The sequence below is a fragment of the Schistosoma haematobium genome, chromosome ZW, assembly GCF_000699445.3.
Source record: "Schistosoma haematobium chromosome ZW, whole genome shotgun sequence".
Taxonomy (NCBI): Eukaryota; Metazoa; Platyhelminthes; class Trematoda; order Strigeidida; family Schistosomatidae; genus Schistosoma; species Schistosoma haematobium.
In genome coordinates, this window is record NC_067195.1 from 17,524,579 (window position 1) to 17,652,327 (window position 127,749).

The following is a 127,749-nucleotide window of genomic DNA, read 5'->3' on the forward strand; positions in this document are numbered from 1 at the left end:
AATTGTGGCATCTAAATTTTATCTACGGAGTAGTTTCTAAGATAGTGTACTCAGTTTAGAGTATTTACGTCATCATATATGATATTTTCTTGAAAGCGTTACATTGAGGTCCGAATCGAACCAGTAATGCCAGAAAGTATGTGAGTGATAGCATTCAGTCACAATGCACGAAATAGTATGTAGAATGTGAAGTACAATTCTTCATCATATATGATTATACGTGTTTTGAAAGTGTCAGACTGTGATTCTGTCGTATGGATATACAATTATATTCGTATGAATTATGAATTCATTAATCTGTTATTTTGTTATACGGAAAAAAATATTATCGTCTATACGTAGATGTTTCTGAAAGTTGTCTTTTCTAATTCCATGAAAAAATGATCCGTTCTACACTGAGTGAATCTTAGAAAAGAAAACTGCAAGCCTCCGTCTGAGAGAAACGTTCTGTTCGTCGTGCTCACCAACGTTAGTATTCAGCAGCTCGTTTCCATATCCTCAAGGTATGTGCAGGGTTCATTTTATTTAAGATGAATACATTTCGGTGTTTGGTTGAACGTGATGTATATGCCTATCAGTTATTTTACTGCTGTAGAGTACTTAATAACTCCGCCTGTAGCCCTTATAGGGTTACTGCCGGTCCCAAGCTCGGGTAAAGGAGGAAGGTTGGGCATGGGGTTAGCGTCCCCATCCCGTAGAAAACTAACTCGCTAAAAAAACGCTTACCAGAAAAAATAATCCAAACCATTTTAACTCTGCCCTGGGAGTTAGAAGGTCTTCATTTGGAAGAATTATGACGCTTCATGGTGAAAGCCGAGTTCCTTCGGAAGCCACGAGGCCGATGCCCCTTCTAACAACCAGAGCAAACATTTTTATAGGTACATGGAACGTTCGAACAATGTGGGAAACCAGGAAGACCAGTCAAATAGCAATGGAAATGAGGAGATACAACTTAGCAGTACTGGGAATCAGCGAAACCCACTGGACACAAGCTGGACAACAAAGGCTAAATACGGGAGAGATGCTGCTATACTCCGGTCACGAAGAGGAAAATGCTCCACACACTCAGGGAGTCGCTCTTATGCTGTCCAAAGTAGCCCGAAATGCACTTGTAGGATGAGAATCTCACGGATCCAGAATCATCAAAGCATCATTCAAAATAAAGAAGGAGGGGATCTTAATGAGTATTATCCAATGTTATGCACCCACCAATGATAGCAACGACGACATTAAAGATCAATTCTACGAGCGGCTGCAGTCAATCATAGAGAAATACCCAAGGAAGGACCTAACTATTCTGATGGGAGATCTAAATGCCAAAGTCGGAATAGACAACACTGGATATGAAGATACTATGGGACGACATGGACTGGGAGAAAGTAACGAAAATGGAGAAAGATTTGCAAATCTATGTGCATTCAACAAATTGGTCATAGGAGGCACAATATTTCCACACAAGCGTATACATAAGGGTACATGGATCTCACCGGACCACACTACAGAGAACCAAATAGATCATATTTGTATCAACAAAAAATTCCGAAGGACAATAGAGGATGTGAGAACCAGGAGAGGTGCTGACATAGCTTCAGATCACCACCTAGTTGTAGCCAATTTAAAACTGAAGCTAAAACAGAACTGGACAAGTGGACAAACAGCAATACAAAGGTTCAATACAGCCTTCCTTCGAGATACTGACAAACTCAATGAATTCAAGATAGCTCTCAACAACAGGTTCCAAGCCTTACAAGATCTACTGAAAGAAGAAGAAACTAGTATGGAGGACAACCGGAAAGGCATCAAGGAAGCATTAACTTCAACGTGTCAAGAGTTTCTGGGTCTAAAGAAATACCATCATAAGGAATGGATCTCTACAGAAACACTGGACAAGATCAAAGAAAGGAAGAACAAGAAGGCAGCAATAAACAACAGTCGAACACGAGCAGAGAAAGTCCAAGCACAAGCTGAATACATAGAAGCAAACAAACAAGTGAAGAAGAGCATTAGAGCCGACAAAAAGAAGTACGTGGAAGAACTAGCAACGACGGCAGAAAAAGCTGCTAGAGAAGGAAATATGAAACAGCTTTACGATACAACGAAGAAACTAGCAGGGAAATACAGTAAACCAGAGAGGCCGGTCAAAGACAAAGAAGGCAAGCCAATCACCGAAATTCAACAACAGCATAACAGATGGGTAGAATACTTCGAGGAACTCCTGAATAGGCCGGCTCCAATGAATCCACCGGATATCGAAGCAGCACACGTAGATCTTCCTATAGATGTCAACCCACCAACGACGGAAGAAATTAGAATGGCCGCCAGACAAATCAAGAACGGGAAAGCAGCAGGACCCAACAACATACCAGCTGAAGCACTGAAGTCAGACATCGAAGCAACCACAAGCATGCTTTATCTTCTATTCAAAAAGATTTGGGAGGAGGAACAAGTGCCGATGGACTGGAAAGAAGGGCACTTCGTCAAGATTCCAAAGAAAGGAGATCTGAGCAAATGTGAAAACTACAGAGGCATTACACTACTGTCAATACCAGGGAAAGTCTTCAACAGAGTGTTGCTGAACCGGATGAAGGATGCAGTAGACGCCCAACTTTGAGATCAACAAGCTGGATTCCGTAAGGATCGGTCGTGCACAGACCAAATTGCAACACTACGGATCATCGTCGAACAATCAGTTGAGTGGAACTCATCACTATACATCAACTTCATTGATTATGAAAAGGCATTCGACAGTGTAGATAGGAGGACATTATGGGAACTTCTTCGACACTATGGAGTTCCTGAGAAGATTGTCAATATTATCCGGACTCGTACGACGGACTACAGTGCAAGATCGTACATGCAGGACAGCTGACAGACGCATTCCAAGTAAGGACCGGAGTCAGACAAGGCTGTTTACTCTCTCCCTTCCTCTTTCTTCTGGTGGCCGACTGGATTATGAAGACCTCGACATCTGAAGGAAAACACGGAATACAATGGACAGCTCAGAACCAATTAAACGATTTGGACTTCGCAGACGACCTAGCCCTCCTATCACGTACACACGAACAGATGCAGATGAAGACAGCCAGTGTAGCAGCAGTCTCTGCATCAGTAGGCCTCAGCGTACACAAAGGGAAAACCAAGGTCCTCAAATTCAAAACGGACAACAGCAATCCAATCACTCTTGATGGCGAAACTCTGGAAGATGTAGAATCCTTCACATACCTAGGAAGCATCATCGATGAACAAAGAGGTTCAGATGCAGACGTAAGGGCGAGGATCGGCAAAGCAAGGGTCGCATTCCTACAATTGAAGAACATATGGAACTCAAAACAACTTTCAACCAATATCAAAGTGAGAATCTTCAATACGAACGTCAAGGCAGTTCTACTGTATGGAGCTGAAACTTGGAGAACTACAACAACCACAATCAAGAAAGTACAAGTATTTATAAATAACTATCTACGCAAGATACTCAACATCCATTGGCCGGATACCATCAGCAATAGCCTTTTGTGGGAGAGGACAAACCAACTTCCAGCTGAAAAAGAAATTAGGAAAAGACGATGGAAATGGATAGGACATACATTACGCAAATCGTCAAACTGCATCACGAGGCAAGCCCCAACTTGGAATCCTAAAGGGAAGCGAAAAAGAGGAAGGACAAAGAACACATTGCGTCGGATTATAGAAGCAGATATGAAAACGATGAATTACAACTGGACGGAGCTAGAAAGGATTGCCCAGGACAGGGTTGGATGGAGAATGCTGGTGAGCGGCCTATGCTCCTTCACGAGGAGTAACAAGCGTAAGTGAGTAAGTAAGTAAGAGTACTTAATGTGTGGTTTGTCATTAAAATGATTGCTTGTAAAATCTCACTTCAAGTATATGATTTATGTGACAATGGTCTACCATCCTACTCGTAGATGCAAAGTCATTGTTTTTAGTACATACATTTGCGTGTTCCGTTAATTTTTTATGACTTATGTGGTATAGGTATCACTCATTTTGCCTACAATGTATCGCCTTACTTACTTTGAGTTTAGCAATAAGCTTAGCTCTGTTTTTCTAGACCGCCTCGCCCCTGTGGATGCCGAATTGCTCCTTTCGGTTTATATAATTAGTCTATTGTGATTTTCGAACAATGGTGATTACCTTGGAGATAAAACCTGTTTACTTTCAAGTCACCATTCGAGACACGAAGTTGCAATCCAAGTGGCTTTCCATTCTCTGATAAGATTAGAAAATGTGATCTAACATTTTATTCTTTTTCTAAATTAATAAAATTATAGATCATAATAAAAATTACATTAAAAGTAAGCACAAAAGCAACACACTCCTGGGTTAACTTTAAATAAGCCAGAGAAACATATGTGCTAAACTATCTAGAAAGCTTAGAATGTGTCCTCTCAGTAAGTAACCATATTTTGAGACCTGTTGATCAGGGAAAAAATAGTATCTGAGTCTTTGAACAGGACAGTAAAGAAAGACCTAGAGATGTCTATGAATATGCTAGAAAATGTGCAAACCTGGGTCAACTCTAGCCTATCCGTAGACACAATATCTGAATATAATAGCTTCATGAAGTTAGGTTGGCGGGAACCACCATTCTTGCAAGTGAGTTTTCTGAATTCACTCAATGATATGATCCGCGTCTCGATCATCCACATATATTTTATTTCTTTAGAATCCTTTTGTTTTTCTTTAGCATTATTTTTAACCATTATTACAGCGTTGTTTATGAGTTCTGAAAAAATCTCAAGCTGATCTTTGACCGACGGGAATGACCTTAGTATGTAATCATACGATCTTCGATGCCGACCATATAATTACTGGAATGATGTATGTTCAACATGTCGTTAGCATGTCGATAGCATTCGATCTGCACCAATAAGGACTTGACACATATGACATTGGTCACCACCCAGTGATCAATCAATTGGGATGTTCAACATTTAATACCAAGTTATTTAGAAATGACAGTGATATTTTCCTCTATGAAATAATTTTATTCATTTGACCGTAAATTACTCATCAAAATTTCTGCTTTCACTTCAACGGAATTTATTTCAGTTAGAATATTCGCCAAAAGTATTGTTTTACTCGAAATTCATTTGCATCGGTACTTTTAAGTACATTGTTCCTTTGTATTTGTTTGCACCTCGGTACTCGCTCGGTAGATGAACAAATTGATGCGAAGTTACCTCAGATAAACTCAGAATTGATTAACTGACATGTGCCAAAGGAGGAAGAACCAAGTTCAAAGAGGTCTGTCAGAAGTAAAAGCTCAAGAAAAAAGTTTCTACTGCCCTACGTCTCCCAAATGACAGGTCGCAGGAAACGCCTAGAAAACCTAATCGTAAGAGTATGTCTGTTCCTAGCAGCAAAAACCCAGGTCTGACTACCCAAGTCATCGGAGATCATCCAGGATCTCACAGTGTGTGTAACGTGACTGTGGTTGCTCCTCCAATGAAAGTTGACGCGTGTGTACAGATGGAGAATAAGAAACGGGAGAATATTACCAAAAAAATGCCAGTCCCCCAAAACGCAGCTGGGAAATTAGTATTATTATCCACAAACATCTTATGTGTACATAAGTGTTGTAAAGAAACCATTCCGGGTTTCTTCAAAAATACAATAATACACAAGTTTCAATAATGTTAGCATTATATTCGCCATATTTGAAAAAGAGAAAAAAAGATAATAATGATAATAGAATGATAATGATAAATCAGGTTCTATGTAATTTAGAAGAATAATGAGTTGACTTTAAAGAAGGAAAGGGAGAAAATAATGGAATAAAAATAAAGGAGACGCGAAATACGCAAATGATTTATTGAGCGTGTTTGTGAACACAGAACAAGAATAAACTACTATGTATATATCGCCGAATGAGTAACAAAATAAACAAGAAAAATAACTTACTGTTGCAGTAAGATGTGACGGTAGAATAAGTGTTTGTGCAGTAATCGTTTGGAGTGATGCTATGAAAGCCTCAATTAAATTTGACGTATGCATTTTCTCAATATCATAGTTCACATCGAGCACTCTACAAGTTTACATTATCACAACTATAAACTTAAACAGTTGCACTGCATAAATACTTAGCACGGCCAGAATTCTAACACAATTATGCCGAGATTGGATCTGGCGTGTAACGGCGATGCGATGCCACTTTGGAAAATATGTTGAAGACTGTACTCAGTGTAATGCTAAAGCGTAAAGCTAATCATTAACGCTCCAAGACATCTTCACGAATGTACACTAATTCATTTGTATTGGTTATATCTATTTAACGACCCTACTTGAGAAGCATACTGTGAGCCAAAAAATGTCATAATTTGTAGATCGTGGCGTGTACTTGCACTTTCAGAAATATATTACTGTTGCTGTAAGTTTGGGTACATTTACGGAAGCGCTAGAATATTTCCCTTATTACGTAGATTGTTGGATGACATCATAGAGTAAGAAGAGATGGATACCGAAGAGTAGGAAATACCGTTTATAGGCCGGTCGATAAGGACAAGGTCTAATTTGATACGCCTGATCCAGAGATGTTCCAATTTGAGTTGCTGATATTTTTGGTGATAATCCTTGTTGTCGGAGTACCCCGAAACAGCTTTGATGAACATTCTTTGAACACCTTCAATTTTAATCAGGTCATTATACCTGCAATTACTGTAAACTACAATACCATATTCAAGAATGGGTAAGATACATTTTCTGTATAATAATCGCGACTCGATATTATTGAAGTTTACCATTATGAATCCAATGAGCTTTCTAGTTTTGGATACTAGAAATGAATCGTGCTCGGAAAAGTTCAAACTGTAGCTGGATCTCAAACCCAAGTCACGAATAGTGTTGAGAAGTTTCTGTGTATATTTGTGTATAGCCAGATTTAGATTAAGCCAGCGGCCAAAGTGAATAAATTCACTTTTGCCAACATTAAGTTGCGAATTCCACAAAACAGTCCATTCGTACAACTTGTTTATTTCTTCTTGGATTACAGCTGACATATAGCTTTCTTTGGTGGGAAAAGAGAATGAATAAAAGGTCATCGGTAAGAAGGAAAGGTTTGTCATTCTGTAAGAGGGAACACACATGATTGATGAAAAGAAGAAACAGTAATGGAGTAATAACACCGGTTATATTCACAGGCTTAGAGTAGTAAGATTCAAAGCGGACGATTCGGCTACGTCCTGCTGAAAAGATCAAAGCCAAGATAAGAGGGGATTCCGTATGTAAAATGAAGAGAGTTTTAGAATTTTTTGTGAGACACAGTCGAAAGCACTACTAAAATCGAAGTACAGAATTATCACTGACTGACCAACATCTCTTTTCTGGGTAATTTGATCCAAAATATTTCAGGTGTAATGTGAAGCATGAGCGTTTAGTCATAAACCCGTGTTGGGATAGGTTAATCAGACTGGTAGAAAGTAAAAATGATAAAAGCTGTTTGTGGATGATTTTTTCCATGGTTCTTGATAGCACGGATGTCAAATTAATGGATCTGTAGTTGATAATATCACTACATGATCGAGTTTTGAATCTGGGGGTGATAAGAGATGTTTTCCATACAGATGGATAGGCCCTATGTCCCATAGATAGGTTGAAAAGTTTTAAATAAAAAAAACTGGAATTATCTACTACCATATTTCACAAATGATGAAGGAATCCCGTCTGGTCCATCAACATAAGACTTTGTCAGGGCAGCTGTGGCCTGCTTGATGTTGGTAGGTGTGAAATCAATTTTGGATAGGTGTCTGGATGTCGACATTGGAAATATATTGGTAGAGGTTTCAGTTTAATGTTGTATCATAGCGAGAAATGCTAGCTGAATTGTGTATTGGGTCGACAACAATGCTTCCGTTAACTATGAAGATTTTAGTCGTGCCAAGGGAATTCGACTCAACACGGGATTTATAAAGCGGAAATATTATTAGCCTCAGGTTTTTACTACCTAGGGCTTTATTTTCTGTATTCATAAAATACATGCATTTAGATGCAGCTTTTCTGTCGCTAAAGTTTAGTATACTCTGAGATGCATACACGCCACGATGCTCGAGGTAGCTGTGTTTCAGTTTTCTCGGCTTTCCTTTGAAAGTCTTTAAAGTATTTTGGACCCTGTTAACATTATAAGCAACATGGCCAATAATTAAAGCAGTGCAGTCAAGACAACATATTAGATTGTGGTATAAATCGGAAAGCCTAGTGTTAATATTATTTATAGTTAAATAAGGTTTCTATGATAAACATCGAATAAGAGTTTCAGTCCATTTCCAGGTTTGTCGATCAAACTGTCGGCTCTGGTACATTATTGCAGATTTACAGTTCAATTGTGTAGCGTTTAAAGAATGAATAATAAACAATCCAACTCTATGATCACTCATAAAAAACTCATGTCTAATGTCTGTTTTGATTGCAAGTTATAAATTAAGTATATCATTCTTCCTAGTTGGTTTTTGAACTTGTTGGACACATCCACAAAGTTCTAGTGTTTCAACTAACTTGTTATATCGACCTGGTACCGAATTCGAACGCCATGTAATGTTTGACAGATTAAAATCACTTCCGATTATTTTAAACGTACGCAGTTAGTGAGAAGCGACGAAAAATATTTTATTTAGTAATCTGTCAAAGATAGTATTCGCATAAGGCGGTCTGTATATGTATCCCATCGGTAGATAATTTTGCGATCCACAGTCTACAGTAACCCAAGTAAAGTCATCTGTAGCATCAAGAGATCTGTCTTCAAATTTGCACGCCTGAATGTCCGAACGGACTGTAGTGTTTGGATGAACTAATTATACCATTGTACTTGTTGAATGCTCGATTTCAAATTCTAAATATTCCGGCTAGCACGCTACAACGTGGAGGTGATAATATGTGTGTTTTGCTTCTCAAACTATTTTCAATATCACTCTCCACAGCGTGTTACCCTACTGTCTGGAAGACTACAAATATCATTCCCAAAATTAAAACAGGACTTGAAGCAAATGTTGGCAATTACCGGCCAATAAACATAACTTCAGTGGTGTCTCAAGTGGTGAAAAAAGTAGTTAAGGCGGCGGTAGTCCAACATCTACTTTCTAATAATCTCATCTCGACCTCCTAGCATGGATTTCTTACGTCCAGATCATGCGATACATGCCTAGTAGACTACCTGAGTGATATAACGCTGTAACGAGACAACGGACTCCTTTTATCAGTCCTACTCTTCGACTTTAAGAAAGCCTTTGATAAGGTTCCACATATAAGGCTTCTTGTCAAACTAAAGTCCTCCGGAATAAACAACCCACTGTACTCATGATTTGCTTTGTTCTAGACCTAGACCAATAACTAGTGGAGTCATCCAGGGTAGCGTATTAGGTCCATTCTTGTTTTCTATGTATATAAACGATATATGTAACATCATAAAGTTTGTGAAACCATACTTATATGCTGATGATCTCAAAACAGTATACGGCTATAAGCCTGAGGCTCTAAGTGAAAGTGTATCCCTGATTCAAAATGACCTCAACAACCTAACTATCTGGAGCGAAAAATGGCAATTACCATTTAACCTAAACAAGTGCGGGATCATGCGCTTTGGGAAACATCTCTGTGAACTGCAACTTCACCCAGATAAAAGTAGAGTCCCAACACTCGAATCAGTACACGATCTAGGAATTAATTACATAGGAAGCCTGAACTTTGAAGAGCATGCCTCCTCTATTATTTCTAAATTTAGACGGATAATTGGTATCATAACGAAAATTTTCTTCACAACAGAGGCAAAGCTTACTCTCTGCAAAATATGTGTACGACCTTCCCTTGAATACTGCTTTATTATCTTCTCTAATATGAATATCACAGACAAGATAAGAGTAGATGTTCAAAGACGCTTCACACGCAAACTGCTAACCAGTGACTCCGATCTCGTCTACACAGATAGATGTAAGCACCTATCATTAGGACATTTATGGCACCGTAGGCCAAAGAACAATCTAATATTTCTCTACAAAGCAATATATGGACTGTCATTTCTAACCGCCTGCCCAACTATGATCCATGACCCAACCTATAGACTAAGAAGCAACGCATATACACTACTAACCGTAAAACAACAAAAACGAATGCGTTGTAAATTTCTTATAATGTGATCTGGTTTTTTGTGGAACAAGTTGCCAATACCTACCCGTAACTGTGACACTTTTACCGAATTCAAAATGCCAATAGCCCTGTTACTAGACTCAACTATACCTTCAGCTCCCGCCCACCAGTGAGGCCTTTTATTACGGACCGCCTAATATCTGGACGGAGCAACAATATAACGAACCCCATTGTTATTAATATGAATATAACTATATTTCAGAACATATGGTTTATCCTCTCATATTATTCATTGATTGTTAATCATGACATTATGCTCCTCACCCTCACTTTCAGTTCCTTAATCTCTCTAATTGTTAAAGATACATTATTGTTCCTTAGTATCATGTCCTTTATTTCTATCATAAGTAGACAGACAACTCACTAATCTTATGGATGCTGATCAACTAAGGCCTATCACACGAAGTTCAAAATGTTCTAAAGTCTTCTGAATTGCTCAATAATTTATTTTTCTTACCCCGAAAATTTTACAATTTTATACTCTTTCATACCCTCAAATATTCCAGAGGGATATAAAGTTGTGGTTTCTACAAGCTCTCAACTTGACATGGATCTATTTTCGACCGCCAGTTGCACGTCACAACGCAACCTTCATAAAGCGCGCCAACCGTGATACTGACAACACGATTCTTACTAAAATCATCTACATTCATATCTTACAAAATATCAACCCAGCTGAGTAATTTACTACATTGAAAATTGTATCTTTTGTAACGATTTGATTTTGCCTGTAAACTGGAATGTCATATGTAACAAACTGATATTTGAGAATAAATTACTGTTATCATCATTATTATTATTGTAACGCCTCCTATTTCATGATATCTATCGGTTCAAAAGAAAATGTAGCTATCTACATTCAAGGAGTGATCTGACATAGATGATTTGCACCACGTCTCCGTAATAAGTATAATGGTTGGATTTACTAGAGATAAAAGGGATTTAATATGAGTAAATTTATTGGACAGAGAGCGGCCACTGAATTAAAGAATAAGAAACTGGGAGGTATCATGATGAAGAAGGTTAGAGTAAAAATCAAAATTCGTAGCTCCATGAATACTCGTAAGATTGGCCGAGACAAGAGTTGTGTTGCGAGGGGAAGTAGATTCAACAACTTTGTCATCATTTGAAATATATTTACCGTTGCCAGCAGAAAAGCTGGCGGAATTACAAAAAAAGTCTTTTCATTGGTATCGGATATAAAACCTGATAAAAACATAGTGTACATATTGAGAGCCAAACCAAGAAGGCTATCAGGTCTATGTGTGCGACTAAGTGGCCATTTACAATTCAGATTACTATTTATACCAGATGTATGGGTAACATGTTCTAGACGTTTATTTCCAAGGTTTGTGGTTTCGTTTGGCCCCTTCGTAATTTTGGGAAGATCGAGTGTTGTTAAACATACTTCAAATAGCTCAAATGGTTGTGGACGGAATAAAAAAGACTTTCGCTTTACAGACTTCCGTGTCTAGCGGCAACGGGCTACCAGTATCTCAAGGCAGGAACTTGGGCGTATTAGCGATTAAAGAAGAAAAAGAAATTGGTAAATCATTGTGAAATACTATCCTTGGTCCCTCAGAATATGCCAAGTTTCCTCCTAAAGGACTACTGAGGAGTCGCTTGAACTAGCTCAGCCGGTAGAGAATTCCAGCATTTGACAACTCTTAAGGTATAGAAGTTGTGTCTACAGTCCGTTCTGCTGTGTTGTCTCCAGTTTATGGTTGTTACCCCTTAGTTTTGTGTTGGAGCAGATGTTCAGACGTGTTGATGTTGCTGTAAGCCATTAGAAGGTCACTTCTAAGACGCATGTACTCTAATGAGTAAAGGCTTAGTGATTGGAGGCGCTCTTCATAAGGCTTGAATTTTGTTGCTCACCATTGGATACGCTTCAGAGTGTCCTTATCTTATTCGAGTGATAGAAAAAATACTATGTTTCCACACACTAAATGGGGACAAATGAAACTGTTGAACATTATGTGGAAAGTTCTTCCGTCAAACTGGTCAAAAAATGCGCCTCAGTGTTGCCAGTGCAACGTTTGCTCAAAAAGCCTTTTCGTCACAGTTAGCGTAAGACTTCAAGGTGAAGCCGTCACAAAACCATTGATGAGTCTCCGCGACATTCCATAGGTTCCTCCAGAATCTAGATCTAAGTCAGCAGTCATAAGGCGTTGGACACCACCTACATAGAAGTTAATTTCCTCTTGCTTTGAAATCTAGGAGATTCAGGAGAATTTATTGGTGGTGGCACATTTGTAAAGGTAAATGTGCTCTAAATATCGGAATTAATTTTACGACCATTGGGATTATGATGCGTTTGGGAGTTTGCCCTGTAATAATATCTTCCTGCTTTTTGCTGGCATTTTGTTCCATCTGGAAGAATCTTAATATCCTTGAAAGTCCGTTTTTATCACATTGAATTGGAAAAAGTTAGAAACTCACTGTCGTCTACAGACGAATCAAATTTGAAAAAGATCGGTGGGTGCGAACCAGGATGACGTCTTTTAACCTTGTGCATACACATGGTGTATGCGTCATGGCTCCAAGCAGATTAAATTTCATATTTTTAGGGGCATATGCGTCCGATATATTAAACACAATTGCATCGCCAGATCGTCTTATTCTTTCAACTACCTCTGATTCAACACGATCTGGGAAATTATTCATGTCATTTATTTGATCTGGAGTTATTGCGAGGTTTGGGTTGATGAGATAATCAAGCGGATCGAGAATGTTCATGTCAACTTGCAACTTTTTTATATCATCCATATGGTTGCAGTTGTGATTATCATCACTGTTTACCAGTAGAGTCTTTAACATGTATGGAATGGAGACGACTGGTATAAGCTTGTCTGCTTCCAGATGAAAGGGGTAGCTCATCTCGCTAAAACTATCGGAAATCTTGTCGGTAGTTGTGCTCGATTTTGTCGCTCTCCTACGTTTGGCTGTACGTCTAGAAGCAGGGACCTTCATTTTCGTTTATGGTATGATAGGAAAATGAGAAATAGCAGATGGACTGAACAAAATATTGGAAATAGAAATGGATGAAAAAATCAATGGCGAGGGCTCAATATAGTCTATAAATCAAAACCTATGTTTAAAACAAGAGTGAATGTATAGTGAGGATTATTGAAGCCATCAAAAACAAAAGGGGAGAATGGCTGGAGGATTCTAGTAGAGATGAAGTTAGTATATCAGTAAATGTGTGAAGGCAAGTTAGAACATAAAGGTGCACATTGCGTAAATTTTAACATATATATTACACGAAAGATGGCCTTATATAATAATGTAATTTAGAACTGTCGATAATTAGTATCAAACAACCAAATAGGGTACAGTAAGTGGTACATATATAAACTGAAAGCCTGCATTAGTTAAAATTGAGGGGTTCAGAGATAAGTAGTTCTGAAGATTATTACCATCCAAGAATACTATAGTGCTTTATGACCAAATATATGAAATAGCATTTTGGATAAAAATACTGATCTAAAACTATGACAGAAACACTGAATTGAACAGGTAATTTCGGAAATTCAATGATTTATAGTATCCAAATACCACTAGAGGGTAGTATATAAAATATTGAGTACAGTGCATTATCGTGCACAGTTTTATATATTTCATGATATATGGTAGATGTCTGGTTAAATCCTGTAAATACACAAAGTACCTGGGCTATAGCATCCAAACACAATATAAAAAATAGAATGCAAATATGAAATTCGACTTTCCATCGAATATGATTATATATGGTTTTAAAAATTACTGAGCATAGTTTGATCGTATGGCCGAAATGGATATGTAATTATATGATTATGAATTATTGTACGAATATGATCATATATACCATGAATATGTCAAACTGAGATGTTATCATATAGCATAAAATTTACAGTTTATGTATAAATAGTTCAGAGTTCAGTTACATTCCGTAATTCCAAGAAAAAATAATCCATCCAGCTCTGTGAGAACCTTAGAAAAAGAAAACTGAATGCCTCGGCCTGAAGGTAACGTTCAGTCGGTTGCGCGTGCTATCGAGTTACACAGGCCAATTAGCCTGTGTTTATCGTACTACAAGTTGTGTTAAGGCATTATTTACTTTTGTAAATTAATTTAATAAAGTTTTCTATCACTTGAACTTTGATTATTCGAGGCTTTTTTGTTTTTTGTATCTGTGTGTTTGTGTTCATTATTTACATATATTCAAATTCACCTATCAGAGATCCTTACATTCCAGTGATACACCTGTGGGCGAGTTCAGAAGCGTTTTCCAGTATGCGACGAATTTAAAAAGATGCAGACCACGTGCTCGTTCCGACTACTGTAAAGCATCACTACAGATAACTTCTTTAAGGCTAATAATGTTAAATGTAATGAAACACATTCGGGGACAAGTGTCGGCCCAAAGAGTGGAGGAATTGGCGCTCTATCATTGATCAACACTCTACTGAAGGTCGTGAAAGTTGAGAACCGGACTCTTAAGGAAGTTCAACTTCACAGTCACTAACGGAAAAATGCGTAATTCAGTGAATGGAAATGATGTGGGCAACACTGTGACTACACGGCAGTGTTGTGATTGCCTCGTGTGGTTACAGATATTGTGCACCTAGCGCAGCAGATGGGATGGTCTAAGTTTTCTTGGTAAGCCATATTTAAAAAGTACTAATACAGAGATGTCGTCACCTGTACATTTGTCAGTCAAAGAAAAGCTAGGTGGAATTGTATTTGGCAAGATGGAGGGTGACGACCTCACTGTTTTGAAGGCAATTAAATCCCTCAGCCTTTTTCGCATGATTATTCCTGAACTGCCGACGTCTGTGCTTCAAATGACTAACAGATAGCCGAAGGTTTCATTCATTGGAGTACTCGGCTACAAAAGCATAAGTTCACAACGACATGCTTCCGTGTGTAATCGAGAAGCCAAAAAGGTGAGTTGATAAATGTTTGTACTTCATTCATACCTATGGCGGTTAGTAACCCGTAAGTTGCAGTAATTTTAAACACGATATCATTAGGTTGCACAATGTTGATAGCGCAACACTGAAGATTATCCAATAAGGAGTCACTGATCTATCTAGGATGATCGACAAACTGACTGATTACATCAAAACCTTATCCATCGTTGTGACAGGTGAAATGTAGGATCTTCAAGTTGCGCATCCACATTAAGAACACCGGAAGAAATGCGTACTGTTAAAGCTACATTAGAGAAACAAACATTCGGGGTCAGTTCGTAAGTAGTGACTGTTCTTTATAAAGTTTCAGGTGAACAAACTGCCGGAAATTGTTTGTAATGATCTTCAGAAGTCTGTAGAATTATGGTCTACTATGATATTAGTACTGCTCTAATAATAGACCTAATCTATAGGATCTTACGTGGAAGTCACATCATGATCTACACCAACCCACTGTATCGTAACAATTACCAATACATGATGGAGAACAAGCTTAGGCTAGAGAAAGAGAAATATATTTAATATAGAAAAAAGATATAAGGTAACATGCTGCAGGGCCCACGCCTGCGTGGCCAAACCATGCCATCCGATCGACTCTAATTAATTCAATTCATTCTTCCCGCCCACCTCATCGTTGGGTTTTCTCCGCCTTAAATGTTGAATGTCTATTTCCCAACTTGTCTCGTATTACGGCCCAATGCCACTACAAGTCTACCAAAACGTACCTAGCCTATGCGTTGACGACGAAACAAGCAGTAACTCATACCTCATGTGAAAATAAAATTAAAATAGGTATTAGTAATTACATATTCTATAGGAGGATACAAGGTAAGTCCACATAAGTCTTAAGTCAGTCAGTCAGTAGTAACGCAGAACTTCGTACGCACGTACATCAGTTCGAGTTGCCATACCACATTTGCAAAGAGATGCAGTTGTCGATTCAAATCCCATAGTGGTAGAGGTAGTAAGAGTACAAACAGTAATTCGAAAGATTAGGGTTTGAAGGTATTATTCAAGGAGTTTAATCCAGTGAAATAAATTTAGAAGGGGAAAAAAGACATGTAGAATTCAGAAGATTAGAATTTGGGAGAACACAATGAGTGGATGCGCCTGCGCCATTCCAAACGATTTTGAACCATGTCTTTCAAGGTCTCTAACCATCGGTTGCTATCATGTCGCGGTCCCCAACCAGATAGTCTACACCTACCAACATGACTCAGTCCACTTGTCGGTGACTTTATGGACCTGTGCTATGTTTTGGTCTGGCCACCCCTAGCTTTCTTCCAACCTACTCCTATACCACTGAACATCGCACGTCGAGGCATTCGGTGGTTGGGCATACATAGCACGTGTCCCAGCCATCTCAACTGATGAAGTTTCACTACTTCATCAATTGATTTGCCATCCCTACCTAGTATCCTTTACCTAACAACTGCATTACTTACTCGATGCTCCCAGGATATACGAGCAACGTTTCGAAGACACCTATGATCGAATACTAGTAACCTATGAATTTCCTCTACTCTTACCGGCCACGTTTCACTGCCACAAAGTATGACGGAACGAACTGCTGCACAGTAAACACGTCCTTCGGTTGATAGACGGATATCTCGCCTGCGCCATAGATGACGCAGGTTGGTAAAAGCTAGTCGAGCCTTCTGTATCCGTGCTGAGATTTTGTCACACACCAGACCACAAGGGCTGATGAGACTTCCAAGATAAGTGAAGCGATCGACACGCTCAATTACTTCACTCCCTATCATTAGTTCGGGTGTCAATGCAACCCAATCCTGAAGCAACATTTTGCATTTCGAGGGATAGAATCGCATCCCGAACATGCCTGCATTGTTGCTTAGAGTGGTCGGAAGATTCTGCATTTTGTCAGCGTCTTCGCCAAATTAAACTGTGTCATCGGCATATTCTAAGTCAACAAGTGAATCTCCCAGTAGAAGTTCAACCCCTGAAAATTTAGACGAGGAAAGTGTTATCTCTAAAAGTACGTCGACGACAAAATTGAACAAGAATGGAGAGAGTTGACAGCCCTGACGAACACCACTTGAGGTAATCAATTCTGATGACAGTTCGCCATAAGCTCTCACTCTACCAGTTGTGTTCGAGTAGAGAGCCTTTACAAGGTTAATGTACTTCTTTGGTACTCCTTTCAGTGACAAACACTGCCATAGAACCTTACGATCAATAGAGTCAAATGCCGCCTTAAGGTCGAGAAATACTACCATTATGGGGCGTCTGAACGTATGTCTGTGTTCTAGAACCTGACGTAGTGTGAATATCTGATCTATACAACCACGTCCAGGTCGAAAACCAGCCTGATTTTCTCTAGTCTGCTCTTCACGAGCTTTGGTTAGGCGTCGAAGTATTATTGAAGCTAATATTTTAGATACTATATTAGTCAAACTGATTCCTCTTTGATTGTCACAAGAGGACTTTTGTCCTTTCTTATAGACTGGCACAATCAGTGATTGAGACCAGTCAGATGGGATTACGTCCAGTTCCCAAATTCTACCTAAGACCTCAGTTAATCTCACTGCTAATACTGAACCACCATCCCTAAAAATCTCAGGAGTAAACCTGTCAGGGCCTGCTGCTCTCCCTCGTTTCAGATTTCCTATGGCTTTTTCAACTTCGTAAAGGGACGGAGGACCTACATTAACTTGCCATTCAGGTTGACTGGAGATCGTGAGAAACCGAAGTGTGGCTGAAGGCCAATTGAACTGATCCCTGAAGTGTTCTGCCCATCGATCCAATCTCCTGGATTGAGAATGTATAATATGTCCATCTTTCTCTGAGATTGTTTCGCTAACAGTCGGTTTCCTAATACCGGTTTCCTTAACAAGTCTGAACAATTGTCTGCTATTACCTATTGCCGCTGCCTTTTCCATCTCTCTTGCTTTCGCTACCCACCACTGTTCACGATCATTGCGTAGACTTCTTGTCAGCTTGCGCTTAAGCTGACTCCGCTCTTCATTATGTTCAGAGCCAGGCGGAATGAGTTTCCGAGCATCTATCAGTGCGACAGATGCTGCTGAGATCCAGTGTTGCTCCCTAACCTTACGGGTTACCGTGCTAGCAGATACCACTGCTGTTTCCACAGCTTTTCGGACATCATTCCATGCTGCCTCAGAGTGGGCATCACATACATGGCTGCCTAACTGTTTTCCTAATTGTTCCTGAAATATACTTTTAGCTTGACTATCATTAAGTAGGACCTTAAGGAGTTTCCTTGCATCATAGTTCCTACGTCCATTAAGACGTATACAAATACGCGCTCGCACTAGAACATGATCTGAGTCTAAGCATGTGCTCCAGAATGAGCGGCAGTCTTCTATCGAGCCCCTTCATCGGTGGCTGATAGCGATGTGATCTATTTGGGTCTAACGTTGGGACGAATTCTAGGGTCGCCATGTCAAAAGATGTTTTTCCTTATGCTTAAAGTTAGTGTTTGCAAGAAAAAGGCGGTTATCTGAGCATAGATGCAACAGACAGTCTCCATTATCTGTTCTCTGAGCCGCGACACCATAAGATCCACCCAGGTGTCTTTCTCTTCCGCTTAGTTTGCCTACTTGAGCATTAAAGTCACCAGCCACTATTACTACATCAGAGCGCCTAGCTTTTCGTCTGCCCTAGCGGTGTGAGGTGATAAAGGGACGTGAGAAGGGTTAGTCGTGGAGATAAGAGGGTTGTCAGGAGGTGTAGGAAGGATTTGAATGTGACCGACTTGGTCTCGTGTGCTGTTACGGGTATGAGGGCTGATATCACTTCCCGGCTTCCCACACCGTGGAAGGGTATTTCTTGAGGAACCTGAAAAGGAAGTCGGATTAGTGTTGGTCTTAACGATCTGGGAGCGTGACCACAGAGCCCAAGGGACAACTGCTTGAGGCCGGTCGCGCACGGCCTTTTTGTGGGAGGTTTTTAGTATGTTAGCTCCGTTCTCGATAGGGCCTTACCGCCGGAGACGGAAATCCGTGAGGTATGACATTTTTAGGGTCGACCTTTTCTAACCCCTTCCTTCCTTGTGAGAAGGCAGCATCGCTGCAGATGCTGGTTGTCCGAGGGAAACACCCTACTGTTGTCACACACCCCTACAGTCAGCAGTACGACTTCGCCCTCAGACCTTGAGTTGCTGCCTTTAGTCTTACCGTTCTCCAATCGAACTGCCTGGCATGGTAGAACCTACAGAAACATATGTTCCAGCCAATATAGCTCGGTCGGGTCATCACGATAGGCAAGCCCCACCACCGCATCAGTGTAGGAGCTACGGTCGGGCAACAGTCCTAATATATTTATAGATGCTCTATGCTCACGGTTCTGAAGTGTAACCTGTTCAGAGAACCAAATAACACAAGCGATGGATGTTGCGAGCCAGAAAGTTTTACACAACTCAAAAAATAAAGTAAATAAGTGTGGATGACAATCCAAATAAAGGGCCAGGTAAAGGCCCTTTCGATCATTAATTGATTATATGTTCATGCTTTTGTTTTTGAATAATTCCAACCTATCTATCTTATTTTCAGCTGGCTCCTCAAATGATCGCAGACATAACTAAGTTTCTAATTTAGCAGACATTTTTACGCTTTCATTCGTACGTAATACATGTTTAAAATTGAATTACTGATTCAGAGGTTCGATAATTGCTAGGACATAGGGTATTTGTTTGTCTTCTATAAACACTTCGGCTGTTATGTTGTTACGTTCGTTATGAAGAAGAGCAATGTTTCTTTTCTTGTTTTTAGAATATTCAGTGAAAGTACTACTTCTACTTGATGAACAGAGAAAAAACGGAATTGCTATAGCAAATAATATGAAGACATAAATTATCCGCAAAAAACTATTTGTATTTGTTTCTAAATTTCAATATACGATATCATCGATAACGCAACTAAGCAATGCTTATCTGTCGCGTTCGTTATTACAAATTCTGGGTGGATAAGACCATTTTGGTGAAGATTTGTTCTCTGAGGTGGACAGTTTGGTCGTGGAGCTTTCGCTGTTCTTCTGGACGACATCATAAGCACAAACTTCAGGTAGAAGTGAAGTGTTCGAATTTCTTCACATACGGTTCACAGCTTGTCCTGTAGACCCCGATGTTCATTGGTTTTTGCTGACCTTAAGCCTGTCATTGTTTACTTCTTTGACTATTTCTATAAGGTGAATAAAGTGACTGCGTGTTGACACTTGTCTTCTAAGAATCGTGCAATTAGTTTGGCGGTAAACGATCATCCAGCGGCAAACAACGGGGGTCTTTTTCCGAGGACAGTATTTCAAAGATTTTAAGATACTGACATCCAGTCTTGTTCATAGCTCATTCTACAAACCACAAGCTTCCATCTGATGTATGATTGACTGCCACACCCTCTTCTGTTACAAATATATCGTAATTTAAAATTAACCTTTAGTAATCTATATTTCGAACCTAATCCCCAGTTCTGAGTATATTGTATTTTACTAGTTGTTTGTCCGTTGTGGTCATGTTGGTCATCTATTTATTTATATAACATTTTACACTACTTTGAACCGATAATAAATGGAGTAGTGACCCAGTTGACCCATTCTGTCTGTCGAGCGTGCCTGTCAGCCAATTAAGTGGTAGAATGGACCTCGACTCTTTACCCAAGTCAGTTAGTTAGTTTTCGAACTCACGTGTTTCTAGCCTCAAGGTTAAATCAGTCAGTCTATCGTGTCAAAGCCAAGATCTAGATCGTGATAAATTATCTTCTGTATATCAGTGTGTAGACACTTACGCGCCGATAATCCTTGTCCAAGAAGCAAGATATCTAATTCCAGTATAACTGATTCAGAATGCAATGATACAAATGTATTAGTAAGAATAGGTACAAGAACATAAACCGATCACTGTTGCATGAACGTTTAGTTCAGCCCTGATGGGCCACCTACCAGCATGCTACATTCAACCTTGTCCCGAGTAGTCCTTTCAAGTCGCTATTCATTCTTTTTGTGTCTGCTTCCAATTATCGGCGCACTATGTTCTTCGTCCTTCCCCTTTTCGTTTCCCTACAGGAATCCATGTTAGCGCTTGCCTCGTGATGCAGTCAGATGGTTTTCTCAATGTGTGTCCTATCCACTTCTAACGCCTTATCTGGCACCGGTCATCACTTGGAATGCGTCTGTCAGCTGTCCTCCATGCACGAGTTTGCACTGTAGTCCGTCGTATGAATTCCGAATGATGGTGACAATTTTCTCAGGTATTCTATGGTGTCGAAGAAGTTTCCGAAATGTTCTCCTATCCACACTGTCAAATGCTTTCTCACAATCAAGCAAGTTGATGTATAGTGACGAGTTCCATTCAATTGATTGTGCGACTATTATCCATAGTGTCGCGATTTGGTCTGTGCACAACCGGTCCTTACGGAATCCAGATTGTTGATCTTGAAGTTGGTCATCTACTGAGTCTTTCATACGGTTCAACAACACCTCGCTGAAAATCTTTCTTGGTACTGACAATAGTGTGATGCCTCTGTAGTTCTCGCATTTTGCTCAGATCTCCTTTCTTTGGTATCTTGATGAGGTGTCCCTCTTCCCGGTCCTTCGGGACTTTTTGTTCCTTCCAAATCTTCCTGAATAGAACGTGAAGCATACTTGCATTTACTTCCATGTCTGACTTTAGTGCTTCGGTTGGTATATTGTCGAATCCTTCTGCTTTCCCGCTCTTGATTTGTCTGATGTCCGTCCTGATTCCTTCGATCGTTAGTGGAGTGACACCTATAGGAAGGTCTGTGTATGCTGCTTCGATATCCGGTGGATTTAATGGAGCTGGTCTATTCAAGAGTTCTTCTGTTCTTGAATTTCAGTAATTGGTTTGCCTTCTTTGTTCTTGACCGGTCTCCATGGTTTAACATATTTTCCTACTAGTTTCTTCATTGTGTCATAGAGCTGACTCACATTTCCTTTTCTTGAAGCTTTTTCCGCTGTCGCTATCAGCTCTTCCACGTATTTCTGCTTGTCGGCTCTAATGCTCCTCTTTTGTCTGTTTCTGTGTATTCAGCTTCTGTATTGACTCTCCATGTTCTCGTTTTCCTGTTGTTAATTCCTATCCTATTGTTCTTCCTTTCTTGAACCTTGTCTAGGGTTTCGATAGAGATCAATTCATTATGATGATACTTCTTGCGGCCCAGCACCTGCTAACACGTTGAAGTTAGTGCTTTTTTGATCACTTTCTAGTTGTCCTCCATCGTATTTTCTTTTTTCAGTAGATGCTGTAAGGCTTGGAACCTGTTGTTGAGAGTTATCTTGAATTCGTTGAGTTTGTCAGTGTCCCTTAGGAAGGCTCTATTAAACGTTTGTGATGCTGTTTATCCAGCTGTCCAATGTTTCTTTAACTTCAGTTTCATCTCGGCCACAACTAGGTGGTGATCTAAAGCAATGTCAGCTCCCGTCGTGTGGTCCGGTGAGGCCCATGTAGTTTTGTGTATGCGATTCTGTGGCAATGTTGTGCCGAATAAAACCAATATGTTGAATGCATATCGGTTTGCAAATCACTCCCCATTGACGTTCATTTCTCATAGTCCACGTCGTCCCATGATATCTTCATATCCAATGTTGTCCATTACAACTTCAGCGTTTAGGTCTCCTATCAGGATGGTGAGATCCTTTCTTGGGCATTCCACTATGATCGATTGCAGCCTCGAGTAGAACTGATCTTCATCGTCGCCGTTGCTATCATTGATGGGTGCGTAACATTGGATAACATTCATTGTGATTCCCTCCTTTGTTTTGAAGGATGCTTTGATGATCCTGGATCCGTGAGATTCCCATCCTATAAGTGCATTTCGTGCTTCTTTGAACAGCGTCAGGGCAACTCCCTGAGTGTGCAAAGCATTCTCCTCTTTGTGACCGAAGTACAGCAGCATTTCTCCCGTATCTAGCCTTTTCTGTTGAGCTTGGGTCCAATGGGTTTCGCTGACTCCGAGCACCATCAAGTCGTATCTCCTCATTTCCGTTGCTGTTTGACTGGTTCTCCCAGTCTCACACATTGTCTGGACATCCCATGTACCTATAAAAATTGTTGCTCTGGTTGTTAGAAGGGGCATCGGCCTCGTGGCTTCTGAAGAATCTCATCTTGCACCATGAGGCGTCATAATTCTTCCTTCAACTCCCAGGGTAGAGTTTAAATTATTTATTCTGCTGAGCGTTTTTTAACAAGGTTTTTTTCTACGGGACGGGGTTGCCAACCCCCTCCTTTTCCCGGACTTGGGACCGGCAGTAGCGCTAGGAGAGCTACGGGCGGAGTTCATGGCGTGCAATTGATTAATACACGCTGAATATCTTTGACGTTGATGTGGATCGATAAACTGGTAGATATTCAGTGAATCAGGTAGCGCTCAGAGACATTTCACTGACCCTACAACTCAATATCATCCATCAATTTCGTAATTATCCTGAGTATTGGATCAACACTGAAGTAGTGTTTCAAATAGCAAATTGATAGTAAATTTGGTTAGTGGGAGTGGTAAAGTTTCAATCTTTGGATTTTCACGTAAACTACATCCCATTTTTGATTTACTATAAATTCATCTCTCTGATAATGCTATTATTCCACCATATGGTCCAGTAATTTACCATAGAAAAGGTTTTAACAAGCAATTAGACTATAAAAACTAAAGTCTTTGAGTGAAGTAACGCTATTGCTTATTTATGGCGATTTCTATTAATACCATGATAGCACTTAAAAAGCACTAACATCAAGTGGTGACCTGTAACGTACGCCCTTTTTCCAGAAGCAACTAATCTTTATTTGAACCAGTCTCCTGTCCTCATTCCATGGAGTAGGAATTACGGAGGTTTGTATTTCCATGAATAAGCAGTACGACTGAGGATACTTGATAATGCTAGGTACTATAAATTGTAATGATCCCACAGTTGAGTACCACTTCGAAATCCTGAACACCAGACATCTTCGTCGCAGTTCAGATTTTATCAATAGTATACATTTACTACACGTGTAATCGCTACTACTGCTTAATCTTAAGAGTATTAAGTTAGCTTATTGAAGTTTGTATTCTTAGTTTCCGCCAACTGATTAGTTAACTTTGAGATTGTATATTATCGTTCGTGGTTTTGAGTCGAGGATCTTTCACATCAGTAAAACTATCATTTTGGCCAGTTTAGTAATTCTAATGTCTTATCAAACTATCCGATAACACCATGATATCATTGAACATGAATAACGGAGCCGCTTCAAAATTACTTCGGTTGAAGATGAAGATCCGATTCATACAATATGCATAGAATTACATGTTGACCAATACCTTTTTTGTTACTTCGGTCGCTAAAAAAACTACGGACATCTGAAATTACTGACAAAAGCCCACATTTCTCTCTTTTTTTGTTATCGTATTTATGTTGAGAACAGAGTTTATTTCTAAGAACTTTCGTCTAAATTTGATCGAATAATTTCACAGTATTTGGGCGCCGAGTTAATGTGAGACATTAAAGAGAAAGAAGGTATTTGTAAAATCTCAGAGAAAGAATCTGAAGTAATTCCAAATCCAAATTCTTTCTCTGAGATTTTACAAATACATTCTTCCTCTTTAGAGTTTATTTTTGTGCTTAATTATGCTAATAAGGTAAATGGCATAAAATGAAAAGTGACAGGTGAACTGAATCAATTTGCAAAATAATTAAGTAGTATTTTGTGGTAAGAAACTATTTCATTGAAAATGAAAACTTGTCGATAAGTGGTATTATTGTACAGAATACATTCATCTGAGTGTTTGAAAATGAAGATGATGGGAGTGAATTATTTATCTTGTGATTATTTATTTAGTATGCTTACCAAAAGTGTATTTATCAGACAATTATTTTATGACAAAATTTTTAATCTCGTCGTGATTGTAAACCATTTTTGAACTAATTTATGATTCCACGAACAATATTCTGTCTGGTTAGGATGGGACATTGGTGGCTCCAGAAGTAATTCGATTATATATCGGACTAGTCAAAACAGTCATACTTCGAAGTATTTGAGTATAAACCGACCAAAAAGTTAGTTCTCATAGTTTCAGCAGTCCGAAAACTGTCACTAATCGTACAGAGAAGCTTGAAACATGCATGAACAAGAAAATCCTGTTCAACCTTCTCATCTTATAAGGTTTTTTAAGAATTTTAGTAGATCACCTTTCTAGGGTTACTGCCTGTTTCAAGCCTGGATAGAGGGTTGTACATACGGTCAGCAACCTCATCTCGTAGTAAACAACATGAATCCATCTAAACCCTCCTTTGGGAATTGGAGGATCTTCATTTAGAAGAATTATAACGCCTTACGGTGAATGCCTAGATCCTTCGGAAGTCAGGAGACCAATGATTCTTCTGGTAACCTGATCAACAAATAATATAGGTACATAGAATGTTCAGAAAATGTGGGAGACTTGGAGGACCAGTCAAATAACTGCGGAAATGAGGATACCACGTGAAGGTTTTCGGAATAAGTGAAACCCATTGGACCCAAGCTGGACAGGAAATATTAGACTTGGCACCTTAGTGATCAATAATTCTTGAGTCGTCTCACTATACGTCCATAAAGTTAGCCGTTGGCTATTAGTACCTAATAGATATTAGGTATTAGTTTTAGAATTAAATGTTTGCACAAACTAGTTAACAATCGAACGATTATCATTATTATTAAACATCAGTAGTAACATGTAGGTATGCATGGAACAGGTATAATTGCATCCGTAATCACAAATATATATGGTAGGTAATAACAAGCAAATCACTGTTGATCGATAAAGAAATAAAGTACAAGTATTTTTTCCACACAATGTGTACAGTCAAACAGAAAATAGTTTGACTGCGTTTAATTGTAAAAGGATTAGTAAGGATGTAAACAATGATAGTAAAGAAATCAGATGAAATTATTGATCAGTCAATAAATCAATACATGATTATCAATATTAGTAGTAGTTGTTGTTGTGACACAAATAATTAACATTTTGAACCAGTCATTTATTGTGATTTAGAAAAAGAGCGCAGAAACAAGAATGAGAATTCAAGTGAAAATATCAGTAGAGGAAATAATAGTACAAATAAACATAGAGTGAACTGCTATATATATATATATATATATATATATATATATATATATATATATATATATATATATATATATATATATATATATATATATATATATATATATATATATATATAATTGAATGGCATTTCACAATTTTATTTAACATTCAACTGGTGGTTCAGTAACATTCGTAGAATTACTTGTCTTTGAATGAACTTATTCTTTCCGAAAACATACGATGTACATTACTATCACTAAATGAATTATGTTTCTTTTTTAATATATGTAAGCGTGTTACACTGATATCAAGGAGGGGGCTGTGTCGGCAAAATGTATCTCAATGGGAGAACTATTCTTTTTCACAAGAAAAGATAAGGAGAATAATTTATTTCATATTAACTTGATAACACTGATAGTAGTAGGTGTTGTAATAGGCTCAAAATAGTAACGACAACATCAGCAGTGTAATCGTTTTCAGAAGAAAAAACAGAATAAAACACATAAAAAACTTTGCATAAGCACAGTGATCCTAAATACGCAAGATTTAAATGTTGATGGTAGCCAATAATCACATACTGCAAATAGGAAGAGTTGAGAGATCCCTGATAGCTTAATTCTTGACAAGACAAAGAATATGTAGTAAACGCTATGAATCGATTGTCTTTAGAAGGGATAAAGGCGAAGAAAATCAAAGCTAATAAGTGTAGAAAGATTGAGTGCAATAAGAATTAGTACTGTATATGTTGTACAGAACAACACAACTGTCAAACGACAATGATACTTTGGGGTTAGCATTTTAAAAGAAAAATGAAGGCAATAGAGATCAATAACTGTTTTCTTTTCTTAAAAAATCAACCCGAAAGAGACAATGAAGGAATAAGCAACCAGTGTTTGAACACAAACAAAAGTAGTAAAAGTTCCAATGGTGATGCGATACTACAATGGAAATAACAGTCACATTTGCATAATCATGATTATCATCTTTAATAAAATGGATTTAAACTACTTGTCTGTTGTTGATGCATCATATTATTTCCAGAGCCATCAATAACGGACCATGCACTTGCAGTATTGATCGGCACCATATAATTGGGTTGTACTGTTGCGACCGAACCACTAGCAGGATAATATGGTCGAACTTGATAGAACATTGGATTATTCATTGTGTTATGATAAATTGGACCTGACAGAGGTGCCGGTGCTGGTGCCAATTGATTCAGTGATGGTTTCAATGACTGATTAGGTATAAATGGATTACAAGCTGCACCAGTTACAGATTTCGAACCAACAGTGAATGGATTTGTAGAAGCTAATTGGGGAAGGAGAAAAAATATAATGCAAAGTAAAATTATGAATTTGACGACAATTGCAACTTACAACACCAAAGATTCGAAACGATCATGTTGGTTGATTAAAAGACGTATATAATATTCACTTTCAGTGCTACTTTCCTTAATCACTTCGTGATAAACTGCCATGAGTTTTTTCATGAAATATGTAGCGAATTTTCACACTGGCTGGCGATAGAATAACACCAAACTCGCAATAAGTGCTTTCTAAATGTTTAATCTTTGTCAGAAAACAACGTTGAACCTAATTCACAGTATTCACACTAACAATTTAAGCAAATACACATGATGCCATGAAGATAATGATGACCAATTATTTGTTAACATTTTCAAACACATTAAGTTTTCTATTGTATGATCAAGTAGGTTACACAATCCAAAATTTTGTACTGTTGTTGTTAAGCAGAACAGGAATCGTTGTATAAGACATTTGGAATAAGTAGATAAGAGTATACTAACTGTTTTGTATTCAATGTTGGGAGGAGAACCAAGATAAACCTGCTGAGATTAAAAAACGTCTAAACATATGAGCATAAAAATGAAACAAACCAAGTAGTCCTAATCCATATAACCCAAGCAAACAAAGAAACAAAGTAATCTGAAACTTAACACGCAAATCTTTTTCTGAAATACTATAAGGACTATCAGTCTCCGCATAGCCAAGGCTTCAATAAACCTTAGTATACACCCCTGAAGGCTTTTGTACAACACTACAAATGCTGACTTGTTATCAACTTTATGAACAGTCTCAACCAAATGTTTCGCAATGATAACTTTCGCCTTCTCATTGCACTATCAAAATTTACCAAAGGGACTGTTTTAAATTTCTGAAAAGACTACACAAGTTATTAGAAGGTTTTATATGAACGAGTTAACCTCAAGTGCACAATTAAATTGGAACGAGTGAAACTGCACTTCTATAAATCTTGTTTGTCAAATCACATATTCCCGAACCAGCTACGTAAGATTCTTCTTTCAAGTAAATTACAACTAAATATTACAAATCTTATTCAACAGACGAAATCCTAAATGATAAGTTGGTCAATTTAATTGAACTGTAAACTCAAAGATTACCTGTATGAACAGAAATGTCTATAGTTTGCCATATCAGATTAGTTTTTGAAAAACCAGATTAATAATCCATAAAATTGGCCAGATTTAAGGCAAAATACATCATTTGGAAATTGTAATATATGAATCAGGAATTGTTTGTTATATAAAATAAAATCGTTAATGTTGGGGCTGACTAATATGAAGTGTTAACTTGAATCAGTTTATAAGCGAAATTGTGAGATAAATTATCAGAATAAATATGGTCAACATGGGGTAAGAGAGAAAGAGAGAGAGAAAATGTTGTGATTACAAATCGGAAATTGCGTAATATGTAAAATAATTAGGTCACATATAGTAGATTCAGGGGTGGATATCGAATAAATTCCTCAAAAAGGGGTTATCAAGTGTAAAGATAATAATAATAATAATAATAATAATAATAATAATAATAATAATAATAATAATAATAATAATAATAATAGTAATAATAATAATAATAGTAATAATAATAATAATAATAATAATAATAATAAGTTTGGAACATAAAATGAACATTAATCAGATTACGTCACCACATTATAAGATTGATTATTAGTTAGTTGACCAGGGTAAAAGGAGTGGCTGAACATACTTCTTTTGGATACAAAGCTCTGGCTTTTTGATCCGAATAGCAATTGCTTCAGCCGTCTGCAGGATTCGCAGTCTTACGGAATTAGGTAGACTGCTGTTGACACGATAGACTATTGCAAAAGATTGCTCCATGTTGGCTGTATGTCCTGTTTGGACTAAATGGTCTAAGATGGAGCTGTTAACAGTTTTGACAACACCTTTGCTTAAACCACACGGGTAGGTGCTCACGAGCCCGAATGTACAAATTCCTAGAACATCTGCCAAGGTGTTGTCAGATCACTGAATATCTACCAGTTTATCGATCCACATCAACGTCAAAGATATTCAGCGTGTATTAATCAATTGCACGCCATGAACTCCGCCCGTAGCTCTCCTAGCGCTACTGCCGGTCCCAAGTCCGGGAAAAGGAGGGGGTTGGCAACCCCGTCCCGTAGAAAAAAACCTTGTTAAAAAACGCTCAGCAGAATAAATAATTTAAACTCTACCCTGGGAGTTGAAGGAAGAATTATGACGCCTCATGGTGCAAGATGAGATTCTTCAGAAGCCACGAGGCCGATGCCCCTTCTAACAACCAGAGCAACAATTTTTATAGGTACATGGGATGTCCAGACAATGTGTGAGACTGGGAGAACCAGTCAAACAGCAACGGAAATGAGGAGATACGACTTGATGGTGCTCGGAGTCAGCGAAACCCATTGGACCCAAGCTCAACAGAAAAGGCTAGATACGGGAGAAATGCTGCTGTACTTCGGTCACAAAGAGGAGAATGCTTTGCACACTCAGGGAGTTGCCCTGACGCTGTTCAAAGAAGCACGAAATGCACTTATAGGATGGGAATCTCACGGATCCAGGATCATCAAAGCATCCTTCAAAACAAAGGAGGGAATCACAATGAATGTTATCCAATGTTACGCACCCATCAATGATAGCAACGGCGACGATGAAGATCAGTTCTACTCGAGGCTGCAATCGATCATAGTGGAATGCCCAAGAAAGGATCTCACCATCCTGATAGGAGACCTAAACGCTGAAGTTGTAATGGACAACATTGGATATGAAGACATCATGGGACGTCCATGTCGTTGATAGGACACACATTGAGAAAACCATAAAACTGCATCACAAGGCAAGCGCTAACATGGATTCCTGTGGGGAAACAAAAAGGGGAGGGTCGAAGAACATAGTGCGCCGATAACTGGAAGCAGACACAAAAAGAATGAATAGCGACTTGAAAGGACTACTCGGGACAAGGTTGAATGTAGCATGCTGGTGGGTGGCCTATGCTCTTCCAGGAGTCCAAGGTGGCCTAACTAAGTAAGGAAGTACAACATAAACCCCAGAATTGACTATCAGTGCCCTATTCGCAAACCTCTATGATCGATTGAGTACATTAGCCACTTCATCCTTAGAGAATTAAAGTTAGTTCAGGGCTAAACAGGTGGATATAGCGCACCAGTTTCATTCTCCTGAACCAAAGCTGAGAAGCATATTAACTACTCAGCAATTCAAGTCATTAAAAGAATTACGAAATAATGCCAATAGTATTATACTTAAGCCTGATAAAGAACCTGGTGTTGTTATTATTAAGTCCGATTACAAAAAGAAAATGGAATCCATTTTTAGTGATAAAAGCAAATGTATGGCTGATGTTGACTCCAATGGATCGTATGAATTAGAAGTAAACTCGAATCTAATGAAATTGTTGAACAATAATGATATGTTGAAGATCTAACTGAAGACTCAATTCAAAAAATGTGTCTGTGTAAATGATAGTGTGATAACATAATCATAGGCGATGAACGTGAAGATGTGGACCGCTTGTTAAAAGAACTCAACACAAGGCAAAAGTATATTTGTCCTACATGCGAAGAATAACCAACTTACTTTTCTAAACACACTGGTTCCGTCAAACGTCCTATGTATAGAAAGCCGACATGGACAGGGAAACATCTTCATTTCCATAGTCACTGCCCAATTGATTACAAACGTGGATTAATAAATGGCTTATTCAATAGAATCAATCATATTTGCACTAGCGATACTACTGAAGTAGAGACGAAGCTCTTGACTGAAACATTAATGAATAAAGGTTATTCGTTGAAGTTTATAAATCGATGGGTTCCAGTACGATTAGACCTATGACACTTCCAGCACCCAAAAAGCGGGTTTACATTATGTTGCCGTTTAGAGGTGACTCAATTAGTCTCATGTTGAAACGGAGACTTAAATTAGCCATCAACAGAACACTTGATGCAGCTCAACTTGTAATTATTGAAAACACAAGGTCTATGTTTCGCCAAAAAACCAAACAGCACGTAAGTGATTGTGGCACATCCCATTCTGTCTATCAATTCACATGTATATGCGGAAACACGTACATAGGGAGGAGCGATCAAGATGGAACACATACCCAAACAGCTACAGAAACAACTGAATTCCAATGATCAAATAGGGTCACAGGATAGACATCCTCCTCCATTGCGAAACATTTGGTTGAGACTGGTCATAAGGTTTATATCAAGTCAGCATTTGTAGTGTTGTAAAAAATCCTTCAAGGGTGTATACTAAGGTTTACTGAAGGCTTGGCAGTACGGAAACCCTATTTATGTGTTCAAAAACGATTTTTTCATACTAGAGGGACGTTAAAAGATAGCATGAACACTAAAAACACTGCTCACTTCGATGTAATCTACATCAATTTCTACACGTCAAAGCCCTTGAATTAATGGAGTCAAGCCGCACCTTGTTACCATAACGTGGCTAGTAGAGTGATAGTAATCATAGTATTTATGACGCAAAACTCTTTGTTACCACAAGGTGAAAGATATTCATTAGAGATGTTATTATTAACAAGTTATTTCTGCATTACGTTTTCAAGAAACCTACTAGCAATTTCGATTGACAAGTGATTTGATGCATGACCCTGTTACATATTTTATGCATTTTCTGGACTTACACTAATTAAATTATTACGTCTACTGCAATATACTTTTAATAAGTATCGTATTATCAATTTAAATGACCACCGATAGGATAGATAATATGAACTAAGGGTAGTTGAATATATCAATTCAATCTGTCATATTAATCGACATTACAATAACAGGAAACAAACAGTAATTAAATAAAAATGAAATGATGGTTCTATAAGTAAATGGAGTTGATTAGGAAACCAAATGTAGGGACAATTTTCAAAAAAAGAAATACAAGATGTAGAACAATACAATATATCTGATCTACAAGAACTGTATTGTAGTCATACATACACTAATTGATGTTTGAAAACAGTAAACATACATGGCTGTTGAGAATACAGAAAAGGAGACAAGAATGATGACTATTTTAATGATCCTAGTAATAACAGTCAGACACTTATTAGAATCTGACACATATGAATATTTATTAAATTTGTCAAAGAATAATTGCATAGCGAGATGAAATTGTCAAGACATAAACCCCAGAGTAGTATTAGACATGACTATTGGTTATGGCGACTGTATCTGTCATAACTTGTGACCTTGTGTCCTACTAATATATAACTTAATGATACCGCCAATTAGAAAATAGCAACTTAGCGACCGAACCAATGACACACAAACCCGTACTAGTCTAGAGTCTTTATCAGTCCTTCTTCCTGCCTGGCTCTTCCTGTTGAATCCAGAACACAAATCTCAGCGTCCGCGATATGAATCGTGTATTTAAAACATTTTGGGTTTATATACAAACCAAACAGACCACATCACAGCATAAAATACAAAAATAACATTTGTACAAGACCTGGTCAAAAGTGGTTGTGAATGTGGGAGACTGTAATTAATAAACTGGGCACAACTTAAGAACGGTAGTCAGTCAGTCAGCTACAACGTAGGACTAGGCACATATATGCATCGGTCCAAGTTGCCATACCTCATTAACACAACAAGATGAACGCCGGATTCATAAAAGTAGTTAATCCAGTGATGGTAATATATAAAAGAAAGATTGCGTATAAGGATATAGTACAGGAAGAAAGAATTAGTTCGTAGAAAGAAAGATATGAAGCGATTTTAGTCTCACAGTTTAAGGGAAGACAGAGAGTGTATACACCGACGCCATCGTGATCGATTCTCAGCCATGTCACCAAGAGTCTCCAACCATTGGATACGATAGTCACGCGGACTCCAACCAAGTAGTCTGCATCTACCAACATGACTCAGACTAGAAGTTAGTGACTTCAAGCACTGGTGTCACGTTTAGGTTTGGCCGCCCTTAACTTTCTTCCAAGCATCTCCAACACCGGTTAGCATTGCACGTCGTGGTAATCGGTGTTCAGGCATGCGTAACACGTGACCCAACCATCTCAGTCAATGAAGATTCACAACCTCATCAACTGATTTACCATCGTTCACTAATAACCTGCGTCTAACCTCACTATTACTTACCCGGTGATCCCAGCGAACGCCAGCAATATTTCCGAGGCATCCGTGGTCAAATACTAGTCGCTTACGAGTATCTTCTCTTAATGGCCACGTTTTGCAGCCGTAAATTAAAACAGAACGAACTTCCGCGCAGTATACTCGTCCCTTAATTGACAGACGGATATCTCGCCTTCGCCACAGGTGTATAGACATACATAGTCTAGTTACTGAATGGTTATATGATAAGAATATACGTATAATATTAGTCCATAAATAGTTCTCAGAAGTTACCATTCATAATTCTCGTCGAGATATAACAGTATCACATCTTGTTGTATCGATACACTTAATCAGCATTCAATCAACAGTTTGAACTACAAAAAACGAGTGAATTTCAAGGATCCAATAAGAGGACATGATAAGCAAACAGCTTGCGAAGCATTCAGTTGAGATAGATCGTAGATTCCATATCAAATCAGCTTTGGAGTTTCGCATGAAAGTGCACAGAGGCAAATACAAATGTTCACTGGGCTTTTGGCCATACAAATATTTAAACTAATTCGACGTGCTCTGAAATATTTTGTTCTTAAATTGAACCTGTTCTGTTAATATTAATTAATAATCTAGACTGGTATGATCCACTGTTTCTATTATTACCTTTGTTTACTTTATTCATGCGTATGTTCGTGCACATTGACGATAATTCAATCAGTGTCGCCATCTTGAAACACCGAATTTGGTGGCTTGAACATGTACTGTGAGTTTCGTCCGAGCGAATTCCACATCATGGATTATTTGGTGCTGAGACGGGTTAAAAAAAGTGGAGAGGAGGTCAGTGTATGGCATGGTGTCGTAATATGAAAGGAATCTGTATATGACTGGCATCTGTTGATTCTTCATGACCCCTTAGTTGAAGTCCTACAGGTAGTGCAACATAGTGACTAGAGATTTTATCAGACATGGCTCAGAAGAGAAGCCATTGGCGATCCTTCTGTAACTTTCTTTTAATTTATTCATATAAGTTAGAAAGACTTCTTCAACTGAAAGAATGTTTTCTGGTTGTATTTTTTTAGACTAAACTGCTGCTCTCATTACTATTATCATCTCACTCCCATACACTAATTTTTATTCCTTTTTGTTGTTTTTATTATATACACTCTCCTTTCTATCTCTTCATAATCTCATTTTTATTGTGTGGAGAATATATATTTTGGTGTCCCTTTGTATGAACATATATATATATATATATATATATATATATATATATATATATATATATATATATATATATATATATATATATATATATATATATATATATATATAAATTTACTTCGGATCAATTTATATAATATGAGATAGAAGACTGTAAGTGAATATGTAAAGTATATACTACTTAAAAGCAGCATAATAAATAATAGTAGTAACGGTTATTTGAGAATTATTTAAGCTAAATAAAGAGAAAAAAACTAACTATCTAAGCATAATCAAACACAAATTATTTATCATCTGTTTTATTTTTTCAATCAGACAAGTAGACTTTGCTCTAAGATAGAAAACAGTAGTATCATATGGCAAAAATTATTAAATGATTTTATAGTAACATTATTAGAAAGAATGAATTAATCAATTTAAAACAATCAAAGAACGTGCAAACTGTTAGTGACACGGATAAGTAAATATTCAAAATGTTCATCACATTGTGGAAATAATTGTAAATTTACAACCAAGTAAAATAAAATAATCGTCTGCAATAATTCTCATATAATGAAGTTATTTCAGAATAATCAAATAACATGTATGATTTCATGTGGGACTTCAAAAAGAAAAATACATACTTGGAGCGTTTGATATAGTTAGTCACTTAAACATGTGTTTATTTAACAAGGGGAATTGGGGCGATAATTATCTGGCAGTCAAACTGTCATTTCAATAATAAACAGTAGTTTTACGTGAATACCATATTCAACTGACTAAACCTTGAATAATTATGCTTGTTTGGTAATGATGAATAAAATTGATAGTTTATGCATAAACTACCTGGTTACTGGGTAGTAATTAATGCTTTGGTCTCTAGTTCTCATTGTTGAGTGAATTCTATGCAACAGAAGTTTGTAACAAAACTTAAAACTGAACGATTTGACATGATAGTGCAATTTGTAAGCGGTTGGAGGTAACTTGTAATATGACTGAGAAATTTTAGTCAGCACCGCAAACTAAATAATATTTGTAATCACACGATGACCGATAACTGTAATCATCCCGGTTGGGAAAAGGTCAGCATGATCCTAGTAACCCATTTGAATGATGAGTTATGTAATACAATGCTCAAATAGCTGATAAATATCAGTTAGCTAGGAAACCTAGGTTTAAGGCTTTCTAATAATTTACTTTCGCTGTTTTGTACTTATATCGATCGACTATTTTGATATATCCATAATAAAGTGAGTAATCGTCTGTTTATTGAATTATTTGAAGATCAAAGCCTATTAATTGCTGACTTTTCCATACAACATTTTTAAAGCATCCATAATAAAGAATATAAGATTTGTATTCACAGTCATTTGCATGAACTGAAATAAATACTTAAAGGTTCTGTTAAACTGTGGAAAGTATTTTGGTTTACCGCTACTTCGGTATGTTGACAGTCTAAAGACTGATAGGCGCACCAGAGACTTGATCTACATGATGGTTCAAAATGTAATAAACACTACAAATACCGATCGTGCAAAGACGCTAATTGTGAGTGAAGTGCCGTTTATTGAATGAGTGTTACAATTATGCGGCCTTACTGAGAGATCAGTATAAGAATGAAAAGATAATGTTTTATAACCGATTTCTACCTCACTTTCATTACTGTTATGATTTATAGGCGCCACTAATATCATGTGACAAAAAACAATTCAGAATCTTGATTTTTATCATTTAGCTTCTAAGCCAACCAAGACTCGTAGCTTTGATTCACTGCCAAGTCCATATTGGTCACCGATACGGTAGCTTCTCTTCCTGCTCTGCCCGTTGAGTCCAGAACAAATTAACCATCCTCCACCACACAAATATTGTTTCAAGCATGCGTATTTTATATACAAACATATTCGACCACACCACATCATAAAATGGAAAACAACAATTATATGTGATCGAGCCGAAGAGTGACTATGAGTAGGGGGGGACTGAGAATAATAAGCTGGCAGCAGATTAAGAGTAGTAAATAACATAAAAGTAACTAATTGGTCAAGGGGAATCCCATGATAAAAGGAATATATATATATATATAATCTAGTTACTTTATAATTATACAATAAGGGTATATACAATAATAATCCGTAAATTAATCCAGACACTTACTATTCATTTAATCTTTGTCAGATATAATAATTACCTACACTTTTCTGAGCGGTCAGATTAATGTAGTAATCAATTATCATGATTTCATAGGTTCGTAGTTCTCATTTGCACAATTTAAATATGTAAACTTTAAAAATAGATAGCAGGATTTTTCGTACAGTTAAAGACAGAATTTTTAGGAACTGTCGTCTAATCAAGAACATCATCTGGAATGTGTGAATTAAAAAAGAACCAGAAGTCTGCCTTAATTTCAGTTTAGATGAGAATTGTCGATAGTTTACTTTTAAAGTTGACTAAAGACAAGTAGTTTAATGGTTAAGTTACTAGACTTAACTAGCACCTCAGAGGTTCGTACCGCACTCAACCTGCTTTGCTTCGGGCAACCGAATAGTCCTCATACAAACAGTATATGGGTCAAAGTCTACTACATAAGACTGTACTTGGTGAGTTGTAGTATGTTTAGGCGTCCATGAAAGTTGCCACTTGTCAACAAGATGTATCTAAAGTGTCAGGGGAGCTCATGCACCGTATGGAATTCTAACCTTTGTCACCCGATGTCACAATTACAAAAGATTACCATCACCGAGCTATTTAAATCGAGACTGATATCCATACTATAAATAAATTGATAGAGTTCAAGATAGATGGAGTAAGAGTATTAACTACCACTAAACCAGTAAAATTTGAGAAATCAAACATGTGAATAGATTGTAAACAATAAAACAATTTTGCAAGGAATTACCTGGATTTTTTTCAATCAGCTTTTCCAAGTCAACTAATTTCTGATGTTCACCTAAAAAGTCAGCAGGAGTTCGTTTACGTACAGTCTGTTGTTCTTGATGTTGTTGTTGTTCTATAGTTAAAGATGTTTGTGCATTTTGAAAAGTGGACTGCTGTTGAAACTGCTGCGGAAATTGATCATTCATATTGTTTGAAGTTCCATTCAAATCAAAATCAAAATGCCCATTGTTATTATTGAGATTGCTACCACTGTTGGTATGATGATGATGGTTAGAAATAACTGACTCAGTGTTTGTATTAGAAGTGGACGGTAATGTAGCACCTAAGGTTGATTCCAAATTCCACATTTCATCGGAATTACTTGCTGTAGAATGTGTTGTAATATTTGGTTGATCTATTGAAAATATAGATAGTTTAAAAATATTGCAACTCATTTACAAAATACAGGTTTTTATTTAGTTGACTTTAAACCCCATTATTCGTGCAACGGTCAGGGATACTATCCGGCCCAGACCAATTAAACTACTTGAAGTATACTTCAAGGATCTAAAACTTTGAAACCTTTAACCACCGAACTGTTGGTTTCAACACAATATTAATTAAAATAATATATTTTACAGAATAGTAACGTTTTACTGAACGATACTGACATTTATTTGAAAAGTGAAACAAAAGCTGAGTATTCGGTGATATAAATATGATACCTAGCTAAAAAAAAATAATCTATCTGTTAGAATTCCTAACGATTTACATCATAAATAAAGTATATTTGAAGTGCGTCCAAAAATTGGAAGATTTTAACCATTTTCTTGCTTAAATACATCGGTAATCGAAAATACAACTTTATAGTAATGTCGGGTGTTCTTATGTAGATGGATTAATTATGAACCTCTCGTTGTCGTTCAGGACAAAATCACCATCAGTGGTTACTCGGAGATCAGAAAACTTTGCCAAAAGCATCCAATCGAGCTACAAATGATCTCCGTGACCAGAGAGCCCAAGGGACAACTGCTTGAGGCCGGTCGCGCACGGCCTTTTTGTGGGAGGTTTTTAGTATGTTAGCTCCGTTCTCGATAGGGCCTTACCGCCGGAGACGGAAATCCGTGAGGTATGACATTTTTAGGGTCGACCTTTTCTAACCCCTTCCTTCCTTGTGAGAAGGCAGCATCGCTGCAGATGCTGGTTGTCCGAGGGAAACACCCTACTGTTGTCACACCCCCCTACAGTCAGCAGTACGACTTCGCCCTCAGACCTTGAGTTGCTGTCTTTAGTCTTACCGTTCTCCAATCGACCTGCCTGGCATGGTAGAACCTACAGAAACATATGTTCCAGCCAATATAGCTCGGTCGGGTCATCACGATAGGCAAGCCCCACCACCGCATCAGTGTAGGAGCTAGGTCGAGCCATTGTAAATATTAGGGGCTGCAAATCTGTGTTTTCGGTATTTTCTTGGACTGTACCTAGCGTATAACTGAAGAGTTTAAAATTGGACCAAAGGTATATCTTAGACTTCAATATTAGCTAAAACGACATGAAAACGTCTTACCAGTAAGCAATATTGAAGCATCCGGTCATGGTGCACATATGACCAAAAGACTGATCAAATAAATTTTTGAGTATCAAGAGCTGGATAATATTAAACCCTTACAAATATATTTTTTCATAAGTACTTATAAAATATAGTTCACAGTCATATCGAAGTTATTATTCTTATATAGTGCCGTCAATTGGTTATAATATATGCAAGACCTGATAAAACTGTGCGCCGAGCTAAGTGGCCACACCCCATATTAATACAGTCAAAGAGAAAATTAACAAGTTGGAAATCAAGGAAGTCAAAGAACAATCATATCAACGATGGTGAAAAACCGAAGAAATAAGAAAAATGAAAGTATCCCCATTGTTGCTAATGCACTTCAAGCAACGTCATCTAAGGATTCCAACAATTGAGTACGATTTTCGTACGCCTCCCAAAGAAGACGTCTGCACTAACTAAAGCAGGGAGATGTGGTAAATATGCCCTAAACACTTGTAGTTGATAAATGTTTGAAAACTCAAGGAACTATCTACCTTACCCAGTATCCTACGTTTAGCTTCCTTATTACCCACCTAGTAATATTACCAAGCCTAAGCAATACTTTCAGGATATACCAAATTCAGTCCCCTAACAAGCCAGTTAAAAAAATTATAAAACTATGGCGACACAACTAAGTAAAATACATAAACACCAAAAAAGAGCTGTACGACAGTCCGATCATAATATATGTAGTCATAACTTTTACAAACAACTTTTTTTAATGGTTGAGGTTTACGACCATTGGTAGAATGTTCGAAATATTTTTGATACTCTCCGCCCAAGAAAATTCCAATAAGACGGCATAATTCATAATCTAATACACGAATCTATGTATTTTAAGTTTAAAACCCGATAAAATGTGACTCCGTTTAGAGGTTTGTCAAACTGATCACGAATTGTACAAGTAGTCGACAAAATGACAAACATCTGGATAACGGTTAATAAAACACTATTTCCTTTTGTACTCAGTAAAGTACAGTCGTTTATATGAAACGATCAGTACAGTAACTCCTGTTAGTTACCTCTTTTGGTTAAATTGCTATGCTATTTGGATGAAAAATTGTGTACATTTTGCGCTGGTATAGTAGAGAAATTAAACACGATTAGGCTGAATTCCAAGAGATCATAAAAAAGCAATTTTCTGCCAATAAGATGTATTTTCGGATGAATGTAAACAATTGTAAGTCAATCTTGTTTATCAAATAATAACATACTACTGTTAAAAACACAATACTAGCGGATAAAAAACTTATAACAAGGCATATTTTGTCTGACTGAAAGTTCGGTCTTGTACATCAGCTAGTCAACAGTACATGAGGTCCGTCAACCGAAGATCATTAGTTCAAATAACAATCATAACGCATAGTTTTACTTTTCAACTTTATTCCTTTGTTTCTATACCTAAAGCTTAGTCAATCAACGAAGGCAAATCCAAACACTAAGATATGCAACCCACTGATACGTCAGGTGAAGCTGAGCCGTGATTGGTCAGTAAACAGAGGTACACATCGGAGCTATAACAAATATACAGATTATTTTGATATGAATATTAGAATGGTTTATTTCTACTTGGATTTAACTATGTTGACTTCTCTGTAATTTACGTCAATGAACTATTGTCTAACCCAATCTGGCTTTTAATCGTAAGCCGGGTATTGTGTAACTGTGTGCATACCGAGATTTTTCTAGCAATCTGTTACCTAGTATGTTGATAGAGTGCCAAGTCTAGTATTGGGTTTAATTATCTAGCATCAGCAACTATTGATACTGCTGGTCGTATTATCTCGTACCCAGTAATAAAGAGGTAGGATCACAAGTATGAATCCTAATTTTTTCATTACATCACTCGGCAATCAGGTATAAATTCATTTAGTCAGCCTTAAGAAACATCAAATATATGATGTTTATTAATATTAAGTGGTGGTGGAAGTTTCCAGCCTGTAAACTAAATAGTTGGGAGTTGAGTGTTTTGATTATTAAATAATGACACTATCAAATAATTTGTATGTATATGGAACGAGTTATATATGTCATTTAATCAAACAAGAAATTTTAAATAAAAGTATACAGTAAAAATCATTTACTTTTCGGGCTCCAAGGATCATCAATAGGGATAAGTGGAAAAGTTGACTGTGGTATATTGGTATTATTAAATGATGTGGATGGAGAAGGTGATGATGTATTATTATTTAACGAACTGCTCGGAACTGCTAAAGGAGCAGACCATGGATCCGGTAAATGAGCTGGTGCAACTGATAAAGAAGTATCAACTAAATTGAATAATCCACCACTAGGAGCACAACTTGGTGGCTCAAAGGCACTACTAGATCCAGAAGGAATATTGGAAACTGAATGTTTACCTGACTTATCCTTCTATATTAAATAGTGAGAAAATGATAACATAATTAAACAGTATTAATCCTTTAATTCAAAGGTTTAAAGGAATATAATCAACTTGATGATAAATTGGATTACAAACATGACTTCAGTCAAATAATTTATGAGACAAATTTATCAGATACAAGGAAACTTGTGTATCCAAATAAACTTAAGAATTACTATTAATTATATAAAGCTTAAAAATCCCAAGTTTATCCCCAAAGGATTTCAGTCAGTTTAATCGAAATAGATTCTGGCACAGATGTAACTAACCAAAGATGTCAAAACATATTAGGACGACGAAATCAAATTAATAAAATGAATAATAAATGAGTTGACATAATCTGGTAGCAATGATAATAAAAACGACTGAACACTGATAATATGGTTCGAAAAGACAGAGTAGTAAGGTGTGTACGAAGGAATAGTGGAATTCAAAATCGAAACGAAGATAAGGAGTGAATACATCTGTGTTATTGTTCAAAATCCTCGGCTATGTCACTCGAAAATTTTATAAAAGAATGTAAATAAGTTTTAAAAGATCACTTTAATATAGTTTTCTTCTTCCTGGCTATCTCAATTATTAGTTAAATAAGAACTATTCACATAAACAATAAAGAAATTTATCTCTTAAAGTGAAACCACCAATATGATAAAATTTTTGAACAAAAATGAATAAAGAAATAACAGGAAACACTCTTAAGTTTATGTCAAATAGATATGATTTATGAATTCAAGTGGGTGTTTATTATTTATTTAAACACACAAACATTGGTACAAGGAAGCACCAAATATATATAAGCCACACTTTGTCATTCGATTTGTGTGAGGGGGCCCAAACCGAGGCAGATGATTTTCTTAGGTGGCCACTTCCCGAGCCTTTAACCTCGAGGTCTAATCAATAAAGCAGTGGAGCAACGTTAGGAGATGCAGTTCCGTGGTAGCTGGTGACCAATAACAGGTTTATACGCCATTTGTTTTCTCAGGATCCTGGAGCCCACGTGCACCATTGGTTTGGAATCAGGGTTTTCCCTAGATGGATCCTCCATATCCACCAACTCGGTTAAAGCACTGGACATCCGCTTTTCGTCCCCTCGATTTCGTAAACAACACAGCCCGCCGTGGAGTGTAACATATTCTCTCAAAAAGTAGATGAAATTATATATATATATATATATATATATATATATATATATATACAAATAGTCTTAACAACCGACTGAAAATCATGAAACCGGATATATGTCTAATACTACTTCGAAGATTTTACAGTCAAACAAAATATTATCAGATACGAGAAACTGAATTAGATTTACTTTAAAACTCCGTTTACTTTTGTGTATAAATTCTTTGTTCACCAGACTATATACGAGTTTATTACAACAATTTAGAATTATCATCTAGTCATATCGACGACAACTCTTAACATTGTACAAGTACAGAAGTCACTAGTGAGCTAATTCACTAACTAGACACATACATATTTTCAATAACTATTACGAACAGTAATACTTAGAGTATTAAGGAACGAGGTGAAAAGTGAACGAGATTGTTGATCAGGAAAAATGTCGAACATTTTAATTTTGATCTCAATGTGTACAAGCGTAAATTGTAAAAAAGTTCTGATGAACACATTTTGATGGTTAGAAAGCCGTCCATCAGTCATAACTGATGATCATATCTTCACCCTCCGCCAAATGTTAGAACACTGCCATACTTATCAAAGGCCAACAATCGTAGTGTTTCTTGACATCTGTTGAGGCTAATGTCCTCAATATCTGACTCCAATAAATAATATCCCGTAAACTGAGTATTTAAGGTAGGCTTAATCTCCTAGTAGAATTGCGGATTTACTCGAGATTATTGAGAAACCTGAACACCAGTTATAGAGATAGTTTATTGTTAATGATTAATAAAAATCCACAAGCGTACGGTGAGCAAGCACACGATGAAACAGAGTGAGTGAGTGTGTGTGTGTTTAAAACCCATATATACTTTTGAGAGTTAATCGGGTGTGGATAAATTATCGATTATCTGCACATTGAAACCAATAGGAGAATAGCTTAAGAGTTAATATACAGAAATGCATTCGATCATACACACCGAAATTAACATAGTGAATTAAGAGTCTGAGTTACAATGAATAGACGAATGATACAGTGGCCAAATGGGCTTGCCACACATCAGGGCTGCCTTCGATTCGTTGGATAGGACTGTTCTCTGGGATTGTCTATTGAAGAAGGGTGTGCCTGAGAAGTTTATTAACATCCTAAAAGCCCTATATACAAACACCTCAGGCAGAGTGAGGGCATACAACCACCTCTCTCCATTGTTCCATTCGAGCAGTGGGGTTAGGCAGGGTTGCCCAATCTCACCATTCCTCTTCAACTTTGCCATCGATGACATTCTGGAAACAGTTCTGATGGATGTAAGTAATGACGGCGTAGATCTGTTGCTTGGAGAAAGACTTCTCGACCTTGAGTATGCGGATGATATTGTCTTACTGTGCGATAATGCCCAAGGCATGCAATCCGCACTTAATCAGTTGGCAATCAGTGTTCGTAGGTATGGTATGTGCTTTGCACCTTCGAAGTGCAAAGTACTTCTACAAGACTGGCAGGATTCTAATCCTGTACTCACTCTGGATGTGGAGCAGATAGAAGTAGTCTAGAAGTTCGTGTATCTGGGTAGCTGCATAAGTGCTGGTGGGGGCGTGAGTGATGAGATCAATTCACGTATAGTGAAAACCAGAGCGGCTTATGTCCATCCGGGCCATCTTTGGCGCCTTCGTGATGTTAGTCTGGCTGTAAAAGGTCGGATCTACAACGCGTCGGTGAGAGCAGTCTTGCTCTATGCTTGTGAAACCTGGCCTCTCCGAGTTGAGGACGTTAGATGACTTTCTGTGTTCGATCATCGCTGTCTCTAAAGGATTGCTGACATCCAGTGGCAACACCATGCTAGTAATGCAGAGGTTCGGCATCGTGTGTTCGGGCACAAAGATGATAATTCAATCGGTGTCACTATCTTGAAACACCGACTTCGGTGGCTTGGACATGTTCTACGAATGTCGTGCCAACGAATTCCACGTCGTGTATTATTTGCCGACTCTGGGACTAGTTGGAAAACGCGGAGAGGTGGTCAGTATATGACATGGTGTCGTGGGATGAAAGAAAGCTGTAAAGGACTGGCTTGTGTTGGTCCTTCACGACTCCTGGTTGGGGTCCGAGAGATGGTGCGACACAGTGGCTAGAGACGTTATCAGATATGGCTCAGAATAGAAGCCAGTGGTGATCCTGCTGTAACCTTCTTTTACTTTCTTCATAAAAAGTGGTTGTATCTTCCTTAACTGAAAGATTTCTTCTGATTGTACCATTCTGTTCCCCTACTATTGCTACTATTATTATTACACTACCTTACACCAATCTCTTCGTTATTGTTTATTATTATTATTATTTCTTTTTTTTAGGTTCCTCACTTTTTTTCTTCTTGGATTCTCATTGGTTTGTGTGGCGCATATATATTTGGCGCACTCTTGTACCAATATTTATGTGTTCAAATAAATAAATAAATAAGATGCAGAACTTGAAGAAAGTGTGCATCGATACCACATCAGTACACCAAGACGAAATTGAAGCGATGATTATTAAATGAAATGAAATAGTAATAGCATCATTGACAGTAAGAAAGAGTGGGCATGTAGGCCATGAAGAGAGAAAATAAAAGGAAGAGTAGGTAGAAGCCAACTTAAGTGTGATACACCCGGAAGTTGAGTTCAATTTTTTCGACCAATACTAACAACCAAAACGTCCCCTTCAATAAAGGACTACTTTTATGAGTTCTCTTGAAATTTCCAAAATTAGGGAAGAGAGTAAACGAAACAAAAAACCACTTTTAATAGTTCAGTTCATGAGTCGATGTAAGCTAGACCACCATTGAAAACCTGGAAGCACTGGACAGCCGTTTCGTCCTATTACGGAACTCCTCAGTAGTGCACATCCACTAATCGACTCATGAATTCAACTATCTAGAAATCACTACAATTTCCATAGACCCTCATTCTAATAATAAAAAAGTATCTCACTAAAATCAACTGAGAAAAAGAAGTATCCTCAATCACACCAATATGATATGTGTATACATTATTCTTATCCATTTCGCATGATCTCAACTTTACCAATGATACACTTTGCTGGTAATTAAGACCTAATCGACTTGACATCCACTATTTTCAATTTATAACCGAGCGCTTTAACCGGATCCCAAACCAATGGTGCACATGGGCTCCAGTATTCTGCGGGAACAAATGGCGTATGAACCAATTTTTGGTCACCGGCTACCATGGGACTGCATCTCCTCATGATGCTCCACTGCCTTGTGGATCAGACCTTTTGGTCAAAGGCTCGGGGCGTGGCCCCCTGAGAAAACCACCTGCTTCGGTCTGGGCACCCGGGCAGTATCATAGCCCACACACAAATATAATGGTAATGAAAATGTGTGGCGCATACATATTTGGTGCCCTCTTCTACCAATATTCATGTGTTCAAATAAAATAAAATAAACACTAATATTCTGTTTAATGTTACACATTGTTGATAAATTTATAAATGTGAAGTTAGAAGAGGTTACAAGAAACAGTTGTTTGCCCGGATATTCTTTGCTTTCTTTGATATACGTAGAATTAAAAACAACGAAAAATAAGTAATTACCTGTTCTTCTCGACGACTCTGCTCTATTACCATTTGTACCTTGGCTTCTTCTTTAGCTTCTTCAGCTCGTCTCCGCCGTTCTTCTCGATCATGTTCCTCTTTACTGATAGCCAGAGCAAGTTGAAGATGTAATTGTTCTTCTCCGGCAGATTGAGGTCTAACGGAATCTAATTCAGTTGCGGCATGAGAAACAGATTCTAAAAATTAAGATATATTATCCGAACTCAGTAAAATATTCAATCCCAAAAATAACAGTTTCCCAATGCCAGCATCACGACTTTGTGCATAGACAGTATAAGTATACTGGATCAAGTGATATGAATTGCTTATAAGTTTACCTGAGACATTATAAATGACTTATGCTAGACTTCGAAAAATACTATCACAGATCAGAATTACATAAAAAAACCCGAAATGTTTACTTAGCCACAACGAATAACGCAACATACAAACATGAAGTAGGTTACTAAAACAAACTAAGCGATCTGGATCAGGAAACAATTAAGCATATATATATATATATATATATATATATATATATATATATATATATATATATATATATATATATATATATATATATATATATATATATATATATATATATATATATATAGGTGAAGATGCTGCTTATTAATCATATTTACATTCAACCAAAAAATCATGCAATGTTAACAGGCAATTCAATTTAGTCAATACTTATTTGATAGGTTTTGACAAATTTTAACAAAAAGTTTTCATACTCTGTATTTTCGTTATACATAAGCGATCACTTTACATTTATACATATATACATTTATTATTATAGAATATCTATGTGAAAAGTTACAGCTTAGATAAGTGATGATAGGTTATCTTAGTTAAATGATTAAATTTTAGCTTCATTGGCAATTTTTATCTGAAAGCAAGTGGGTAAATTATAAATGAACGTTTTAAGCTACTAATCAGTGAGGTTGACATTTTTATACTCCTCGGTTTGATTTATATTGTTACGTTGCCTGAATAAATTAATTACAAAAGTTATCCTCCACTTAGGCCAATAACTATGAATCATTCAACTGTGTTTCGCTTTAATTTTAGGTAGGTTTAATATGTATATAGAGAAATGCATTCTCGTTAAATGATAACTTTCCACAGTCGCAGACTAAGTGATGTCTTATGGCCATTTCTTCAAAATACTGAGACAAATGTATTTAATGTCGACTGACGTACTGTTAAGAAGAAATCATTTTTTATCATGGTAATCCGTTTAGTTACTCTACTACTGTAAATAGAAGTAATCTTTTTAGAATTATCCTGGAACTCCCAGTTTAGTTCGCTCTGCTGAACCTATTAATGATTGCTTATTTTAAAAGCGCTTGTTACATCTGTGCTCAGCTGCATTCCCATAAAATGTTTTCCTTAGTTAGCCTTTCACTATATGATTGTTTCACTTTATGCTCGTAAACTGACAGGGTGGATCCATGTTGACGTAGACAATGATTGCAAATCAATTTGAACATTAATGCTTCTAAAAGGTGTTTTTCATTCTAAGGCTTTCATTCATTGGTGATTTTGAAATTTCCTCAATCGAATTGTCTCCAATTGTCGAAGTTCATTAACACAGGCAAAGATAGTTATATAACATTAGCAGTAGGTGCTGATGTTATCCACAACCATACTTAATTTTATAATCTATTTATACTAATTCGTAAATTTTATTGGAACACTTGCGTCCCAATAGGATATAAGTTTGTCGGTAAAATTTAAAAAAAAAAAACAAATACACTTACTTGAAGGCAAGGTTCCTTTTTCAAAATAGTTGGAGCCAGAATATCCAATAGGATAGCTACTACGACCAGATGGTGGGACACCATATTTAACCGGTGAATCTCCAGCAGAAGCCGTAGTTCCCAAACCCCCATGCATCAAACGGTCACGTGCTAGTAGAGCCTTTGTACGTTCTTCGTGCAAACGTTCCTCATCTCTAAGAAGCGTACTCAAATGACGAGCTTTCTCACGGACATTCTTACCACGATCTTTCCCATCCTCAACACACTCAAAGTCCTGTTTGTTGAAGGAAAAAGAATAGAATGCTAGCTACGAGAGAACTATATTCATGGAACCCAGTTATGAGGACTCAATAATGATTCTATAAGTCATCTAACTGAAACACCTATTAATAAACTAAATCATATTAGTGTGTGTCAGCAAATATAAGAAAGCACTTTTTATCAAATTGATTAAGAACTAGTAAATTAAGTCTAAGGTGATGTAAATTATTGTTATAGCCCATCAACATGCAACTAATTTCACTTTAATCGCCTCTCAAATATACCATACTCTCAAACAGTCATTGACAATAAGTATAAATACTCCGATAGTTATATGCAGCCATAAAACTAGAAGTAGGAGCACCGTTGAGAATTGAGATACTGTGAAACCAAGTACACATGAAATAAGATGTCCAAGTATAGATATAAACGGAATTATACTTAGAAAATAGTACTAAATAACACTTCATGAGGTCACTGACTGTTAGACTGGACCGAGTTGTCATATGTAGTTTACTCAGTTGGGGTTTGAGAGGTTATCTCAACCAATGAATATAGACATTAGGTGACATTGTTTGAAATCGGTCGTAGTGGCGCACTCACATTCAAGTTTTTATTTTCCTTTAGATCTTAAGTTTTACAACTACCTTATACCTCTTAATTGGACCATTAACCCTACTTTTCGAATCAGATCATCTATACGTAGTCTTCATTAATACCAATTACACCACACAATACTACTAGTTTGGTATTCTTCTTGATAATTTCATCTCGATGTGATGTGATTAGACAACTTGGACGTTGTTTATGGCCGATTGACTAGATAGCATAGGAACAACAGTTTCCAATGTCAATCGAACCTGTGGCTAAACGATTAAAAGTTAGACGTTTGAGTGCTGTTAGAGGTATGAGGGCGGTTATCACTTCCCAGTTGCCCACACCGTGGAAGGGTTCTTCCAGAAATACATGAAAAGAAAATTGGGTTAGGGGAGACTTTTGTGACCTGAGAGCGTGACCGCAGTGCCCAGGGGACAACTGCTTGAGGTCGGTCACATTATGAAGATCAAGGGGTATAGTCAGAAACAAATCAAATAATAAAAGTGAATGAGACTAGTATATGATGGTGCAATCCAGCCGGAAACACAAGCAAAGAGAGTTCCTTCAATCTTTTATCAAGAATTCAAAAGCAAACTACTGCAATGATCTCTATTGGTTTTTATTTTGATCCATGTCTGACAACGTTTCAAACCACTGAGCTGCACCAATCCTAAGACCCTAACCAGGGAGTCGTGATGGACTGACAGATGCCAGTCCTGTACGGCTTCTCATACTACAGCACCATATCGTAAAATGACCAACTCTTCGCTCTTTCTACATCAGCTTATAGTTGGCAATTGTTGAACAATGAGGAATTTCCTGGGGTTACATTTGTAACACAAGTCCAAGCCACCAAAGCCGGTGTTTTAAGGTGCTGGCAACAACTGAGCCATCAGTACTATTTGCAAACACATATAGTCTAATTTCAGTATAACTAACACATGTTGCTACTGAGTTCTGTGTTTGCTCAGCTTAGAAAGGCCAGACTTCGTAAGAGTAGGGAAGGATTGGTCTCTCTGACTTGCAACTGACGCGACATTTTGCATCCAGACTAGCATCACAACGACGCTAAAGATGGGTCACATTGACGTAAACTTCCTTGTTTTTCATCAATTAATCAAACAAAAACACACACAACTAGCCAGATACACGGACTGTTCTACTATCTCTTATCGTTCATCATAAACAATGAGTGCAGACAGGTTTCTCCCAGTCTTTCAGACGCACTCTGCACTAAGAAGATGCAAAGTACATGTCACACTTACGGACACTAAATGCTGAATCATTAGGTGTGATTTCCATAGGTTGAAGTTTATCGGAATTAAAACAAGACAATACCTATACTCAAGATCGGAAAGTTTTTCTTCAAGCAACAAATTTACACCACCGCGACCTACTTTCATTACAGCTATTTACAGAATGTCATAGGTAGCAAAGTTGAAAAGGAATGGTGAGGCTAAACAACCCCCCATAACAGCACTGCTGGAATTCGATAGTGAGTAGAGCTGGTCGTAAGCTTTTCCTCTACCTGAGGTGTTCGTATCAGTTGTCAGGACCGACCATAGCTGCTACCTTGACGCGGTGGTGGGGCTTGCCTATCGTGATGACCCGACCGAGCTATATTGGCTGGAACATATGTTTCTGTAGGTTCTACCATGCCAGGCAGGTCGATTGGAGAACGGTAAGACTAAAGACAGCAACTCAAGGTCTGAGGGCGAAGTCGTACTGCTGACTGTAGGGGGGTGTGACAACAGTAGGGTGTTTCCCTCGGACAACCAGCATCTGCAGCGATGCTGCCTTCTCACAAGGAAGGAAGGGGTTAGAAAAGGTCGACCCTAAAAATGTCATACCTCACGGATTTCCGTCTCCGGCGGTAAGGCCCTATCGAGAACGGAGCTAACATACTAAAAACCTCCCACAAAAAGGCCGTGCGCGACCGGCCTCAAGCAGTTGTCCCTTGGGCTCTGTGGTCACGCTCCCAGATCGTTAAGACCAACACTAATCCGACTTCCTTTTCAGGTTCCTCAAGAAATACCCTTCCACGGTGTGGGAAGCCGGGAAGTGATATCAGCCCTCATACCCGTAACAGCACACGAGACCAAGTCGGTCACATTCAAATCCTTCCTACACCTCCTGACAACCCTCTTATCTCCACGACTAACCCTTCTCACGTCCCTTTATCACCTCACACCGCTAGGGCAGACGAAAAGCTAGGCGCTCTGATGTAGTAATAGTGGCTGGTGACTTTAATGCTCAAGTAGGCAAACTAAGCGGAAGAGAAAGACACCTGGGTGGATCTTATGGTGTCGCGGCTCAGAGAACAGATAATGGAGACTGTCTGTTGCATCTATGCTCAGATAACCGCCTTTTTCTTGCAAACACTAACTTTAAGCATAAGGAAAAACATCTTTTGACATGGCGACCCTAGAATTCGTCCCAACGTTGGACCCAAATAGATCACATCGCTATCAGCCACCGATGAAGGGGCTCGATAGAAGACTGCCGCTCATTCTGGAGCACATGCTTAGACTCAGATCATGTTCTAGTGCGAGCGCGTATTTGTATACGTCTTAATGGACGTAGGAACTATGATGCAAGGAAACTCCTTAAGGTCCTACTTAATGATAGTCAAGCTAAAAGTATATTTCAGGAACAATTAGGAAAACAGTTAGGCAGCCATGTATGTGATGCCTACCCCGAGGCAGCGTGGAATGATATCTCGCGGATCCCAACTAGGTGGTCTACACCTACCAACATGGCTCAATCCACTTGTCAGTGACTTCATGGATTTGTGCTGTTTTGGTCTGGCCGCCCCTAGCTTTCTTCCAACCTACTCCTACACCAGAAAACATCGCACGTCGGGGCAGTCGGTGGTTTGGCATGCGTAACACGTGTCCCAGTCATCTCAACTGACGAAGCTTCACTACTTTATCACTTGATTTGCCTGGTTGGGATCCGCTAGATGATAGCAACCGATGGTTAGAGACCTTGAATGACATGGCTCAAAATCTTTTGCAATAGCGCAGGTGCATCCACTCTTTGTGGATGCATTCCTCGTGTCCTTTATTTTCTTTCCAAATTTATTTCACTGGATTATACTCCTTGAATCACATCTTCAAACCCTAATCTTTCCGAGTACTGCTTATACTCTTACTACCTCCACCACTACGGGATTAGAATCGATAACTGCATCTCTGTGCTAATATGGTATGGCAACTCGAACTGATGTACGTACGTACGAAGTTCCACGTTGTTACTGACTGACTGATCAGTTGTCAGAAAATCGGTAAACCTCTTGGGCACAAGAATCACTCTGCTCCTCACAAATCAGTTTTTCAAGCGTTTTTGACAACCTACGAAGCACAATGGAGGTCAATAGTTTAGATAATTCCATCTGGGCTCCGCCTGGACTAATGGTGGTCCCAGGATTTGTTAAAGGAGGTTCAGGCGTAAGGTTAGTAACCCTACCTCATAAACAAAATCCAAAATCAGCATAAGCTAACTAAACTTTACTCTGGGAGTTGAAGGGCCTTCATAAATAGTTATGACACGTAATGAAAACCGGGTCCTCAGAGGCCACGAGGTCAATGACCTATTTGGCGGCCACAACAATTAATATTTGTACACGGGATGTCCAGACAATGTGGGAGACCAGGTGAGTCATTCAAACAGCTACAGAAATGGAAAGATACAACTCGGAGACACACTTTATACAAAACTGGATAAAAAAGGATTGGTTTCAGGAGAGTCGTTATTGTATTCCAGTCACGGAGAAGGAAATGCATTATACAAAAGTTTACTGACACTGCCCAAAGAAGAGCGGAACGCGCTAATAAGATAGGAAACTTATGGCCCTATGGTCGAGACATCCTTTAAAACAGAGAAGGAAAATAAGGCAATTAATTTTATCCAATGATACACACCTGTCAATGATGATAGTGAGGACGATAAAGACCGAATGCATGAGATTGCAGTCTGTCCTACAGAAGTACTAACAACAGGACCTAACCACTCTGGTAGGAGAACTAAATCCTTAAGTCGGAATAGACAATTCCGGGCATGAAGGCATCATGTGACGTGGATGGGGAAATAAAGGACAAAAATAGTGAGAAACTGGTAGATGCATGTGCTTCCAGAAACATAGAAACATTTTCGCCCACAAACGCATCCACAAGGTTACATAGGCTTCATTGGGCCAAACAAGAAACCCAGATCGTTCACATACGCATGCATAAAATATTCAGAAGGTTCACCGAATATGCGAAAAAAGGTGTTGATGGGGCTTCAGGTGATGAGCAAGCTAAGACTGAAGTTAAGGAAGTATCGGATGGTTGCAAAATCAGTACTATAAAATTTTAATACCTGGAAACTACAGAAGAACACCCCCCCCCAAAAAAAAGGATATAAAAAACCATATGATACAATCAAGAAGCTCACATAAAATATAAGATTCCAAGGTGTTATGATCTCTCCTATAACGACCCAGCCACATTTATTGCTTAGTATTCTTAAAACACTACATCACTCGACAAGTCCCCAAACCAGAAAACGGTTTGACAGAACGTAATTATATTCGAAATAAACAAGGTTGAGTAGGAGTAATAATCGCAGTAAGAAAAATATTAATATACTCATAATTTTACATGAGAGGATTCAAGAGTCTTCTCCAAGTATCCGCTAGCACTGATTGGCTAAGAAATAGACAATTAGCATGTCTCAGCACAATCCTGAAAGGAACATGTTTTAATCTGATCCATATTCCGGCAACACAAAGTCAGTCAGTCAGCTACAACGTAGGACTAGGCACATATATGCATCGGTCCAAGTTGCCATACCTCATTAACACAACAAGATGAACGCCGGATTCATAAAAGTAGTTAATCCAGTGATGGTAATATATAAAAGAAAGATTGCGTATAAGGATATAGTACAGGAAGAAAGAATTAGTTCGTAGAAAGAAAGATATGAAGCGATTTTAGTCTCACAGTTTAAGGGAAGACAGAGAGTGTATACACCGACGCCATCGTGATCGATTCTCAGCCATGTCACCAAGAGTCTCCAACCATTGGATACGATAGTCACGCGGACTCCAACCAAGTAGTCTGCATCTACCAACATGACTCAGACTAGAAGTTAGTGACTTCAAGCACTGGTGTCACGTTTAGGTTTGGCCGCCCTTAACTTTCTTCCAAGCATCTCCAACACCGGGAAGCATTGCACCACGTAGTAATCGGTGTTCAGGCATACGTAACACATGAACCAACCATCTCAGTCGATGGAGATTCACAACCTCATCCCCGACCGTTGTTGCTACCTTGACGTGGTGGTCGGGGTTACCTATCGTGATGAAGCAACCGAGCTATACCGGCCGGAACAACCGATCCTCAAGGTCCTACCATGTCAGACAGGTCGGGTGAAGAGCGGTAAGACTAAAGGCAGCAACTCAAGGCCTGAGGGCGAAGTCGTACTGCTGACTGTACAGAGGTGTGACAGCAGTAAGGTGTTTCCTTCAGACAACCAGCATGACAGCGATGCTGCCTTCCCACAAGGAGGGGTGGGTTTAGAGGAGGTCAACCCTAAAAAATGCACACCTCGCCTTATTCCACGGATATCCGTCTCCGGCGGTAAGGTCTCAACAAGTACGGAGCTAACACGAAAATTACTCATAAAAACGTCGTGTGTGACCGACCTCAAACAGTTGTCCCCTGGGCACTGCAGTTACGCTACCAGGTCACTAAGACCACCTCTAATCCAATTTCCTTTCCAGGTACCTCTAGAAGAACCCTTCCACGCTGTATGCAACCGGGAAGTGATAACCGCTCTTATACCTTCAACAGCTTCCAAGACTACTGTATTTATAATCAACCTCCCCATTCAATTTCTGTCATTCCTCCTACATCAACTTTCAACGCTAAACTTCCCCTTTCGGTTTCCTCCTCGAGTGTCACCATAGTCAACGATTCTAGTGCTCAACACACTGTCCCAGGTCTACTGAAACATCGTTCCAAACTACACATTTCAGCCTTCAACGTACGCACACTATGTCAAGTGGGTTAGCAGGCTTCCTTGGCTAGAACCCTAGAATCTCGTACCATTGATGTATGCTGTGACTCTGAAACACGCATACAGGATCCCGGTATAGCCATTCACTTGACCTCACCTCGGCAAAAGGATGGGGCCAACGAGATAGACCCCCTGTGTATTTCGTGAGCCGATGGTCAGTTCACGTGAACTGGCAGGTGTGGGGATAGCACTAAGCATGAGGGCGAAACAAGCACTGTTGGAGTGGATCCCCGTCAACAGTCGTCTATGTGTTGTTCGGCTAAACGGCTTCGTAAGAATTCGGAAGGATAGGGACACACGTCGTTACCTTTTCGTCGTTTCTGCCCACGCTCCCACCGACTGCAGCTCGGATGAAGTGAAAAATGGATTTTACAGAAAGCTATCTGAACTTCTTCAGAAAGCTAAACGTTCAGACATAGTACTCGTAGCAGGTGACTTTAATGCCTAGATAGGTAGTTTAAACCAAACAGAAAGGCATTTAGGTGGGTATTTTAGTATTCCGGCACAAATGCAAGTTGTTGCTTCAATACTGGTCTGCGTCAACACCTGAACTAATGATAGGGAGTGAAGCAGTCGAAAGAGTTGACAACTTCACTTATCTTGAAAGCTACTAGTATTTGACCACAGATGCCTTAGAAATATTGCTGGGAGAGAAGCGCATTGCAAACCTTCTGGCATTGTTGCTTAGTGCTACTAGAAGACTGCATTTTATCAGCGTCTTCACCAAACAGGACTATGTCATCTGCGTATTCTAAGTCGATAAGTGGACCTCCTGGAAGGAGATCAATATCCGAGAATTCAGTCGACGAAAATGTTATTTCCATCAGTAGGTCTATGATGAAGTTAAATAAAAATGGAGAAAGTGGACAGCCTTGACGGACACCACTTGAGGTTGCAAAATCAGATGACAGTTTGCCATAAGCTCTGACTCGACTAGTAGTGTTCGAGTAAAGAGCCTTCACATGGTTTATGTACTTCTGGGGTACGCCTTTCAATGACAGACACTGCCACAGAATCTCGTGGTCTACGGAGTCAAATGCTGCTTTTAAGTCGAGAAAGACCGCCATTGTCGGACGTCGATAAGTATGCCTGTGTTCTAGAATCTGACGAATGGTGAATATATGGTCGATGCAGCCACGACCAGGTCTGAAGCCAACTTGATTCTCTCGTGTTTGCAGTTCACGAGTCTTGGTTAAGCGTCTGGTAATTATCGAGGCTGGTATTTTAGATACTATATTAGTTAAACTAATCCCTCTATGGTTGTCACAGGATGATTTTAACCCTCTCTTATATATTGGGACGATAAGTGATTGTGACCAATCAGATGGAATAACGTCTAACTCCCAGATCTTAGCTAAAATATTAGTCAACCTAATCGCTAAAATTGGACCACTATCCTTAAAGACCTCTGGAGCCAATCCATCTGGACCAGCTGCCCTTCTTCGTTTCAGATTAACTATAGCTTTTTGAACTTCAGCTAGAATTGGGGGACCTACTTCAATGTTCCATTCACACTGTCTGAGAATGGAGGGTAGTTATAGAGTAGCTGAAGGCCAGCTGAATTGTTCTCTAAAATGTTCCGCCCATCGTTCTAAACGTCTGGACTGGGAGCAGATGAGAGTGTCGTCTTTTTCCGAAGTAGTCTGACTCACACTTGACTGATTAATTCCAATTTCTTTTATTAGTCTGTAGAGGTGTCTTGTGTTCCCTATAGCCACCGCCTTTTCCATCTCTTTTGCTTTCGTTGCTCACCACTGCTCACGGTCGTTTCTTAGACTTTTGCTCAACCTAGATCTGATTTGTTTACACTCTTCATCGTGTTCAGAACCTGATGGGATGAGTTTGCGAGAATCCATCAGTGCAATAGACCTTGAAGAAATCCACTGGTTCTTTGTAACTCTGTGGTTTAAATCACTGATATATGTCACTGCTGTTTCCACAGCTGCTTGTATATCTTTCCAAGCAACATCTGGGTCAGCCTCGTTTTCAGAACTACCTAAGTGTGGCCTCAGTTGTCCCTGGAACTTACTTTTGGTTTTCTCGCTACTCAATTCAGTTCTAATGGGTCTTTTTACTGAGGCTTTTTTGCGTCCAGTGAGGCGCAAGCAGATGCGTGCCCGTATTAGGGCATGGTTGGAGTCCATGCAGGTACTCCAGAATGAGCGACAATCTTCTACCGACCCTCTTCAACGATTACTGATGGCAATACGGTCTATTTGAGTCCATCGTTGGTTTGGTGCAGGGGCTCGCCATGTTAAACGATGTCTCTTCTTATGCTTAAAATTTGTGTTTGTTAAAAATAAACGATTGTCTGAGCACAGTTGCAGCAGACGACCACCATTACCTGTTCGTTGTGCCGGAATACTAAAATACCCACCTAAATGCCTTTCTGTTTGGTTTAAACTACCTATCTAGGCATTAAAGTCACCTGCTACGAGTACTATGTCTGAACGTTTAGCTTTCTGAAGAAGTTCAGATAGCTTTCTGTAAAATCCATTTTTCACTTCATCCGAGCTGCAGTCGGTGGGAGCGTGGGCAGAAACGACGAAAAGGTAACGACGTGTGTCCCTATCCTTCCGAATTCTTACGAAGCCGTTTAGCCGAACAACACATAGACGACTGTTGACGGGGATCCACTCCAACAGTGCTTGTTTCGCCCTCATGCTTAGTGCTATCCCCACACCTGCCAGTTCACGTGAACCGGGAACAAAAAGTAAGAAGAAGAAGAAAAAGGCCCAATCACTGAGGTTGAAGAGCAGCAGAACTGGTTGATGGAACACTTTGAAGTGCTGTTGAGTAGGCCAGACTCGTTGAAGCCACGACATTGAAGCAGCGCACAGACCTTCCTATAGATGATGTATAACACAGAATTATTAAGGCTATCAGGCAAATCAAGAATGGCAAGACCAAACAGCATATTAACTGAAGTACTAAATTCATATATAGAGGTATCTGCAAAGATATGTTCTTTTGAAAAGGATATGGAAGAACAAGTGCCAACAAACTGTGAAAAAAAAACCTAATCAATATACCAAAGAAAGATCTTATTGGGTGAGAACTACATAAAGATTACACTACTGTTAGTACCAGGCAGTTTTCAAGTGTTTCTGGACCTAATGAAAGGTTCAGTAAACAATAAGAGATGAGAAAAATTGGTAACAAAGAATCATATATTTATATAGTATTACCATACGTTTTACTTTACTATAAGAGTAATTAAGATAGTACATGTATTTTAATGCTCTCATTATCCTGATCATGATTAATGTTCTATAACACATCAGCACAATGAAATGAATTTAAAAAGTAAATGGCATTATCAACAATGGTGAAAACGACTAAGGAGTAGAAACGTGCTTCGAAAGAATGGATGTTGTGAAGGTATGTGTGGAGTAGTGAAACCTACGATTAAGGAGGTAAAATGTGAGTGTTTGCGCTACTATGATCAATTTCGGGTCAAGTCGACCAATGTCTCCGGCTGCTGATCTTAATTATCTAGTAGACTCTAGGTAGTCTGTGTTTGCCAACACGACCTAACTCAACAGTCAATGACTTCATAGACTGATGTTGAATCCAAAGACGCCTCTAGGTTTCCCTAAATCATTCATGCTTCTACGTAAACAGTGGTTGGAAAAAAGTAAAACATGACACATCCAGTTCAGTCAATGGAGATCCAAGGTCTAATCAGTTAACCCACCATTTCTGTCTGATGTCATAGATTTATGCGAAGTTCCTTAACAAATAGATGAGAGCTTAGTCCAGTACAACCTAATTGCATCCACCAACCACAAACATATATTTACTTATATCCATAGACAATCTATATTTGCCGTCACCCATAGATACGTGTTATTCAAGCAAGCTAACATATGATCTGACATATCTCGAAATATGACGACAACCGGTTTGACAGAAGTGAAGTGATTTCTTAGATCTCTCAGACGAATATTCAGAAGTGCTAGACTATCCTAAAACTTTTACAATCAGGCGAATGAACCATAATGAATGGACGAACCAATCTGATTCGAGACAGAGACATTTGGGTTCTTGCACGGAATTTACTCATCCATAGGGTTAAATGGCATTTCGGGATTACAGCTAGTGTCACACTAACTTTGATACCTAAACCCAAAATCTTATTATAACCCCTAGATCCGATTCTTCATACCGCTTTGTGACCCCACTTTTACACTTGTAAATGGTTAGTGTCTCACATCCACTTTAGTATCGCTTAAAGGTAGCCCATAAATTATAATCTTGCTCATTTTAATAGTAACATAAGGTGAGATAGATAGTTGAAAATAATCAGTGGCTCACGTAAAGACGTCATATTGTTTAAAACTACGTAAACAACGATAGGTGTCTCTAATTAGTTAATGAGATGAAACTCGGTTCACATAAAATCATTTGGATATTTTGGCTCCTATATTAATCTCCTAGGTTTAAAGTTTCGAATGAATCGAGAAGTTAATCAGAAATAGGACTTGGAAACGAGGCTGGTTATGTGAACTACGTAGAACTTACTCGTAACGTTTCTATTGAGTGGATATTTTCTCGGCACTGAGTAGCGACCTTATCACTACCAGTCTTTGACAAGTATTCCAAAAGAACAAGAGCCTTGTAAACATGTCGCCAGTTTTTACTCTTATCATTGAGTCTTCTCCAAATCATTTGCATTATTTCCGTGAATGCCATAACATTATGAGTCTTGTCAGCTATTTCGGCCATTAAAGTGCTGCTAGGACCCCATGGATCGTTCGATGTAGCTTCCCGAACCTTTCTTTCAGCATCTGTATAATTGTGAACGACATTTTTTATATGTCTGTGGATGGGCATGTCCAAGTAAAGACAAAGGAACTTTAGGAACACAGTAGTAACACTAATATTAAGAGAAGCGCACCAACAGCTAGCTCGAGAATCCTTCCAATGTCCAATATCTTTGTCACGAACTTGTATGAACCAAATGATTCCTTTGCACCCGCATCTTGTCGTTTCAGTACAGTTCTAGTTGCTTGGTAATGTCCAAGAGATGGTTATCTGGACAGTTATCCAGTCATTTCATTAGATTATTTTGGATCTGATTCAAATGGTTCAAGTGGTTGTGGACGAAAATAGGTTTCGCTTAATGGGCTTCTGTATCTACTAGCAGTGGATCGTAGATGCCCCCGGACAAGCGTTCAGGTATATTAACGAAGAAAGGGGAAAAATATCAGTAAATCATAGTGAAATACTATCTTTGGTCCTTGAGAATATGTTGCGTTACCTCCGAAAGGACTCCTGAGAAGTGGCCTGAACTAGCTCAACTGGTGGAAAATTCCAACAGTTGACCACTCTTAAGGAGTAGAAGGTGTGCCTACAGTCTGTTCTAATTTGTCGCTTCTCCAGTTTCTGGGTGTTACTCCTGTAGCGGTAAATAAATCCCCAAAATAAATAGCATTAAGTTTTCGACATTGGATGCTGACCATATGTTTTAGTGGACTCATCTAGCTGAAGGCGCTCGGTCAGGCATCCGCACCAGATCACGTGTGGTAACGCTGTGCTCAACATCAACCGCAATCGCTAGCCAGATTAGATCAGAGAATTCCGATATATTGGTCATCGCCAAATATACTCTTCCGGTCTCCTCGACTCTGTCTTTTGATTTCTCTTGGTGGGAACGAAATATATTAGAAGGTGTTACTGGTAGAAGCGTTGTCAAACACTGAATACCTGTGACATCAACATTGGTGAGACCGACGTGATCTGGTACACCTAATTGTAACTGTGAGTCTGTTCCTTTTTGGGATTTTTTATATATCATTGCCTTATTTTTTATTTTTTTTTGAACATTGTGATTTTTTTTTCGTGTTTTTCTTGGATATATATTTTTTCCCTCGTTCATTATCGTACTTCATACTTCATCATGACTGAACAGACACCTAAAGTACTCAAGCTTAAGACTTTGTCCCCACCTTCGTTTCAACTGATGCCTTTCTGGCCCGACAACATCGAAGCCTGGTTTTGCTACGCAGAAGCCGACTTCTCCGAGCACGGCGTGATCGACACACGTGCACAATTCCTCGCAGTAGTCAAGGCACTACCGCGCGAATTCAACAGGTACGTAACACCTAGTATGTTTACTAGTGATGTTTCCGATCCTTACGAAATCTTAAAACGCTCGATTCTTAAACGAGGAGATCTAACCGATCGACAAAGGTTAGATCAACTCTTCAATAACATCGACCTGCAACACGGTTCTGCGACGGACATGTTGCAACGGATGAGAGAGGTTATAGGCCTAAGAACTTTCGACGAAGGTCTATTCAAACAACTCTTCTTGTCAAAACTTCCCCAACAGGTGCAAGCAGTTCTGGTCTCGTTCCAGAACAACGGCTTAGACGAGCTAGCTGCATCTGCCGACCGCATTCTAGAAATTACGAAACCTTCTACTACCGAGGTATTTTCAGTCAAAGAAAAGCCTCACACGACTCAGAATGATATAACCGACTTATGTCACACACTCACGCGTTATCTTAGTCTTCGTACCGACCGTAAGAGATCGCGCACACCACGTAGAAGCATTTCTCGTAAGCGATCTGTCCCTAGACCACGAGAGACAGATAACCCCGACTGGTGCTGGTATCATAACCAGTATGGAAAGCTTTCCAGAAATTGCAGAAAACCCTGCAATTTTCCCAACACGAAACCGACTGATTCGAAAAACAATTCGGGAAACTTCCAGGCCGGCACGCGTTAACGGCAACCGTAGCCGGCGAACAAAGCCGTCTGTTATTCGTCACAGATGTGACAACGAGAGTTCGCTACCTCGTCGACACTGGCGCAGAAGTTAGCGTCCTCCCAGCAAATCCTAACGACCGGCTTCACGAATCGACCCTAAACTTACAGGCGGCAAACGGAAAACCGATCGCTACGTATGGCAAAAGGTACGTTTACCTTAACGTGGGTTTACGCAAACCCATTCACTGGATTTTCGTTGTTGCAGATGTTTCTATGCCAATCATTGGTATGGACCTTCTACAACACCACAATCTGATCATCGATACGCGCAAACGGAGGCTAGTAGACGGAAACACTAATTTGTCCGTTTGCGTAACTTCTTTTACTGGTTGTAGAGTATCCCCAGTCACAGTTAAACATATGATAGACCCACTCTATCAACCACTACTCGATAAGTACCCTGGGATACAACAAACTCAACCGAAACTACCGTGTGTAACCAGCAATGTTACACATCACATCACGACTACAGGACCACCTGTATTCTCTAAAGCACGACGACTAGCTCCTGAAAAGCTAAGGTTAGCGAAAAACGAATTCGATCACATGATGGACTTAGGAATCGTACGACCGTCAAGTAGCCCATATGCATCTCCGTTGCACATGGTCCCTAAAAAGGACAGCAACGATTGGCGTCCAACTGGTGACTATCGGCGATTGAACGCGAAAACCATTCCCGATCGTTACCCGTTGCCTCACATTCACGATTTGACAGCTACCTTGAAAGGTACAACTGTCTTTTCGAAAATCGACTTGGTTAAAGCGTATAACCAAATCCCTATGGCTACTGACGACATACCGAAAACAGCTATCATAACTCCTTTCGGACTCTATGAATTTTTGCGAATGCCTTTCGGTCTAAGGAATGCTGCTCAAACATTCCAAAGATTCATAGACGACGTTTTTCGAGGTCTCAACTTCGTACATGCGTATGTTGATGACTGTCTAATCGCAAGTCCGGACAGAGAAACACATCTCAAGCATCTGGATCTTGTTTTCGAACGACTTCAAAAACATGGCATTACTGTAAACGTTCAGAAATGCCAATTCGGAACCGACTCGTTAGACTTTCTGTGACACACTATCGATGCTCAAGGCATTCGACCTCTTAGGACCAAAGTGGCGGCCATTCTGGATTACCCAGAACCGACCACCGTCAAGCAATTACGCACGTTCAACGGCCTGGTAAGTTTCTATAGACGTTTCATACCCAAATGCGCATTACTTATGAAACCTCTGACCGACCAACTTCGTGGAAATGCGAAATCCATTAATTTGGACGACACCGCACGAAAAGCATTCTCCACAGTCAAGGAACTGATCGCTAAAGCAACAATGCTCGCACATCAGGACACCCGAGCACCCATTAGCATCGCAGTAGACGCATCCGACTCAGCAATCGGAGGAGTCTTACAACAATGGGTTAACAACTCCTGGCAACCCTTGGCATTTTTCTCTAGAAGGTTGCTAGACACCGAATCGAGGTACAGCACATTCGATAGGGAACTCCTAGCTATGTATTGTGCTGTACGGCATTTCCAACACTACATCGAAGGTCGTGAATTCACTCTTTTCACGGACCATAAACCGCTCACTTTCTCGTTAAGCTCTCCTTCTGACAAGTACTCTCCCCGTGAGTCTCGACAACTGGACTACATTTCGCAGTTTACTTCAGATATTCAACACATCTCTGGAGCAAACAATGTAGTTGCAGACGCTTTATCTCGTATAACTTCCTTGAACAGTTTCCAAGGAATCGACCTTCTTAAACTCGCCGAGCTTCAAAAAGAAGACAGTGATCTTCAGCACGAGTTATCGTCCACAACCCTTAAACTACGCATCAAACAGATGGGAACAGGTAAAGAAACCTTACTTTGTGACACATCTACAGGTAGGGATCGCCCAATCGTGCCGAAACATTATCGACGCAATGTCTTCAATACATTGCACAAACTTTCGCATCCAGGTGTTCGTGCAACCATCAAGCTTATAGCAGAAAGGTTTTGCTGGCCTGGAATGAATAAAGACGTGAGGGAGTGGGCACGCTCCTGTGTAAGCTGCCAAAAATCTAAGGTTATCAGACACAATAAATGTCCCTTAGGCTCGTTTAAAACTCCCGATGCCCGTTTCGACCATGTTCATCTGGATTTGGTAGGACCTTTACCAGATTCAAATGGATACTCTTATCTCTTAACCTGCGTTGACCGTTTCACTCGATGGCCAGAAGCAGTACCTATCAAGGACAGCACTGCTGAAACAGTGGCCCGCACATTCGTCGAACGATGGGTAGCAAACTTCGGTTGCCCTTCAACCATCACTACAGACCGCGGACGTCAGTTTGAATCCGATCTTTTCCGTCGTCTGACCACACTTTTAGGAATCACTCGCTTCCGAACGACCGCCTACCATCCACAAGCAAACGGGTTGGTAGAACGTTTTCACCGACAACTGAAAGCTTCGCTATCAGCAGCAAACGTTTCACAGTGGACCGACGCTCTTCCACTCGTCTTACTAGGTATCCGCAATGCAGTGAAAGCTGACATTGGATACACTGCGTCTCAACTCGTTTATGGAACGACACTTCGACTTCCAGGAGAATTCGTGGATCCTTCATCCTCTTCAATGAACATGGATCTAACCTCCTACACGAACAGGCTTACAAACGCAATGCGTTCAGTTAAACCTGCTTTCACTCGACCTCAATCAACTGATGTTTTCGTTCAACCTGGCTTACGATATAGTACACACGTTTTCATTCGTCGAGACTCGCATCGACGACCATTCGAATCAGCATACGAAGGACCCTTCAAAGTTCTTCAACGTGAATCTAAGTACTATATAGTCGATAAGAACGGAACAAACGATAGCATCAGCATCGATCGCTTAAAAGCAGCGTATTTAGAAGGAAATCCTATCCACGTCGATTTTCCTTCGGTACAATCGAACGACACGACTCCGACACTTACAATACCTCATCCGACAACCAACACACACGATGATACTTCGACAGTATCCGAAAATAAACTTAAAACGACGCGTTCTGGAAGAAGGGTGAGATTTCCAGAACATTTAAACGACTATTGCACGTAAGGCACTTCTCGACATTTTATATTATTTTTAAAAAAAAACAATTTTAATATGCTTATATATTTTTATTTCTATTTAAAAAAAACAAAACAAAGAAAAACAATTTTTTTAATGCTATTACGTGTTCATGAGTTTATTTTCCATTTTTTCCGCCGACATTGTGTTTTTACGCACATACGAGTGTATTTCGACATGCACTTACATTTTCTTTTTTCTTTTCCAGGACGGCTGGAAAAGAACGATGACGTTTATGAGGATCCGAAATTTTCATTGTACATTTTCTTTTTTACTATGTTGTACCTCCGTCCCATATAGTAAGGAAAGACGACCAGACGCTGCTAAATTTAGTAAGCTATCAGAAGAGTGTTTACCAACGACAAACTCGTTGGGTTTAAACTTCTGGCTGGCCACGTCTTAGGGTCGTCACTGCCCCACTAGGGGGAGTGATCTGTAGCGGTAAATAAATCCCCAAAATAAATAGCATTAAGTTTTCGACATTGGATGCTGACCATATGTTTTAGTGGACTCATCTAGCTGAAGGCGCTCGGTCAGGCATCCGCACCAGATCACGTGTGGTAACGCCGTGCTCAACATCAACCGCAATCGCTAGCCAGATTAGATCAGAGAATTCCGATATATTGGTCATCGCCAAATATACTCTTCCGGTCTCCTCGACTCTGTCTTTTGATTTCTCTTGGTGGGAACGAAATATATTAGAAGGTGTTACTGGTAGAAGCGTTGTCAAACACTGAATACCTGTGACATCAACACTCCTATGGTTTGTGTTGGGACTAAGCCTAAGTAGGTGTTTAGGAGGATGTCCAGAAGTGTTTAGGATGCTATAAGTTGTAAGTCATCTCTAAGACCCCTCTACTCAAATGGACAAAGGTTCAGTGATTGAGAGTGCGAGTCATATGACTTGAATTTGATTCCCCGAAATAATTTCGTGGCTCGCCCTTGGATGCGTTCCAGAGTGCCCTTATCTTTTTGAAGAATGGGAGGAAATACTATGTTTCCGCACTTTAAATAGAAACGGATAAAACTGTTGATTATGTGGAAAATTCTTCCGTCAAACTGACCAAAAATGAGATTCAACTTTACCAGTGCAAGCTTTGCTCAAAAAGCATTTTTGTCTCAGTCAGTGTAAGACTTCAAATCGCAGGGTACAAACACTCCTAGATCTTCTTCAACTTGGGACACCTCCGGAGGGGCCACCTGAGAAGAGGTCCTAGTACTGAACGTTGGGTGACCTAACTAGGATATTCCATAGCCTGAGAGAAAAAGTGAAATTAACCCTGACCACAAAATGTCGAATTTTTAGATATGAAGTCAGCCAGTCAATTAGAGGTGAATTGATATCCAATCGTTTGAGCCTATTGATAATATGTATATATGGTTTACCCTATCAAAACCTTTTGAGAAGTCAAGGTAAATGACATCAACCTTCCCTTTCGATCAAGGATGGTTGTCCACCTGTCCACTGACATCAGCGGGTTGGTTTTCCAAGAGTGACCTTTTCTGAAACTGTGTTGTTGGGCTGGGTTGGACAGTTAGCAGTCTCACAGACCGCCACCTATCATGGATTCCATAGTTTTCGAGGGTATAGAGAGGAGTGCTACCGGTCTGTAGCCTGAAGGTTCGCTGCGTCCATTAAAAACTGGTGTAATGTAAGCCAGCGTCCAATTTTCTGGTAATGTGCCTCAGCTTAGCCAGTACGAGAAAATCACTCTGAGCAATGTTGCTAAGATTGAAGCCGATTCCCTCAGTATAGCAGAATGAGCCATATCCCGGCCGGGAGAAGTGTCACTGATTGGGTGCTGCAGCTTCCGACACACTAAGTCATAGCTCAGGTTCACTTCTGAGAGTTCTGTTAAGTTGCTGATGAATCACTCATGAATATAGTTAGTATGAGTCATTCCAAATGCTTGAAAGCACTGTCCTGCCAGAAGGTCGGTGGCGTCACCGTTGTTATTGGTTGAGCTACTAGAAGCTAGGTCACCTCGGTTTCGGCTTGTCGAAGAGAGGCTGAGTTACGGAATAAGCTTTTCAGATCGGAGACAAGTTAATCTATTACCTATATTTGATATAGAAAGCTATAATCCTTTATTGTCTTCGTACATTCTTTCTTGCTTGTTTGAATTGCCTGTATGCGTTGTTGTCAGTTCGTTTGTATTCCATCTAGTAGTGTTTTTTGCGGCTTAGCAACACAAAGGGTGAGATTCTTCATGACTACCGGTTGCTTACAGTTTGGGGGAACGTTTGTTGAGTAGACTACTTTGTAGCACAAAATATCGTGTGCAGTAAGAAATCCTAATGAGTGCCCACGTCAAGCTGAGGATGAACTGTCCAATCCACTCGCGAAATCGACTTTAAAGGGGTTGAAGTTTCCTTTAAAATTATTTTTCTGGTCATGTTCATCATTTTTAAATTTTTATGTACGTTAACAACCTGCATGTTAACCTGGCCCGTACATACGTCTTACTATATCTTCATATCTTTTGAACTTAGAAATCATCTGAATCGCCTTTAACATTTATCAATAAACTCATCATAGTCTTTGTTGCTAATCGTATTTGGGTTTATGGATTGGTTTATCATATTAGCAACCTCAAATGCAAACATAGTTTAGATAATAAGATTAAAAATTTAGGTACTATCAACTGCACTAGTAAAATAACTAAACACTCAGGTAGCTGTTGGTTAAACAAACGTTTAAAATCAAAACTCCTTAGCCTACTAGAATTAACACTAAACGAATATTTCTGAATTGAAATTTATAATTAAATTAGGCTACTCGGATTCTTTAACGTTACAAATTTCTGATAAGTTCGAATCACCTAAAGCAACAATACCTATTTTTCCACTGACTAATCCTCAATCAACACTATAACTAGTTAAACGTAATAGTTTCAAGATATCGTCATAAAGCATTGTGATGACTTGACAATCACGTAATGTGATTGATAAAATTAATGAAACTATTAACAAAATCGGTCAGCAACTTGACTTATACTTATCACTAGTGTTGTTTTTCGTTTATTTTTATTCACTACAGATGATTACAGTATGTTTCTCTATCAGTTGCTCATTCAGTAAATATCTCAAAACCTTGTCAGTCTAATTGATGGTTTAGCGACACAATCATGCATGCAAATAATCAGTATAAGCAGTCGAGCAAATCTCCTGCAAACTGAAAACATCAATGTCGAATTTACCCCAACACTGACTAAGGTTCAAGCCATTATCATAGACATGAGTTGGGAGTGTACTCCCCTTGGTTACAACTTATGTACTCCCTGATAATCACATGAGCATCACTCACTGTTAATCATCTTGTAAAAACTTATTTAGCCAAATACATCTTGCAGCACCACATTACTTAGTAATATGACACATAGGCTTAACTGATTTCAATAACTTATAACCACTATATCTCAATTAAATCGTATTCCGCCTTATGATAAACTGCATACTTGCAGCTGACTTGTATGCCCAATCAGCCGGCAAGTATAAATATAAATAAATATTCTATGGCAGATCAGAACATTGAGTCTGGAGCATGTCTCTTACGAATACACTCATGCTTAACGACTTGTTCTTAGCTATCTGTCCAAAACTCATATAATTATCACTCAAGTATTTAAATTTTGTTTTGATCACCATTCATGTGTATTAGTAGAATTACTAAATTCTATCACAGTCAAGTAAAAATGAGGTTTAGAAAGTCTCTCCGTAACTAAATAAACCGTATCAAACTAACCGGAACACTAGTTGGAATTCTTCCCCACGGTAATACTTTTGTTCCTTCAGTTAGCCTACTAATACAGATGCATTCGAAAATAAACTCATATGGACAGCTTACTAGCGTTAACGTTATTTGATTTTATAATTTAAACCAAAACTAATACCAATATTAACATTTCTACAATATTGATTGCTTTTAATATTTCTAAACACAAAATACATACTACCTATACGTTAAGTTATTAACCAACGGTCATTAACACGCATCGTTTTATTATTATTATTGTAATCCCATTTTTTATAGCTCAAATAATCTTCACCCAAATTTTCATTTCAAGCATGTTAAGCATGAAGGCAGATATTTTAAAATTATTACGTGTATCTCCCGATCAGATGCTGCCGCCTTCTTTTTTATTTATCTTTCAGCTTATCAATATCCGGAGGATTCTATCTATTCTTGGTAACCTCTGGCGCGCGACAATCCCATGCAATTTGGTATCGAACCAACACCACGTCGATTCTAGTGGGAGAGTAGTGTAGTGGCATTGGACCATAACCACACAATATTCAAAGCTGAATACGAGACTACTCAGAAAATAGACATTCAATATTTAACTCGGGGAAATACCTAACAATGGAGAAGGCGCGAACAAGGAGTTGAATGGACTGGAGTTGATCGGATGGCATGGCTCGGCCATGCAAGCGTGGTCCATCTGAATGTTACCTTATATCTTTTATTCATATTAAATATATTGTTCCTTCTCTAGCCTAACCTTGTTCTACATCATATATTGGTAATTGATACGATACAGTGAGTTGGTGTAGTCGATGGTGTGACTTCCACGTAAGATCTTATAGATTAGGCAGTTATATCATGACAAATCTACAAATTTAGGATTAGGTCTATTATTAGAGCAGTACTAATATCATAGTAGACCATAATCCTACATATGTGCATACTGTGCGCATGCCTCGATATTGCCTTAATTTACAAGCGTTATAAGCAAAGATGGATAGTGGTCAGCAGTGGAATCCAGGACGCGCGTTTCGTCCTGTTTGAGACTCGTCAGCTGGATGTATCTGTATCTCAGAGTTGATGTTCACTCTGGGACTTGAACTCAGTACCGTTCGCTTCAAACGCCATCGTGTTATCCACTTAGCTACTGATCAATTTCAGTCATCAATGGGAAGATTCAAGTAAAACAATACCAAGTAAATAAAAACTTCACCTCATTGCACAAACAAGTGGTTATCAGGACTAAGTAGCTAAGTGGATAACACGATGGCGTTTGAAGCGAACGGTACTGAGTTCAAGTCCCAGAGTGAACATCAACTCTGAGATACAGGTGCATCCAGCTGACGAGTCTCAAACAGGACGAAACGCGCGTCCTGGATTCCACTACTGACCACTATCCATCTTTGCTTATAATCAATATAACAGTTCCTAGTCAGTCAACTATTTCCAGTTCTCAAGTAACAATGCATGAATACTAAAAGCAAGGTTTAACAATATATGTTGTAATACACTTACGAACATGTATCTGCGAAAATAAACTAAGGTTTATATAAAAGCATTTTTTTATCTGCTGGAAGTATGTATCGTCATTTTTGGACACTATGTCTCGGTTTCAACCCAAGCAAAGAGTAGCAACTGGCTTATTTCGGTAGTTAAGAGCTCGGTGAAGAAACAGGTCAACCCATAATTGTTTTGCATTTGAACCTTAAGGCACTGAAATGAAGGAAAACGAAGATTGTACATTGAGGATAGAAGCCTTGTGGACTATTTTTCTAATAAGCTTATAAGAGCGTTTAGTCTTTTCTCGAGTGAATCCGTTGAGGAATCGAACAGCACTTCTTTGGGCAACAGGTTACAACCAATGATGACTGGATGTTAAAACCTATATGCCACGAGCAGTTAATCTGTTCTTTATTCCTTGTATTATTTCCTCTAGGCTTTCCTGATCTGTATGAGGGAAACGACAGGATACATCAGATCCAAACCATTTCTTAGTGTTCTATACACCAAAATCAGATCTCCTCTCAGTCTTCTGTAAGACAGAGTAAAGATGCCTGGTTTCTGAAATCGCTCTTTGTATGGTTAAATTTGGAGTTCTCGGATTTCATGGGTAGTTTCCCTCCATATGTTTTCAAGATAATTTTTCTGGATTACCCCCTTATCAGGGGCCTGCATCCTGAATTCAACCATGAAGTTTTGATTTCACCAAAGTTATTTATACTGCGGTGAACATATCAGTATCCAACTTAAAGCCATTAGGGTTCGTAGCTCCCTAGCGGCGACCTCGCGACAGTTGGCTGTGGTATTAAGACTATAGCTTGCAGAATTATGTTCTACTCCGCTACTAGTACTGTTCTAATAATAGAAATAATCCTTAAATTGTAGATTTGTCATTGCGCGACTGCCTGATGCATAAAATCTTACTTAGAAGTCACATAAATGTTTATTCTGATTCATCGTATCATAAGAATAAGCTATATAATGTCTAGCGCTTTTGAAAAATACATTTAAACTAAAGATAGAATAATACATTTAATGTGAATAAAAACAGGCTACACAGAATTACCACGTCTGCAATGCTAAGCCATGTCATCCGATTGAATTGAGTGTTCCCACGTTCTCCATGTCAGTTGTTGAATATCAGTCTTTTCAGTAATTATATTCTCAGCTTCACAGGTCGCGTGTTTAGGGTTCAATGCCACTGCAGGTTTAATTTCTCCCAGAAGTCGGACTACGGGTAATGGCTATTTCCTATGTTGCACCTACTTACCTCTGCATCCCTAATGTGCACGCAGACACATGGCTGCGTTGATAGGCACCAACCACCTTCTAGACAAGCCAATCATAGCATCTAAGTCTGCGTCTCTTGTTACTTCTCGCCAGAATTTTACGTCATCAGAGTGCTGTAGCGTCGGGGACTAGGATGTACTTAGGAGTTTGCTTACATACAGTGTAAAGAATAAAGAAACTAGGACAGAGCCTTGAAGTACTCCACTAATTGTTGGTTTCCAGGAGGGCCTTTGAGAATTTATTCTTACTTCCTGTCTAAGACCTACCAAGAATTCTTTAATCCGTTTCGAGAGAGGTATGGTAACTCATATATTTTCCAGCTTTGAGAGAAATCTATTTTTCGGCACCCTATCAAATACCTTACTGAAGTCTACGTAGGTAACATCTACCGATTTTCCACTATCTAGAGCCCCTGTCCATAGATCTCTTATTATGAGATACTCCTTTCCTGAAACCATGTTGTTCGTTGTTTCATAAGTTATTGGTTTCCACGAATGTCACTATGGCTCTTTCGGTTATTCTTTTCCCTATTTTAACCACGACAATGGTGAGATTGACAGGTCTGCAATTTGATGGAGGAAGTCATAATCCTGTTTTACGAATTGGAGTAGCGATTGCACCCTTCCACTCCATAGGTAACTCACTCGAGCCAAGTGACATTTTCAATATCACAGTCAATGGTGTTGCAAGAAATTGTGCAATTCGCTTCAGAATTTTAGAGTGTAGTTCATCCAATCCTGTTGATTTTTTCATGTCTATAGTGCATAGTCTCGATCAAAGTCTATAGTGAGCAGCCGATTTCATCACTTTGAATCTGGGTTTAATCCTTTATCTGGAAGTGGATCCTGGGTACAAACTATCCGGAAATAGTTTGCCATGGTCTCTGATTTGTCCTGGTCTTCCTCTGCAAATTGAGATCCACCTTCTCCCGTAATTAGGTTTGGAATCCAATGATGGGTTCCTGTCCTGTAATTCATTTACGAGAACTGTCTCTTCCGCTGCATGACTACAGATTAGGCCAACTGCTTTTTATATTTTTCCTGAGCTGCCCGGATGGTACTGATAAATTCATCAAACATAGCTGAGTCATTCGCTCGACTTACACGACTCTGTTACGAGGAAAACTAATGGTAAGATGCCAGCAGTTAACAGGCGGGATCTGACATCGCGGCCGAAAGACGTGAACACGGCTTTCGAAAAAGTGAAACCCGTTCCTATTTTAGATGTTTGGAATCTAGAGGAGAAGACAATGACCCTGCTAAAAGACAGGGATATTATCTCGGTTAATAGGTTGAAAGTGGGACCCAACCAAGAAGAATCTTGAAGCTGGTTCTCGGGAATTTTGAAGAAAGAGATATAATATTGAATATCGCACACAAAACTCGTGATTCAGATATTCGTATCCGACCAGATTGACCGCCTGAAGATCGAATCAAGTGGGAAACGCTGTAACGGAGTTAAGAACTCGAAACCTAAATGGCGAAACGATCCTTGCGATTAAGGGTTTTCGGGTAGTCAGGTCTTGGAAGCCAATGCTTCCGAGGCCTGTATGAGTAGAACAAATGACTCCCGAAACACCTTAAGTGTGTTCTACACGAACGCCCGTAGTCTTAGAAATCAAACCTCCGAGCCAAGTCTGATGGTGGATGAATTAAGTCACGATATAATCGTTGTTACATAAACTTGGTTCACCGTAGATATAGGATGTTCTACCATCATTGCAAGCTATATCTGTATTAGAAGTAACAGATTTTTAAGTCGCAACGGGGGAGGGATAATTTTATACGTAAGGGATCACTTTTACACACAATCAGTCATATCGGAGGAGCATGTTAGTGGTACTTGTGAGGTAGCATGTTGTAAAATTGAATCTAGAAATGGGTTAGTGACTATAGGAGGAATATACCGTAGTCCGTGTTGTCTTGCTAACGATTTTATCTTAAGACATATCTGTTCTTGGAGTAAGGCAGAATGTTGTCTCATCATTGGAGGCTTCAACACACCACATATCGATTGGATAGAGCTTACATCTCCAGGTGGTGGTTTTGATAGCAACATTTTATCAACCATTATTCAGTGTGCACTTGTACAATGTATCGCAAAACCGACACATACTGACTTGAAACATGGTCCGTCGCTTCTGGAACCTGCCCTCACCCACAACTGTGAGGATGTATTTGATATTCAGCACCTTCCCCCACTAGTGAACGGTGATCACATTGTACTTTACTTCAAATTTAGGACATATGGTATACGATTTGTATCTGCTCCACCCCGTCCCAATGTCTGGCGAGCCAATATTCCGGCAGTCAGAGACTGTTCTATCTCTAATTATTGGTCGGTCGACGCGAATGCATCGATCGAAGATGAATGGAATAAGTTTAAGGCTGCGTTCAAGTCCGTAGCGTCACTGTTTATCCCATGGTCAGTACGTAAGTTATCACATCCCCCCATGGATTAACAGGGAACCCGGAAACTGTTAAAGCGTAGAAAGCACTTCTAGAACTTAGTTTTGTTGACAGGTAACGCATCATTTAGGCGTCAGTGCCGAAAATTCCGGAATATTTGTAAGAAAACCATAACTAAATCCCGTACTACTTACGAACGGCAGTTGATATATTATAGCCGTACTTGTCCGAAACGATTGTTTTCGTATGTTAAACGGCGAATAAAACGTAGTAATGGTATTCACCCGTTACTGGCACACGAAAATTCAGATTTACTGGCTGAATCATATCGGGCAAAACCTGATACATTTTCAAACTATTTTAGCGAAGTGTACTCTACGTGTATTGTTACAAATACTTGTCCCAATCACACCGACATACCAGACATAAGATCTGTGCATGTGACTGAGGAAACTGTTCTTCCATTGATAACTAACATAAAACCTTGAAAGATACCGGGCCCTGACGGGTTACATCCACGGCTGCTGTCATCTCTTGCAGAAATTATTTAAGGATCGCTCATGAAGCTCTTGAACATGTCCCTTTCACTCGCTCAACTCCATAGAGATTGGAAAGACGCTATGGTCAGTCCTGTATTTAAGAATGATCAGAGATAGATCGTGTCTAACTACTGGCCTGTCAGTCTAACCATCATAGTCGTTTCTTGAAAAGAAGATTCGGGTTAAGTTACTAAGTCACATAGATTCACACAGTCTGTTAACTCCCGAGCAACATGGGTTTCGTGACAAGCGTTCATGCTTGACCAACTTACTTATTGCGCGAGAGGCCTGTATGTCGATGTGATAGTCATAGATTTTAGCAAATCGTTTGACAAGGTTTCACACTCATGTTTTATGAAGAAGCCCTGGAGCTCCGGAACTACAGGTGCTGCACAGGAATGGATGGGAAACTTCTAATGTGAACGCAGACAGAGAGTGAGGGTCAATGGAACGCTATCCGAATAAAAGCCGGTCAAAAGTGATGTACTCCAAGGCACCATCTTAGGCCCTCTACTTTTCCTTCTGTATGTTAACGAATTACCGATAGGGCTTAAGTCGTCGGCATTATTGTTTACGGATGATGTCAAGATCTGGAGAACAATAGGAAGTGAGGCTGAACATTTTGATCTCCAAGCTGACTTAGATGAATCAGTTAGATGGGCTCGAAGTTGGGGCTTAGAATGTAATTCTAGGAAGAGTGTGCTCATGCACATAGGACACGGCAATATTTACCTTTATACTAATGATGGTACATCACTTCCACGCGTTCAAGAACATAAAGACTTGGGAGTAAGAATAAATCATAACTTGGAAACAACTACGCATTGCAACGCAACTGTTGCCAAAGGTTATTGTGCGTTATGGTCACTTCGCCGAGCATTCAGATGCTTTGACGACGAAATATTTCAAATTTTATATCCCACCTATGTTAGACCACACTGAGAGTACTGTATCCAAGCAGCTAACCCATGTCTGATAAAGGATACTAACTTGAGCGTGTTCAGCGTGTGGGAACAAACTCCTTTATGATGAGCGCTTGAAACGCCTAAAACTTTTCCCCTTGTCGTATCGTATGATACGAGGTTACCTTATACTGGCACTCCGTATCCTTAATTGTGATTTAGGTGTTAATATGTCTTATATTTCTGCTCCCTCCAGCACTAATAGTCTCCGAGGTCATAGCAAGAAAGTCCACAAACCGCGATCTAAACTTAAAGTGGGGTCCCGCTTTTCTCATCGAGAAGTCAATGACTGGAACGCCTTAATCGAACAAGTGATATCAGCCCCATCAGTGAGTATTTTGAAGGAGAAGCTGAACCGAACCAATCACAATTGCGATAGCTAACTTGAACATTGGGAGTGAACCATTTGAACCATTTGAACCATTTGAAATTCAAAGGTATTCGGAATTGTACACTATTAACGTCTAGTCTTGAATATCAGATTATGTCAAGTTAACGTTTGAGTTATCATTAATTATTGTCAGTCACTTTCATTATTGAACGTAAGTGCTTACCAGTATGCTCTTTTCTTTTCCAGACTCTCATACTACTCCTCACACCTCCTCAGCACATATGCGTATATTCAAGTTAGATAAAAACCTCCCAGAGTGAACGATACATCTGTTGTAAGATTTACGTGGTATATACGCTGGATATGGTGAAATACGCAGTCAGTGACGTTTGTATCTTAGCGATCCACGACTCATTTGACTCCCATGCAAAACATATTATAAATAATTATTTATAATATGTTTTGCATGGGAGTGCTTTAAAGCACCGAATGTTATGTATTATAATGTTGGGAATTAGTGGGACTAATTTGTACAAAGCGTCAGTGCATACCTTGGAAATTTCTTAGAATAACTGTGAATCATTTTTTCATCTCATCTTAAAATCATGGGGTCTATTATAGTCTGGTAGTTTTGCGTTCAGCATCAAATGCATCCATATCAATTCAGATAATGTGAATGGATTTGGTCGGAATAGAAGTTTTCTAACTAGGCTCCATTTGACTCCATCTGACGTACGAATGTCCCCTCTACGTTTCGTATCGAAGTTGAACTCAGGTAATTGCTTCAGGGAATGTTAAATGAGATTTTGTGATTTTAGTCACTTTGAGGTCGCGTTTCAGTATTATTTATTTCAAGAGGTATTGACGCAGTATTTTTAAACTTTGAATACTTTCCAAATGAACCTTTTTGTTGAAAGAGAAAACATCATTCTTTTGTTAATCGAGGCTGCACAGAACTGTAAAATTATGTGAAAACGCTTGCCATCTAAGCGGCAAAAATACTCATCAAAGTTACTAGTGAAAGGTTGGCTCTGACGGCATTTTCATCAAAGTTAACATACAATTCTAGATCATAAGGAACCAAGACACTTAAATCGTTTCCTGTTAATGAATAATAATAAAGGATTATTTGTTGTACGTGTGTTTTACATTATCCCACTGATGGACTACCCCTCAGAGTTAGATGTTGATTCATTGTTATCTCATTCTCGAAGTCGAGTTGGATATTACTGCAGCGCTAATCTATCTTGGTTTTAGACCTCTTTCCAAAACATTAAATCATCTGCAAAAAGTTTTTCATTCAATTTTATTTTATGTAGTGTTTAGTTCGTTCAAAACTAAGGCGCCTCCACGTTACTTATACTAATATCAGTCTTGTTGATTCTAATGAGGAATCCTGTCTGTTTTCTTGATTTCGATTATTGACAAATTGCTTAATAGACTGCCAGTATGACCTGCCGAAAATGACGCCTAGCTTAGCTCTCTATGGATCTACTGTTAGCTCTGGTTTACAAAGATATGCGTAAAGTTGTTATAGGAAGTTTTGCTAAGGAGAAATGGCACACTATGAAACTTTATGACAGGTCCAGTTCTCCAAAGCAGCATGTGTTGTACCAGCTTTTAAAATCTTTTAGTAAATCAATAAATTCTCAGAGGTCCTTTACTTTTAGAAATCTCGATTTTTGGATGGACTTGGACGTTAGGGCTTTTCGGAAGTCCGTGCTCATTCTAATCAGCAATCAAGTTCAACTTTGTACTTTGGCTTTAATCTACACTGTTTAAGGTAATATTAATAACCGCTGCATTAACTGAAGTAAAGCTAGGTTCATATTTGGAACCTGGTGGTTGAACGTGAGGTGTTTTAAATCCCCTTCATATTTGCTAAGTGCATAATGATTCTAAGACTTATTCAACTATGTACTGTCAGGTATTAGGGATGGATCATTTGGATCTGGTTACTACTTTACCTGTTTAGAACTACGTATTTTCTCTGGTGAGTTAGTCATAATAATTTGTAGAATCCCAATTTTCCTATTTTATAGAAGATTTTGTCCGTTTTGGGTAAATTTTGGGGAAACCGCAATAAAAAACTGAGGAAATGACACAAAAACCCTAAAATTTCCTGAGGTCTGGGAAAAATCTCCAAAATGTTTGAGGGAATTTAGGGTTTTCCCCAATGTTTTCACAGAATCTTATAACACTTGGGTTTTTCCCTAAAATTTGGAGAAAAGTACCATATTCCTTACGACTTCGGGGAAAACCCCAAAATAGGGAGATTGGGATATTATCAACCAAGTCTCAATCCACAATCACCACAATGTATGAAAGCTGGCTTCCTTCTGCATACATTTTGCTACTTAAAATTTGAAAGTGACTGTGTGAGGAGTTTGTGCGAGCATCCCATTCGACGGAGAAAGATTCCGCGGTAGACTGTATCGACTGGATCACATGAGTTAGTAACCAAGTTGCTAGCAACGACAGTGTGCGTAATAAACTGAGCAAGATGATATGCTTGGTTGAATCTGAACGTATGTGAGTCGTTGTTACTTTTCGGCAGCTCACCCCTTGAAAAGAAATCTTTTTATGTATCTAAAGTGGTTGGATTAGTGACCTTGACGGCCTTGGAACGTGACTGACTCAACGAAATAGCTACTTAAGGTCGGTTACATACTATCTTAGTTGTGGCAGCTGTTAGATATGTTAGCTCTGTACTTTTAAACCATTGGCACCTGCACCATAAGTCTCTATGGAGAGGTGTGTTGCTCAATTTTTCAGTCGACAGTCTTAACCCCATTATATTTTAGTAATTCAAAATCATTGGATATGCCAGTCATTCGCTAAAGACACTGCTTCTGGTTAGATTCCAGTATAGTTTTCAGTAAGACATTGCCATCAGACTTTAGGTTATATGTTTTTGATCTTTTTGGTATTCGACCGACCTATCCGGCATACTAAAACCGGAAGGAACAATTGTTTCAGCCTATGCAACCTAATCGTGCCATCACGGTAGATTGGCTCAACCACCAAGTTTAAACAGCAGTCATGTTTAGAAACCACCAATGAGGACCTCTGGCATCTTGTATTTTTAATCACTTTCTTCTCATGGTTACCCGGTAGACATAAATTGGTCAGTTTTTTATTATGGAATTTTCTTGTAATTTAGCATTTCTGAACTATTGTATTAAAGAGAATAAGTAAGTCAAGATATCCTTAGTAGATGTTAATGACAGCTATCTATCAGCACTAACCTAACTTGTAATAAATTACCCTAGATTTATTTGATCATTTGGAATAAACATTAAAGATTGCTTTTTCTGGTATAGGTATATCAAGTTAAAAATTTATTTACTTCCGTGCTTTATAAATATTTACTTTTTTCCTAAATTCTAGTTTCGGCTCATGGAAAAACCACCTCTCAGCAGCTCTTCGTTGGGATTTCCAATAGGCGTAATACAAATTCCGGTGTCCTTGTCCGGTCTTACTGAAGTGGATGTTAATGGTTTGCCTAGATTACCCGTGTCAGTGACATGCTATGCAAGGTTTCGTCGGTTATTACATATCAAACATCATAACTTGTGTCAGTATCTCGATGTTGTCAGAGAGAAGGGAGAAATACTATCAGTTGTCTGTGAGTACTACAGCACAAGTTTTTCTAACTTCAGTTGTCCCGTCACTGACGTTAATTGGTTATCACAACGCTTTAGTGAATGTCTATCTGCCTTATCTTTTATGAGTGACAATGGTTTAGTGCACTGTTGTTTGACTCCTGATATGATTATGCTTGATTCTGGTGGACGTGTAAAAATTGGAGGCTACGGAATTTATTATGCTACAGATTGGGGAAATATAGTTGATTTTACCTTCCCCAGTCTCATGTACTCTGCTCCTGAGGTATTTTTATTTTTATACAATCAAGCCAATAATTCATGTCAACCAGAACGTTCAACAAAATCTGATATGTGCTGGACAAATATAAAAGCAGACGTATGGTCTTTAGGCGTCATATTTTTTGAGACAATATTTGGTAGGGAATTCACTAATCCATTACTTAAACTTCGGAGTGAAAATATGAAAGAAGGTGAAATAATTTCCTTGTATCTAAGGGGTCTTTGTCAGGCGAATGAATATCCAACATTACCTGAATTTTTACAACTTCATCTGAATGTTATATCTGCTGACCTGGACATCTTGGTTCAGCTTATTCAATGTTGCTTAAAGTTCGATGCAGTAAAGCGACCTAATCCTAAACGTCTTATGAAGGAGATCAACGAATTACTGAAAACTGATTGTTACATATCTTCCGATATAAGTGGTGACAAATATTCAACTTCCTGGTGTAGGGTGAGTTTACTCTTTATGTAAAGAATACTTGCTTATGCAGATTTTTGGCAGCTTTCCAGTCTGTGTCCTGAACCAGTTAAATTCGTTTCATTTCAATAAGAATGCAGATTGGGGCATTTTTGTTTATTAAGTTATTATAAGATATTATGTATAAAATTATGTTAAAAAACAATGTCGCTACCCAACTTTTGTTGAAAAGATATTAAAAACCCAATGTTTTTAATCACTGAAATGAAATAGTCATCTTACTCATCTTCAAAAAGAGATTGCATAATTCATGTGCAAATCACCAGTGTTACCAGTTGTGCCCAAATTATTTACTTGGGTAGAATAGTGTAGTCAATGTACCTACGTACAGAGTTAGGTCCCAACTGCTGGTCATTATTGATAGGTTTGGCAAAGTTTGCATAACATAAAGGGCATTAGTTAGTCATACCTAGCATGAATGTACGTCGAACCAAGCTCTCACAATTCATATTTACAAAGTGTAAGAGGAAATTAGTAAGATTGAAAACAACAGAATCAAAATAATATCAGTGTTAGTGTTGTTTTGTAACCAAATATAGAAAATATATTTCAAGAATTGTGAATGGAATAAAGAAATAAGAAGGGAACTCAGGATTTTATCGAAGAGGAATAATCAATCCATTGATGCCTCTGCAATCTGTCTCGGAGCATATCACGTAAGGTTTACAACTATAGGTTATAATTATTTCATGGACACTAACCAGGATGTTCACATCCCACAACTTGGCTTAGTCCAATGGTGAGTGACCTTACTGACTGATCTAATGCCGTAGTCTGGCCTCCCCCAATTTCACAACAGTTCATGAGATCAGGGAATACTATACTGAACTGTGTCATTAGGTGCAAACTCTGCATTTTATCGGGATCTTCATTCCAGTGCTGTTTGCGTATTCCAAGTCAATAAGAGGATCTCTTAGGAAATACTCAATCCATGAGGAATATTCATAACAGTTGAATAAAAGTGTAGACAGTACATAATCCTAATGATTAGCTTCGAAAGGTAAATGACTGCAAGGTGTGTTCTGACACTAATTATTTGATTAGTTTGATTTACTTGTTTGACACCTACTTCAGTGACAAGTGCTGTCATCAACTCTGTAGGTCAACATTTAAATTCAGTCCATAGGTCCATTATGGGTGAAATTTAACGACAATAATTGTTGGTGTCTCAAAATATGGCAAAAGACAGAGTTGTTTGACTAACTAGAGCAGGTCTTAAACTAAACCTAATTAACTTCGTATTTGTGATTCTAAATAGTAGTGGGTTTCATATGTTTATGGAAGTGGAGATTTTAAAATTATGGTTCTTTTGTGATTGTCAAAATAAGACTTTTTTTCCTTGTCATATGAAAAAAATCATTAATTTAGACTAATCAGTTTAATTAATAGTTCTGAACCACTATCTTCAAAGATAACTAAAGTTAACCTACCAAATTTACATACTTCTTACTTCAATTACTAAAAGTGTGATGTTACAAACTCACTGCCTTTCCCGTCTCTCTTCATTTTTTCCCATCACTTCTCAGCAATCATGAACTTGATTACCTACAGTTGAGCCACTTTTGCTTTTTCTCCTGTTTGTAGCTCTTTTTTGGGAATAATAACAAGAGACCTTTCATAAAGTTGTAAGAGAGAGGCCATAAGACATCTTTTTTTAAATACTAATGGTAATACATGACCGTATTCATAGACCTAAGAAAATTGTTTAAAGTTATATCATAACATTAATTCTTGTAAAACACAAATAACTAGTAATCACACCAGTAGCTGTTTATTGCTGCTTATTATTATAATCGTAATATAGCTCATTTTTTAACTGGTATATTTTTTCAGCAGAAGTATATTACAAGGCCAAGTCAATGCATCATATACTTCATTAAATAAAAGAAGTTGCAAAAAATCCATTTGTTATAGATTGGATTTGAACGCTTTAGATCCCAATGAATAACAAAATTTACGGTATCTTCGTAAATAATCAAAATGACCAAACTCGTTTAATCTAAGTAGAGATCGTTATTGTCGATTAGATTGTTTTTGCATAAGGTATGCATATTGTTATTTGATAATCAAGGCATATTCTTTAGTATTTGAGTGCTATTTGCATGTAAGTACTGTTCAAAATGAGACAATGAACGTGTGTTTGTTTACTGTTAATTACTGTCAAAGACCATGCTACCTAACATATCTATTTACAAAGAACAAATACCTTTATGAATCCCATCAGTAATCATTATTTTTTCCTATTACATAGAAAATATCTAATCAACCCAAGAAACGTGAATTTCATCCTCAATTATTCAGTTTGGAGGATAACAAAAATAATATTTTAAAAGCTTATAATTTTATTAACAGTATTGAAAATTTATCAGAACTTTATTACTATTGGATGTTAACCGGTGGTAAAATTCATGCTACATTAAAAGGTCATACAGATTTAAAAAGTATTATTGATAATTATCATCATAACAGTTTCAAGCAAGAATCAATAAAAGAAAAAGAAACATTAATTGGCGCGAATTCTCAATGTTTATTACCTCCAGTCTTGAGAATTCCACATTATCTTGCTTTAGTACAATCAAATGCTACACGTGCAATATCTTCAAAAGAACAATGGCCGCTAGGTGAAATTCCACAGCCACGTACGTAAGTGCCGTTCTCGTTTTTTCACATAATTAATCTCACTCCATATATATATATATATATATATATATATATATATATATATATATATATATATCGCGATATAAAGCGATCATCTCGGTTATTAACAATCTTTTACATCAGACATAGTCTAACTTTACTGGTTACGGCTTCCCACTAAAACTCCGGGAATCACAACTATACTATGCTTACTTTTCAGTGGTTGTATAACTAAGATTAGTCGTTGATACAAACTATAATATTCAAGAATCGTCACAAACCCTGCTTTACTGATAATTGTCAAATTATTTTGCTTTCTTTCATGTCTCTACGTTTTTAGATTTCAGTTCCAAATTACACCACTTTCCAATGAATGTTTTATTGAACGTATATCGCATACATCTTTTCATCATTTATATCCCCTATTTATTTATCAAGATTTAAAAATTAGTTCCACAGGAAATTCAAATGTTTATTCTGCCTTGTACTCAGTTAATAATAATAGTACTAATCATATTAATACTTCATCTAACAGTTTAATACCAAATGAACATACACGTATGATTCCTAATTCACCCTTGTTTGAAGTGACTGAGAAACTTTCAGATTTTTTAGATTCATTATGCAAAAATGATTTAACCTGTATTACCGGTGTTGATTGGAGTATGTCATTTACAAATAATCAGTATGAATCAATATCACAACAACCATTATCAGTTAGAGAAACTGATGTAGATTATCAAATTTATCGCACACGTTTATTCACGCGAATAATCAATGGACTACCCGCAACTAAACAATATCTTCGTTTAGAAGCACGTAAAGATATACCACCATTTTTACGTTGGAAGGTAAGATTATATTAAAAGTGTGGTTTTTATTCGTACTATGGAAAACTCATCAGTTAGACTTGCGCAACAGAGAACCTAGGACATGTATGCATCAGTTAAAGTTTCCACACTGCTATGTTTGAAGCGATTACGAGTTCACCTAGTCTGCGAACGGAACAAAGACTGTGACCAAAGACCAATAAGCTAGCTATTCTGATGCGTCCCAGCTGCGCTAACTAGGGAGAGAAGTCCAAGTTCGAAACGGGGAAATATATTCCTCAAGCAGCCAAAAGCACAAGCAATGACGACAAGTCTAGTCAGAAATATACTCATTTATATATTGATTCATACACCCATTTTTGATTAATCAGAATAAATCACATATATAAAAAATACTTCATATAAGAATATCGTATGTTATGCAGAATAAAATGTCTTGGGAGAAAACGAAACATACTATACCGAGTGGTCATCAAATTGAATTAAACGGGATTAATGTTGAATAAAAATCATAATGAGTAAATCAATCTAATTTTGACCTATCATCCCGTCATACACCACATTAGCACAGCAATATGAAATTATCAGGACAAATGTTAAGGTAGTAAAAGTAGTAAGAGTGTAGTGAACAGGACACGGGTGGGGACAGTCGAATGTACGTGGCACAAAATTAAAGTTACTCGGTAAAATAGAAAAACCATGTAGTAAAACGTTAATTTGCAAAATATTAATCCATCATGTCAAACCGGACTGTTCCTGTTGCAGTATAAAAAATTAAAAGATAATTTCAAATCTCAAGATCTAACGGACTGCAAAGAATGTAACATTAAACAGTTCCCGTATAGTATACTATAATATCGGTTTTCCTCATAATTAATGATTATTTAAATAGGAGTTGAATGTTGGTTGACACTTCAACATTGTTACTCATCGTTCGTTCAAAGTTCCCCTCTATGTAGTTGCTAGACATTAACAACCATCCCAAAAGTCTCGTTGTTTGATCACTGAGCAGCAACCAATGTCAGTCTTTAGTGTTGATCAAACTCTATCGACCATGTTGTAATGTAACCACTAGTCCAATTAACTCAACGTTGGGTGCTCTATATTTTTATATAAGTTGCTGGTTGGAAACAGTCAGCAAGATAACTTGGACCTAGTTCTCCTGCTAGTTAGCACTCGCAAACAAGGCAGATCTGGAATCTTAAGGGAACTGATGCTTCTTGTTGAACTAGTACTCGTGTTAATCGTTGACACAAATTAAGGTTTTGTAATGAGTCTTCCTGTTGATTGATTCCAATCACTGATATGATGGTGAAGATCTTAATTAATTGGAGAGTAAACGACCACCTACAACATTGATTTGCTTTAGTTATATTTTTTGTCACTATTTTGTATATAATCATGTTATTTTCTTACAAAAAACCCTTCTCTGCCTTGGTGGACTTGCCGTTGATCTCATACGGGAACCTACATTAATAATTTGTTCTCGCAAGGAGCCATCACTCAGTCACATCATTTCATGTCGTTTGCTTATCGCTATTCTTTCCCATTTGAACAAAAAAATTCGTTCATAAAAATTTACTTCAGAACAATCTCAAACTTACGTCAATGCTGAAAGCATTTGATTCGTTACCTTGTGTCTACTAACTAGAACTCTCATGAGAAATTAAAATAGTTGTACTATATAGCTCCAGTTTCTGTATTCTGAAAAGTATATCGAATTTGTGATGCTGTCGTTAGTTCAGATAATTCTTTAGATTCTAGTGCGTTATAAGAATGACCTTAACATAATTTAAAATCATCCTCTTATTTCGAGAGTTGAGATTTTTATTTATCGATTGTTCAAGGTCTATGAAGTTCCCGATTCGTTCATTTATATACAATGTGTTTAAATACAGTAATATATCAGTGACTTTGTCATTAAATCTTTTTTTTTCAAATTACCAGACTGAAACATTCAATTGTATATTTGTAGTTTTTACGTTCAAAACTTAAATAGCTTGTCAGTGTCAGGAGAGTCGGAACAACAAGAAATACTTTGGGAAATTTTGTTGTAACCTATCAATTCTGAGTTGTCACAATTCGTAATTATGTCATACAAATATTTAAATGAAATTAAAAACGAAAATGTTATTATGATTGACTTGGTGCTGAGAACTTACTGTAACAAAATTTACAGTATTTAGTAAAGCAGTCATTATTATTAAACTAGTATGACAACTAAACATTGGCAGCTGCACCGTCTATATGGTCCAGTGCATCATCGAAATGGGTTGATATCATAAATTCCACCATTCAAATCATAGTGGTATAAATACTTGGCAGACATTGAACGTGTTATTGACTCACCTCATATTTGAACGAGACCAGTTTATTCGTGGTGGATCAACGATATCGTTCGTTCAAAGTTCCCCTCTATGTAGTTGCTAGACATTAACAACCATCCCAAAAGTCTCGTTGTTTGATCACTGAGCAGCAACCAATGTCAGTCTTTAGTGTTGATCAAACTCTATCGACCATGTTGTAATGTAACCACTAGTCCAATTAACTCAACGTTGGGTGCTCTATATTTTTATATAAGTTGCTGGTTGGAAACAGTCAGCAAGATAACTTGGACCTAGTTCTCCTGCTAGTTAGCACTCGCAAACAAGGCAGATCTGGAATCTTAAGGGAACTGATGCTTCTTGTTGAACTAGTACTCGTGTTAATCGTTGACACAAATTAAGGTTTTGTAATGAGTCTTCCTGTTGATTGATTCCAATCACTGATATGATGGTGAAGATCTTAATTAATTGGAGAGTAAACGACCACCTACAACATTGATTTGCTTTAGTTATATTTTTTGTCACTATTTTGTATATAATCATGTTATTTTCTTACAAAAAACCCTTCTCTGCCTTGGTGGACTTGCCGTTGATCTCATACGGGAACCTACATTAATAATTTGTTCTCGCAAGGAGCCATCACTCAGTCACATCATTTCATGTCGTTTGCTTATCGCTATTCTTTCCCATTTGAACAAAAAAATTCGTTCATAAAAATTTACTTCAGAACAATCTCAAACTTACGTCAATGCTGAAAGCATTTGATTCGTTACCTTGTGTCTACTAACTAGAACTCTCATGAGAAATTAAAATAGTTGTACTATATAGCTCCAGTTTCTGTATTCTGAAAAGTATATCGAATTTGTGATGCTGTCGTTAGTTCAGATAATTCTTTAGATTCTAGTGCGTTATAAGAATGACCTTAACATAATTTAAAATCATCCTCTTATTTCGAGAGTTGAGATTTTTATTTATCGATTGTTCAAGGTCTATGAAGTTCCCGATTCGTTCATTTATATACAATGTGTTTAAATACAGTAATATATCAGTGACTTTGTCATTAAATCTTTTTTCAAATTACCAGACTGAAACATTCAATTGTATATTTGTAGTTTTTACGTTCAAAACTTAAATAGCTTGTCAGTGTCAGGAGAGTCGGAACAACAAGAAATACTTTGGGAAATTTTGTTGTAACCTATCAATTCTGAGTTGTCACAATTCGTAATTATGTCATACAAATATTTAAATGAAATTAAAAACGAAAATGTTATTATGATTGACTTGGTGCTGAGAACTTACTGTAACAAAATTTACAGTATTTATTAAAGCAGTCATTATTATTAAACTAGTATGACAACTAAACATTGGCAGCTGCACCGTCTATATGGTCCAGTGCATCATCGAAATGGGTTGATATCATAAATTCCACCATTCAAATCATAGTGGTATAAATACTTGGCAGACATTGAACGTGTTATTGACTCACCTCATATTTGAACGAGACCAGTTTATTCGTGGTGGATCAACGATATCGTAAGCTGATTTATTCCCTCAAATATAATTTATGTATTTCACGTTCTTAGTCTACTCATTTTACCTGGTCTAAACGTTTGGCTTCATTGTTCACACTCTGTATTTTACGTTATTTACACATGTTATGCCTATCAGTAGTTATTATTTATCACTTGATGTTTGTCGAATTCCTACCTTGTTCAGTTTATCTTACTGAATTGTTCCTGAAGTTCGCTTATTTGTCGAACTAGTCACTGGATTTTCTCTAACAACTAAAACCAAGGTTTTCTCTGTACCAACTTCATATTGCATTTCCTAGGTTTGGGCTGCTTTACTCGACGTTTATCCCAATCGGGATTTCGAATCAGCTTACCTGAAGGCATTGCATAGAATCAACAAGTTTGGCTTGGACGTAACACCTATAAATGAATTAAATAATAATAATAACCTTAGTTGTGATCTCTTAGATGAAAAAGTCATTAATCAAATATCAGTTGATTTACCACGTTGTCATGCTTATGATCCATTGTTGGCATCATCTATTGGGCAATCTGTACTTCGTCGTGTTCTACTAGCGACTTTATTAATGAAACCTGGTGCATTGGATTATACTCAGGTAAATGAAATTCTTAATAGTATGACATTTTAAATGTATGTGTGTGGTGATTTTGTTTTATCATTTCAGATATTCAGTTTACACTTCAATTTGTTGGCTCATTTTTCTAAAAAGGTGCATTGAAAATGTTAATTAAAAACTTTCATTTTTAAACCGTTGATTATGTTAATATTACATGAATATTTGAATTTAAGATAGGAGAATAAGGATATAGTACAAGACAACTATATCTATATAACGTACTCTGAAAATAGTTCTTCAGTTTCCTACTGTATTGTTGATTACCTCTAGTTCTTAATTCTTTTTTTACTTAAAATGATGAACCATCTCTCTTACATTGATAGGTTTATTTTTCTGGTTCAATATGACCGAGTAACTATTTAATAAGGCGTAAATTTTTGCTTCATGGTTAAGGTATTCGACTTTCAACAACTCAGTCACGTCCAAATCACACCACTTACTTTTTTTCCTTCATTTTTTGCATACATCGTTCTTTCACATGGTATTTTCAACGTTAGGTTTAATCCAACTATACCGTCATAACATATTTAATTGGTCAATTGTTTGTTACTTTTTAATAGTTGAGATCATGAGTCAATTGAAGCTGGAGGACCAACACTGGACGGCCGTTTCGTCCTATTTTGGGACTCCCCAGCAGTGCGCATCCACAATCCCGCCTCGCGAGATTGGTGGGTCCTGGGTTCGGGTCTCACGAGGCGGGATTGTGGATGCGCACTGCTGGGGAGTCCCAAAATAGGACGAAACGGCCGTCCAGTGTTTTCAGGTTTTCCATGGTCGTCCAGCTTCAAATGATTCATGATCTTAACTATTATAAAGTACTATAATATTCACAAAATACCCTTCTGAAATTGTTTATTAGTTACATTCATCCCTAAGCGATCATTTAAAAGATTAAAACTTGATAAGCTGATCAATCTTGTGTATTCCTATACGTTATTGGGCTACAGTTGTACAAGTTAATTTTTACTTATTAGTATAAACATTATACGTATTCACAGTGAATCTAAAATACTATTAGTGTCAGTCAAAAACCATTTAACGAAATTACAAAAATAATGACAAAACAGCAGACAGAAGTAGTGCAATAAACTAGACAAAGTGTACGAGTAAGCTTAATGTATATATATTCAAATTTTGAATGAACAAGAGAAGTGGATATTTCATTGTGATTTTAACTGGTTCATTTTGCAACATGCTATATAGTAGTCTTGGAAAGTTCATTTATTAATTCTCGGGAAGTTGTGTCAGGAACCGCATAGTCTCGGATGTCTGGAAACAGGAGTTGTTAGCATAATAAACTGGGACATTTCGGTAGTCTGATTTTGTTTCCATCTCAATTCAGTAATAGAGATGGCAATCGAATTTGTGTGGTCTCCGTTTTTCAAGCCTCTAGATGATTTAGTTAGTTAAATGAATAAACATGAAGTCGTATATGATAGGTGGCCGGTGGGGCGAATATTTCTGAAGATTGCTATGGAAAGTTGGTGTTGAAAACCTATCTAACCTAGCTCAAGCGATAATCCGATAGGAATACTCATACATTAACATTATGATTTATTAGGACTATCGAACAAGATCGATTAGGTGTGCAACTATTACGTATAAGTATACCGACAGTGTTCTTGGAAATAAGGTGATAAAAAGCTTACTAGTACAATACCAAGCTAATGAGAAAGAGTATTTTTAACAACGGTGGAAATGAAAGGGTTCGCAGGGTTCGAACCTGCAACTTAGTAGCTGAAAGTCAGACGTCGTAAGCACTTTGCCACTGCTCCACACGTTCCGTAATTTATCATTCAATCTGATTACATTTTTTAAAACAGTTTTGAACACTGTTCATTCATACTGTTTATTATATCTCGTGTCTATTCACGGCTCTCGGTAATTTCTAGGGTATGGATTCTGTAGCTGCTGTATTTGTGCGTATATGTTATCCAGATGAAGCGTTGGCTGCTGCTTGTTTAAATGCTTTTTTGTCAACAAAGCTACCGGGATTTTTCTCTTCTGGTGGTCTTACTGTTGGTTTAAAATCGTATTTCAATACACTTCTACGGTTGTTAGCATTTCATGTACCTCGACTAGCTATTCGATTGGTTGATATTAATGTGCCTTTGATTGGATTGACTACCGGTTGGATTTATACGTTATTTGCTCATGCTATGCCATTGGATCGTATAGAATTACTATGGGATACAATAATTCCTGGTCCAGCTTCATTGTCAATGTTTTTCTACATTGCATTTTTTATTCAGTTAGACAGACAAATCAATCTTGAGGTAATTTTTTTATTAATCAGGTTAATTAGTTGTATAACAGTTAACTTTGAATAAGATTTGATTTTCATGTTTGTTTTTTGTTGATCAACTATCGAAATCCTAAATCAGCTTTCAGCTAAAGAGATTCTGTGGAGATTGGTACAATTTTTTATGTTGTACTCGTCACAAATTGATCTCAGTCGAGGTACCATTTGAAATCAGAGAGTAACAAACAGCTATTTTTTCCTAGCATATGACTCAACCATACACACATGACTTATGCTCATCCTGAGGTTAAGTTTTTAGAACTATTCACTATCGGGTTAATTGAAAGTATTTAATTCAATTTATGTGCAGTTAATTGATGCAAGATTTATTTCTTTATCACATACAATCTTGGAGGAATCAAATTTATAAATTGCGCAGACAACTTGTTTGATAGCATAATATTTTTTAAAATGTGATTTGTTTATTGCTACAAAATACTTCACTTGCCTGATGAAATAATCAAAAGTAAAGTTTGGAAACAAATCAGGTTTTATTGACATGACTAGAGGCTAGGACAGAAGACTATAACAATCATGTGATGGACCATTTGTGTGTACTTCCTCAATATTTCTGTTCATCAAATAGTTTGTTCAAGGTCAGTAGTAGGATGACAAAAATGTGGTAAAACAAAATTAGCCTACTGAGCATTAAATTCAGTCATTCAGTTAAGTTATAATGCAAGATCTAAGCACATAAGTGCATCAGCCCAAGATCCCATTCCACGTCAGAATGATAATATGAAATTTACAGGGATTGGAGTAACAGTAGGATTAGTGATAGATTTATAAAAATTAAACATTAAGAATATTGTTCGAAAGGAAGTAATAAGAAGGTGTGTAAGGAAGGATGTTGGAATTCAAGATTTAGTAGAAAATAAAGTGCAAATGCATCTGTACTACTGCAAATAATCCTTGGTTTAAGATTAGCAACACTGGTGTTTTGTCACAGTCCATGTACAAGTTTAATCTCATTTTATCCCATGCATAGCAACGAATGCAGTTGACGATAGTCGATATAGCAGTAGGCCTCAACATTCACAAAGGAAAAAGCAAGATCCTCAAATACAACAGAGCGAATACGAACCCAATCACACTTGATGGATGGAGAAGCTCTGGAAGGGGTGGAAACTTTTACTTTCCGGGACAGCATCACTGATAAACAAGGGGATCTGATGCCGATGTGAAGAAATAGATTTACAAAGCAAGGGAAGCATTTCTACAGTTGGTGAACATATGAAATTCAAAACAACTGTCAGTCAAAATCAAAATCTCCAATACGAGTGTCAAGACAGTTCTGTTGTATGGAACTGAAACTTGGAGAACTGCCACAACCATCATCAAAAAAGTACAGGTATTTATAAACAATTGTCTATGCAAAGTACTCAGTGTCCGTCGGTTAGATATCATCAGCAACAGCCTACTGTTAGAAAGAAAAAACTAGCTTCCATCTGAAGAGGAAATTAGTAAAAGATGCTGGATTTTAATAGGACACATTGTGGAAATCAAACTGCATTGAGAGGTGAGCCCTAACTTTGGATCCTAAAGGCAAAGTGAAAAGAGGCAAACCAAAGAACACATGGCACCGGAAATCGGTGGCGAACATCAAAAAATGAATAGTACTTGGCAACGAATGGAAAGGAGAGCCCAGGACATGATTAGAGAATGTTGGTCGGCGGCAGATGCTTCACGAATTGTAATTGTTAATTAGTATATCTGAAATTAGTTATATTTGAGTAGTTCTACATGAGTATTGTGCTCTTATCTGGTTGATTTATTTTAGTTGTTAGGACTAGAAAAGATTTGTACAATTTTGTCGAATTTTCCCGATATTAATTTGGATAAATGTAGAACAGATGCTTTAAAATTGGCATTGGCTACACCTCGAAGTTTAACAGCTTGGTCGATTCCCAATAGACAGTATTTAAATCAAAAATTTATGGAAAATGAAGAATTAAAAGTTGAAAACCTGAATTCCGAAGGAAACGAATCGTCAACTTCTGATTTCTATGAAGTAAGTTTAATTGCATTTTCGGGCATTCAAAATATTATCCAACTATATTTCTTCTAGAAGTGATTTAATATTAGATTGTGAAGTTGAACAATTAAACTATTCGTTTAGTAATTATTCTAGTGAAAAGTTCATTTTTCGCGATTTATACTTTTTAGACTGAACTAGTAGTTAAACGTCGTCAGATATTCGATCTTTTACTCATGAGGATATTACAAATATATTAGTATTTTATTTTCAGAATCTGTCTTAGTTATGTCCCCCTTAGACGCGTTTTTTGACAATATTTGATTTCTGGTTCTTACGATTTTATTATGTATGGCTTTTAATTTTTCGTCATGTTCTTATCTTGTTATTCGCAGTAATACTTTTGTCTCTAAAACAATACATTCTTCCTCTTTAATGAATAAATTTGTTAATTAAATCCTGTTGATTTACAGTCATGTCCCTATTTTTTTGAATTAGCGTTTAAAATCACAGAATGCATGGCCAGATCATTTAGAATATGATTTTACAGAATCATTAGAATATTCTAATATCGATGTTGCATCAAATGTTTGTGAAAAACTAAATATATCGTCAAATGCTTTTAAATTAGTCCCATTACTCAGTTTTAAAGATGCTGTGGTGCATGTGAAACGTCCAGATTGTCTAGTTTTAGATGTACGTAATATCAAAGAATATAATAGGTAAGCATTCTATTTCTATAATATATTCCTATTAATTGTTTTCATAAGTAATATATTCATGTATTCTGTTTGATATTGATCATAAATTCTTATTTATTTCTCCAAAATTTTAAAAGTGGATTTAGATGAATTCACTTGGTATTGTTTACTTGAATCTTCCCGTTGATGTTTAGGACTGTGAACGGTACTAGGTTCGAGTCCCGGAGTGGACATCAACTCTGAGATGCAGAGTCCCAAATAGGACGAAACGCGCGTCCTGGATTCCAGTGCTAATCACTATCCATCTTTGTTTATAATTGATTTAGATGGTTATAACATTTAATTTTCGTCCATAACATTCTATGGGTACCATGAAACTAAGCAGTGATTCAATAATCGTTATAAGCAAGCAGGCAGGTCTGTCATCTCACATTATCTATATTATAGTTTATAGAGGTGAGCCAAAAAAACTGCGATGAATTTTCAACCAGTTCTTAGTCGATCAGAAAACAGCTCTTAGGAAATGGCTATTTTTTGGAAAACAAAGCAATAATGTCATAAGTGTTAAACGGATTTCGCATAATTAAGTAATCTGTTAAAATCCTTTCAAAGTTTTTCTTTTTACAAATTGAAAAAAAATGTTATATGACTTTATCCATATAGATATACAACATTTGTCTTTTCGAACCCTTTTAAAGACCTAAAATGATTTATAGTTCCCAGATTGTTCTGGAATCATGAATTAATGTTGAGATTTAGGATTAAAAGTTATGTTTGGAGTTTTTGTCACAAACTGACATAATGTAGTTTTACTTTATAACTACATAGATTGAAGGTTTAGTTGTAGCACTATGCGTTCAGTGTTATGGATTTTAGATTAAAGATTCAAGGTTTAAGTCATAGTTACGCGTTTACGGTTAAGATTTAGGCATAGAGTTCATTTGAGAGTTTCATACATGTCACATAGCAAGAATTGTTCACTTGATTCGTTTAACACTATTTTTTTCACTTTATAGCAAGAAAGCTAATTTTCGTTTTCATTTTTAACGTTTAGAGGACTATACAGAGGTACTTGTACCGCAAAATACCTAACAGCCATTTTCTCAACTTTGATTGCCTCATCCCTATAATATATTTTCACTTATATCATTTTCGCACTTTTTCTGGAAATACTTTTGTTTTGACCGGATGAATAAATAGGAGAGTATCACGTGATTAAGGAACACTAACATAATAACAGTATTAAAGATTGGAATCATTTTGGCACTCATACCTACATGGAAAGTAGTATGGTTAAAGCCAAGTAATCAGAATTAATTCTGTAGTTAGTCACTGTATTAAAATAAACTCTTATTTTTTATCTTGATGAATGATGAGCTATGATATTTTCATAAAATCTTTGGGTTATAGACAAATTTATCACAGAAAAGTTATTGAAAGATTGATTTTTAAGATCAACTTTCTCTTCACTCAGTTATATGTGTAATATACATATGCATCTCTCAAATTTTTTTGATTATGACAATATGATTCATGTTTATTTATCAAGAATGTAGTTAGATAATAATGTTTAAAGTAAAGAGACTTCAGAATTTTCCTTTTTTCTAATCAGATTTTCCGTTGTTTAGTCATTCCCCCAATTTTGTATTGCCATATATTCCCATTCATTATAAGAGTATGATAATTTATCAGTGTTATGTGTTTGTAGATACTACTAGATTTTGTAGTTTATATCACAGACTGATGTTATTTAGATAACCACTGAAAACCACGAGGCAGCAAACACATGTTCTGTCCTGGTACCGGAATCCTTGTCGGTACACATCCACGATCCCACCTAGATCCACTCCAGGACCTTTTGATCTTGTGGCGAGCACTTAAAGTGTGGAACACTGAGCTAGAATACATTCGTTCACATCGTATAGCCTCCATCGATTCACGGTATTGTGCAATCATCTCTCGATTTTATTGCTACTGTTTCAAACTCGACCTTTACATCAATTCAATCATATATGAAATAACGAGGTCAACGTTATTTTTCATGGAATTAACTGATTTAAGTCAATAGGAACCAAATTCAAAACATTTAAAATAGTTAAGAAGTAATTTACTCTGTAATTCGCTTGATCAAATAAAACTGGAGTTATCTGCAACATCTTTAATGTACAATGTGTTTGTTGTTTCAAGTATTTTCATTCACGGGGGTGATTGTTGCATATTATAATGTAGCTTTCATTAGTACTTTTTGGTTTTCATCCTGCACGTTGGACTGTACCACATTGACTTCTTCATATCAAACAGTTATAGAAATCTCCACAGGTGATCAGAAATCTTTAGTGAAAATAAAACTCCAATTTGGAACACTCACTCACTAAATGAACATAAAGATAGTCGACAAACAGCTAGATACAACAAACTTGTTGAACAAATAATACTTAAAATGTATCGAGATCATGAACCGATTGATGTTAGACCACCATTGAAAACCTGCATGCACTGGACGGCCGTTTTGTCTTATTGTGGGACTCCTCAACAGTGCGCGTCCACGATCCCGCTCGCGGGAAAGTAAAATTAAATAGAGCAATAGATAAACTGTAAATATGAAACGCAAAATAAAAAATGTTAGACATTCTAAGGTCAATCAAAAGATCAAGATCAAATGTTCATGATCCACTGTAGTTTTATTAATCGCTTTAATATGATTTACTTTGTATTCTAGGTTTTTGTGCCATTGATCATTCAATAGTTCATCCATACACAAGAAATACTTTAGATGCAATCAATTCGACATAAGAACCTTTCCATGCATCAGTTTAAAAAATTCATCCATTAATTTTCTATATTTGGGTTAAATTACAAGTTCCAACCCTGTTGCTTCACTGACTTAACTTTCATCTGGCTGGTAGTATCAGTAGTCTTCACAAACACACACATTATATATATAAACCCTGCTTCGCTTTGGGCACCCGGGCAGTATCACAGCCCTCACACATATCGAATGGGATTTTTGTGGCGCATATGTATTTTTCGCCTCCTTGTACCAATATCTATGTGTTAAAATAATAATAATAATAATAATAATAATAATAATAATAATAATATATATATATATATATATATATATATATAAACACTTACATGTCGATGTACAGGGTAAAAAGGGGTGCTACACAAATTTCTTCTGTGCGCAACGGTTGGGCCATTTAATAAACATTCCAATAGTTTCAGCAGTTTCCAAAAGACAAGTCCGTATATTACAGGGTAAATTTGACGGAATAAGGTGTATAACTATAAAAGTCTTACTCAATTCAACTTTATTTCTTGTATGTTTCGGGATCTTCTGGATCATAAAGTCTCGTAGTAATTTCTGGTCGTTCGTTCAACTTGTGATATCAGTTTGTCCATAGAAGTATGAAAGAAAATGTGTAAAATTTACTCTTTGAATTTAATTATAGGCATAAAAATCGGAGTATTAACGAATATGAATAAAAGAAGTCTGTTAGCCACTTTATAATTAGCAAATCGATTCACGTGCTAATAAAATTCCTTGTTAACTGTTAAAAATACACTGAACGTAAAGATGAGTATTACAAAAATCATAAACCAAGTCTGTTAATAAAATTAGACAGGCTTACTTTACGTATCCGATATTCTGTTTCCTAACTTTATAAATTCCAAATTTACATGCTAAGACACATTATTGAATGTTCTGTAAACACTTGACATTGTAACTGTGATATTTTTCCAAAAAAATCGCTTTTTTTTCAGATTTCATTTGCCTAACAGTATTCATTGTGGGATTTCCAGATCTGTAATGCGAGATTCTTCATCAATAGGAATTGAAGAAAGCAGCGATATATCTTCAACTACCACTAGCTCTTACAATACTTCCTCTCCAGAAAACTGGGAGGTGATTGACTATCCAAGTGGTAATCGTAATCGACCGCAAATCATACCAGAGTTTTTAGCCTTTCTTATAAACCAAAAACTATGGCATCAAACAACACAAGCTAGACAGTTATTAAATATTAAATCAAGTCATGGAGTCACTAAGGAATCGGTCAACACAGTAACACCATGTTCACCTGGGCTCTTAATTGTATGTGGCAACGACGAGCGTCTTTGTCGGGATCTGGCGTTTTGGCTCATAAAATGTGATATTGATCGTGTTTGCATACTTTTTAGCAGTAACGACAGTATATCAGACTTCATAAACTTATGTTCTCAATAGTTTGTTGTTCTGTCATCTCACCATCTCATTATTGTGATTTGTATACCTCTTCATCCCTTTGGTTTCTGTTCAGTATCAGACTACAGTTTTAAGTTCTTTCCGCTAAATGACATCAGTATTTTTTCCTGTTGTACGCATCAATATATTCTTGATTTTATGATAAGTGATTGAACTACTGTTGCTAATAATCAGTCGTTTGTGATTTATTAATTTCCTTCGTATCTTAACCGTATTTTGTATGTATTTAATACTTTTCAGCATCACTAATTCGTTGTATTTTTATTGTTTTGTTAATTCTAATCAGAATTGACTGGGTTGTCTAGTGGAAAATCAATAGAGATGTTTATAGCACTTTATTTATGGAAAAGCTCCAAGCAATTTCCGGAAACGTCATAGTCTCGCTAAGAATAATGCTAAATCACGTGGTTACCACTCCGGTGAAACGCATTGGGGTCAGTTGTAGTTATTCAAAGCAGTAAACTATGTATTTAATAGATAGAATGTCACAGATTTTTTTGTCAGATTGACACTGGGACATGATCGGTTCCCAGAACCAGTAAGCAGGAACTGGTGTAAAATTCTCAAATTTCTTATGGTAAGACGATTTTTACTTTCAGTAAAAATTAATTCCTTTGAATAGGCGCAAAACGTTTAGAGTTCCAAGAGTTCATAAAATCCAAGATTTGGACAGTGGCGCACACCAATCGAGATTTCTAAAATAACGTAATTCGGTGGGAATGGTTGTATTGATTTAATGCAAAGGTAGGTGTTAAATATACACTGTCAGGTGCTTTGGAGGTTTATATGAATGTATGAAAATCCCTTCTAATGTGACGTGTTGCCTTTCGAATTATTTTCCTCTGTCCCTTCAGCTGCATACTTCCCTGATCTTTTAGTCCTAGATGAGACAGCTACTATTTTTCCATCGTAACTTTTACTTTTCCTTCGTCTAGCGAATTCCTATGGTTCTCACGAACTACATCAACATTGTTTTACGTGGCTCTGATGGCTGCCATGTTGACTCATTTCCCTTGCATTTTTATCTTAAATTAAAGCACATTTTCGTAAGCGCTCATTGTCGTAAAAATCTTAAATATTACCTTTTGAATTAGGTCCACTTGATCTATCCAGAAGGGATAATTTTATATTATTAAGAACATTTGCTTTTTCGAACTGACTTGATTGAATTTGTTGAATAACTGTGGTAATTTCTCTAGAACCGTTCCTTACTGTTGGTACAGCTCTCAGAAGGTGCGACTAAGCCCGATGCAATTCTCTAGAACATCGACATGGCATGTGTGGTAAAATAGTTGTGTAAACTTTCTGTTTTTGTATTGTCTGGATTATAACGATGTTACTGCACATAACAGAAGCTTTAAAGACAGATGTTGTTCTGTACATTTTGACACTTCAGTAAACGCTTTTTTGGGACTCAGGGGTACTAGACGCTCCATTGTCATGGTCATATCCGAATCAACCATAATCAAGTTACAGAATAAACACTTGCATGTCTACTTTGTTTGACTTTTAACTGGTAACCGCACGAGTATCCGAATGAAATTTCATATTTACTACAAATTTCAATCCGATTCGTTTTAAAATTTATTTGCATGATCCATAGCTGTTATCGTATGGTCGATTTGTATTCACGGAGCCGCATACAGTCGAATTACAAGTTATCTATCTCATAATATGTCAGGTGTCGGAGAGTGAATGTGTTCTTATCAAAAAGCAACCTGCTACAATCTTGTGACTGAATAATTCTATCCACTCAGAAGTGGACAGTCACCGGTGCCTAGTTGTATCAAGCTTGAGAGAATTATCATCAATGATAAGGGATGTCAGATCAGCGGTCTAAATTTTTCGCGCTTGTCGTGAGACTTGATATTACTTCAAATTGAAAAACATCAATAAATTAAGTAGACCTGGACCAGAAGGGATATAGTGAAGCAGCCAGTTGAGTTCATCTGAAAAGTTGTTTATATGCTGCAGATTCTACTAAGTAACATGAAAAGCCGTACAAAACGTGTGCGAGTTTTATTAGGCCACACGACGCCAGGATCAAGCACAAAGGCAAGTTTGAACTGACCATTCCACTTATGAACTATCTTGATCATAAAAAAACGTAAATGACAGGGACTATCAACTCGGAAAACCTTGTATAAGTAGCTTACCTGTCCATTCACATCAGGCTCATACAGAGAAACAGGAAGGAGAAGCTCATGCGTTTAAAATTGAAAGCATAAACTGCTTATACATGAACGCCACGAGTTTACCAAATAAAATGGGTGAGCTATGTGACGGTCATCTGATAGGAATATCTGAAACTTGGATATCTTCTCAGTTTACGGCACTGTTGGGCAGAATACGAACAAACTGATAACAACGGTGCATACAGGCAATACAAACGTATAAGGAACACGTGCACAAAGGCAATAAGAGAAGACAGACTTCAGTACCAGATAAAGCTTATAGATGAGTTTGTCCAATCATTTCTTCGACAAGCCAAAACTGTAGTTTCCCAACTATTATGTCATAATGGCCTGACAAATAACGACGGTGACGCCGCCCACCTTTTGGCTGGACAATACTCTTGGACATTTCAACCGACCCACGTCAACTATACTGATGACAGCTTTATCTGCAACTGCACAGGATTTTCCGTAGCGAACCTGAGCGCTGACTTGGTGTACCGGAAACTGCAGCACCTAAGAAAAGACATTTCTCCTGGCCCAGATATGGTCTATTCTGCTATATTGAGGGAAGCAGCTTCAATCCTGGCAACGCCACACTCTAAGCCGAGGAAAACTACCGGAAAATTTGAAGCTGGCTCACATCACACTAATTTTCAAAGGAGGTCGATGCAGCGAACCTTCAAGTTACCGACCGGTGGCTCTTCTCTCCATACCCTCGAAAATCATGGAGTTCTTGATATGCGATGGTATAAATGACTATTTACTGTCCTCAAACTTCTTATCACCCCAACAGCATGGTTTCAGGAAGGGTTACTCTTGTATTACCAACCTGCTGACTGAGGCGGACAGATGGACAAGCATCCTCGATCTCAAGGGGAAGGTTGATATCATCTACCTAGATTTCTCAAAAGCTTTTGATAGGGTCAACCATGTATGTCTTATCAATAAGCTCAAACGAATGGGTATCAGACCACCTCTAATCGATTGGCTCACTTCATACCTGAAAAATCGACATTTTAAGGTCAGTGTTAATTTCACTTTATCTCAGGCTATGGAATGTCCTAGTGGGGTCCCCCAGGGCTCAGTACTAGGACCTCTTCTCTTCTTGGTCTACATAAATGATCTTCCTCAACAGGTAACGTCAGACTTATTACTTTTTGCCGACGACGTGAAACTTCGGAGAGAGATACGCAGCCAAGACGATATACAGGCACTTCAGGAGGATCTGACTACACTTCAAAGTTGGGCAGATGGCAACGGACTTACCTTTAACACTTCAAACTGTAACGTGGTTCATCTGAGACATGTTGCAGACTACAGTTACAACTTAGGTAACTCCTCTCTAGTAGTATCCCAAGTCGAAAAAGATTTAGGAGTCCTGGTGCCCTACGATTTAAAGTCTTACGCTAACTGTGACAAAAATGCCTTCCGAGCAAACCTTGCACTAGTAACATTGAAGCGCATTTTTGACTAGTTTGACCGGGTAACTTTCCATTTAGAATACGGAAACATAGTATTTCATCCCTCAATCCAAAACGATAAGGACACTGTAACGTATCCAACGGCGAGCCGCGAAATTAGTTCGGGGACTCAAATCCATGCCTTATGAATAGCGCTTCCAATCACTCGTTAGAGCATGGGCGTCTTAGAGATGACCTTTTAATTGCTTACAGTATCCTTAGCACTTCTGGACATTCCCTTAAATGCCTATTTAGGTTTAGCTGCAATACAAAACTAAGGGGGAACACCCAGAAACTAGAGACACAACACAGCAGAACGGACTGTAAGCTCAACTTCTACTCCTTAAGAGTTGTCAAATGCTGGAATTCACTGTCGACTGAACTAGTCCAAGCCACTTCCCAAGAGTTCTTTAAGAGAAATCTTGACCTATTCTTAAGGACTAAGGATAACATCGTATTATGATTTACCAAGTTTTTTTCTTTTTCACCTCTTATCGTTAATATACCTAGGTTCCTGCCTGGAAGTACAGGTGATCCACTGCTACTAGACACGGAAGTCCGTTAAGCGAAAGCTTCGATTACGTCCAAAACCGTTTGAACCATTTGAAATCGATAAACATGATTGAAAATGAAACAGTCAATAGCTGAATGACACATTCTCCAACAGGTGCAGTCATTGTCATAATATCTTGCATTTAAGATAGGGTGATAAGAAGTAAGACGGTTCCTATTATCTCAGGAGCAACATTCTACCGAAAGGCATAAAAATATCCCTCAAGTAATAGTTGCGAATCGAGAAGCCAACTGTACGGAAACAACAAACCTTTAATAAAATCACCTGGAGCAAGTCGATCAGTCAGATACCCAATACGGTTGTCCTAGAATCCTAAATGTTAGGTAATACACGCGTGGAACGGTAGTCGAACTCAAAAAATTTTGAAGAGTTGACTACATTTCAAAAACTATAGACAATAAAGTAATTTTGATCTCAAATATTCTAAAGGAGAAACCGAATATGCGTAGATACCTTCAGCAACAGGATAAACTATAGATGTGGGGAAAGAATAAGTTGATGACCATAGGGGAAGACAAACATAAACAAATTCTCTAATATATTCTTATAGACCTATGGGAATATTATCTTTGGGCCCTGAGTTCGGTGCGCACCGTTGAAGAGACGAAATATTTATCCAGTGCTCCCTAGTTCCATCCGTCACAAAAAATATGAGACCTGTAGTTTTTGTGAGATTGTCATTGAAGCCAAGCTAAATTATTTAGCAGGCAGATCACTGAATGTCAAAAGTTTTGTGGGCCCCGTCAATATCAAGGACTACCAATGTGAAGTAATTGGACACCACGGAAAGGACAGTGAATACACTCTATATTTATTTGATCTGACAATATTAATACATTTACTTAGCAATGCCATGCTTGCGCTATAAAGTCGTCTCAATAACCAATGTACATGGATACCACAATAAGGTAACCGACGTTATGCATTAAATGTGAGGTGTAACGTGGACGTTAACCAGAAAATCACACTATCTTTGAGCAGACTTCATTCATCGAAACAAATCATTTATATTGACGATTTTCAAATCCTTAAACCACATAGAGTCCGGTCAATCATTGGTGGCAATCTGTGTTTCTAGAAAGTGTGATGTATTGCGCAAAACTTTTGTTTATGCTTATCAAACGCAGGATACTCTAAAGCGAAAGAGTACTAGATCTTATGTGAGCTCAGACAATCTCAAGGAAAGCAAGTGATATAGAGGGGAAACTCAGTTTCGTCGTCTACTTAAGATCATTCACCTTCACTGATATGGAAATCATAGTTTCGGGCCCAATATTATGAAATGAAACGACGGATACTTTAAAATATTTCCATACATATTTGTATTAAGGCTTTAAGATACACCTCTTGTGAGAATGGAAAACTTGTAGTGGTATTAATTACTAACCGCACAACCTTCGAAGTCGAGCACATGATTACTCAAAAGAATTATATTCAACACAACACAAAGAGAAGGTCAGTATGGGTACACCACAAAAATTCAATCTACTCATTCGAATGGCACGGCTCAGCCTTTCAGGCATGGTCACTCCTATGTAACTTATCCCTTTTATTCACAATAAATATATTCTTCTACATCCAGCCTAAACGTGTTCTTTAGAAACTCCAAACACTATATTACTGATTGTACAATACGACGAGTCAGAATAGTCAATGATATGACTTCCATGTATGATCTCATAGGTTAGGTAGTCAAATTATTACAAATCCAAATATCAGGATTAGATATGTTATTATAGCAATGCTAATAACGAAGCGGACCATAGTTCTACAATCCCTCCCTGTATATAACACAAATGGCAATAACCTTTCGTTACACTATGAATGCAAGATTATCATTCTCGCTAATTTTGTTGTTTGTTCCGTTCATCTTGTTTGAAGAAGCCATTACTGTTATTAATTTTACACATCATTTTGGTTTTCTCGATGTGCCACTTTATCTGTATTGTTTCTCCTTTATGTTGAACTGCCGGATAACTCATCCGAGCAAGTTAATGGTTGGATACAGCTCATATAAAATTACATCAACGATATTACTTACTTACGCCTGCTACTCCCAATGGAGCATAGGCCGCTGACCAGCATTCTCCAACCCACTCTGTCCTGGGCCTTCTTTTCTAGTTCCTTCCAATTCTTGTTCATTTTTCTCATGTCTATCTCCATTTCTCGGCGTAATGTGTTCTTTGGTCTTCCTCTTTTTCTTTGACCTTCAGGATTCCATGTGAGGGCTTGTCTTGTGACGCAGTTGGGTGCTTACCTCAATGTGTGTCCTATCCACTTCCAGCGCTTCTTCCTGATTTCTTCCTCCGTTGGGATCTGGTTTGTTCTCTCCCACAGTAGATTGTTGCTAATAGTGTCCGGCCAATGGATCTGAAGTATTTTGCGTAGACAATTGTTAAGAAACACCTGTATTTTCTGGATGATGGCTTTTGTAGTTCTCCAGGTTTCTGCCCCATACAGTAGAACTGTCTTGACATTTGTATTGAAAATCCTGACCTTGGTGTTGGTTGACAGTTGCTTTGAGTTCCAGATGTTCCTCAGTTGTAAATATGCTGCTCTTGCTTTGCCGATCCGCGCCTTCACATCTGCATCAGATCCACCCTGTTCATCAATGATGCTGCCCAAATACGTAAAGGTTTTTACATCTTCCAAATCTTCTCCGTCAATTGTGATTGGATTGGTGCATTCTGTGTTGTATCGGAGAATCCTGCTTTTCCCTTTGTGTATATTGAGACCTATTGCTGTTGAGGCTGCTGCCACACTGTTCGTCTTCTCCTGCATTTGTTGTTGCGTTTGGGATAGAAGGGCCAGATCGTCTGCGAAGTCTAGATCATCCAACTGCATCTTAGATGTCCATTGTATCCCGCGCTTCCCTTCAGATGTTGACGTCTTCATGATCCAGTCGATCACCAGGAGAAAGAGAAAGGGTGAGAGTAAGCAACCTTGCCTAACACCGGTCTTCAATTCGAACGACTTTGTCAACTGTCCTCCATGCACGATTTTGCAGTGTAATCCATCATATGAGTTCTGTATGATATTGACTATCTTCTGAGGCACGCCGTAGTGTCGAAGAAGTTTCCATAGTGTTGTTCTGTCCACGCTATCAAATGCCTTTTCGTGGTCAATGAAGTTGATGTAGAGTGATGAATTCCATTCAATTGATTGTTCCACAATGATCCGTAGAGTTGTGATTTGGTCTGTGCACGATCTATCCTCACGGGATCCTGCCTGTTGGTCACGAAGTTGGGCGTCTACGCAGTCCTTCCATCCTGTTTAACAATACCCTGTTGAAGACTTTTCTTGGTATTGAGAGAAGAGTGATACCCCTGTAGTTATCACACTTGCTGAGATCGCCTTTCTTCGATATTTTGATCAGAAGTCCTTCTTTCCAGTCTTTTGGTACTTGTTCCTCATCCCAAATATTATTGGAGAGAATGTGGAGTATCCTTGCAGCTGCCGCTACGTCTGCCTTTAGTGCCTCTGCTGGGATGTTGTCCGGTCCTGCTGCTTCGCCACTCCTGATTTGTCTGATGGCCATGCTGATTTCTTCAATTGTTGGTGTGCCAACATTGATTGGGAGGTCCGTGGGTGCTGCTTCGATGTTGGGTGGGTTCAGTGGAGCTGGTCGATTCAACAGTTCTTTGAAGTGTTCTACCCACCTGTTTTGTTGCTCTTCAATGTTGATGATTACCTCGCCTTCCTTGCTTTTCACTGGTCGTTCTGGTTTGCGGCGATTTCCAGAGAGTTTCTTTGTCGTGTCATACAATTGTCTCATGTTTCCTTCTCTTGCAGCCTTTTCCGCCGTCGTTGCTAAATCTTCCACATATTTACGTTTGTCAGTTCTGATGCTCCTCTTCACTTGTTTGTTTATTTCCGTGTATTCAGCTTGTGCCTTGGCTTTTTCTGCTCTTGTTCGGCTGGTATTGATCGCTGCCTTCTTGTTCCTCCTTTCTTGAATCTTATCCAGTGTATCAACAGTGATCCATTCCTTGTGGTGGTGCTTCTTGTGACCCAGGACCTCATGACATGTTGAAGTGATTGCCTCTTTGATCCCCTTCCAGTTGCTCTCCACAGTAGTTCCTTCTCCATTGAGTAGATCATGAAAGGCCTGGAACTTGTTGCTGAGGACTATCTTGAATTTGTTGAGTTTGTTAGTATCCTGAAGAAAGGCCGTATTGAACTTTTGTGATATTGTCCGCCCAATCGTCCAGTGCTTCTTGAGTTTCAATTTCATCTTGGCGACCAGCAAGTGACGATCTGATGCTATATCAGCTCCTCTCTTGGTTCTCACGTCCTCTATAGTCCTCCTGAACGTTTTGTTGATGCAAATATGGTCGATTTGGTTTTGTGTAGAGTGATCCGGTGAAGTCCATGTGGTTTTGTGTATGCGTTTATGTGGGAATATAGTGCCGCCTATGACCAGCTTATTGAAGGCACATAGATTTGCAAATCTCTCACCATTTTCGTTTCTTTCTCCCAGTCCGTGTCGTCCCATGATGTCTTCATATCCAGTGTTGTCCGTTCCAACCTTGGCATTGAAATCTCCCATCAGAATGGTCAGGTCCTTTGTTGGGCACTTCTCGACTATTGACTGCAGCCTATTGTAGAATTGATCTTTAGCGTCTTCATTGTAGTCGTTGGTAGGCGCATAGCATTGGATGATGTTCATTGAAATGCCCTCTTTCTTTGTTTTGAACGAGGCTTTGATGATCCTTGGTCCATGAGATTCCCATCCTATAAGTGCATTTTGTGCTTGTTTGGACAGCATCAATGCAACTCCTTGTGTATGTGGTGCATTTTCTTCTTTATGGCCGGAGTATAACAGGAGCTCTCCTGTAGTTAGTTGTTGTTGTCCAACTTGTGTCCAATGTGTTTCACTGATCCCAAGTACCTCTAGGGTGTACCTTCCCATTTCTGCAGCAATTTGGAAGGCTCTTCCGGTGTCTCACATTGTACGAACATTCCATGTACCTAAGATAAATGTGCATATCTAGATCAATTGAAGCACCGGTAACTGCAGCGGATGTTTTACAAGTTAAACCAGACTTTTTCGTTAAAGATTCTTAAGAAGTAAACAATCATAACCTCCAAGCTACGGCATGTCCTCGTGGACAGTGGTGTGACTTCGACGCAAGATCTTGTTAGTTATATATGTCATAAAAAATCAGCACCATCAATTCATCGGCGTAGATATTTCTATTCATATTGACCAGGATCCTCAAATCTCACATTAATGCTACAACACGGAGTTTGATCATGCACTCCTACCATTAGACCTCAACACAACGTCTGTGAATTTCGGAAAATAATTTATGGAACTTAAATGATTATTCCACAGGTAACTTACATGAGTTGTCAATGGTTGAAGACAGACTATAGGTACAGGTGACACCACCACTACTTTTACCAGTCGTAATGGTATAGTTCTGACGTACCAGGTATGGGCCATTCTTACAAACATGATCAAACCAAAGATTCTGTAGTGGCATTAGTTTATAAGCACGCCGTCTTTGAAGCTTTGCATATAATTATTGAGAAGATTCACACTCGATATATAACATTAAGAGAAGAACAACAAGTATGATTGTGACAACAATCAATCAAAATGGCATGATTTGACCATGCAAGCATGGTCACTCCATATGACCTGCTTCATTTTGTACTGAACATATTGCTCTCTGCTCAGCTCAAATGTGCTCTTCAGAAGTGTTGGACGCCATATCACTAATTTGTACAATGGGATGAGTTAATGTGGACGATGATATACCTTCCACCATTATCTGTAGTGACTCACATTTATCACGAGAACACGACTGGTTTAATAAAAACAATTATTATTATAACCAACTGTACCAGTGTTTGTTTTAATGTGCTTTTGTTTGACTGTGCTAATGACAGCTATATTGTGCTTCCATTCTTATTCTTACACTTTGATTGTGACTTCGCGCGAATTCGGTTACGTTCTGCAACCAAGCTTTTATCCTGGCACGATGTCGGTATCCTTTCGATGCCACGAGATCGCCAGAGAATATATCTCGATTTGGTCTATTAATTGCCTTCTGATATTTGGCTTCTCGGGGATTTTATGGATTTATTTGGTTACGTTCAACCTTCGCCTTCCGATTTATTTGGCACGCAATCCTTTGTAGCAGTGTTCGTAGTTAATCTCGACTCGACGCCACGCTACACATGTTACAGATTAGATGATCACGACATGACAATTCCTCAATTTTAGAGTTAGGTCTATTTTCATAATAACGGAGATAAATGTACTAATACGAGATTAGTCCATAATCTCACACATTTGTCCGAAGTTGCTGAATGGAACGCCGCAGTTGTAGGTGTCTCTTAGGTTTTAACTTGTTTACAACACACTCACTTGTCTTTATTTTTCTCCTTGGAAATTTCTGTTAAGTGTACTTCCTACCTAAAGTGTATGTGGTGGACCAGACAAATATGAACGCAAAAAGTATCAACAAAGTTACTAAAGATAAATAGCAATATTAATATATACAGTTAATTGTTACAAATACAATAAAAATTAGGGACGTTACTTAAATTGCCCAAACGTTGCGTGTTCTGATTAGGTCCAGTAATGTAAATCCACAATTATAAATGCTTGATGACTCTGAGCAGGTTGGCGAACTCTCTAGCGATATAGTCCAACGTAGGATGTGATATATTCCGATTACAGTCTATAAATGTAGATAGTATTTGATTTAGACTTCCGTTAACTCAATCACAAATGGAAATAGAACGAGGAATGCGAGAGTAGTAATGTATTTGTTAACCCGCAAGAATGTCACGCTATGTAATAGCTCAACGGAAAGTGTCTTCAAGGTCATTGACTAAAACAACATGTACAGTCATTTAATGATAAATGTACATACAGTGAAAAATTGACAAACAAATACAAATAATATTAAAAACTATTTACAAAATAAGCTTGTCAGTCATATCTCCACATAGCTCCCCCCAGAGTGTCCGGAGGTAACACGTTACAATAACAATAAGAAAAATTTTATACAAAAAAAAAATATTTATAATAATAACCAATTAACAATGTGGAGATGCGTATGACATGTACGTTAATAATATACAGTGTGTTATTGCGTGAAAATAGCGGTGATGTGGCATAGCATGACAAACAAAAGTAATGAGAATACCGTCATTTAAAATCTTGGTTTGCTAACAATGATAATAATGTACAGAACTGTTACTGAACCCAAAAAAAATGAACTGCTTATTTTTTTTGTGCGTGTGTGTACAACAAATGAATAATTAAATAGAGTTTACTCGTTTATTATTGTAACAAATTTTTTTTATAAAAAAAATGTGACAAAACGAATAATTGTGGGGAAAAAAAATATGGTTAATTATGTACACTGTAAAAAAAAGAAAAAAAAATCATGGATTTTGTTGGGAAAAATCGGGTGAGTATAATCGTATAGTACATCAGTAATTGTTTGTTTAGATTTTTTTTATTCGGCGAAATGTACATAGCGTTTGGGTTTTTTTACAGCTCTGCCTGAGCGCGTTAAGCAAGTAGGTTTGATACTCAGTTTTTCTTCCATATCTGCTGTAGCGGTGGTTGCTGGACGGGGTTGGTTCAGTGAAGTAGTATGTTCATTGTCGTGCTGTGCTTCGTAGAAAGCAGGCTTTATTCTATCGATAGCAATAGTCTCTTTCTTTCCACACTTGTTGATTATGAAGTGTTTGGTCGTTCTTTTAATTACTTGATATGGTCCTTCATAAGGTTGTTTCAATGGCTTTTTAACAGCATCAACTCGAACAAAGACAAATTTGCATGTTTCTAGATTTCTGTTGAGTTGTATTCGATTGTTATGTTCACGAGGCGGTATGGCTTTGATCTGTTGCATGGTCTGCAGCAGTTGGCTAGCAAAACGACTTGGGTCCGTTGGTGTTAAGGTGTTTGGGTCCACTAGTTGACCTGGTAATGTAAGGGTTGTACCGTAAACTAGCTCAGCGGCTGTACAACCTATATCTTCCTTTATAGTTGAACGGATACCCAGGAGTACAAGTGGTAATGCGTCACTCCATTTTGTCGTATCATCTTGTGCCATCAGCGAGCTTTTCAATTGGCGGTGAAATCTTTCGACCAAGCCGTTAGCTGCTGGGTGGTAGGCTGTTGTTTTGATGTGGTTCACGCCCAGAAGTCTTGTGAATTCCTGAAATAAGATAGACTGAAACTGGGGACCACGGTCGGTAGTGACGATAGAAGGTACTCCGTAATTTGCTATCCAACGGTCAAGGAATACGCCGGCTACTGTTTCTGCAGAAGTATCAGCAATAGGGCATGCTATGGCCCATCTTGTGAACCTGTCCACCGCAGTGAGAATGTGCGTGAATGAATTAGATGGTGGCAATGGACCAACTATGTCTAAGTGGATATGCTGAAAACGTTTTTCCGGCAGGGGATACTTGCCAACTGGACTGATCGTGTGCTTCTGAATCTTGCTGCATTGACACTGTAGGCAGCTTCGCGTCCATCGTTTTATATCTGAATTGATTTTTGACCACACAAAACGCTCAGTAACCAATTTGATTGTGGCTCTGATTCCTGGGTGAGAAAGGTCATGCAGTTGACGAAATACCTGTCGACGACATGCTAGTGGTACGAAAGGGCGATTGTTACCCGTTGAAACATCGCAAATGATAGATGTATTTGAGAAAGGGATGGGTACTGGTTTAAGGTTCAAGTTAGACTTCTCCTGGCAGACCTTCAAATCTGCATCGTCTACTTGTAGTTTTGCGATGGTTTCTAGATCGATGTCTTGTTTACGTAACAGGGTATTTACGTCCTTACGTGACAATGCGTCAGCTACGACGTTGGTATTTCCTTTGACAAATTGGATATCTGTCGTAAACTGGGAGATGTAATCCAGTTGTCGTGCTTCCCGTGGAGAATGTTTGTCGTAGGTCGTACTGAAAGAATAGCAAAGTGGTTTATGATCAGTCATAATGGTGAAATCGCGTCCCTGAAGGAGGAAGTTGAAATGTTTTACAGCTAAGTACATAGCTAGAAGTTTGCGTCCGAAGGTGCTATAACGTTCTTGTGCTGGCGATAATCTCTTGGAGAAAAAGGCAATGGGGGTAATCTTGTTGTTTACCCGCTGTTGTAATACTGCCCCGACGGCTTTTTGTGAAGCATCCGTGAACAGGACCAACAGTGTTGTGGGGTCAGTATTTAGGTGTTGGAGCATGATAGCATTAGCAATCATGGATTTAGCTTTTTCAAATGCTACTTTGGCATCGGAAGGTAACTTGAATATTTGGTTCTTTTCTTTCTTGGTACCTGATTTATCGTTTTTCAGTAAATCTGTCAATGGCTGTAGTACATCGGCACAATTTGGTAGAAATCGTCGGTAAAAATTACATGTTCCAAGAAAACGGCGTAGTGATTTTACTGAGGTTGGTTCTGGATAGCTGGAGATGGCTTTGACTTTCTCTTCAAGCGGTTTAATTCCTTGGGAATCAATGTGGTGTCCCGGAAATTCCAGAGATGAGGCGCCAAATATACACTTCGAAGGGTTGATTACAACACCATAACTTTTGAAACGTTCAAAAAGCGTGTGTAGGTGTTGAACATGTTCGTCAATGGAAGAACCAGCGATTAAAACATCGTCGATATAGACAAATACGAAATCCAGACCTCTAGTTACTTCGTCCATAAATCTCTGGAAGGTTTGAGCGGCGTTTTTTAGTCCGAAAGGCATCCTCAAGAATTCAAACAAGCCAAAAGGTGTGATTACAGCTGTTTTCTCGATATCCTCAGGTGACATCGGTATTTGATGGTATGCTCGGGCTAGATCTAACTTTGAAAAAATCTGTTTTCCATGTAGATTTAAAGAAAAATCATGCAGGTGAGGGATCGGATACCGGTCTGGGATAGTCTGGTTATTCAATCGGCGATAATCTCCACATGGGCGCCAGTCTTGATCTTTCTTGGGAACCATATGCAGCGGCGAGGCCCAAGGACTGTTAGATTGTCTGATTATCCCAAGTTGCATCGTATGTTCGAATTCTCTCTTAGCGAACTGCAACTTGTTTGGAGGGAGTCTTCTCGCCCTGGCGCGAATAGGTGGTCCTGTAGTAGTAATACTGTGCTGGACATGATGTGTGGAGCATTCGTTTTGGTAATCAGCTCTGGTTATACTTTCATACTTCGACAGGATATCGGTGAAAACTTTGTTTTCAGGTCTTAACATACGGACTCCATGAATTTCGTAACTGGAGATAGTTGTGCCATTGACCTGTAAGCTTGTATTTTTGTCGATTAGTTTCTTTTTCGCCATATCTACAAGTAGGTTGTAAGCACCGAGAAAATCGGCCCCGATAATGGGTTGTTTGATTTCAGCTACGATGAAAACCCATGTGAAACGTCTCCGGAGACCGAGATCTAAAATAAGTGATTGCTCGCCATAAGTTTTAATGACTGTGTTATTGGCTGCGACTAGAGACAATTTAGTACTCTGAGGGTGCCGTCGTTGAGAGAGGTGTAATGGGATAATGCTGATTTCGGCTCCTGTATCGACCAAAAATCTGAGCCCGAAATTCGATCCCTGACATGAAATAGACGGCTCGGGTAGTGGCCAGAAACAGGCGCCGCCATCACTGTCTGGCCGGGTCGTTTCCCTGATTCTGTGTCAGACGCAGAAAATGTGCACGGTCGTGTACAACGCCGTGCTTTGGTGCCGTATTTTTGGTGGTACCAACAAACATCAGATGTTCGCTTCGGTGACCGAGACCGTTGTCTAGAAAAAAATCTTCGTCTGGAGGGGGATCTCGATTGTCTAGCTTGGATGGTTCTATGGTCGATTGCACTGACGCCAGCTGGCTCGTTAATTGTGTTAACTGCCTTTGAAAGGAGGCTAAACAGCTAATATCTGTTGGTCCAGGTGGTTGCAATGAGTTCACACAGTGATTGTCGTGGTATACTTCCATCATTTTATCTGCCATGTCGGCTAAGTCATCAAGTGCGACGGATTTCCATGAAACACTGAGAATTTGTCGGACGCTGTGTGGTAATCTTTGAAACCACATTTGCTTTAGGAGGGCTTCGTCTAGCTTGTATGGACCGGCGAGTTGTTTCATGTGGCGGAGAAGTTGCGAGGGTCTTTTATCACCCAAGTCACAAGATGTTAACAACTGTTGTAGCCTTTTCTCATCCGAGACCGTGGTGCGTTGAATAACTGCTGCTTTTATCTTATCATATGGTTCAGATTCTGGCACGTGATCGATTAAATCACCAACTTCAGCGGCAATCTCAATAGGAAGTGCGCCGAATACATATGCATACTTTGATGCCTGGGATCTTATGCCTCTAGCCATGAATAAAGCTTCAATTTGAGCAAACCAGACTCTGGGATTATTAATACAGTACGTTGGTAATCTTAACTCTGAGATAGCGTTGATCGAGTTTAAAACATTATCATCTGGCTGTGATGAGTGGAAGGGGTTGGTTGATGGGTTATCAATATCGACAAGTTTATTAGGAGAGTTCATAATGTCAAAAACCAAAATGGTGTCGTGCCAGTTAATAATAATAAAATATGTAGATATATATAGTAAATGTCTATATATAAAAAAATTAGGGCTCACCAAATAATTGTGGTGGACCAGGCAAATATGAACGCAAAAAGTATCAACAAAGTTACTAAAGATAAATAGCAATATTAATATATACAGTTAATTGTTACAAATACAATAAAAATTAGGGACGTTACTTAAATTGCCCAAACGTTGCGTGTTCTGATTAGGTCCAGTAATGTAAATCCACAATTATAAATGCTTGATGACTCTGAGCAGGTTGGCGAACTCTCTAGCGATATAGTCCAACGTAGGATGTGATATATTCCGATTACAGTCTATAAATGTAGATAGTATTTGATTTAGACTTCCGTTAACTCAATCACAAATGGAAATAGAACGAGGAATGCGAGAGTAGTAATGTATTTGTTAACCCGCAAGAATGTCACGCTATGTAATAGCTCAACGGAAAGTGTCTTCAAGGTCATTGACTAAAACAACATGTACAGTCATTTAATGATAAATGTACATACAGTGAAAAATTGACAAACAAATACAAATAATATTAAAAACTATTTACAAAATAAGCTTGTCAGTCATATCTCCACATGTATCACATTTCGCTTTTCTATGTATTGAATATCAAGCACATTGATAGTGTTGCCACTAGTACTTACACTATAACTTCATGGACGACAAGAAGAGGTCGAGATCATGGTACAGAGGTTAATAAAAAGTCGAAAATCCCCGTTTCCAGCGGCGGAATTGTGTTCAAGCTCAAGATTGGAATAGTGATTTATACAACGTGGATCACCCAAATCAAACACATAAATTAAATCTTGCTATGAGTAGTCAGGATAACATTCCTACCCAGGTCTTTTATGTCTAGCCACTAATATACAAAAGATAATTTGTCTCGACCTAGACAAAGGTCTTGACACTAAACGCTAACTGTCTTAGGTATAGAGACAAAACCACTCATATTGGTTGACAGGCACGTGCGAGAGAAGACGTGTGAGTTGGAACACTAGTCGATTTATTCCCAATTCCGATTCGGTCTCGATTCAGATAAATGTAAAAAGATGCATGAATAACGGAGGTTACTAAAATGACCACAACCCGCAAACAAATAGGAAAACGCAATTATGTCCAAAACTGGGGATTAGGGTAGAATATATAGTAGAAAGGCATGATTTTAAACTACAATAGCTTTGGAACATAAAGGGATATGTCAGTGAATCAACATAAAACGAAACCTTACAGTTCTTAGAATCATTTAACGATAAAAAGAAACGCCAGTGTCTCGTAAGCTTTGGATTAAGTGAAATAATGTCTTCAGTTGTTGTCTATGGCTCCATTGTTTCTCTGTTAAAATTAGAGTCCCCACCTCTAGTAAACTAGGAACCAGGTCAGAAGTTAGAGGAAAGAGCTGCCCAAACTGACCGTATTGTCGATTAGCACTAGAAGAGAAGCTGTAGTGTCATTGGGCCCTAACCACACAATCTTGAAGGCTGAACATGAGACAATTGTGAAAATAAACATTCAACATTTAACGCGGAAAAGACCCGACGGCGAAGAAGGAGGAAACAACGAATCGAATTATTCGGAATTAACTGGATTGCATTGCTCGGCCTTACAGTCATGGTCACTCTTGAGTGTTGTCTTATATCTTCTATTCATATTAAATATATCTCTAGCTTAAGTTTGTTCTCCATCATATATTGGTAATTGTTACGATACGGTGAGTCAACGTAGACAATGATGTGACTTCCATGTAAGATCCTATAGATTAGGCAGTAACATCATGACAAATGTACAGCTTTAGGATTACGTCTATTACTACAGCAGTACAAATAACGAAGTGGACGATCACGTAAAAAGAGACAATTTTATCGCGTTCTTGCCTCTCCTTCAAACCAGTACCTTGACATTTAAATGTACCTTCTGTTGTTATTGGCTTCACTGATGTTATGATAAGTAGTACCTAAGGAGTCCTACGGCTTCATGTTAAGTCACCACCGTACAGAGATATTTGGAGGCAAGAAAAAACTAACGGGAATAACAAAAGAGAGGTATACAAACGCACCAAAAATAACCTAGCAATCCACACCAGTATACCGTATTTACCCAGCACAAGCTCATCCACACACGCGACTATGGAACCACACTTGAGCTCATACACCATTAAAATTACCAAATTTTTCTAGTACAACAGCATACGTTAACATTATTATGCAGTACGTGTGTTGGGAAGGCAAATGACAAAATAAATCCCAATACACTAAAAATGGAGGATAATTGCTCTAGACAAAACTCACTGATCTTATTTAATGTTCTACGGTCAGAAAGTAGCTTGTTAGGAGGTAGGGTAGTTTTTGATATAGAACAGTCGGATAATCACCATGCAATGCTGAGAATGGGCATTACTTCGGTCGAACGATGCAACCTGCATAGAAACTAATGTGTAAAGAAAGTTCATCTTTCTAGATCAACAGTAACTTTGTGTTCACCAAAGGTTACAAAAGACATTTTACAGACATTCCAGAGGCAGTCAGTTAAGCGACTGTCTCAAATCCGAATTAGAAAATACACCATGAACCGTAAGAAATGCCGTTAGAATATCTCCAACAAAAACAAAGAACCAGCGAGCGTGGGGAATCACACAGCATTTCAGCTGGTAGGAGGTAGTTGGATTTATAACAGTGGCTTTGGCTATCACATAGCAAGATCTACACGTCACCATGGTAGTGTGTCCAGACTAACTCACCCTTCGCACTTCACAGCCATTAAAACGCCCCAGCTATTGGCTGTGGGCTTAAAAACTAAGATTAACAAATGGCGCTCGTTCAGGCTTGGTACAACTCAAGGATTGGCCTCTCCAAACACACCACATGTTGTGAAGGCCTACCTAGGTCGATAAGGCAACGGCCAAACCGAACAAACCCTGTTGCCGGTATATTTTGATCAACCTCCTGGATTACAGGACACAGAGGCCGAGATCCATTTGATGGTGAACGCCATATATATGCACACAGAACTTGCCAATCTCCCCAAAACAATAACTGTCCCAGAAATCAGAGGACAGATGCTGCTTTCGAGGGGCATCAGATGCTGATATAAACTGCCATCCACCCCTGTGGCAACGTAGGAGGACTAGGAGGTAAACTAGGAGAGACGAGAAACGCATTTTTATGGTCAGACCTGAAGGTCAAAACCGTAAATGGCTATCGTCCGATAAAATGAATGAGGTAGTGAGCTCGCAAGACATGACAATTTTTTGACACCAAGTGGTATACAAAAGAGGAGGTGGGGAGGAAATGTAAATAAACTTACGCTTAAAAGACCTTACACTACATAATGCCAAATAAATCGATGTGCTTGAGTTATACAGGCATTGCTTCGATGTAGACTACATGACCTTCCGGATCGGATGGATTTACCGACACTTTGCAAATTGTTCGTGTCCGAAACCAATGAGGAGCAGTGACTGCTATGTTTGATGTGATCACAAATGAGAAACTTGGGCGGGATGAAAATATTTTTAGCCTTGGCTGGCCTAGTGCAGACTATATGGTGATGAGTGAGCATCGTCATGATAACTGTAGTGGTTGAGAATAACGGTGGAGATAATGGGGGGGGGCATCATTCACAACAGTATCACACACAACATGTAACGGGGTAAACACACCTCCGAAAAGTGAAAATCCTGGATTAAGAGAGGCACATAAAATTTGTTACAGGCCGGACGGAGAGCCTGGCGCAAGTCTAAGGTTTCCTTGATGGAATCTGAATGTAGCTCATACTCCCCATCGAGAAACAGATGTAACGCCAAATTCCGAAGCAGCAGATATTTCCAGGTCAAACTAGCAGCCCAAACGCAGGCTAACCCAAAGTAATTGTACAGATACATGACTGTGAGAAAGCCCATAAACTAAGAGAACTGTACTTCTAAAGTCAACTGTCGAAGATCCCACTAATTTAGAGATGTCTGAGATCTTCAGTGCCAACTTTGTAAACAAACGAAAATAGGAGGACATAACCGCGGAACAACTGTCAATTCCAGCGCCAGTTGAGGTTCAAGGAAGTATTCGAATAACTCACGGGTTAGTATCAAAGAGATTGAAATCCTTGACCATAGGAAATTCACCAGGATGTGACAACACCCAACTTTTGATCCTAACAAAATGCCCAGAAGTCATTAGCACACCGCTGTTCAACCTGTTTGGGCACTCACTAGATTAGGAAAATCTCACAAGAGAATGAAAGAAGACCTTTCTTAACGTTCTCCGAGGGGTTATGTAGAACTGACCTAGCCTGATACGGACCAGTTTCAATACTAACAATACTGTTGAAAGTGGTGGAAGGATAGAATAGGGGAATACATGGGTAAAGACATCATCCTTCATGACGTTTGACATCGGTTCAGGAAAGACAGGTCATGTGCATCCAATCTCTTCATAGCATGAGAAAACCGAAAGACCTCCTTGTACTATGAGATACTGGACCACATAATATTCCTTGACTTTTTAAAAGCTTTTGACACTGTACTTCATGTACATCTCATAGCAAAGGTTGCGAAAATGGAGTTGACTGACTTTTATATTGGCTCCTAAACTACCTAGAGAACAAGATGTTTCGTACCGAGGGACAAAGAGTGCATGAGAATTACAAGGTTTCAACATTAGGAATATAACCAGAAACAATCGTATGCTCATACATCACCAACAAACTAGTAACCAGAAATCTCACTTCCCTGAGACAAACACACTACAATATATACTCGACAAATAACTAGCAAACTGACTAAAATAGATTCCGTATTTGTGTAGTAAGGACAGATGGCCTACGACCTATGTTATTCCTTTTCTAGTATGCTACTGTGAGTGTTCAGTCTTCTCCTGAAAGAGTCAATCGAAGGTGCGGACACCACTGCTTCGAGCAGCAGGTTCCATGTATTGATGACTCAGTGTAAAAACCTGTATGCCACGGGTACTTTGTTCGTTTTTGGCTTTTATACTCCTTTTGCTATGTCCTCTGAGATGTCTCGATCTAGTGGGAAGAAAGAAAGAGAACAAGTTAGGTCCAAAATCATCTCTCAGTATTCCGTACATCAAAATTAGATCCGTCCTTAGTTTACGATGGGACAGAGTAAAGAGGTCCAGCTTTTCAAACCGCTCTTTTTATGGTGAGCCCCGGTGTTCTGGAATTGAACGGGTAGCTGCCCTCTGTACTTTTTCTAGGATATCCGAGTCACCTTTTAAACAGGGGCTTGCAGTTCTCAAGCTTAGATCTCACTAAAGTTGTGTAAACTGTGGCGAACATAGTAGTATCTAAACTAGTGAATATCCATTTTAAGGCCCAGGTTCTAAACCCCTAAGCTGCGATCTCCCGGCAGTGGGCCGTTTTTTCAAGATCATGACTCACTATTACCCTTAGATCCTTATGAGACCGGACCACGAGTACTTGCGCTTCTTTTATGCTGTACCTATTAACTTTTGTATCCCCGAAGTGCATGTAGACACACTTTGCCGCGTTGATAGGCATCAACCACTATTTAGACCAGTTAATCATGCTGCTTAAGTCTGCCTGAAGAGCGCATGTGTCTGCGTCTCCAGTTATCACTCATCAGATTTTTACATCGTCAGTGTACATTCCATCCGCGCGCTTTTCGAACGGGAAGTCTAGTCCCAACGTGATTTGCATTTATCAAACTTTTGCTGTGTTCTTACGCAACAAAAGTACCATTTCTGTCAATAAGAATCTATCCTGAGCTAAACGCTCGGTAGATTACCTTTTTTGAGTTTCACCCAATTTAATAGTTAACTGTGGTTTTGCCTCAGCTTACTTTTCGGTTTTTTTTTCACTTTTTCACGTAAGGACTAGTTCAGTTTATCTCATCCGTTTTATCTATTTTTGTCCGTTTTCAGTGTGTTTTCTAGTGTATTTTTTACGGTCTTAGGCTTTTGCTAGCATCTACAACACAGTTTACGTCAATACAGTCATGAAAAATTCATGCAAACGACCTGGATACCGTTTTGCTGTTACATCTGGCATGCAGTGCGACAACTGCAAAGGTTGGTTTCACGAAGCGTGCACAGATCTCACAGCAACTGCTTACAACAGACTCAGCAAGTCGGATCATAAGTGGGAATGTGTTACGTGCAGCACGGATGCTGCAGTCTTGCTGAGTAATTCATTTTCCTACTGACAGGTCTGCAGAGTAAGTTGTCTGCAAACTTGGGAAAAGACAGTCAAAAAATGGGTAGACAAACAAGAAAGCGCATCGAAAACGAGAACAGGAATGTCGACAGGTCTACCAACGACGGAGCATGCAACAGCATTAATGATGACACGCTGAAACTTAGCACCATGATTGCGACGACAGTACTTGACTACATCAGCAAACTTGGGTCTCACAGCTCAAGGTCCTTGGACGCGACAGTGGTTCCCAAAAACTCTGTGGGTGATTGGACCCATGTCAAAAGAGCTAAAAAGGGCCAGGCGTCACAGTCTAAGTTAAAAATCCCAGCTGTTGAACGGAAGTCAACTGGTGATCTGGTCGCACAGTCTACCCCCAAGATTGTCCGTCCGGTCATCAAAGAGCCAACGATTCATAAACATGCTCTGACCCCCAAACAACAAGGTGCTAAACCTGAACGCACCGGAAAACCTGGAACGGCTCTCTCATAGTCATGAACTTCAAAGACAACCCTGACCTTCCTCTCAGTTTGCGGGACAAAAATGATAGGATGCTTTGGGGAGAATTGAACAAGAAACTTGGACTTCCAAGAATAGAGCCTTTGACAGTCACACGGCTCACTCGGGGAAAGGAATCTAAGCATCAAAATCACCCGAGGCTACTTCGTGTAACACTTAAGATTTCTACCGACATAGAGGATGTCTTACTAGCGAGTCATTTACTGAAGTCAGATAGGAATGTAAGAATACTGCCTGACATACCGTATTCTGGGCGCAATCTCATCCGGAACATCCCCGAAGAAACTCGCGATCAGTTTTTCCGCGGGAGGAATATAATCGTACAGGGTATACTGGGAAATACGGACCCTACTCAATCAAACTCTGACATCAGGGAATGGAAATTCATCAAACAGTCCTTGAGGCTCAAACACATACTGACTCAGCATGTGACGAGACTAGCCAAGAAGGATGGTGATTCTAGACCCCGTCTAATGAAGATAACCTTCCCATCTTCCCATATGGCGGCTGCAACTCTGGAAGCATTTCGTGCCAACAGACGTCGACTGCCACCTGGAATCTACATGCACCCGGATGGGCCATATGAAGCTAGGACCAAACACAAAGGCAAGTTGGAGCTGATCATTCCACTTGTGAACTGTCTAGACGATTAAAAAACGTGTAAAGGACAGGGCCTACCACCCCGGCAAACCTCATATAGGTGGGCTACCTGTCCACTCACGTAAGGCTCATACAGACAAACAGAAAGAAGCTCACGCGTTTCAAATTGAAAGCATAAACTGCTTATATATGAACGCCGCGAGTCTACCAAACAAATTGGATGAGCTACGTGAACTTAGAAATGCTAACAAGGCCCATCTGATAGGAATATCTGAAACCTGGATATCTTCTCAGTTCTCGGTCCATGAGCTAGCATTACCTGGGATGTCTTTGTTCCGCAATGACAGAAAATCAGGATTTGGGGGCCTAGTAGCTGTTTGCATACGTTCTTGCTTGGAGGTGCGCCAAGTTCACAACCTCGAGTTTAACAGTCTTGAGGAATCTATATGGTGCTCTGTAAGATTGTCAAGTACTTCGAGGTTTCTAGACGAAGTCATTTACAGGAAGCCAACTGCCGACATCGAGTACAATAGTCGTATGCTGGAAGGACTATCCCGCTCTACTCGTCTCGGTTTCACACACATCCTGATTTCAGGGGGCTTTAATCTCCGTAGAGTCAACTTCGCGGAACACACGAACACTGGAGGCGACAACTCAATTGAAGCTCGGTTCTTCAACCTCATCGATAACTTGGGCTTATATGAAAATGTGAGGTCGGCAACTCGTTGGAGAAACAGTCAGACACCATCGCGCTTAGACTGTGTATTCACTAACGAAGAATTCCTAGTCGATAACCTCTCAATCCTGGCTCCTCTGGGAAAGAGCGATCATGCTGTCATAGCCTTCAGTTTTGTCATCAAAACCAAGCTAAGGTATCCCAACAATAATTTGCGTTGGAATTTTAAACGGCTGAATGTGCCAGCTCTACATGACTATCTACAACAGGTGGTTTGGGATGTTCACCCTCCACTCGATATGGATGGTCATTGGGACTTCTTACTGCACACGCTCTTATGTGCTACAGACCATTCAGTTCCTCAAACGGTTCCCAAAAGCTGCAAGCCACCTACAGTAATCAAGAACCGTACCCTTCGCCTGCTAAGCCGCAAAAGGCACTGTTGGGCGGCATACAAACGAACTGACAACGACGGAGTGTACAGGCAATATAAAAATATCAGGAACATATGCGCGAAGGCTATAAGAGAAGATAGGCTTCAGTACCAGACAAAGCTTATGGACAAATTTGCCCCCAATCCTAAAAGCTTATTCCGTTATGCAGCCTCTCTTCGTCAAGCTTAAACTGGAGTTTCTCAACTGGCAGTTCTTAACGGCCCGACCAACAACGATGGCGACGTCGCTAACCTTCTGGCTGAACATTACTACCAGACATTTCAACCGACTGACATTAACTTTACTGATGACAGTTTCGTTTGCAATTCCACAGAACTTTCCGAAGTGAACCTAAGCGCTGACTAAGTGTTCCGGAAACTGCAGCACTTAAGACTAGATACTTCTCCTGGCCCGGACATGGTCCATTCCGCCATACTGAGGGAAGCAGCCTCAATCTTGGTAACGCCGCTTAGCATGATGTTCTCACACTCGCTAAGTCAAGGAAAACTACCGGAAAATTTGAGGCTGGCTCACATCACACTAATTTTCAAAGGAGGTCGATGCAGCGAACCTTCAAGTTACCGACCGGTGGCTCTTCTCTCCATACCCTCGAAAATCATGGAGTTCTTGATATGCGATGGTATAAATGACTATTTACTGTCCTCAAACTTCTTATCACCCCAACAGCATGGTTTCAGGAAGGGTTACTCTTGTATTACCAACCTGCTGACTGAGGCGGACAGATGGACAAGCATCCTCGATCTCAAGGGGAAGGTTGATATCATCTACCTAGATTTCTCAAAAGCTTTTGATAGGGTCAACCATGTATGTCTTATCAATAAGCTCAAACGAATGGGTATCAGACCACCTCTAATCGATTGGCTCACTTCATACCTGAAAAATCGACATTTTAAGGTCAGTGTTAATTTCACTTTATCTCAGGCTATGGAATGTCCTAGTGGGGTCCCCCAGGGCTCAGTACTAGGACCTCTTCTCTTCTTGATCTACATAAATGATCTTCCTCAACAGGTAACGTCAGACTTATTACTTTTTGCCGACGACGTGAAACTTCGGAGAGAGATACGCAGCCAAGACGATATACAGGCACTTCAGGAGGATCTGACTACACTTCAAAGTTGGGCAGATGGCAACGGACTTACCTTTAACACTTCAAACTGTAACGTGGTTCATCTGAGACATGTTGCAGACTACAGTTACAACTTAGGTAACTCCTCTCTAGTAGTATCCCAAGTCGAAAAAGATTTAGGAGTCCTGGTGCCCTACGATTTAAAGTCTTACGCTAACTGTGACAAAAATGCCTTCCGAGCAAACCTTGCACTAGTAACATTGAAGCGCATTTTTGACCAGTGTGACGGAAGAACTTTCCATATAATCTTCAGTAGTTTTATCCATCCTCATTTAGGGTACGGAAACATAGTATTTCCCTCTCACTCCAAAAGGATAAGGACATCCTGGAGCGTATTCAACGGCGAGCCACGAAATCAGTTCGAGGACTCAAATTTAAACCTTATGAAGAGCGCCTCCATTCACTTATCCTTTACCCATTAGAGTATAGACGTCTTAGAGGTGATCTTCTGATGGCTTATAGTATTCTTAACACTTCTGTACATCCTCTCAAACACCTACTTAAGCTTAGTTCCAACACTAACCTAAGAGGTAACATCCAAAAACTGGAGACACAACATAGCAGAACGGACTGTAGACACAACTTCTACTCCTTAAGAGTTGTCAAATGCTGGAATTCGCTGCCGGCCGAGCTAGTCCAAGGAACTTCCCAGGAGTCCTTTAAGAGGCAACTTGATCTATTCTTAAGGACTAAGGATAGTATCACACTATGATTTACTAATTTCGTTTCCTCTTTTATTGTTAACATACCTAGGTTCCTGCCTGGAGGATTTGGTGATCCCCTGCTACTAGACATGGAAGCCTGTTGAGCGAAGGCTTCTTCTATTCCGTCCACAACCATTTGAACCATTTGAATAACATTGGGGACTGTATTATACTTGAAAGACCATTTACATACAGTGTAAAAAGTAAAGGACCTAGGACGGAAGCTTGAGGTACTCTAGTAAGTACTGGTCTCCAGATGGAGCACTTGGAACTTATTCTTACTTTCTGTATACGACCTACTGGGAAATCCATAAGACATTTTAAAAGAGGTCTGGCAATTCCAAGGTTTTCTAACTTCAATAGCAGTCTATTAGTTGGCACCTTGTCAAAAGCATTACTGAAGTCTATATAGACAACATGCACTGAGTTTTCGCTGTTTAGCCCTTTTATCCGAAATTCCATTGCTATAATGAGGTTCGTTGTACAAGACAAACCCTTTCTAAAACCATGTAGTTTGATGTTTAACAGGTTATTGGCTTCCACAAATGTCATTATGGTCTGTTTGACTGTTCCTTCTAATATTTTGGCTACAACACTGGTGAGGCTTACTGGTCTGTAGTTCGGTGTAAGTTGTCTTAATTCTGTTTTATGTATGGCGGTGAAGATTACGTCCTTTCAGTCTGTAGGTAACACACCTTGGTCAAGTGACATATAGAATACTACAGTCAGTGGGGCCGCGATATATAGCGCAATATTTCTCAAGATTTTAGGGTGTAGTTCATCTGACTCTGTTGTTTTTTCCATGTCTAAGGTGCTAATAGCCTTAAGCACATCGTCTTGATCGAAGTCCACGGTGAGCAGGTGGTTTGTTGACTGTTTATTTCGGTCTGGATCTTTCTCTAGAAGAGGTTCATGAGTGAAAACTGTCCCAAAATAGTCAGCCATAGTCTCTGCTTTTTCTTGATCATCTATTATTTCAGATTCACTTCCTCCCTTAATTGGGTTGGGAATCCCATGATTCATCCTCGTTCTGTAGTTTGTGTGCGAGAATATTCTCTTGGGTTGCTTTAGTACAAATGGTGCCAACTGCATTTCATATTTTCTTTTAGCTTCCTGAATATTAGTTATACACGTGTTTCTTACCGATATTTGGCATTCCATCGAACCTGCTATGCCAAGGCTGATAGCAGCATCCCAACATTTCTTCTTATGTCTTAGTAAACGTAGAATATCACGGCCTATCCAGGGACAGCCGTGCCTCTTCTTTGGGACTGTCCAGGGTATGTATGGTTGAATTTCCCGATTGTACAATTTCTTGAAATGAGTCCGTTCCTCTTGTATTGATTATCTTGAGTCAATTTCACAATTCTCAGCCGATGCTGCGGAGTTGATTGCCACCATATCTGCCTTCCATATATTAGCAAGGGCACACTAGCACACTAACTAGAACTAGTTTAGTCAAGTGGCTAGACAACCATCCATTGGATATCGAACCACATCAGAATAATAAGATGCGACCTCAAGGAAATTAAGTGGTTTATACAAGTTCGTGCCAAAAATATTGGATGCTGAAAACTTTAAAGGCTCTCCTTGAGTTCATCCCGCACAAAGCAAAGTTGGGTCCACTTTTCGTGGTTGAGCGTTGATCACTGTAATACCAGTAGTTAAAATATATCGATGACGTCCGGGGTAAAAGATGAAAAAGGATATTCACCTACTGATAGGTATTCAGAGATTTCTGTAACAGTTCCAGATATAATTTGGTGTATATAATATTCTTTATGTGTGGTTTGGGAGGGCTCTTACCATGGAACTTCTTCATTAATGCACAACGGGTACGTTGATTATATATTTTCACTCCACAGTATTTTGATTACAAAATGAGAGACAAGACCCTCCCTCCAGACGCTGATTACACAGACCCCAAATATATGACACGTTCTCAAGTTCTGTTCGGCAGCTATTTGGCAGTTTGCTCTTTGGTCCCTTTATCCATCATGATGGTTGCCAATTTACTGCTGATGAAATGGTCAGATATATGTCCATATAATTTACTCTGCTGCAGGTTCTCCCCGTTTTCTCGATTTGCTGTTGGTAGCGTATTGGTGTTCATCGTGTTTCTCATCACGGTTATCATTATTTATATTGATCTCAGTAGGTTACATACACTACTCTGATATTTATTTTAGGCGCTTATGCGTTTTTGTCCATAACACTTATTTCGGTTGTGTTCCTTAACTGTAATTTATTTAGCTTTGTAATACGATATTCTATAGGTGGTAGTGCTCTTGCTCAAGGTAGCGTATTTGGTGTAGCAGCCATACTTCCTTCCAAACATATGAAGGCTGCTTTAGAAGGACAGGTAAGTCCCAGTATTAACGTCTTATAAGCAGACAGAATTTTAACATTTCTTAGTCTTTGAATAGTTCTGTCAGTGAGATTGGAATTTATAGACAACTGTTAAGCGACTCTCAAGTGACTTTGAGGGAATTCATTAACCTACTATGGTCTAAAGAGGGTTACAACTTGACTTGAGAGATTAGGACCAAGATTTAAGTAGGAATTTAAGGTTGTGAATTATAGTTCGGGTTTTTATCATGAACTGACATCAGCTATAATGCCAAAATGCTACTTTACCATAAGGATGAATGAATTTCGCGCCAAAATCCATACTCGCTATTTTACACCTGATTGATTCGTCCTTAAACTAAGATCTCACCATTATGTTTTTTCGTAACAAGAATTCCCTCTGAACTGTACAAAGAGCCATTGAAACTTTGTGTAAGAGATGGGAAAATATTGGGATTATGTGGAAACGTTTTTCAGTGTATAATTATGTTTTAGTTAACTGCTTGGATTAATTCGCAAGAGGTATATTTTTAATCGGTTCAGTTGATAATTAATTAAGTAGGACGTAACAAGTCAGCTGTAATAGGTTTATCCCACTGATGACTACTGCTCTGCAAATGTTCATTAGCATTTAACTTCACTTCGACTTTAAAAGGTTTGGTGTCGCTTACTGGATAATAATGAAGTTCTATGTACAAGCTTACATGTCAGAATTATCAAGCGTATACAATATAACTTGTTGTACGTACACCTAAGTTTTATACCCGAATTTCGGTGTCAATTATCTGCTTATTTTACTGACACACAATCTAGTTTTGCCTATAATATCTGATTTTTTTCTCATATATTCTATATTTCATGTTTAGACGTGAGTTGCAGTTGCTGTTATGATATGTATAGGATGATAAGTCATACCATGACACATTACATATACCTTCACTTTTTGTCCTTTAAGTCCCTGGGAGATTTGTGTCATGTACTTATTAGTGAGTACATTATATACGATTATTTTACTTTGTATAGTCTACATAATTTTTCAGTTAGCATCCAGACGTCCACCCCTCCAATGTCTTATGCCTCTTATCGTGTTTTAAACCTGCTCCTATGTCGAATGTCTTTTATTTCAGGCTGTATCTGGTATTCTTGCATCTCTGGCTAATATTGTATCTATTGCGGCTTCTTCCTCAGCGACCACCAATGGGTTAGTTTACTTTTTGGTCGCTCTAGTTTTCATCACCGCTACAGCTGCTTTGTTCTTGGTTCTTCCTAAAAACGTAAGTTCTTATGCTCGTAATTATATTCATACGTATATACATACATGAGTTGTATAACTTTTACCGTTCATAAAGGTATGCAGACGGTACTGAATGTGGCTAGAGTCTTATTTAGAACGTTTTTATATGTAGCCATTTTGAAGTCCTCTCCTTAAGTTCTGTGCACTGCTAAAATGGGCCGACACTTATTTGTGCCGCGTCATTAGTTATCTATGATTCAGTGGTGTATTTTCATATTGAATTAGTGTTATCCACTTTTAATCCAGACGAGAACTTCTGGAATTTATTACTCAATTCTAGCACTACACTTCTGGTTTAAACTCAATGATCAAAAGTCACATGATTTCATGGTCACTGAATTCAAACATAAATTATATTTCCAAGTTAACTTTGGATCGTTTACTTCATGGATCATGTAGTATTTATTTCCTTTTGGGGAAAATAGTTACCTGTTTCTTTATCGATTATTTCTTAACTAGATACACATTCTATGGTTAATTCTGATTAAACTAAAGAATAACCTCAAATATTTGATCTTGAGATTACAAAGGATCTAAGTGTATTAGAGTGAGTGAATTACCAACTAAGTACGTGCTTGTATAGTCTAACAGGTAACTTTACAGTTTGGGTGTAGATTTTTGAATGTTCATTTCGTAACTTGGTGGTGGAACAAAGCTTATTTTACGCTCAATATAGTGGAAATAAGTGATCTGAATGCACACATTCACAATCTTACGAATTAAGCAAAATTAATGTGCAGAGATTCCTCTGCAAAAAAGCGTCTCCACGGTCCAGTCACACAAGATGTTCAGCTAGTCGTTATTTGTGGAGAGGTGGCTTATTTGTTTAAACACGATTACACTTCA

The 127,749-nt window shown here is 38.5% G+C and overlaps 3 protein-coding genes across 5 annotated transcripts; 2 read left to right on the forward strand and 1 right to left on the reverse strand.

The window, feature by feature from the left end:
- Positions 1–24,642: 24,642 nt before the first annotated feature.
- On the reverse strand, positions 24,643–59,953 carry EPN2_1 (Epsin-2). Of its 2 annotated transcripts, XM_051210561.1 has the most exons (7): positions 57,713–59,953; positions 48,109–48,382; positions 46,337–46,533; positions 41,336–41,624; positions 37,677–38,069; positions 34,244–34,387; positions 24,643–27,466 (listed from the first exon to the last, which is right to left on the reverse strand). In XM_051210561.1, exons 1-6 carry the CDS (start codon positions 57,944–57,946, stop codon positions 34,371–34,373), a joined length of 1,404 nt encoding a protein of 467 aa, XP_051070568.1. In that variant the 5' UTR covers positions 57,947–59,953; the 3' UTR covers positions 24,643–27,466; positions 34,244–34,370. The 2 variants fall into 2 exon arrangements, with proteins under 2 accessions (XP_051070568.1, XP_012800619.3); XM_012945165.3 differs by lacking the exon at positions 34,244–34,387 and having other exon boundaries at positions 59,554–59,953.
- Positions 59,954–60,836: 883 nt separating this feature from the next.
- MS3_00002907 (uncharacterized protein) lies at positions 60,837–61,873 on the forward strand. Its single transcript, XM_051210562.1, has one exon. The coding sequence runs from the start codon at positions 60,932–60,934 to the stop codon at positions 61,763–61,765; it is 834 nt and encodes a 277-aa protein (XP_051070569.1). The 5' UTR covers positions 60,837–60,931; the 3' UTR covers positions 61,766–61,873.
- A 13,389-nt stretch (positions 61,874–75,262) lies between these two features.
- MS3_00002909 (uncharacterized protein) lies at positions 75,263–104,008 on the forward strand. Of its 2 annotated transcripts, XM_051210564.1 has the most exons (11): positions 75,263–75,894; positions 77,354–77,676; positions 79,074–80,024; positions 82,303–82,694; positions 83,032–83,542; positions 87,677–87,973; positions 89,887–90,270; positions 92,077–92,307; positions 92,770–92,993; positions 96,741–97,965; positions 101,369–104,008. In XM_051210564.1, the coding sequence occupies exons 3-10, from the start codon at positions 79,083–79,085 to the stop codon at positions 97,201–97,203; spliced, it is 3,444 nt and encodes a 1,147-aa protein (XP_051070571.1). In that variant the 5' UTR covers positions 75,263–75,894; positions 77,354–77,676; positions 79,074–79,082; the 3' UTR covers positions 97,204–97,965; positions 101,369–104,008. The 2 variants fall into 2 exon arrangements, with proteins under 2 accessions (XP_051070571.1, XP_051070570.1); XM_051210563.1 differs by adding exons at positions 75,930–76,308; positions 76,351–76,707 and having other exon boundaries at positions 76,753–82,694; positions 83,032–87,973; positions 92,770–97,655; positions 97,699–97,798; positions 97,844–104,008.
- The last annotated feature ends 23,741 nt before the right edge of the window (positions 104,009–127,749 follow it).

Coding starts and splice junctions, on each gene's coding strand:
- MS3_00002907 (XM_051210562.1), top strand. CDS start 60,932: ATGACTGAACAGACACCTAAAGTACTCAAGCTTAAGACTTTGTCCCCA.
- EPN2_1 (XM_012945165.3), bottom strand. CDS start 59,865: ATGCCCATCCACAGACATATAAAAAATGTCGTTCACAATTATACAGAT. Junction 48,383..59,553: donor ACTCAATAGAAACGTTACGA/GTAAGTTCTACG, acceptor TTCAACAAACAG/GACTTTGAGTGTGTTGAGGA. Junction 46,534..48,108: donor AAAAGGAACCTTGCCTTCAA/GTAAGTGTATTT, acceptor CTTAATTTTTAG/AATCTGTTTCTCATGCCGCA.
- MS3_00002909 (XM_051210564.1), top strand. CDS start 79,083: ATGGAAAAACCACCTCTCAGCAGCTCTTCGTTGGGATTTCCAATAGGC. Junction 80,025..82,302: donor ATTCAACTTCCTGGTGTAGG/GTGAGTTTACTC, acceptor CCTATTACATAG/AAAATATCTAATCAACCCAA. Junction 87,974..89,886: donor GTGCATTGGATTATACTCAG/GTAAATGAAATT, acceptor GGTAATTTCTAG/GGTATGGATTCTGTAGCTGC.